The sequence below is a fragment of the Periplaneta americana genome, chromosome 10 (genome assembly GCF_040183065.1).
Source record: "Periplaneta americana isolate PAMFEO1 chromosome 10, P.americana_PAMFEO1_priV1, whole genome shotgun sequence".
NCBI lineage: Eukaryota > Metazoa > Arthropoda > Insecta > Blattodea > Blattidae > Periplaneta > Periplaneta americana.
This window is the reverse complement of record NC_091126.1, coordinates 147,067,116-147,193,473: the sequence shown is the minus strand read 5'-3', so window position 1 is coordinate 147,193,473 and position 126,358 is coordinate 147,067,116. Positions and strand designations below refer to the sequence as shown.

The following is a 126,358-nucleotide window of genomic DNA, read 5'->3' as shown; positions in this document are numbered from 1 at the left end:
TCACCGCACACGAGCAGTATGCAAGAGCAGATCCAAAGATATTGCAGGGATAGATAGGCTAGTGTATCATAAATGTTGAAGCAATTGTGTCCCCACTCCTTCCTCCACTAGAGTGCTACCACACTACACATACTCTATTCTATACTGGTGTACTGCGTGAGAATGCTATTTACGTTTTATACTTACCAACTTTTATTAGTTGTAGGCATAAAAGAATAGCATGAAACCTAAAATTAGGTATAATTGTGGAAGATATGTTTTAATGAACTGATAAACTCTGAAGGCATGTAAGTACTATTTTTTATTGCACATAGTAATGTATATGCTATGACATAATTTTAATTGCATCACATGATATACACAACCTCGTCATCTGGAATATACCAGTAATAAATAATTTAGCATTGAATGTTAAAAATGCTGTTTCATAAGTTTTCATAGAGCATCTATACAACCAATTAATGTTAAATACAGAAGAGTCCCGATTATCTGGACTATACGGGCTGAGGACAATTTGGATAAGAAAAAATCCAGATAATACGGAGGGTGAGAGCGCTATTAGTTTTTGATCCTGTAATACAGTATTAAAGGAACAAAGGTCAAACCAGTAATGTAGAAAGATGTTACATGTACAGTCTTAGGCAAAAAAATGATCAGCTGCCATATGCTAAGTCCCTTTTGGAAGACTTAGGTTGATTCCACGAGAGCTTAAGTTTACATGTGAATGAATTTCTTATGCACGACTCCGCTCTGTTTTTCCTTTGTTTTGTTTGTTGCTTTTTCTATCTGTTTAAGGTCAGGTATTATGAATATTCTATAACGAATATTCTATATTACTTACGTTGTGTGAATATGAAGCCTTCAGTGGAATGAGGGATGGACTTTAGAGTCTGTTCCAAACTATAACATTCATACTTCGCTGTTATTGACTTATTCAGTAGATAATTACTACTGACCTATTTGATTAGAAAATGATTTAATAGACCTATCAGTAAAGAAGAAAGTAAAATGCATTCCAAATGATCTAAAAGTTCAAGGGTAAATTAGGTGCAAAATAAACATCCTTTCCATAGTTGTGTGAACCATGCTGCCTGAAGCAGACTTGGACAAATTCACAGTGCAGGAGAGCAGTCACTTTTTTGTGTCTAATGCTGTACATAATAAACTAATTTTTATTGATAACTAGGGGGCGGATGTTGATGACCTAAAAATTTACTTAAAATGATCATTAAAATGCCCTTACACTAATAGAAAAATGACAAAAAATTGAAAGAAAATGACATTTAAATATTATTCACTGTACTCAGACCACAATTTCTTAAAAATTAGTCACCTTGTTTCAATGACTGCCCTGCAAATCTCACAGAGAGGAGGTACCTTCCTGGAATTTGCCTAAGATAAAGGAAAAGAACATGCAACAAAATGAAGGTTTTGAGGGAAAATTATAGATTTTAATGAGGGTTTACAATGTGTTTCAATCAGGGGTGGTCCATGTCATTGCCTTCATTCTCTACCTCCTCCTCCTTCCTCGCTTCACTTTTGTTACCAAATCATCCAGATGAGGGAGTGTGAATGACGAAACAAATTGTGGGTGCAGCGTGCATTCATGCAATATTTGTGTTAAAAATACTGTCTTCTACAGTAGACATCCCTTCAGAATCATGTTGAGGACACAACGTCCTGTCCAGGAAATGGTGAAAGTTTTCCCCCTTCCAAACATAAATTCTAAAGACATCCTCGTACTGACAAAAGAACAGTAACGGTCAAAGTCTTCACTTAAACTAAGCTGCTGTCAAGCATTTTATGTTACTTACGTTGTGTGAATATGAAGCCTTCAGTGGAATGAGGTATGGACTTTATAGTCTGTTCCAAACTATAAAATTCATACTTCACTGTTATTGACTTATTCAGTAGATAATTACTACTGACCTATTTGGTTATAAAATGATTTAACAGACCTATCGGTAAAGAAGAAAGTAAAATGCATTCCAAATGATCTAGGAGTTCTTCAAAGTATTAAAAATGACCAAAAATGCCGAAAAAATATAAAAATGAGCTATTAGTTCAAAAACGTAAAAAAATGAATTTAAGAAATTACTTTTTTACGTTGATATCAACATAGAAAGGAGTTCTATATTAATAGGCATCGTCCTAATGTGAAAAATAAGAAGTAAACATAAAGCATTCTCTTTAAGTTTAGAATCAGCTTAGTTCAACTTTTCTGTTGTGAGGAGTGGTGGTTTGTTTTTGCAGGGAGGCTTACTGCAGCCTACGCTACTATCCTGGGGTGAGTACAAATACCAACTTAAGAAAGAGGAAAACTATTCAGTATATTGGACATCAAGTTGTTTAATAGCCTCACTTATCTTCATCTGTCTGCACCATTTGATTACTTTCTCTACCTTCCAGTAAGGTTACAAAATATGACTTCAGCAGTTAAGGACCTCTTTTTCATCATTTACCAGATCTCCGTTTATATTTAACTCATATTAATGGAGGAGTAGTGCAACCAATAGTATCGTTCACTCGTTCATGCACCCAAATCCATAGATATGCAGCTGGAAGTCTAGGAACAGGATTGTACATAGGCTACTATTCTTTCAAGAACCAAAAAGGGAATATGAACCTAAAGTAAAACAACGCCATTTAATGTGGTCGACGCACGTAGTTCTGGTAAACTGACAAAACATCATGTGAGAAGATGGTTAAGAGATGTATTTCTCCCAGATATTAAGAAAGACACACTGCTACTACTGGATTCCTGGAGTAGTCAGATATTATATTTACTTTTGAAGGAATAATCAATACTTTACATGGTAAGACAATTAAAACAAATTATCCCTCCAAAAACTACAAGATTTTTGCAACCCTTGGATATGTATTTTTTTAGGCAACATAAAATTGTAATTCGAAAGCTAGAAGAGTATTTCAGACATAAAATCATCTGTAAAAATATTCCAGACACATTGCACGATAGGTGCTTCATAATAACATTGCATTCTTTTGTGTATCAACAGTTTCATTCACCTGTCCTCAAAGACATACTAATATAAGTGTGGCAGAGGTGTGGATATGTGACAGAGAAACATGTGAGAGTTTGATAACGTTCTTGCAACAATGTTGCATGTTGGAAACAGTGTGTGTGTTACAGAAGAGTGTGAGAAACCAGCCTATAATAAATGTTTGTACTGTTGAATGGCTCTTTGTTCCGACCACTTCATTTCGAATCCCACTATCATATTTAAGGGAAATCACAAAGTTAATACATATTTTAAGTAATTGATTAACTAGCAGACTTACTCGTGTTAATTATGTAAGTTTGTGCAGCTTACAGCTGTTTCGGCGCTTCATCACACCATCCTCAGAGCCTACTAGATCCCGGCGTTATCTCGAACTTCTCTGCCTGTTATGTGGGTGCGTTTGATTGTTGAAAGGTATTGAAAAGTGGAGTCAAATAGTGTGTGTGTACTGAAATTGATCTGTGTGTTGAGAATTTGATCGGGGTGTGTTTTAGTGTGTTTGTATATTTCGTATTGTTGTAGTGTTTTGACGGCCAAACCATCTACCATCTACACCGATCACATAACCAATGCTAAACATACATACAATAACATAAATGTGGACATGGAAATCCTACACATACAACCCAAGAACCAAAAACTCAACACACTAAAACAATACAAAATATACAAACACACCCCGATCAAATTCTCAACACACAGATCAATTTCAGTATACACACACTATTCGACTCCACTTTTCAACACCTTTCAACAATCAAACGCACCCACATAACAGGCAGAAAAGTTTGAGATGACGCTGGGATCTAGTAGGCTCTGAGGATGGTGTGATGAAGCACCGAAACAGCTGTAAGCCGCACAAACTTACATAATTAACACAAGTAAGTCTGCTAGTTAATTACTTATATTCAAGTGTTAAAAGTAGTGATGCAAGATTCAAAATGGACATATTTTAAATTTAAATTGAATTTGTATTTCAGCAAGAACACTCCATTAATGTGGGAGCTGTGGTATGGTATCTTGGAAATATGAGGATCCGAATGCATGCAAGAAGTAGTATAAATAGCATTGATTTTCAAGTCATTTTTCACTCATTTCCCACTCTTAGTCACTTGCTATCATTACAAAGTTGACATTGAAATTAAAGGAATATTATTATTTGTGTAATGATTGTATGAAAAATCTCTTCTTGGTGACAAATTTTAGTTTTGCCGTCAAAAACGAAGAGGGGACCAAATTGCCATCCTAGCACTTCCAGTTTCACCATTTGTCCAAGAGACATTGCAGGCCTTCCTCAAGCAGAATGGGAGGAAACAACCTACAGACAATGTGGGAAAACTGCAGTCTGAACATCGCATCCATGTAAAACTGAGTTGGCTGCAGCTAATGAGAAAGAAATATCTGCAAAGTGAAGCTGGTGACAAAACCATCATCTGCAAAATCTTTATTTAAAAAAATCCAAGAACTCCCTTAACAGATGGGAGGAAAGCTCAGACTCGAAAAGCGAGGATGACCCAGATGCAAGTTTGTATTGCAGTGATTTGTTTTCCAACTCTGCATCCAGTGAGGCATGGATACAGTGTGTTAAATTACATTTTCGACACATGAGGAAGAAGATAACTTGGACAGTTTTGTTCGTAATTTTTGTCAAATTGTGTAATTTTTGTATTTCAATTAATCGTTTTGTCTCTTTTTCACTACTGATGACGTGCTTGAAGTTGTAGGTAGTAAGTTTATTCTAAAATGCACTGTTACTATTTATTCTTTTACAAAAATTAATGTCTAAAATTTCTTTGTGGTGTAGAAAACATGGACACTTTGTTTGTATTTTTATGGTCAAATGTTGTAATTTTTGTACTTCGATTAATAATTTTGTTTCTTTTCCACTACTGAAGACGGGCATGAATTTGTAGGTGATAAGTTCATTGCAAAACTCACTGTTACTACTGTCATTGCAAGTTATCTTGAACTTCCTGAGCGGGGGCAGAGGGAAGGAAGTGCGTAATGTGGGTGGAGCCAACTGAGTTGTTTGCGCATACTCCGCATCATAATCTCTTGTCAAAAAAACATAGAACTATTTCCTTCACTGCATACCAGTAGTGTTAACATAGAGCAGCAACCACATGGTAGTAATTATGGTGAAATCACACCACCGCGCAAAAAAGTAACACTGTTATCCACAGCGGAGAAAGAGAAATGATCGCAAATATAAGTGTTGCGAGGAGGAAAAATTAAATAAATGTTTGCTGGAACCTCTTGATAAGGAATATGAGAGAGCGGCTAACTACTCTGGCAAAAGTATTAGTTCCGTGAAGAGAATTAAGAATAATATTGAATTACAACCGATTGAACCTCACACTATTCCGGGAAAGAATAGGTATGTAATGTTTAGAAATTATTGCTATAATAGTTATGTACAATAGTGTGTACTGTGAGCGACATAATGAATTACTGTTGTAAGTTATTTTGTTATAGTTCTGCAAAACATACTATTTCATTCCAGAATTAGGACTTGTGTAAAGTTCAAGTGGACGACTTCAATCAACATGTCATTCGGGATACAATCGAAGAATTCTATCTTGTTCAGAAAGTAGTACCTACGTTTAAGAAGATAATTCCAAATGGATGATGCCATTGACGAAATAATAATCAATTTTGGATCAAGCGATGAAGATGACGATGACGATGACGATGATGGCACAATGATAGGGATATGGATTGTATATAATTGTATATTAATGTAAATTCAAATAATAAGCCTGTAAAATATTGTTATAGGAATATGTACATATCAGCCATAGGTGTAAGTCATGTAGGCCTAGATAATGTATAGAAATAGCTGTAGTAACTCCGTCATTGCCGTCCTGAGCTCGGATGAGAGAGGAGGAATGTACACACGATTATATTTAAATACTTACTCATTATAGGTTAATTAAAACCTGCTACGAGGCTATGTTCTCTCAAAACCAGAGTGTCGTGAGATGATGTCTGTATTGAACCAAGTTCTTTTACAGTAGAGAGCCGTGAAGTGAAAGAACCAACGTTTTCTGAAAAGAGTCACGTTAGCTGAGGGAGGGGCATCCTTGCCATGCCGTTACATTGATGAGTACATGCCGTACCGAGCAGTTCGAAAGACAGACTTAGGGGATGTAAGGTTCAAGATAACTTGCAATAACAGTATTTGCTCTTTTACAAAAATCAACATTTCATGTCATTTGCAAATCTGAAATAACAGTAAATTATATCTAACTACTGTTTAGTACAAAGCAATTATGAATTATTTTTAACTCTTAAGATTGTACCTTGTGTTATCCTACTGGTCCTCCAAAACAGGATATTTTGTTGTTTTAAAAATCCTGCATTTTACAAGAAAGTACTATAGGTAATACAATTTCAAACATGTCTGTAGAATGGCTAAGCATTCTCATATGCTACTACAAAATATTATTTTTCTCAACTCACTTAAGTCTTCAGTATAATAATTAAAACTTAGGTACCCTATTTTATCAAACTTTCTCCTATACACTTGTTTCGTTCAACCAAATTTAACGAGACCAAGGGTGGTTCGTTTAAACGAAAATTAGGTTAAACTGGAAACATAGGTGCTTTACATGGTTTAGTATACTACATATTGTACATGTTAAAAGAACAAATTTATTTTAAAATAAACTAAACATTTTTCAAACATAGGCCTTCGTACATGTACTGTACTACTGTATGTATACTATGCATAGAAATAAGAAAATTTGGAAATTAAAAAATTCAAATTCAAAAGCTTATTAATACTCTACTCTTACTGTACATATATCAGTTCAGTGGTTTCCAATCTTTTGAGTGCTACGGACTCCTTAAAGCTCACATTTCATTTTGGCAGACCCCCCCCCCCCAAATATTTTGTATAATTTAAGCTGGTAGATCTGATCATGTTCTGCTCATTAAAAATTTGCAATATGTACTGAATTAAACATACTTAATAAGTTGACAGTGATATTAAATTCTAGTTCTACCTTTGAATATAATCGGAAAATACATAAATACATCCATGTATTGTGGGTCCCAATCACCACGACATTGTGCATCCTCAGGTTGCTGATAGCAGGGGCATATTTTGCGGACTACCGGGGCTACCGGCGGTAGCCCAAGGAAATTACAAAAGAAAAAGTTTATAATATAACATAATGTAATAATTTTGTATTACCGTATTAGTTTTACCACAGTAATTAAAATTAAAGTAATTGTTAGATTTATATGCGCTCTCTGCTCTCGAAAAGAAACAAGTTGTCAAGGCGGCATCACTGGAGAAACCGCTGCCGCGAAGGGTAGCCTGTGACCTTTCCGCTCACATCGCACAACTGCCCATCCCCCCACTCCCTTCAGTTTCTATCGTGCAATGTAGGCGGTGAGTTGCCGCTCTCGTGATCGGTTCCTTGGAAGGCGCGAAGCAACAAAATCTTAGTACGCTACCTCATTAATGTGATTGTGTTCTTGCAGTGCAGTATTTTAAATTTGTGATTTGTTCGAGTGTCTAAGAGTTATATTAATTGTGAATTATTAAGTTTTTAATTTCCCAATTAAGTGATATTGTGAAAAATATGGCAGAACAAGTTTCTGGAGAGGTTTATGTTGAAAATGACTGTGTAATAGAAGGTTTATTAAAAGTGCCTTTTAACCATCGTACATACAACGAGAAAGTTGAAATTGTGAAAATGGAAAGACCAACTCCTGAGTTAAATTTGTCCATGGACGTAAAAGAAAAACAGCGTGAGTACACACGCCATTTCACTTCAACATCATATGGTAAGTGCAATTGGTTGTGTGGTAGTTCTAAACTGTCTAAACTATTTTGCTGGCCATGTTTGTTATTTAGCCGCGAAACTAATGTGTGGTCAAAAGAGGGGTTTTCTAATATGAACTCCCTTCGAACGGCAGTCCTAAAACACGACAAATCAAAAGCTCATATTTATAGTAGCATGAACTTTGCAAACTTTGGGAAGACAAGAATTGATTTACAGCTAGATAAGCAAAAAGCTCTACACATCAACCAACACAATGCTCTTGTGAAAAAAAAAATCGGGAGCTTTTACTGCGTCTTATTAACGCAGTCTGCTTTCTAGGAAAACAAGAATTGGCTTTTCGGGGTCATAACGAGAGTGTGGAATCAGACAATAGAGGAAATTATATTGAATATTTAAGTTCCTTAAGTGAATTTGACCATTTACTGGCCAATCATCTTGAGAGTTCAACAGTATTTCGTGGTACTTCTCCCGCAATTCAGAATGACTTAATATTTGCTATAAGTGAGGTTATGATAAAGAACATAAAATCTGAATTAGAAGAAGCACCTTTTGTGGCCATTGTTGTTGATGAAACAAGTGACTGCTCTAATCAGAGTCAATTGTCCACTGTTTTAAGATACGTCGACAGTACTGCCAATGTTCAAGAACGGTTTATAGGATTCAAAAATGTCAGTTCGGGCAAAACTGCTGCTGCTTTGTTTCAGCATGTGGAAGGTGTTATAGCAGAATACAGTGTCGGCAATAAGTTAATTGCACAGACATACGATGGTGCTTCAGTTATGGCGGCAAATATTAATGGCTTAAAAACAAAAGTTCAAGAAAAGTATCCTCAAGCACTATTTGTCCATTGTTACAGCCATGTTCTCAATTTAGTTTTGCAACAAACTACTTTATCCATTCCAAAATGCCGCATTTTTTTCAAAACACTGTCGGGTTTAGCTGCATTTTTCTCATCATCTCCTAAAAGATCAGAAAAACTCAAGGAATTTATGAAAAAGAAACTCCCAAAAGTAGCACCAACTAGATGGAATTTTACATCTCGGCTTGTAAATACAGTAAAGGAATACAGAGAACAACTGACTGCTTTCTTTGAAAATATCATTTGTAATGACTCTGAAGAAAACTGGGATGATGATGTAATTGTGCAGGCTCAAGGATATTTGTATTTTTTCACATAGTTTCAGAATATATTTCTTCTTGAAGTCTATGCTAGTGTGTTCGCACATACAGATGTGCTCTACAATATTCTTCAGACAAGAAGTCTAGACATAGCATACTGCTTGCAAGAGGTATCAAAGTTAAAAAATACTATATCCGAGTTCAGACATAGTGGGTTTCCGTCCATATGAGTAATATGGAAAATGAAAATTCTTCAGACAATACAATGGAACACCATTAAAGTGAAGAAAAGAGATGATGAATTGAAATACAGGCAGCTGTACTACAGCATACTAGATCTTATGCAAATGGAAATTACTGACAGATTTTCTGATTATGGAAAGCTTCAGTTCACACATGTTCTGGATTCTCAAAAATTTTCTGCTTATAGAGAAAACTTCCCGAATGAGGCACTAAACAAATTATTTCAGTCTTATAACAGTCACTTTAATTAAGTACGTTTGAAAAATGAATTAAGTGTAATATATTCAGCAGAGGTCTTTGATTTTTCGAACAAACCTATCCATGAAATATTATCTGCCATATATGAAAACCAGCTGAACCAAGTTATTCCTGAAGTCCTTAAATTGGCAACATTAATTGTGACAATACCAGCTACGTCCGCATCGGTAGAAAGAACATTTTCTTTGTTGAAGAGAATAAAATCCTACTGTAGATCAACTCATACACAAGAACGTTTATCCGGCTTGGCACTGATGTCCTTTGAAAAGTCATTTCTACAGAAACTTCGCAAGCGGCCCAACTGTAATTTCAATGATGAAGTCATCAAAGTATTTTCGTTCCAATCAAGACTTCTGGAATTCACATATAAATAGGTAAGGAATTTTATTATAGGGTTTTTAAAATATATTTTGTGTAATAATAGGGTCAGTGGTAGCCCAGACCCTTAAACCAGTATACGCCACTGGCTGATAGAGGAGACAGCCTCCAGATATGGAGGGTAGCTGTGAATATATTGAATAAGCAGTTGTGGACAGCCGATAAGGGGTGGTCCTCCAGCTTGGGGATTGGGCGAAGGGCTAACAACCTCAAAATAAGCCTTGGAATGGGACTGATTCTCTGGCACGACCACAGCAAAGGAATAAGCTTATGAGATTTGGAACTTGGAATGTTACAAGTCTGTATAGAACAGGAGGGGTAACATTAGTAGCAAAAGAACTAGCTAGATATAGAATAGACTTTGTGGGAGTACAGGAGATTAGGTTAGATGGGAATGGCATATCACAAATAGGAGATTACTTGTATTATGGGAAAGGAAACAATAATCACCAATTAGGAACGGGATTCTTTGTTCATGAAGGATTAAAATCAGCAGTAAAAAAGTCGAATTTATCTGTGATAGATTATCATAGGGCCTATTTAGTACTTAAGGGTAGATGGTGCGATATCGTAGTTATAAATGCTCACACCTCCCTACAGAAGAGAAAGACGACCATATAAAGCAGGACTGGGCAGCAAGAGCAGATTGTACTCTCACGGGGAGCCATATGATTTCTCTTCATCCCCTTTCTTCCCTGCTGAACACCGCGCAGCGTCGATTTAGTGACGGATGAATATTAAGTGTCCCCGTTTAGAGTCTGGATCTCAGGGGCGTATTTTGCGGGCTACCGGCGGTAGCCCAAGGAAATTACAAAAGAAAAAGTTTATAATATAACATAATGTAATAATTTTGTATTATTAGTTTTACCATAGTAATTAAAATTAAAGTAATTGTTAGATATATTTTGTGTAATAATAAGGTCAGCGGTAGCCCAAACCCTTTAACCAGTATACGCCACTGCTGGATCTGCTCCCGATGCCCAACCCTGATATAAAGTATATTATTACGACGTACCAAAGTACATATGATATTTCCGTGCAGAAATTCTGCGTCATCATATGATGAAGAATGAGTGGAACAGAGAAAAATTCTGGCACCGGGATTTGAACCCGGGTTTTCAGCTCTACGTGCTGACGCTCTATCCACTAAGCCACACCGGATTCCCATCCCTATGTCGGATCGAATTCTCTCAGTTTAAGTTCCACCTCTTGGGTTCCCTCTAGTGACCTACCCGCATGCACTGCGTCATAGATATATGACAGTGGCGCAATGCAGTGACGTGCAGTCCATCCAAGCAACCCAAGCACTGATTGATTATAAGAATCACGATGTCTACGTAAATCCATGATTAAACTTTCTGTTTATTTAATCATAAAGTCCTGAAACGTTTCTAAATACGTTTTGTTAATTGTAAGTCGCGTGATGGGGCATATACAATGCACATACTGCATTCCCCAGCTGGCACCAGCGTACCAGCAGTGCTGATGCTGAATGTAGGTTAGCGTGGAAGTTGCCATGACAACCCACGTCATTATAACTTCTAACCAATGAGGGACGCCTCACGAGACTGTGGTAGCCTGCCTGGGCTGGCTGTGTGCGCGAAGTCGAATGAGTCTAACATACTGTTTCTCTCGCGTTTGTTTGTACCGGTACTTTGTAGTTACATTGTGTACGTGTATAGGCCTATAAGTGCAATAAAAAGTTTTGATTATGTCTGGTGATAATAATAATAATTTAATTCAGCAACAAAGTCTAAATACAATAATTTAACTAAAGCAATACGGGATCATGATGTTGCTATTGTACACATTCGTGCTTTTAACGCACTCGTGACTTTTGGAACTGTGCATATTGAAACTGAGCAAAGTGACCAAACACAACAAAGTATTATTCTACATAATGAAAAGATAACACGCAATAGAGACATTCTGAAAAGGCTTATAAACGCCGTTTGTTTACTTGCAAAACTGGAACTTTCATTTATAGGAAACGGTAAGTCGAAAATATCCAACAACCACGGTAATTATTTAGAACTTTTGGACTACACTGCCCAGTGCGACTCTCTTCTAAAAAATCACTTGGAGACATCTACAGTATTCAAAGGTGTATCAAATCGTATTCAAAATGATTTAATTGAATATGTTGCCAGTGCACTTAATAAGAAAATTAAACAGCAATTACAGAAATGTTTGCCATATTAGCTGATGAGACAACTGACGTCTCGAATAAATCACAATTTTCTCACGTTTATCGATATACAATTGAAGGAAGGGTGGTAGAGCGGTTTGTGTGCCTCCGTGATGTAAGTGAGGACAAAACAGCGGTAGCACATTCTGATCTTATTTTTAGGAGATATTCAAGACTTTTCAAACTGCAGTAAGAAACTTGTCGCACAGAGGGAAGTGCAGTGATGGCCTCTTCATTACATGGTGTCAAGCTAATATTAAGGCGTCTTTACCACAAGCTCTCTTTGTTCACTGTTTAAATTTAACACTGTCCCAAAGTGCTTCAAGTATTCCTGAATGCCGTATATATTTTGCTACTCTTTCTGGGCTTGTAGCGTTTTTCTCCAAGTCATCAAAGCGCACAAAATTTGATGAATTTCTGGGTCGACGATTATTACCACATGTTTCCCCAACAAGATGGAATAGCTCGCCACGACTGACCAATACTTAGAGTAGTCTTTTATAATAGTATTTTTAATTTTAGGCAGTAGTTGCAGTAGGTCTAATCTTATAGATTTTGTAAAAAGAAGTGGGTACCAAATACCAACGTATTTTTATAATTAGTAATGTTATAAGTATTTGAATCAAATATAAATAGTAAGAAGGAAAAGAAAACTTGACTACGCGGCTGCTTGGGTGATCTGTTGGGCCACCGGACGTCACTGGTCCACACATGTGCAGAGGTGCACTCGTTATGAGTGACTAATTGGCCGTCGGATCTCGGTTAACATTGTTACCGGAATCAGAAACAACAGCAGCCACAGCTTGCTACACTTCTTTTTGCATGATGGATACATTGTGTAGTCTAATATAATTAGAAACGAAATATATTGATCTCACACTCTCTCGCAACTAGGCTGAGGCTTTTGGAGATTAAACTTTTCTTACATTTGACCCAATAATGACAAATTGTGTGTGATTTGTGCCGAATTTCCTCTTTGTTAATAAAGAGAAAATTCAAGTAGGCCCTATAAACGCAATAAATACTAAACTCTTCATTGTACGAACTTATTAAATATATATTTATCTTATGCTCAGTCCATCTTATAACTCTCTGGGGCAATGCAACCTGTATTGAGAGGATTTAATCATCCATAAACGAATATTACCATTTACGGTACTTTTAATTTAAATCCAAGGGAATGAGACATTTTTAGAATTTCTAAAGTCTTAATCATTACTTCTTTATTTATTTATAAATCAGCTTTTTACAATAGCAGTAGCAATTAGTCTTGTCAAAGACTACCGTATCATCACAGTCTACTGTATACAGTCACGAAGCTTGAGTTTTGAGGGTGCTAGAAACAATAGACTGTGACGGTACTATTTTGCATTGCCTGTAACGAGGCGATATTAGCGATCCTAGTGGTGAGCAACTATCTAATGTTTGCATATTTACTACGTATTGAGCTTCGCGACTGTATATACTAGACTGTGGTATCATACAAATTGTCGACCTGGTTGGCGAGTTGGTATAGCGCTGCCCAAGGTTGTGGGTTCGATCCCGGGCCAGGTCGATGGCAGTTAAGTGTGCTTAAATGCGACAGGCTCATGTCAGTAGATTTACTGGCATGTAAAAGAACTCCTGCGGGACAAAATTCCGGCACATCCGGCGACGCTGATATAACCTCTGCAGTTGCGAGCGTCGTTAAATAAAACATACCTTTATTATCATACTAATTTATGAGTTTGCGATTTCGTGTCACCTGCTTAGTTCCGACACGGCAGATAGGTGGTGCAAAAAGCCGCACTGCACTACTAATGTTCAGATGATGTTTTCTTATGTATATTCATTTGTTCGCACGTCATATTAGCGGTAAAGCTACGGTTTTCCTACGGGGAGCTTCGCCAACGAGCTAGAAAATGGGTCACAGTTCTGCCATCTATTCGCAATATGCGGAACTCAAATCACGTGAAATGAAGTGGGTAGGCATTGGATACATACATACATACATACATACATACATACATACATACATACATACATACATACATACATACAAACTCGCCGACGATCTTCGTTGGGATTCCTTCCCGTTGATTTGAATGTACATGGTTTCTTTATAGTGATGGTCGTCAACGAACATAGCTGGGCTCGATGAACATCGTCGGAGTTTGCTTTCGAGGCATTAAACCTGGCGATCATCGCCAGAATCCAATTATTGTAAAATTACAGTAGGTAATGAACTAAACCATTTAATAACATGTGATCTACACATTATACATATCATAATGGCGGTAAAAATTTTTTCACGAAGACGAGATATTAATTATGTCTCCAAAAATATATTCCTGTTCGACATGAGTCAAAACGAAGAACCAACTAAACAACATAGACTTACTAAATAACCGCTAGACCGCTCACTGGCGCTAGTGTTATGTTCCCAAATTGAACAGTCGACGAGCGGCCATTTGTTTGGTAGAGCTGAATAAGTGTGGTTCTTTCGTGTGCTGTTTTTTATTGCAGCAATGCACATGGATGTAACGATAAAGAAGGAAGGAATGTTATATTTCACTGGTTAGTTAGTCCTTAATTTCTAAGACGATTTTTTCTCCATATTATGTTACAGAAGACTAACTATTGTACTTGTCATGTGACTCTTTATGCTTCAAGTTTCCTCTGAGTAAAGATTCCCTTAACCGGAAGTGGATATATATATATATTTGAATATAACCGATTGAAAGTAATTCCTGTCTTAGTTACGGATTAATGAAACAGTTTCTTATGCTATTGCTGCTACTGCTATTATTACTACTACTATTCCTGCTACTGCTGCTACTACTTTTTATACAGCAATTTAACCTACAGATTGAATTAAAAAGTTGACATATTAATTCTTTTATTAACCGTGGTTATGAATGTTCACATTCAGAGTTCCTATGAAAATGATGCAAGTCTGAACACAGTACCTATGTCTGACAGCCAGGGTTGTCGGGTATCCCAATTTAGGCGGGATTCTTCAAATTTCCTGGCTGAGTCCCGATTAAAGGGAGTCGGGATTGACAAAAATCCCGATTTTACAGATATTAGCCTTGAACATATTTATACAAATTAGTCTGTATTTCCTACTGTCCGATATTTTTATTTATATAATGACTCAAATGGTAACATTATAAACACAGAGATAACCTGCGGATATTTAGTAAGTCTATGAGGTAGCCCAGCTGATTGCCGTAAGGCAACTAAACTCGCAAAATAATACTTCTTCAAGTTCTACCGCATTGTTGATTATTCCGTTCCGGCCCCTAGTCGCTGTTCTCGCAATTGGTAAACATTGTGTATTTCAAGTGCGTTGACTGGCAAGAAAGATGGCATTTTGATATCGTACTTTACATTAATAACAGAGACATACAATTGCTGCGTTTTATAGTTTAGTGAACTATGTTTAAACATGGATTCATCGTCAGATAGTGAAATTGTTGCAGTACCGGTTCCAAAATTAATTTATTAGCAAATTGTTGAAACATAGGCTATTCGCGGTTAGTAAAAGAAAAAATTATTGTAGTGTTCACTGTATTGTGTGTCCTTCGCATTTTAGTGTTTCTCACGGAGGCGAACAGGCCTATTACAGTATTACATTAAAAAGCACGTGAACACTGTGCAGAAAACTGCTATAAATCTTATGATAGGCTAAATTGTTGACAAGTCTAATGTCTTAGGTTAGCTTCTGATATCCCGACTTCCCTCGCAGAAAACCTAGCAACTCTGCTGACAAAGAGACACGGTATTAAAGGTATCGCAAAGGAAGTATTGTTCCTTTAAACAAAAACATTTAGCTTTAGGATACGCAATACAACACGTATTCGATTAGCGGTTTCGAAATCCCACGCGTTTTCTACCTAACAAATGGCAGCTTTGTGCTGCTTCAATTTGGGAACATATTTCTCACTTCTCCGCTACGGCGTGGTAGGGGCTCGCTAAACAATAATAAATCTGTATTTTGCATCAATCAGAGCTAATAATACAATTGAGTAAAATTATTTATAATTGAAATATACATACGATGCGGCAGATGTAGCTACTGAAGCAAAAGATGGAGTGTGAAATAGTAAGTGAACTGGAATGCCGAGCAAAGGAGAGAAGTGCAACAACCTCCTTCTCATATTTTTTTTATTTGTAACATTATTTTCTAAATAAATGCTCCTAAATGAAGAAAATTAACGTTGTAAAAAGTAAAAAAAATATATATATTATATATTTTTTAATTTCAACACTTTTAATGTGTCGTAAAGCAATTTTAAGTTTTTTTAAACAAAGTGTTAACGTGAACCAGAATCAATAAAAAATAAAGTGTTTTTATATAATTGGTATTTACGTTAAGGTTACTGCTAATCTTTCAGCTGGGCTTATTGGTATCTGAACAAATTTTGTGGGTAATTTTACATTCAGTTAAACTTAAAACAAAACGAAATTTTTCGGGATAAAGTCTGAAATATTCCTTGAATTTGGTGGGATCAGTTTCAAGATGTCTTAATATCAATTAATTAAAACATTCCTCTGTATATCCATTTCTAAACATGACATTACTTTAAAGATCCATCTTGTTTTTCAAAGTAAAACTTTTATTGTAAACACAGTCTAGTATATACAGTCACGAAGCTCAATACGTAGTAAATATGCATCCATAGATAGTTGCTAACCACTAGGATCGGTACTATCGCCTCACCATAGACAATGCGAAATGGTACCTGCACAGTCTATTGTTCCTAGCATTTCATCACAGTCTAATAGATACAGTCACGCAAGTCATACGTATAAAATATGCCAACATTTGACAGCTGGCGCGACAGTAGCCCTCTAGCGGCAGGCAAGTTAAAAGTGTGCACACGACATATGATAACACATCAGAAAACGGGTTTTGCGTAATTTATTTTATATTTTTATGCTATACAATAAGTGTATATGGTTCTTATTAATTCTACTTTAGAATCCTGGAAGAATTTCACACGCAGTTAATCTACAAGTTTCAGAAGCTGGGAATAAACGTAATTCTTTCTGCTCCTTACAACTGAATCATGGCCCTAATCACGTATCATGGTTTGAAATAATATAATTGTTCGTTGCGTGGTCGATTAATTCAACTCATTCCTAAATATATTTATGAATCATTGGAACTTTGTATTTCCTGTGAGAAGAGTAAGAATTAGTAGCTTCAAAATTGTAGGGAATATCTCGTAGGGTACATCGCGTGGTGAACTCCTCTCCCTATTTCCTGAGAAATTAACGATTTTGCATACCGCAAATTGGGGTAAACTCGGCCGCTGAGGTAAACTTGAAAATAAAGAAAAGGGGAGGATTTAAACATTAATATGAAGTTCATTATTTTTCCATTTTTTAAGAACCGGTATTTCCTTTATTATTTTGTGTCACAAATAGTGCTGATGTTATGGTTTAAATTTTTATGGCAAGTTTACCGCGTTTTACATTACATTTCCAGTTTTCACACATAATGCCTAATTTTAACATATCCTACCTATATAATACGTAATTTACATGCACTTACTGTTAATATGACGTAGGTGAGAACAAATAAATGAACACACAATTTTGTTGGAAAAATTGTAACTTCAATTAACTCAGAAAATGTAGGCCTAATTTTATTTTCAGAGCAGAAGTGGTGTAAGTCAAAAATGGGTAATGAGGGGTTAAGGTAAACATTCTGTAAAATACAGCGCAAAGCGGCAGTTAATATTGAATGTATTTAAACTATTAATAGTCAGTGAATAGCACGAAGGATATATTAATTGCTACTTTGCGCTGTATTTTACAGAATTTTTACTTTAAACCTCATTACCTGATTTTGACTTACACCACTTCTGCACTGAACGGCTCAAATAATCACTGGGAATGTAAAATCAACACCAATAACAGTCATCCAAATTATTACAGAAAGAATTGCTTTTTATATTAAATTTAAAATGGCTCTTGAGAACTTAATACGTCTGCCACATGAATGTACACCAACACATCAGAAATTTATCGACACAGTCTGGATTTATTCAAGAAGTGAATATTTTGCAAAAGGATTACTATACTCCATGAATTCTTGCAAAATTAACATCATGATACCTACTTGAATGCAGGGGCGTATACTGGTTAAAGGGTTTGGGCTACCGCTGACCCTATTATTACACAAAATATATCTAACAATTACTTTAATTTTAATTACTGTGGTAAAACTAATAATACAAAATTATTACATTATGTTATATTATAAACTTTTTCTTTTGTAATTTCCTTGGGCTACCGCCGGTAGCCCCGGTAGCCCGCAAAATACGCCCCTGCTTGAATGCTATATAACATTCAACTTTTGAAAAATATAAAGGAAAAAACACGAATGCAAAAATTATGGAATTATTTGCATTAAAAACTGTAGATAGATTATCCAAAATCGGAATGGTTACACATTTACACATGATCTCTGCAAAAAATAATATACTGTAACAGGTATTTACTTTGTTTTTAATTAAACTGTCCTTCCTGACATACAAATAGGTAACTGATAAGTAGTAAAATAGTGTTTTATAGAACACAATACGTAGGCTACCTACAACGTGGATTATTGGTTATGACTGAGTTATGGTTTTCTCTTGGTCTTGAGGGAATCTCAAGAACGACAAATTCGGATATTTAAACTTGTTGTTACTGCGATTTTCGTCATTGCACACATTGCCTTTATTCCGACGCATGATTAAAACGTCATTATAACATCTCGCATCCCCTTAAAGCATGTGCTGGCTGTATCAACCCTATGACCAGTGCCTTGCCTGCCGCTTGGGCGCTAGTGTCGCGAATGTTGGCAAAAAAAGTGTTGAAGTTGCGCGACTGTATATATTAGACTGTGATTTCATTTCAGCAATACGATTGAACTATCAGTCCCGAGTTGTATCCTCCATTAAGGGAAATTAAGCGGAGCTATTGAAATGCTTCGAAAGAATTGAAGAGGGAGATGACTCAAATGAATGGAATGATATAACAGTGAGAGAAGCTTTTGGTCTAAAAAAAACTTGTTAAATAATAATGAATTTTTGTTTTTCTAAATTTCTTTTATGACTTAATAAAACATGTTGATATATTATACAATATAATACAGATGCAAACTGCAAATAGATTGAGAATATCTGACGCATTACAACATTTTGAGTTAGTTGTAATGGAAATAAGAGAGAACACTAACAGAAATGAAATAAATGTCAATGATGAAGAAGAATGTTCGTTTGCTCCAAGAAAAAGGTTGAAACTCAGTAGACAAGTAAACCTGTTGGAAGATGCCAAAGAAATATGCGATATCTTTATCAACCAATTCAATTACTTTTCCTGCAATCACATACATTTGGCAATTTTAATATACTTGAGCCAAAGAAATTTGCTTCATATAGAGATAAGTTCCCCACCGACCTGGCTAATATTTTCGTAAAAAAATTACTGTCCTTTAATTTCGAAAGAAAAATTTATTAGTGAACTGTCAGTGATCTATCGAAATTATACATTTAAAGACATTTCCTCTGTGTGAGATTTGTTCAGTTTTTCTTATGGATTACTCCTTTGAAGATTCATTCTCTGAAGTAGTAAAAGCCCTTCGAATCGCACTAAGAACACCTGTTTCAACAGCTGTGTTAGAACGAAGTTTCAGCACATTAAACAGGATAAAAGCATTTCTCAGAAACACCATGGGTCACGATAGGCTGAATTCGTTGGCTTTCTGTTCTATTCTTAAGGAGCATCTCCATCAAATTCCGAACTTAAGAACAGGGTCATCGAAAAGTTTGCCAGGAAGGAGGACAGACGAGCACATCTTCATTATAAATAATTCTGCAAATTTATGAGTTTAATGTTGAATTTGCGTTATTATGTAGGTGGTAGTGTTAGTTATATTATTTTAAGTAGAAACAATTAACTAGAATGAAATAAAAAATCTTGGTGCATTATTTAACGCATATCGCAAAATTTGTGAAATATCTGGCCCCACCAATAAAAATAATCACGAGCCGCCAAAGGTAAGAATCATTACTGTATGAGAGCCATGGCGAAAACGTGACTCGCAATGATAGCTGTGCATTTTTCTTGCTTCCTACCTCCACCAACCCCCACCCTCTCACTCACTGGAGTCAAACTCCGTTCCATTTGTATTTGTCTCTGACCTGAGAGTGGCCTATCGTCGCAATGTCTCTCTCGAAACCTTGTACCTCTAAAAAAACTAAAGTTTCAAGTAGGATGGGAGGACGCATTTTTTTTGCTGCCAATATGATGAGAAGATTAAATGTATGATTTTTTCAAAGTATTACGAGGAAAACAGTTGTATAGCATAAAACGGAATTATACTATATGTTACTCATGAAACATTAAAAGGTTAAGTGTTATTATTATTATTATTATTAATTATTATTATTATTATTATTATTATTATTATTATTATTATTATTATTATAATCTCTGTACTGTTCGCGCAACTTATCTGGGCAGCTAAAAGAGCGGGGAAGCGGGGTGTAGCGAGGTTGCTTGTAGCGGTAGCGTGGTAGGAGAGGGAAGGAGAGGGTCAGCGAGAGAGCACTAGGGAACCCAAGTGCCTAGATAAGTTGCGCGAACAATACGTCGATCCTTTTTTTCAGCAGATGTACGAATAATGCGGTTAGCGCACAGATTTACAATGTGATGTTAAATGAAAGCTAGATGTAAGGACTTGACAAATGTTGAACTTTTCAAATCTTTACCAAAAAATAAATATCCGTAGCTTCGTTCATTCGCTTGCTCCGTTGAAGCCATGTTCGCTACAACTTACGTTTGTGAAAAATTATTTTCAACAATGAAAATGGTAAAAACCAAATTTAGATCACGACTGACAGACAAATACCTTCGTGATCAACTATAATTGCCATAATTCCTGATTTTGAAACTCTGTTGCTGAGACATTCTGAGGACAGTTAATTTTAGGTTGTGATAATGTGTTCAATGTTTTCTTATTCACTTTTAGCTTCGTGACACGTACTAAACATTAGTTTGTAGTCTTATACTGTTTAAAATTATATTTAAGTGCTTGACGTAAGGAAAATGAAAATCCGTTAATAAGTCAGACAGTTGCTTCACTTCCCCTTCGGGTGTCCGCCTCCCTCCATAGGTGCTATGCACTTTGCAGGTAACACAGTGGCTCGGCGCACGAACACATTTTCGCCACGGCTGCTGTGTGGCATAAAATATCGAACTTTTCACAATACAATTTCTCTGCTGTGTTATCGTATGTCAGCTACATATATTTAACTTGCCTGCCGCTGGAGCGCTACTATCGCACCAGTTGTCATATGTTTAGCTTTTTTATACCAATATGAGTTGCGGGATCTAGCTCGTTGGTTGCGGGACTGTTCTTCCATCTTCAGAGGGTTTCAACAATCCTCCACAAGAATCCTCCAATTTGGTTATGATTTGCAGTGACCATACTAACTATCATGGTTACCAAAGGTTATAGGCCAAGAGTTGAGTCAACATAAATACTTTATAGATTCATGATGTTTGTTTAATCCGTTAGAATGTTGAAGGATTGGTGTTAATCTTTATATAGAATATATTGCAAAGGAAATGCTGATTACATATGTAAAGAGCGTGAAATTATGAACTCGTAATAATGTCTGTTTCGAATAGCACTATAGATGTCATTTCCGTAGAAATTGCGCACGGTAGTTGCGCAGAAAACTAGTTTCGTCAACCATAATTTTCCTGGTAGAGATTCTGCTAGAAAGTAAACCGTAAGTAAATATTATGGTTATATATTTTGTAATTTTCTTCAAAGTATGGGTGTGGGTAGAATATTTTAAAATCATGTATGAGCATCCAAAACGAGGGACTAATATATTAATCGTATTATTGGTTTGTTGCTCGCGAAATTGTGGGAAGTAGACATTAATTTCGTTAGACAAAAGGTCTCAAGTGCAATATAGGAATTGTGACAGATTGTTTCCGAATAAATGTTCCAGCGTTGAATATAATTTAACATAAGGAATATTGTTGTCGTTATTGAAAACTTGGCAAGAGTTTTGGGCGGAGGTCCAAAGCGGAAGTGTATGAAAGAACGTACGAAATAATCAACATGGCAGTTGACAGACAAGTGCAATGATTGTAAAAGTCAGTAAGTTTGCTTTCACGTGAGTTTTTGGCAAGATCTTTGATCGCAAATTATGTTGCAAGGATTTACAGAGATGTGTTGTGTTCTACTGATGATGTGAAATCGATATGTGTAAGTCACCTACACCGAGTGTTACAAAGGGTAATGTTGAAGAGGAATACAGTATTTCACTTACATTATATTTTAAGCACAATTGTTAAACATCTGTTAGTAGTCAAGAGACTGTTACATTTGATAAAACTGTTCGAGAAGAATTGTACATTGAACGCAAAGATTAGAGCGCAAGTTGCTGTTTGATAAATATTTTCAGTTATTTCTTGAAGAAGTAGGTCTGCCCTATTGTGCCTGATCAGAAGAACATACTGTTGTGATATTCTGTTTCTGTATATTTTCTTCATGTATTTCATCTAGAGATTTCGACAGATTTCTTCCGACTGCTGTCGAATGTAGTGTACTTGTGAATTTGAGGCAAAGAAGTGTACAGTAGGCCTACATTTTATTTGATTGATGGACACAGTAGAATCTATCAAAAAGGCAGAAACTAATTTTCTTTATTGTCACTATATTTTCGCTACTAAAGAGGAAGTGTTACATTAGAGGAAGAATGCATTTGTAAACCAGTTAAGAAATTGCAATTCAGATGTTTTATACTGCACAAATAGGTATGAATTTAGTCAGTTCACGTCTTCCGTTGTGAATCTTCTTCATGACACATTCGTTCAAGCACAAGAGTTGTTTCTGATAAAAAGAGATGATAATTTATTATTGTGTGTGTTTAGGTGTACTGGTAGGCTAAATGTCAAACTATGCACAGCTTAAGACATTGTTAAATTTTCCAATTTGTTCTAAATGGACAATTTGTTACCCTATGATTGTATTTCCGTCACACCTAAATAGGTGAAAAACAATTCCGGAGTGTTTTGTAATTTGTTGTTTTGTTTACTTTTTAAGCACAATTTAATTCTTCTTTTAACGTGTAGTGTAGGTATTTGGTGCAGTTTAACTTTTGATGTACTACATGAGAATATTTAGTGTGTCACCCTCTTGATATTTTATTTTCGAAATTAGCCACGTTGAACTAGAATCAGAAGCATGTGTTTTTAAGCTCGTGGGCCGAAACCTCGAGTTGATCGCCTCTGGATCATGCTGAACATATTGTCAAGAATTTGAAAACTTTGGTTTGAACAGTTTCGATTGACACATGTAGTTGGGTTCTATAAAAGTGAGGCAAGTAGGGCTGTCGTGTTTCCTATAGAATGGAACAGTGTCATAAAATATACAATTAGATTTTCACACGGTTAAAATTTAGTAATACATGTTCCTTTCCATGTCTTTTTTTATTTAATTTTTTTCCTTAATTTATTGAGTATTTAAGGAAGGAAGAATGAGGTGGACGGTTTGTAGTAGGCCCACATAGCCCTTATTACGTGTCAAATGAAAGACTGATCATTGCTATAACAAAGATGAGTCTTTAGTTGGAAGGAGAGTTACAGATTTGTTGTGAGGAAAATATCCGAGTTGAGCCCCAGGTGTATCTTCGTTCTAATTAGGCTAAAATTATTTGTCAGTCTGAATTATCTTTAGAATTGATGTGTGATTGGATTTCAAACATTGTCGCTATATATACATAAACAATTTCGTAGTATTTCTGAAGATAAATATGAGGTGTTATGGTGTTATGTTTAATAGTGTTAGCAGACGTAAGTAATTTAGGTAGCATACATTTCCTTATTTCACTTATGTATAGCATTATGAGGGGGAAAGGAACTGGCCACCCTACCCCATTATCTCCAAGGCTTAAATTAGTTCTCTCATAAGTGGTACCTTGTTGGTATCATGTGTAAGGTTCAGACATGTCTTCGGACAGTTGACTAAACAACAATAGCACAAGCAACAAGTTATACTAAATGTTTAGGATTAGTGTAAAACTGGCCTATGTCTCCTATAGTGGGCGGGACATAAGTAACATTCACCGTTATATTTTTTTTGGTCCTGTTATTTACCATACAGAATGGTTCGATTTACTAGTTTCAGTTATGCTCTTGAATAATAATAATAATAATAATAATAATAATAATAATAGCCTAATAATAAGTCCCCTGATTGAGGTTCTGGCTGATATGTACATCTATTATCAGGCATTACATCTCACCTGACGATGTGTGTTAGAGGAAAAACAATAAATTGTTTGTATGCATCTGAAATCTGATTATTGTAATGTGTAACTAGTTGGCGATGTATGCAATGGAGAGGGAAAGGAACTGGCCACCCTATCCCATTGTGTTCTGGCCTAGTTGCATCATAAGTGGTGCCGTGTTATCACTTGACAGGTTCAGACCTGTCTTCGGACAGTTGACTAAACAACAGTAATAACAATAGCATATTATTATTATCATCATCATTATTATTAGTTACGCTCTTTAATAATAATAATAATAATAATAATAATAATAATAATAATAATAATAATAATAATATACTAACTATTATTACTTTTATTATTATTATTATTATTATTATTATTATTATTATTATCATCATCATCATCCCATGTAACTACATTGTAATTAATTATGTAAACAGTGTTTATGCTCTTGAATTTGGAAGTATTTCACTTAACTACTGGTACTGATTTTACTTGCCAGAGCTCCAGTTGTTACATTAGCATTTTCAGTCTTTTATGTTAAATTTAGCAGTTATGAGTTCGTTTATTTGAGTATATTTAAAGTATGTTTATCCTGACAACTAAAATATTATAAACATCCTTACAACATAATGAATATTTAAGTACCGTAGGCCATTTCAGGAATAGACCTAATTTAGTAATGCATATTAACAGACAGATTTTGTATTTCCAAACAACCAACAGAATATCTTACGGTATTAGATTTCTAAAAAAATTAGCCCTTTTCACTTTCGCCCAAGCACACTCTTGAGCATGAATGTGAGGGTCCTGGGTTCAAGTGCTCGAGACCGTGCTTGTTCACTTTCATTTTTTGTAAAACTGATTCTCATTAGCGCATTAATAATTGTAATTACATCTATATATCCGTTTTTTTTTTTAAATTTGTTGACTTATGGCTTAGTTGTTACTACACTCCAGGAAATGAAGTATCATAGGTTTGAGCCCTGGTGAGTTGTAGCTTATGACTTCTGTATTAGTTAAAAGTGACAAGTTGTATTACAATAGATACATATTGTTTAAGATAACATTTTTGTTGGAAATTCAACCGAATATTTTAGCTCTGATTGGTGTTTCTGGTAATTCAATTTGTAATGCTCTACAAATTCGGAATTATGTGACATTTGTGTTCCAAATTGAAAATAAAACAAATGAAAGTCGTCAGTCTCTTAATTTCATACTCGTTACAGTATTAGGGTAGTTTTGTAATCAATGTACGACATTAAAATTGCGTAATTTTCGTTTTTGTATTCCACATGATTAATTCTACTCATTGTAATTCTTTGCCTTATTAAACATTATATTAAAATTAAACTTGCGTAATAGGCTAGGCCTAGCTTATTTTGTTTCTGTGAAAATTTTCTATAGTTATGACACATTTTAATTTCTGTTACTTCTTTAACATTGAAATGTCTGAAGTGTTTGCAGGTGATGTGGGGGTAGTATTTGCTGACATGGGTCTTTTTTTTTTAACTGCTCAGTCATTGGTACAATGTATATAAAATACCAAATGCAGTCTACTTCCGATAATTTGTATGCGGTTAATTCACTCCTCAGGTAATTTGCGATCCTTTCTTTGGGGAGGGGGGCGAAGTAACGTCATTTCCGATTTTACTCGATTTACTCACTCTCTTTTCCTCTTAAGAAATTTGCTATCTAAAATGAGAAAAAGTGAACAGTCCTCTGAGGTACACACAAAAAAAAAATGACATTATTTTTGTTAAACTAGCGTCTTATGGTATTTTGTAAAATTTGTGTTTCTTGTTGAGATTCTATCCCACTGAAGTACTGTATAATATTACAATATGTTTTGCACTGTTCAACATTTTGCATTTGTCGGGAGTCTACTGTACTTGAAAACTGAATTGTTTCGTATTTATGTTTTAATAATCTAATATCTGTGAGAGAATGAGATTAAACTATGCAAAGCATTCTAAATGATTAACTTAAATTAATATTTGACAGAATTGTAAACATGTGCTAGAGTATGAAAAATGTTGGGGAAGACCATTTCTGAATGAAATGTAGGCCCCTAACTCATATCAGGTTAGAAAGGTAATCCTTGAAATATAATTACATATAAAACATTCATAAGGAAACAAAGTATGTCATTATTGTGGTAAAATTGCATGGTGTGCAAGGCAAATCTTCTATATAGCTACACAACATTGTTGCTGTCACCTGAAGAGCTGGTAAAGGCAAATTATGTTACTCAAGACTACACATTGTACACAGAGTGAACAAATGTGTATTGCAATATTTTAGTCTGTGCATTTTTATTCAGTAAAGGTTTCGGTATTTTGTTGCACACAGAGTGTGTATTTGCATTAACTCACGTATTATTTGGAAAGATTCTTTGGTGGTAATGTTGTAAGTTACAAAATGACTGGAATAAATTCCATACAGAAATAATGAACGTAGGTGTAGGCAATAGTGTGTAGGCTAGTTCAGATTGAGGACATATTTGACCTAGATAATTTCTGTAAAAATAACTTAATTTTTTAGGATAAGTAGGTAGGCTATGTTCTATGATTCTGCTTGCAATGTTACAAAGTTACCGAAGTTTTTTTTTCTTTTTTTTTTTGTTCTGCAGAATTATCTGTTATGGTTACCATTAGTTTTAATGGAGAAAAATTCGCTCCGGTGTCGGAGATCCAACCTGGGTCCCCTGTTTTATGCACTGGGCGCTCTAACCACTGAGCTACACCGAGGCTCAATCCACAACACCTGATTGAATCCCTCTCCTTTGGTATTTTTCTCCATTAATAACCAATCGTAACCATAACATAATTCTGTAGGACCAAAAAAAAAAAAACAATTAATCTTCACATAGATCATCTACTTAACAGTGCATATAATACTGTGGAGTTCTGGCCACCAAGTCACTGAAATGAGTGCGCTCCTTGTGTGATGACAGTTTACTTAATATATGCGCCAATATGTATGTCAAACATGGAGTAAGGCCAATAAGGGAAAGTACCAAAGGAGAGCGATTCGGTCTGGTGCTGTGGATTGAGTCTTGGCATAGCTCAGTGGTTAGAGCACCCAGCGCGTGGAACTGGGGACCTGGGTTTGATCCCCGGTGCCAGAGCAAATTTTTCTCCATTAATAACCAATGTTACCGAAGTTGAAATTATAGTTTTGAAAGAAACACGGCCTGGTAATCCTCAATCTAGCAGTAGATTTCATGACTGAGTATTGAACAGAATGCATGATTGAGTAATTGGCTATAATCTCAGTATATTTTCGAATGAGAGTAGGTTGTACATAGTTATACAGTTCCAAAACAACTGTTAAACCTTGGTTTTTCTGAACCGACGCATGTGATGTGCGAGATGCGAGGCCCGCCTCCCACAAATTCGGACTACAAGAGAGAGAGAGAGAGAGGGTGGTTTCTATAACTGCGAGGTACACAGACCTCGCATCTCGCAGCTATAGAAACCACTCACTATCTCTCGTGTAGTTGGCAAGCGTCGGTTCAGAAAAACCAAGGCTTTAGATATCTAAGAAGCCTGGCCTTCATAAAGTCCTCTTTGATGAAGCAAGAGTAGTGATTTGGTGTGTCATTGCAGCAGAAGTTAATAGGTCTACCAGTAATTGTTTTCAAAGAAACTCTTTGTATTGATGGGTACATTACAATGATTCCGCACTTCTTTTGAGCGTTGACTGATAGGGAATATACTGGCCACATCCCAAATGCATGTCTGTACAAGTTATTGATAAAGATGTGTTATATATTAGAAACAATGATTTGTTTTACACTGCATTGCAACTACTGCTATAAGTGAAGTGTAACTTGTTTTAATAGGCTGATCACTTCATCTGTGTTTCCTTATCTCTGGTGACTAACCACATGACCCACATTTCTGTCAAGAGTTTCAGGGCTGGGATGTGGACAGTAATTGACATTTTTCTCACTAGTACATAATGTACAGAAGTAGTTAAAGTTCTTTGGCATTGCCACAATACCTTTATGTTGGTTTGTATAAATAATCCATCGTGTAGTTGTTCATTCAAATTTATAACATCTTGAATCAAAACATTGATGGAGAAGCGTTGCTTTTGAATTTAATTATTTGTACATGTTTGATATTTAAGATTAGATATTAACATCTGAAGACTTGAGATATACGAGGGCTATTCATAAAGTAACTTCCGTTTATTTTTCACAAACCTGTGAATGACTTTACAGGATTGGGTTACAATAGGTTTGAAAGTATACACTCTAATTTATTTTTCCACATAGTTTCCAGTCACATTGAGACACTTGTCATAGTGTTCGACGAGCTTTGAAATTCCGCAATCGTAGAATTCGGCCGCCTACGACTGAAGCCAACCTACGACTCTGGTTTTCAACTCTTCGTCATCGTCAAAGCGCTTCGAGCCAAGCCACGTCTTCATGTGCATGAAGAGATTGTAATCGCTAGGTGCAAAATCTGGGCTACAGGGAGGATGATCCAATACTTTCCAGTTGAACTCTTGCAGTTTGGTCGCAGTACGACGTGCTGTATGCGGCCGGGCGTTGTCATGCAGGATAATCACCCCAGGGTTCAACATGTCACGACGTTTGTTTTGAATGGCCCTTTTCAAGTTTGTTAATGTGTTACAGTAACGCTCAACGTTAATTGTGGAATTCCTCTCCAAGACCTCCACTAGCAAAATTCCTTTTCTGTCCCAGAAGACAGTTGCCATGAGTTTCGTCGTGGAAAGTGTTTGGCGACACTTTGTGAGTTTTTTCGGGGAGAGAGTATGGCCCCACTGCATTGATTGAAGCTTTGTTGCTGCATTCACATACCGCACCCAAGTCTCATCTCCTGTCACAATCTGATCGAGAAAAACATCACATTTTGCGCCTAGCGATTACCATCTCTTCATGCACATGAAGACGTGGGTTGGCTCGAAGCGCTTTGACGATGACAAAGAGTTGAAAACCAGCGTCGTAGGTTGGCTTCAGTCGTAGGCGGCCGAATTCTACGATTGAGGAATTTCAAAGCTCGTCGAACACTACGACAAGTGTCTCAATGTGACTGGAAACTATGTGGAAAAATAAATTAGAGTGTATACCTTCAAATGTATATTAGAGTGTATATTTTCAAACGTATTGTAACCCAATTCTGTAACGTCATTCACAAGTTTGTAAAAAAATAGACGGAATTTACTTTATGAATAGCCCTCGTAACATGTCTGACATTAGAAAATAACAGATTGGTTCACACAAAGTTTTGTAATAAGAAAGAAAATTATTGGAAAAAGTTAAATGTTACCAGTCTTTGTTGCATTCTACAAGAATATTCTATTTTCACAGCATAGAATATAATGTTCGCAATGTTTGTTAGAGTAGACATCCAAAGTCGTTAGTAGGATCGTGATACTTAGTTCATCATATGCTGCATGTACAATGCGTAATAGAAATCAAACATTTCCATTTCCTTCCCTCTCATTTATAGCTTCTGTATATGGGAGCAGAAGTACGCAATGTAAGTTTTGTCATTCATTGATTCTAGTTCACGTTAACACTTTGTTTAAAAACTTAAAATTGTATTAGTCGACACGTTAAAAGCGTTAAAATTTAAAATAGGTTATGTACCTTAGACAGATGGCCCGTTTCGACACCGGTACTGTGTCATCTGCAGTGTCCTGTGAACTACTGTTGTTCCTGCTGAATTTAAATTCTGCCATTTGCATTCGTCAGTTGTAGGGGTGGGGGTGTGTTGCTCTTATGGTGGGGGTGGTTGTTTGTGTGTTATGTATTATGATATCTAATAATGTGTGGGTATTGAACTTTAATTGTGTGTACCATAAGAGCAACACACCCCCACCCATACAACTGACGAATGCAAATGACAGAATTCAAGATCAGCAGAAACAACAGTAGTTTGTAGGACACTGAAGATGACGCAGCACCAGCATCGAAACAGGCTGTCTCTCTAAGGTACATAACCTATTTTAAATTTTAACACCTTTAACGTGTTGACTAATACAATTTTAAGCAAGACCGTTTATTTTGTTATGTAAACTAGACTGGGGGCGGCTGGGTAGCTCAGTTGGTAGAGCAGCTGGCTATGGACTGGAAGGTCTGGGGTTCGATCCCGAGTGGTGACAGGATTTTTTCTCGTTGCCAAACTTCCAGAACGGCCCCGAGGTTCACTCGGCCTCTATGAAGTTGAGTACCGGTCTTTTCTGGGGGTAAAAGGCGGTCAGAGAGTGGTGCCGACCACATCACTTCATTCTAGTGCCGAGGTCATGGAAAGTATGAAACTCTACCTCCATGCCCCCCAAGTGCCTTCATGGCATGTGACGGGGATACCTTTACCTTTTAAATTAGACTGGAAGCAATTTGCAATGAGTCCCAGTGAATATTTCCGTTGTTTCTGTTGGCCGACCAATGACAAGTTCCTCCCCCCCCCCCCTGCTACCGTCATTGCTTGCATCTGTGAAATCATGGCACTTCACATGATTAAAATTTACATACTTTATCATATTAATAACATAAATATATTTGACCAGAGAATTATTTGTAGGGAGTTAATGGCCTACACATTTCCTAGATGTAACACCATGTGGCTTTTATTTCTGATGCCAGCGGCATGGCTTAGTCGGTTAAGGCAATTGCCTGCTGGTCTGAAGTTGCGCTTGGGCGCGGGTTTGATCTCTGCTTGGGCTGATTACCTGATTGGGTTTTTTCCGAGGTTTTCCCCAACCGTAAGGTGAATGCCAGGTAATCTATGGTGAATCTTCAGCCTCATCTCGCTATCACCAATCTCATAGACGCTAATATCCTAGTAGTTGATACAACTTAATAATAATTTTATTTCTGAAAGATAATGTGTATGTAACTAATTCTCATATACTGGAGAAACTTAAAACATTCATACAGAAATTCGTTTTATTAGTGCAGAGGAACTGATGCATGTGAATGATAGTTCCTTATAATGTGAATTATGTATCACACAACATGGGTAACACTTCCAGCAGCTATTTTGAGGAGGAGGAGGATAAGTACCAAATGATATTAATATAACTTAAATTTTAATCCAGTAAGGCACATTGAGTTCAGGATGCAGGCAGTGGCAGTAGCTGGAAGTTCTGCCTCTGGTTGGCCAACAGAAATACCATTCACTGGGACTCACTATATGGTAACATACAACCTTCTCCAATTAATTTACGTTTCTTTATTAAGTCTGTGTCTTTGAATTGTTTCTGCAACATCAGTTTTATTTCACATCAATTTTAAACCCTTAGTTGTCTGGAATGGCGGCCGGGTAGCTCAGTTGGTAGAGCAGCTGGCTACGGACTGAAAGGTCCGGGGTTCGATCCCAGGTGGTGACAGGATTTTTTTCTCGTTGCCAAACTTTCAGAACGGCCCCAAGGTTCACTCAGCCTTCTATAAAATTGAGTACCGGGTCTTTCCCGGGGGTAAAAGGCGGTCAGAGCGTGGTGCCGACCACACCACCTCATTCTAGTGCCGAGGTCATGGAAAGCATGGGGCTCTACCTCCATGCCCCCCAAGTGCCTTCATGGCATGTTACGGGGATACCTTTACCTTTACCTTTAGTTGTCTGGAATATTCTGATTTCAAAAGGTGTACTGTGATGGCTTTTGCAGTCATCTGTAAGGTCGTTGCAAGATTTGCAGAAGTTAATGTTACGTACATTTTTATCACATTATTAACTGTCGCATTATATATCAATTTCACAAATGCTGGGTAACTTTCGGTGCTGGACCCCAGACTCATTTCACTGGCACCTTCACCTTCATCTCATTCAGTTGCTAAATAACCTAAGATGTTGATAAAGCGTCGTAAAACAACCTACTGAAATAAAAAAAAATATATCAATTTCATTTGTGAATTCTCAAATATCCGCTCTCAGGATTCTGTTAGTACTTGAAACTGCTATGACAAACATATAAGAGAAAATAAATTCAATTGTCATATTTTTATGTGACATACTTCGAATAGATTTGAAATGCAGTACCACCAATACAGTTTACTTAGAGAACCCATACTTGATACATGGATAATTGACATTGTTAAATAACTGTAGTTCACACCTAGGGAGTAATGGTTAGCGCGTCTGGCTACGAAGTCAGGTGGCCCGAGTTCGAATCCCGGTTGGGGCAAGTTACCTGGTTGAGATTTTTTTTGGAGTTTTTCCTCAACCCATTATGAGCAAATACTGGGTGCTGGACCCTGGACTCATTTCATCGGCATTATCACCTTCATCTCATTCAGACACTAAATAATCTGAGATGTTGATACAGCATCGTAAAATAACCTATAAAAAATAACTGTAGTATAACATTTGAAAATGTGTAACACGATTTCTCATACTGAACCTATGTATTTTTGCACTTTTGCTCAAAAATGTACAAAGCTTTCACTTATTTTCAGTCACTATATGGATAGTAATCACTATGTGGAGTATATTGTTTCCTTTTTTCTTTTTTTTCTTTTTTTTTTTTTTTATTGGTTGTTTAATGATGCTATAGTAGAGGAGGCAAAACCTGTCCTGTGAACTTATCTTGTGCCATGATTATATCACCAATGTCAGTAGATTCGTATAATATTAACCATGATGAAACGAACTCTCTTTCTGGCCTACTTAACCAATAGCATCGTTTTGTAACAGGTTTTTCATATGTGCAGTTCTTGCGTTTGTTGTTTATTATACAGGGTTTTATGAAGTTTTATGCAATTTCGAAAACATTTTAGCATGTCGACAATGGTCATGGATCCAGGAAGAGGAAAGCGGCAATTTTGCACAGATATTCAAAGGAAATAACATTTAAAATTTATTTATATCTTGTAAGTGTGCACCAGCAGATGCCAAGACAAGCAGAAGATGAGAGATGCATTGTTGCCATAACTCAGAAAAAGACTGCAGCTGCATGCTGTGTCAGTCGAGCATGTATCAAGGATATGTGTCAACAGTGTATCAGATCACACATTCTCTCTCTCTGCTCACTGCTAACAGATGACCCAGCATCTGAGCTGATCCTGAGTCTAGTAAATTTTTGCTTGTAACTAGTATCCTGGTGATTAAATATTTCATGTTCTGGAAGTTGATTCCTCATTTTCAGGTGAAAAAGAAAGAGGAGTGAGAAGAGTGTCATAATCATTTTGTTCATTACAAATGGATAAATTCACTTTGTGACGGTCAAGAGAAAACAGTACTCTAATTTTCTATTAGCAGTTAGAGGAGTTATAAAGGTTGCTTGGTATTTTTCTTTGAATTAAATAGTATTGCATAGATTCAAGTGTTAGCAAAGAACTTGCCTGAGTACAAGATTATTATTTGTCCTTATTTATTTGTGAGGATAGCAGTTAATTTAGTTCATTTAAATATGTTAAATTTGCAAAACTTAACATTGTTGTTAATGTTGGCAAACAGGAGTGTACAAGAGGCAGACATCGCTGGCAGTAAAATCTGTGAACATGTCGGTTTTAAATCAGAGTGGTGAAGAGCAAGTGGAATGTCCCTTATGTATGGAGCCACTTGAGGTTGATGACCTCAATTTTTTCCCCTGCACGTGCGGCTATCAGGTAAGTAGAATATTGTTACACCATATATCATTTGCTGCTCTTTGTGTGAATGTCTGTCTGATTTTGAATGAGTTGAAATGTTTTTGATAGAATGTGCTTGTTTCAGTCTGATGGTGAGAGAAAGCAGTTCAAACCTTACAGTAAAATATGGTAAAATATGAATAGCCCTACTCCTCTGTGAGTTGAATAAGACATTTTACAAGAAATTATCTTGAGTACAGTAAAGGGATGTCAAATTTGCAGCAGTCAGAATGAAATATATCTACAGTAAAACCTCGATAAGATGCACCCGCTTATTACACTATCCTGTGTAATAGACTTTTTTTTTGTCTAGTCCCTGCACATTTCCGGTCTTACTAATAAAAACTCTATATACAGACGTTTAACTGTCTTATACTTATACAATGAGTAGCTCTTTTATAAGTCGTGTGTAAATTCCTTACTAATAATCACTACATACGTCATGTATAACAGTATAACTGTTACACAGCTACGTCATAGTTTCGTCATTACTTCGTTACGAAAGGCAATAGAATATCTGAGGTTCTCTACTGCATCCGGTAGAGCGCTCTAGTGTGGCGTGTTAAATATCGATAGTACAACTGGCTCTAATCGATTACCACACTACATTTTGGTCAAAGAGTACAAGCTACAGCAATATTATTCTAATAATCTTTGGTTTGTTCTTCTGTGGTTACAAGGTAAACATCATCATAAAATGACAGTCGATACGAACAGCTGTTAGAGGGGCGGCCATTTTTTCCCTATATACAACGCTTAAACAAGGGGTTTCGTGCATATAACTACTGTAAAGCAATTCCCATTGTATAGTTACAGCCTGTTTATACGTCTATAGCTTATTCACGGTTTATTAGTAACGTTTTCTGTCTCAACTCTGCATAAGTCTCGTATAAAAACTATACACGGTTTATTAGTAAGACTGTTCATATATATGGTCTTTATAAAATACCCCGTTTTGTTGCGCTCAAGTTCTGCATAATATGCTATTTTTGTGAAATATTTTCGATGTAATTTTCAGCAATGTATTGTAACAGCAATGAAACATTTTGGCCATTGAACTCTCTGATGCCATTAACCTGAAAAGTATCAGTATTCGACCCTTTAGCTGCGTACTTCATACTGTACAATACCTCACCCTCTTGATACGCTCTCTTAGTCGACTCTTTATCTGCACGCTTAAAGCCTACATATAGTTACAATACCTCAGCCTCTTGCTAACCCTCTCTCTCAAGCAACATTCCTCACTCAGTCGTAATAAAATTCCGGAAATTTTTGCTGGTCAGTTTGTTGTCCTTTAGTGTATTGAAGTGTCTGTGAGTGCGATTACAATGAGTGTTACACAAAAAGTGCTTTCTGTGTTGGAAAAATTGAAAATCTTACGAAGGTATGATGAAAACAGTACTCTTAATCAGAAACAACTCTCTGATTCATTAGGACTCCCATAATCGAATTAAGGACGATAATAAATAAACGCGACTCAATCACTGCAGCTGCTATGTCGGGAGGATGTAAGCGCAGGAAAGTGAAGTGTGGTAAACATGAGGACTTGGAGAAAACACACACAGCAAACTATAAATGACTTTTTTTTTCAAAAGAATTAAGTACAGTAACTTACATATTGTATTACCTTTCATGAATCATGTATTTCAAGAAAGAAAGATGCTAATACAGTGTAGATACTGTATATAAGTAAAAATTAGTATACCCGCTTAATACACGGTCCCAGTTAATATGCAGTTTATACGCGTTCCCTTGAACAGTGTCTTATCGGGGTTTTACTGTACTACTTTGACAGGCAACATTTTACTGAATAAGTTACAGGACTCATGTCAATACTTACTCATATTTTTAATTGGCATGCTTTACATTAAATCTTGAAATGTTGGATTTGAGGCCATATTTTTAATTCCACATACAATGCTGAATTGAATTGAATTTTGGGAGGGGGCACTATGACCCAGCACTGCGACCTTCCAAAATCTATTCTGCTAACTTTTAATCTAGGTACTTTCCTAAACCCACACCAGCTGACTGGATTAAAGTTTGCTGCATATCCAGGTTTCAAGCAGGCACACCCACGCATCTCTAGAATTGATACAGATGCCTAATATGGGGAAACACGAGTACCCTGACATTGTCCACCACAGGTGTTAGTATGGACCAGGTCTGAAACATCTGTGGACAGGCTAAAGGTCTGACACTTAGCCTTACCACACTGAAGTAAATGTATTTTGAAAATATGCGATCAATATTGCTTCATAATCTTTTTTTTTTTTTTAAGAAAAAAAAAGAAAATCTTAAAATCTGATTTCAAGTAGATTGCCATTAATGTTCTGCAATCTTCAATTGAAATAAACCTGTATATCTTACTTGCTGTGTATATTGTATATAAACAGTATGTCAATTCAGTATAAGAGAAAATAATACAGTCAACTCTGGATATAGTGAACTCGGTTATAGTGAACTTTCGGCTGTAGTGAACCTAAATTGTTGGTCCCGACCCGCATACATTATAAAGTACATTAATTTTTTCGTTTATAGTGAACCTAAAACTAGAACTTTTCCAAGAAAATGTAATTTTAAAATTGCCAAAATGGTAATTTAGGAAGCCCTTTCTTCTATAAACTTTCAAGAATATGTTTAGAACAAAATCTCAAACCTTCTACTCATTATGTGCATTGAAAGACAAAGGATTTGTTCAGCTTCCTGGACAACTTGAAACATGTTAAAGAGAATAGTGTATGCAGTGAGGGAGAATGGAAGGATTAGTTCTGACTTCTTAAAATAAGTTATTCGAAGAATAGGAAAAGAAAGTATTTTCTTCTGTAATATGAAGTAGAGTGATGGCCAAAGGGTAAATACAAGAAGGATTAGAGTATAATGGTCCTCTACCCTCCCTCCTGCATCCTTGTAAAAGTGAACCCGGGGAAATTCCAAGGCCAAATACACAGTAGCATACCTCTAGTGGGAAGAGTTGCGAAATCGGTCAGTGCCCACTACCTACATGGTCAGATTAGATTTAAGTTTCGAACTGTGAACATCAGAATGTCGAAGCATAAAGTGTTTAAGTTGAAAGATAAAGCGAACATTATTACTGATATTGGACGTGGTCTGTCCCAAGTGGACATTAATATTGTATGTATAGCAACGTCAGTTTTAGTGAACCTGTGATATAGTGGACGAAATATGCTGGTCCACAGAGGTTCACTATAACCTAAGTTGACTGTATATGGTACTGCAGTAGAGATAAATGATGGTGTTAGAGATGCTGGAAATTTATTTTTGTCCATATGCGGACTATATTATTATGATATTACAATACTTTGTTTACTTGGAAATTAAAATTATGAGGATGCAAAACCTTGAAGCTGATATTTACAATAAAGCCTATAATGTAAATCTGATTACAGCATGACATATTGTATCATAACATGCTGAATAATTGAATTCAGTTCTTCACACAGTATACAGTACAAGTCATGTTTGCTTTGACTGAGAGTTTCTGTTATAAATGTGTTCACCCTTGCAGTTTCATAAATTGTTAGGTGCCCTAAAATGTAAAATATCAAGTGGATTCAAGCGAGGATCACATTGTGAAAACACATTGTGGATAGCTGTAATTTGAAAATACTGTCAAATTGTTGAGAATATAATATGCAGGGATCTCTGATGAAATGGTTGCAGGATGTGGAACATCTAAAGTTTGACACTCTCAGCATCAGTTACATTGTGTGAATATTAAAATTACCATGATCCTATGCATTGTTATGCTTACTTGCAAATACATTTGTTAGGCATATGATTCAACATCAGAAGGAGTTTGTAGCCCTTCATACATCATATTCAACAAATATATTTGTCTGTTTCAGGATCATTTTGTATGTATGCACATGTGTGTGTACGAGCACATGCATAAGAATTTTGGTTTTATTCAAATAATTATATTCTGTCTGAAAAGTGGCAATAATAGAATTCTACTTTGTCCTCAGTGTATGGGGATCACACTGAACGTTTCTGGAAACTGATATGTTAGAAACTTTTATGTATGGAAGTAAACTAGATTATCTTTTTCTTCGCTAAAAAAAATGCAATTCAGTTTCTGAGACAACAGCAGTTTTTAAATCCCCCCCCCCCCCCCAAAAAAAAATCCTAGTTTAATTGATAGGTAATTTTTAAGTTAACGGTCTATGAAATCGATAAATTTAAGTCAACACGACTTTTGAGCTCTGATTTTTAATAATTTAAATCATCACTGTTGCCAAAAGAAATGCATCCAACGACTTCAGTGTGCTTTTGGAAATAAAACACCATCAGCAAAGATTGTGTATGATTGGGTTGTGGAATTCAAACATGGACCTACTTATATCAGCGATGATTCTTCGAGAGTCAACCTGCTACAGATACCATTGACAGAAATAGCAACATTGTGTGTCGAAAGATGAAAGAAGATGATCACCTACACCAAGTTTTGGACGTCTTTGGGTTTAGGTCTGAGTGCAGTACATATGATCCTCCATAATCATCTTGCTGTGAGGAAACTGTGTGCTTGGTGGATTCCACATAATTTGACAGAAGCTGAGAAACACATATTGTTTAGTGCATGGAAATGCTTGAAAAATTCAATCTAGGCCAGTCAAATTCTGTTTTTGACATCATAACTGGTGACGAAACTTGAATTTACTGTTACGAGCCGAAAATAAACTACAATCGGCACAGTGTATCTTTCCTGACAAAGATAAGCCAATGAAAGTCAAACAAGACCGAAGTACTGGGAAGAAGATGGTTACCTGATTCTTTAGTTGCTCTGGTTCTGTCATTTCTGTTCCACTTTTTGGTCATTGTATGGTTAATGCCGAATGGCATACCACAGTTTGTTTACTGACAAGTCCACACCTGTGGAGTAACGGTCAGCGCGTCTGGCTGCGAAACCAGGTGGCCCGGGTTCGAATCCCAGTCGGGGCAAATTACCTGGTTGAGGTTTTTTCCGGGGTTTTCCCTCAACCCAATACGAGCAAATGCTGGGTAACTTTCGGTGCTGGACCCCGGACTCATTTCACCGGCATTATCACCTTCATTTCATTCAGACGCTAAATAACCTAGATGTTGATACAGCGTCGTAAAATAACCCTATAAAAAAAATTTACTGACAATCTTGGAAAAAGTGTGTACAGAATGACCTCGAAGCTGTATTATCATCCACTATTTATTTATTTATTTATGCCTATAACAGGGCAAAGCCCCAATTACAATAGACAGTACAGATACTCGTTAAAAAAACATAGAATTGCATATAACATGAAAAAAGAGATGAAACAGATACAAATGCAGGATACAAGTGTAAATACAAATTAAAATGGAAAATGAGAAAAGGAAAAAAAAAGAACAGCCAAATAGATACTACCTAAATAAAAGACACAGAATGCATGATAATGCATCATCCCACACGTGGAACAGATATGGAATTTTTGTTATGTCAGATACGAAATTGACTCATCCACCCTACTGTCCTGATTTGGAACCATGCGACTTCTTGTTCCCAACCATCAAGAAGAAAATGCTGGATTATCCTCTAACATCACTGAAGCTGTTGTTGTGGCCCTTAAGTATCTCGTGTCTGAAGTGCTTCTATAAAAAGTGCTGTGATGACTGATTCCAGCAAATGAACAAAGTTCATAAGATTTGACGAGAAATATTTTGAGAAGCAATAAGGCCGAAAGCAGAAAAAAATCGTTGCTCTTCATATCAGTTTGCAGAAACTCTCAGTGTGACCATGCTATCTAGAATTGGCTTCTTTGTGAATTTTGTTCTTTGAGTAAGTGTATATTATTTCCATATTAACAATTTTTTTGAATATCAAAGAAATTCTTTTATTTATCCCACTTCCTAAGAATATACAAAAGTGGGATTTTTGTGCTAATATACTCTTTTTCCATATTAACTTGCATGTTTGTATTTTTACTTGCAGATTTGTCGTTTCTGTTGGCATCGTATTAGGACGGATGAAAATGGGTTATGTCCTGCTTGTCGGAAAGCATATCCAGAGAACCCAGCAGATTTTAAACCTTTATCCCAGGAGGAAGTAGCACGTCTTAAGGCCGAGAAGCGACATAAGGACCAACAAAGGAAGCAGAAAATTACTGAGAACCGAAAACATCTTGCCAATGTTCGTGTTGTCCAACGGAATCTTGTATTTGTTGTTGGACTGCCAATGAGGCTGGCAGATGCAGAGGTTAGCTGTTTATATTTTACCTTGCTTTAGAAATGACGTCCACATTGTACATCTTGCTTTAAAAATAACGTCCACATTGTTGAATAAAAATCACTCATACTTGAATGTTAATGAAAGTGAGAGAGAGTCAGTCACAAATGAAAGGAGAACAACCTTATAGAAATAACAGGCTTACAGTATGCGTCACTATAAAGTATACCTCAGTCTAGGATTACTTGTGACACTGGTTGGTTGTGTATATATTATGTTTAAGATATATATAAAGAAAAGTCTATTTGCTGTGGTTCATTTATGTGAGAAATAGTTTCCTGTCAAGGGTATTCAAAAAGAAATTGTTACTGTTGAAAAACATTTGTAATTTTCAAGGGTTTGAAATTGGATTTATAAACTTCTAATAGGCCAATCTGCACCAACAGCCACTTTGTTTAAAGTGACAGAAATGATTGTGTAACAGTGTATTGGTTCTTGGGACAAAATGAACCATATGGGTTGGGTCTTGTAACTGAAAGAGACGATGATTTGAACATCACTGTTGGCTCACATTGAGGAATGCCATTGGTTGATAGGTTTGTGTTGTGCACTATTTGGCAACTGAATGCAACAACATACCACGCAAATTGTAGAACATTTGGGAGTGGAGTTTGTGGAATATATGTGTTAAATTTCATGTATTTCTTGAAATCTGAGAGAGAACTCTAGAAATATACTGGGAATGTCTTAATCATTCCACTCCTAGTTCTTGATTGCGTGTCTTTCACTAGTATGGCAAATACAACTTGTTAGCAATACTTCTCTTAAGTTGAAATGGTTGAAATTATGTCTAGCACTAAACAAAACAGAAGACAAAAGTGTACAGATTTTATGTTAATGTTGCATTTTAGTATTTTTTTTTTTGTCAAATATGAGTTCTTTCTCAGTCATTAGTCTGTCCCCTAATCATTTGTGACAGATTTTTTCTCATAATGACAGTGAAACCTCGATCCATAATTTTTTAGGGCAACAGGGAATAAAAATGATAAATACGGGAAAACGATAATACCAGGAAACCATGAAAATTACCGTATTTAGGGATATAACAGATGCAACAAAGTTATGAACGCATCCCACTGTTCTTTAGACAATTTAAGGGAGAAATATCCACACAATTGATGCATTTCATTTTTAACAGTTATCTTAAGTAATGTAAAATCATAATGGACGTGTCTCATAATATTTTATTCTTGTTTGTAAACTTGCGATTAAAAAGTGTATTGTTTGCTTAAATAGAATATAAAATGAACAACTGAATGGTTAGTGATTACACTGATTGCACATTTATTACAACACTATGTACACTATTTCTTGCAGAAAAAGACTGATAGCTTTCGTTACGTGCACATTTTATGCCTGAAATCTGTAGTGAATTTCAGATAAGAACGATACTGAGATAAACAGAAAAGTGGAGTTTTACCACTCCTACACCATCATGTCAAGTCATGCATGTGATGAGGAGGACGTACACATTAGAAATTAGTTTATTCCTTACGAGATACTGGTCGTTACTGATATTTTAGACAGAAATTAAGTATGTTAAAATCGTAAACCTAGATTCGTGATATGTTCAGAATGCAAGTACGTGTTACCACAAATCAATTTCCATAAAATTAATACCACTGTTTAAAGTAGGCGGGCTTTTGTTAGCCCATACTGTTGCATTACATGCAACTAGAACCTGTGTCACAAATTAGACCAGTACCATATCACATGAAAATAATGCCGAGACTTGTCTAGCTCTGTAATAACCCTACAAAGGTACCAGATTTACCCATAATAGACACACTTTATTTTTCGATTTTTATAACAAAAACTATGGTGCATTATGCGAGGAAATGAATTTAGTGAAAAAAAAAAGAAGAGAAAATACATGTATTAAAGGTGCATCAGCTCGAATGCTGAAATAATCGATAGAATATGCAACAATATATGGGCCAAACTAATTTATATATCAATTGCGTCACACTTAAGACGGTCTATAGTTAGCAGCAGTTGTATAAACTGATGATAACTTGTAACAATGAATAAGGCGACAATAAGACAAGACACTTTGTCATTATTAACATTAGCCTTACCTCAATCACTGTCAGGTGCATCCAATCTTGCGACTTTCGATATTATTAAAACGATATTTTGTTTAAAATGAGATGCGTCTATTACACGGTTTTTTTTTTTTTTTTTTAATTTTAACGCGAAAAATTGGGGTCCGTTCATTATGCTGGCAAATACGGTACTTGTCACTGTTGAGATTGGCATTTGTGTTGTAGCACAGCTTACTCTAAAAAGTCGCAGCATTAAGACTGCATTTCTCATTAGGAAAAACAGCTGCGTAATATATTCCATAACTAGCCGTATCCGTGAGCTCTGCTGCACCTGTTAGAAATAAATATAAAGTAATTACATAATTAAAATAGGACATTTGATCCAAGGAACATTCGTGTTTGATAGAAGGATAAATCGTTTATTATGTTACTTAATTTAAATTGTATTAAAAAAATTAAAATGCGATCATTTTGATCCAGAGACCATTCATTTGGTCATAAAAATTATTTTAGGAAATACAGGAAACGAATGTACAGAATAGCCTATCAAGTTTTCTGTGCATAAGAAGCTATTTTAATCTTACCTGTCCTCGATTCACTCAGAAGTTACTGTAATAACATTATAGCATTATGTCCATCTAGAGAAAGTACATTTTCCAATGGTGAATTAATAATTAATTATATAAATCGGTTAATTTAGCTTCCGATATTACTTCATACAAACACAGAAACATTCTCTGTAGGCTATGTTTCATAGCTTTCGATTGTTGTTGTCCAAGGCCCCTTATAGACGAAGTCATTTGTTTTTTATTTCATTACACCACCTTAGATGGCGTTGTTATTGTAATTTTGAAACTCATTTATCTCATTAAATATCAGTCCTATCAAAATTTTGCATAGAATAAAACTTAGCGGAAATTATTTTTAAAGAAACTTTTGTTATGTAACATTTTTCATGAAAATTAATAATAAGGGAGATATTTTGATTTATTTAATTCAAGCCCCCTTATAACCCCCCCCTTTTAAATAAAATATTTTGAATGCCATATAGCCTAAATTCTAAGTTACAACGAACTTAATTTATATTCCAATTTTCATATAAATCGGTTCAGCCATTATCGCGTGAAAAGATAACAAACATCCAGACAGACAGACATACAAACAAACAAAGATTTCAAAAAAATGATTTTCGGTTTCAGGGCGATTAATTATATATGTTAGGACCAATTATTTTTGGAAAATCGAAAATTACTAGAAAAATTTCGGCTACAGAGTTATTATTAGTATAGATAATACCATCGAATGTTTATACACCTCCACATTGTTCTTGTGTGGAAAAATCGGAATAATCATTAAGTTACTATAAAATTGCATTTCTTTTCAGAATGTAATGTCTGTCTTCATAGCACAGATCATATATGTAGTAACTAATTTCTGCATTAACAGACTATACCAAACGCATACATGTATGGGTATCCTACAAGCAAAACTCAGCTCGGACTCCTTGCGGCACACATGCTGTATCCCTCTTATTCCCCTGCATTAGGCATGAGAGCATGCTGGGAATGGGAGCATACGTCATTTGTGCGAGACAGTCACGCCTGCTGGTTTCTGCACACTGAGTTTTCCTTGTTGGATGCCTATAGTAACTAATTTCTGCATTAACAGACTATACCAAACGCACGTGGAAAGAGTTTGTGTGCTGCACTATGATGACGAATCACATTACATATCATGGTGGTGTAATACATTTTTTCGTTTCTCTATGAAGTTTGACACAGTTTCCAGATCGCAACCTTCTGCATCTGCTTGCTTCAAAGATAATGGAGAGCAAAATAAAAGAAAACTTTACGTGTGGGAAAATATTGCATTGGGTCTGTGATTTCTCAATGATCTATGTGATAAAACGGTAGTTCAAGTAACAATTGAACTGGGTGAAAAATAAGAACTATTTATACGAGACATTTCAGGGACCAAAAAAAAAAAAAGGACGAAAAAGGTAGGAAAACGACGATAATGAGAACAATGCATCGAGGTTTCACTGTATTTTATGTTTACTCAAGTTTTCTATGACAATTCTAAGTAATCATTTTTGTGTTCAAGTGACATCTATACATTAATTTCAACAAAAAAATTAATGTAACACCATTTTTATGCTAATATTTTTATTTAACTCTGATTAAGATATTTGTAATTTCTTTCATTAGGTTCTTAAGAAACACGAGTATTTCGGAAAGTTTGGAAAAATTCACAAAGTTGTCATCAACCAGAGCACTTCTTATGCTGGCTCTCAGGTATGTAAAGAGATTTAGGGTTGATTTGCAGTGATGACGAATGTTACAAGGTTGGTTTTCAGAAGTACCATGTGCTGGCTCCATCAGGTTTCTTTAAGCCAGGCTGTCTTAATGTTTGCATGATATTCAGAAAAGTTTTGCTCACTGTGCACGTGATGGAGACAGCATAATTGCTCATACCTATACAACTGTATATCCACTGCATTGGAGAAGTTTGAGTTAACGTTCGCATACTGTCATGTAAGGAATCAGTACAAAATTATTCAGTCAGTTATAGCTTACACTGCTTTCTCGATTAACATGTTTTTCCACCAACCATCTGAACATTCGGCATCCCACAATAGTCTGCTTAGGAACCACGTGTTTTCACGAAATTTACAAGCTATTGCAAGCACTTCTGTTGCAAAAAAAACTGTTGGCGTTTTTTTATTAATTTATGATTCTATTAATTTCTTTATGATCATGGAAGCCTTGATTTAGGGGGAAGTTGCTTGTGAAGGTTTACCAAAAACACGCGGCTGCAGGCTATGTTGCTTCAGTCATTGAATGCGTCTTTAAGAAAATCTAATGTTTTCGTTAATCGAGTAAGTTGTGTACTTGACTAAGCTACACAGATTATTTTATAAATTTGATAGATGAGAAACGTAACTGGAACAGGGGCCCCACAGAGACACTGACAGAAGAATACAACAGTTACATCGTCTGCATTGAAGATGCTAAAATATACAGATGATTCACAAACAGAAGTGTGGAGTAAGTATTAAGGAATTTTTTTCCAGTCTTTACTCAGAAATATAAGAATTCCGGGAAGTTACGTATAGACATGATATCTGATGTTACATAGGGGCAACGTGATCTTTTTTGTGTTGTAGTGTGTTAAAGATTTTAACTTGCTTTTCTAGCAGCAATAGTGTTAGGTTTCCTTCACTATTTTGTATCTCAAGATTACAGTCGATCCTTGATATCTGTCTCTCAGTTAACCGATAGCCAAATTGTCCGACAGTCTTTCCACTTCCCCCTACCAATTATTCATGAAAACAGAGCTAAAATTCCTTCTGCATGCTTAAAAATAGAGTGTCTAGCAAGAGGCCCTTTCAGAGGCTACTACATAATGGTAAATACGGAATGTGCACTGGACTTCAAAATTGACGTCCTAATGCTCGAGTTTTGGAAGAAAATAAACGTAAAAGAGGCCATATTCTTAATAAGCATTGCATGGAACATGATTAAATGCGAGAATATTATACAATCATGGAGGAAGTTATATTTCTTAAACTGAGGAACTTGCAGACGAATTTCAAGGGTTTGAAGAGAATGACGATAGACATTAAAATGTTGGTGGAGAAAAATGGTCAGTTCTCTGATGTGGATGAAGAAAACATTAATCAGTGGCTGGATACACACTTGGGACTTCCTGGATATGAAATAAAAGTGATGAAGATCCTGTGTAAGAGGCTATAATTGTGACAATGACAATGGTGGAAGGGAAACTGTGTTTGAATTAAGCTGTTTTTCGAGCAAGATGACACTTCATTCCCGGACATTGTTCTACTTCAGAGAATTAGAATGGATATCAGAAAAAAATTGCTGGTAGTAAAGTTTAAAGAAAAATTACAGACGTCTTTAAAAGAGTATAAAAATAACGGAAGAAGAAGAAGAACGAATTATCCGTCTTTTTGGATTAACCATTCCTCCCCTCCCCTTCATTACGATGGATGATCGAGGTTCTACTGTATGTTGAGCATGAATTAAGTTTTCGAATGTTTCTACATGACAGTTCAGAACTGTGGCTGGAATCACGTACAAGGGAACCATTCCAAGTCATGTAGATTGAATTTAATGAAAATGCATATTTAAGGTGATTTACGTTCGTTAAGAAACGTGGTGATAGTTGTTCTTTTCGTTTTTTCCTCGTTTACGAAATATAATGACTTGAAAATCGATGCTACTTAAGCCACTTCTTTCATGCACTTGGATCCTCATAGATCTGCGACACCATTTCACAGCTTCCACATCAATGCTCTAGTCTATTTTCTATTTTTCGTAATTCATATTAATAGAGTGCTCTTGCTGAAATACAAATTCAGTTTTAATTTAAAATATGTATTAACTTTGTGACTCACCTTAAATATGATTTTTCACATTCTTCTGTAACACACACACATTGTTTCCAACATGCAACATTGTTGCAACAACGTTATCAAACTTTCTCACATGTTTCTCCACCATATATCCAAACCTCTGCCACGCGTATATTAGCATGTATTTGAGGACAGGTGAATCAAAAAGGTTGATACACAACAGAATGTAATGTCCCTATGAAGCCCCTATCGTGTCTGGAATGTTTTCACAGATAATTTTATAGCTGAAATACTCTTCTAGCCTTTGAACTACAACTTTATATCGCCTAAAAAATAAACATCCAAGGGTTGCAAAAATCTTGTAGTTGTTGGAGTGATGATTTGTGTTTTAATTGTCTTACCATGTAAAGTAATGTTCACTACTTCAAAAGTAAATATAGTGCCATCTGTCTGACCACTCCAGGAATCCAGAAGTAGTAGCGTGCCTTTAACATCTGGAAGAACTGCATCTCTTAACCATCTTCTCACCTGATTTTTTTTTTTGTCAGTTTACCAGGACTACTTGCATCGACCACGACATTAAATGGGTTATCATTGTCTACACGTTGTTTCACTTTAAGTCCAAATTCCCCTTTTTGTTCTTGAAAGCATAGTGTGTACAGTCGTGTTCCTAGACATCCAGCTGCATGCCTATGAATTTTGATGGTGTACAATGAGTGAAAATTGCCATGGATTGCACTACTACTTTATTAATGCGAGTTAAAAGAAAACAAATTGACTAGAGTATTAGTGAGAGCTGTGGTGCGGTGTCGCGGAGCTATGAGGATCCGAGTGTGTGCAAGAAGCAGTATATGTAGCAACAGTTTTCAAGTCGGTATAGTTCGTAAACGAGGAAAAAGTGAAACGAACGGCTATCACCACGTTTCTCAACGAATGAAAATTAGCTTAAATATTTATTTTTATTAAATTCAAGCTACACGACCTGAAACAGTTCCCTTTTTAGAGCACGTTTTCAAAACGAGTTTCTGCGTTCGCACGTGGTAGGGTGTCCACATGACGGACATAGTGTGATCTGTGGTTGTTCTGGTGACTTCACTAATATTGTCTTGTCTAAGTGCTGGCCTAAGTTTCTGGGAGTTGTGGTGTAATATCTGCACATGAGTGTGTGAATGAATTATGTAAAGTCGTACGGTATAATGGAATATTTTGAACTTGCAAATCACAAGGGAGACCATTTACTTTTATGAGTGAAGAAACTTGTCAGAAAATAGTTAACTTCCCAAGTTCAGAAGATTGAGTGACAAGAGCACTGTAATCTTCATTTCATACAAGAAGACTCCGCATGTAAACAAATTCACTTGTCTGAAGCCCTTCCTATTGGATTCAGGACAGAGAACATCTTTATGGTGCCTAGAATGTGACATTAATTAGTTCTCTATTGGGAAGTATGCCTGTTATATATTTTCGAAGTATTAATGACAAACTTGCTGTTTTTCTAAACTCGAGAAAGAAATGTTATATTTGAAGTAGTTGAAAAAATATTTAAGACTGTCACAAAAGAGAGTGATTTGCAGGTGGGATTTATAGCTGACTTGCAGTGTGGCATGTTAACATAACAAGCAGGTTTTGTAATGGTGGGTTACCACCCAAAATATTAACCCAAACAAAGATTTAGAAATGGTGATCGCTCAATCAGTTTCTGTTACTGTTTGCTCCTTGTGCTATATTATAATACTGTGTTGGTGCTGTGTTAAATTGCTTGTTAATGTCCTTGCACATATGTTCAATAATAGTGCAAGCTATAATGGCTAGTCAGTTACTATTAATTCAGGCCTAAAACATTATGAAGTCGTAAAGGGAAAACTGTTCAGGGATGCTTCATAATGTTAGTACGTACTTGTAAAAATTCCGCATGCATTTGATGCTTTATATTCGGTTGTTAGCGTAAAATAATTGTATGTTATGTCATGCCGTCTGTCATGGCTCCACATGTATCGATGCATGCCTCATTTTCCAGCACGAACATAGAAGTCAGCAGTTGGGGTGCGAAAGAATTTTGCGGTGTGTTTATTTATATGCGGAGTGTTCTTATATGGAATCAGGTTTAGAATTACTGAAAGGTGATGCATCTCTATGATATATGGGAAATGACTGTGCTGCATAAGTTGCTCATACTGCATTTGAAATTTTAAATTCCTAGTTTCTATTGCTTTTCCTCTCACAATTTTTTTTAATAATCAGTTTTGAAATGAATGAAAACTACCAAATAATATTTTCCTTTCCATTCATTTGTAACTCATGGTACCTGTGAACTTAACAAGCAGTTCAATTTTTATTATATTGCATGAAGGCCAACATAAACATTGCCGAAAAATGTGTTCAATTAGTGCTGCTCTTTTAATGTGTTGAACAGGATTATCACGTAAATATCTCTCTCCTTAATCACAACAGATTATTTTGTAGGTTATGCATTGCAATTTGCGTACTTCACATAATTTTGACAAGGGGGAATTTTCATGTCTTTGAGCAATATGGACCCTGATGAGATTTGCTAGTAGTAGTGAAATGCTGGAGACTGTAAACTCAAGATTGTGATAATCTCGCAATCTAATCACTGTGAAAGTTTCAACTATATCATCCTTCAAAAGAACATTGTGAGAAAACTCTTAATGACCTGAAAATAAATTGTAGGCATTGTAACATAACAGGCACTTTAAAGTAGCATTGTGTTCAACATTCGGTTATATATTTGACTGCCTAAAATTTAAATTGTTTTTCCACCAATTTCTAAATACAGTAATAATTTTTTTGTAAGCATGAGATTTTAATTTATACCATGAACAAATCTACAAGCTACGTGATGTCAGTCACGTCTGTGTTTTCATTAAGAAATAATGAGAAGCAAATAGATTCTTTATATAAGTCTTATAAGTCTTTACTTTTTCCCTTCAGTATTCCCTGCTAATTCTTGTATCCTCTTGGTGACATTGTTTCTGGATAAATAATATATTTCTTCGTACTTTCTTATGTCATTGGAAAATATCTTGGTTACAGCATCTAGAATACAACTCTTAATGAAGGGTCCATTAGAGAAAGGATGACAACGTCCTTGCAGTTTTAGGGACATATCATAGCTAAATGATAATGCCATACATTTTTCATCGGATATTGGAGTCTGCAAAATATGAAAAGTGCATAATAAACTGTTAAGAAATGATGATTGATATTTAAAAAATTAGAAATGGAAAATTAATACAATTCGTAATTAATTTCATATATGTACATCTGAAGTCAATTGTTTGTTAAATTCCAGCACTTTGTGGTCACCTTCAATATTTTTATACAATTCTTCGTGATATATTTCGTAATGTCTTTCCACGTTACATTTTTTTTTTGTGATTATTTTTTTCTGCACTGGCTCTCCACCATTTTTTTTTTTACTCAAAAATAAGTCTCCATTCTGGGTAAATATGTTCCCTTGCATGTAACCTATGTACACATTGCATACCACTGACCTATAGCTTTCACTAACCCCTATTAATAGACTAGCCCATTCGTTTAGTATGTTCTTGTCTAATCTCCTGACGAGAGCTCTGGGCACACTGTGTTCTAAAGCTCACGCTTGTGCCTATGGGCGTCAATTGACATGACTGCTCTAGTGCATAGAGATGGTAGGATTGCCAGTCCCTTAGGCTTGACTCTCTCTATGTATTGTTATTTTGAGTAAATAAACGAATTTAAACATTTAGGATCGTATTCATAGACATTCTTAGTGTGGGCTTCCGGTGGATCATCAGCGAACTAACATGTTTCGTATTCATAAACCAGTGTTAGCGATATGATATGATATGAATCCCGTACAAGTAACCAGTCAATAGCCAGGGCTAGTTTAGCACGCTCGTAGTGTGGGCTAGCGAAATGTCTATGAATAGCACCCTTCATGTACTAAAGGATTCATGTGAAGTTAATATCGGTAATTAGGACAGTGAAGAATATTCATTTTTTGAATAGTTAGGTTTGCGAGGAATAGTATTATTTGTCATAAGTAATGATTTCCTGTCATGATAGTATATGAACTTCCATTCCACGACGTCTGTCAAAGAATACATAGATAATGTAAGAATGTAGTTTTTGGTATGCTGTCTTCTACAGTGACTTCATTTGGATGTGTGCCCGGTTGGTGGGGATTTTCTTGGTCTTGCGCTGCGCAGTTTGTAACCGGTTATGTCTCCCTTCACTCTTCAGGCTCTCAGTGTGGCCACTAAATCAGTTGAAGCAAAGTCTTTATGCTGTACGGAAGTTGATACATGTTTCAGTGTGTTAGTACTGTTATAATGCCAAAAAGTTGGTATACTTTAGAACACGCAATCTTTATGTCTGATTCCTATGTGAAAACGAACTCTTGTAGAGAAGTGAGATGGCGATTTATAGACAGATTCCCTGCTGTTAGTGTGCCTCATAGAGAAACTGTTTGTAATCTTGCCGCAATTTCAGAAGAAGAATTAATGCGTGTTAATGAAAATTATCTTAGAAGTGAGAGATGTGTGGTGGCACAAGAACATATAGTCCTGTCGCTCTAATTTCCGGCAGTGAATCGCGTTGCAGGTCGGCTATGTTTAAATGTGTGCGTTTTGTGATTCGCTTATGAAGACGTTATTCATTTCTTAAGGCTCGATAAATACTTAATATAATCGCCCGCCATTTTGGCTCTTTTATTGGCGTTCACAGAAAGCACACGAAGACTTTATTTGCCGCTCAATTATTTGCTAAATTACAGTGCGTTTGATTTATTATCATAGGAGCTATGACATGATAATGTTTAACGGTGTGGCAAATAGATTCCTCGTATGGTAGCTCGGCAACGAAAGAACAAAAATGGCGAACGATACTACCTACCTATACTTTATAGAGCCTTCACTTCCTAAGACGTAAGCAAAGAGGAGTCATGCCGGGAATAACAGCATTGCGACTATAATTTTCAACATCTTCTATGACAAGGTATGTGGTTATTGTAGAGTTATAATTTGCATCCATGTGCTTTAATTTTAGGGGCTGTGAATATCTGACTCTACTGGCAAACAGCGTGCTTCCTGGTGCCAAGCAAATCCATGTTGGGCCGGCACACTGAAACACGTGGTCTCACAGAAACTGATTTAGCCAGCACACTGACAGACAGTAGAGTGAAGGAGACATAACTGGTTACAAGCAGCACAGTGCAAGGCCAAGTAAATTCCCGCCAAGCCAGCCATGCACCCAAATGAAGTCACTGTACCTCTAGCATTATTTTTCGTGAACTGTGAAAGAATCTCCTGTGCCGAGACGTCATTTAAGACATCATGCCTAGGACTGACGTTGTGGAATGCGTGCTTGGGAAAGAATTTTCTCATGAAATTTCGGCCAGTGCATGTGACTTGTGCCCACCCAGCATCATGATGAATTTTGGGAGCTATGATAGGTAGTGAAATCCAGTTACGGAAACCAGCCATAACAGTTGGGGGATCATCGTGCTAATGGCTTGATACCTCTGTTCTAGTTGGATGATTGTTCATCTCTGCTGAGACATGTGGAGGTGAGGCCAGCAGTCAGCTAGTTGGCCTTGGCCCTTTGTGGGTTGTCACGTCACGGATTTAATTATTTTTTAATCATATTTCATTTGAAGAGTAATATATTAACTTTCAGAAATTATAGTATTTCTTTTGCATCAAGCCTTCGTCTTGTTGCATCCATTTATAAATGTGTTTAACGTATCTTTCCGTCTCAGTTTTGGGTGTCCAATCTCTAATTGGTTTCCAATCTCTAATTCTCTTTAATATTCTGGTGTCCTCCATACGATCAATGTATTTATTCCATTTGATTTTCCTTTCCATTATTCGGTTATTCACAGGTTGAATTTTGCATTTATCCCTAATTATGTTGCTTCTGATTTTATCCCTTAGTGATTTTTGTGTAATCTTAAATCTTCATTTCTGTTGTTTCATTTACGTGCTTTTTTTTTGTGTTCTTGCTTTAGATTCTCACCCACAAGTACGAGTCTTACAACCGATTTGTTTTCTTTCTGATTTTTTTTTTTCCCATATCGTATTATTGAGGCAGGTCCCGCGCTGTGGCGTCGCTGTCTAAGGTATCCTGCCTAGGACTCGCGTTACGGAATGCGTGCTGGTTCGAGTCCTCATGGGGGAAGAAATTTTCTCATAAAATTTCGGCGAGTGTATGGGACCAATGCCCACCCAGCATCGTGATGCACTTGGGGAGCTACGATAGGTCGCGAAATCCAGTTGCGAATACCAGCTGGTAGGGGATCATTGTGCTAACCACACGATACCTCCATTCTGGTTGGATGATCGTCCAACTCTGCTTCGGCATGTTGGGCGTGAGGCCAGCAGCCGGCTGGTCGGTCTATGCCCTTCATGAGCTGTAGCGCCACGGATTATTATTATTATTATTATTATTATTATTGAGGCAACCTCCAATTTCGTTAACAGTATTGACTTAGTGTCATTGTGCTGAGAGTAACTGATGTCATCCTTATTTGGGAATAGGTATGGGGGTTACGAAATTGGCTATGTCACACCAAAGTAACTATTTTAAATAATTATTTAACAAATATTTGTAAATTGAAGGAAATGTAAACTGCTTTTGTATGAGAAGGCACAAATTCGGCAAGTGCACAATATTTTGAATTTTGTATGTGGAAGAACTATTGTGTGTGTATATCTGAAGTGTGATTAGTGTAATATAATACTAGTCAGTGATGTATACAATGGAGGGGGAAAGGAACTGACCACCCTACCCCATTATCTCCTGGCTTAGTTGCCTCATGAGTGATGACTTATTAGTGTCACTTATATCTGTTCAAACCTGTCTTCAGACAGTTGACTAAACAACATATTGTGCTCTTATTTCTGACTGGTCAGAGACTGTTGCAAATGAAATCTGGTCTTTTTGTTCAAGTCATTGACTAGTGGTTCGTATTACTTACTTACTGGCTGTTAAGGAACCTGGAGGTTCATTGCCACCCTCACATAAGCCACCATTGGTCCCTATCTTGAGCAAGATTAATCCATTCTCTATCATCATATCCCACCTCCCTCAAATCCATTTTAATATCTTCCCATCTATGTCTCAGCCTCCCTAAAGGTCTTTTTCCCTCCGGCCTCCCAACTAACACACTATATGCATTTCTGGATTCACCCATACGTGCTACATGCCCTGCCCATCTCAAACGTCTGGATTTAATGTTCCTAATGTCAGGTGAAGAATACAATGCGTGCAGTTCTGTGTTGTGTAACTTTCTCGCAGTTCTGTGTTGTGTAACTTTCTCCATTCTCCTGTAACTTCATCCCTCTTAGCCCCAAATATTTTCCTAAGCACTTTATTCTCAAACACCCTTAACCTGTGTTCCTCTCTCAAAGTGAGAGTCCAAGTTTCACAACCATAAAGAACAACCGGTAATAGAACTGTTTTATAAATTCTAACTTTCAGATTTTTTGACAGCAGACTGGATGATAAAAGCTTCTCAACCGAATAATAACAGGCATTTCCCATATTTATTCTGTGTTTAATTTCCTCCCAAGTATCATTTATATTTGTTACTGTTGCTCCAAGATATTTGAACTTCTCCACCTCTTCAAAAGATAAATTTCCAATTTTTATATTTCCATTTCGTACAATATTCTCGTCACGAGACGTAATCATATACTTTGTCTTTCTGGGATTTACTTCCAAACCTATCTCTTTACTAGCTTCAAGTAAAATTCCCCTAGTGGTTCGTATGTATTCTTAAAATATGCAGCATACATTGCATCGAATGCAACATAAATGTCCTATGTTAGATTGTGTGACTTCATAAACATCCTCCATTCTTCCATAACTTCCTCTGTGGTCCTTGCATCTCCATGCTTTGTGCTGCAGGTTATCTTACTTTCTGACAGCAGAGTCTAGTGATTGAATACAGATTGTTCAAGGCTATATAGTCCCTCCTATGTCCAAACTAAATATGAACATTGCAGTCTTTATATAGTAAGTTTTGCGAAATTGCTACACATGTGCTACAGGGATAATATCCAGGGATTGAAATGTACAGGAATTACTTTGAGGAAACAACTTCCACATTGCAACTCTGGCATTTCAGTTACTGAGAATTATGGTTTAATTGGGCGCTATGAAAGAAGTATATTATTGTTGGCACTGTTTGAAGAAAATGATGTACCTTTCTTAGTTCCATTTCAGATGTTGTAGTAGTGTTAAAAGAGTGTTTTCTTTTGTGACTTCACCATACTCTTATTACAGGGTCCCAGTGCGAGTGCTTATGTTACATATCATAAGGCTGATGATGCTTTACGGGCAATACAGGCAGTGAATAATATCTCAGTTGATGGAAGGACAATCAAGACTTCTCTAGGGACAACGAAATACTGCTCTCATTTCATGAAGAATCAGGCATGTCCTAAACCAGACTGCATGTACCTACATGACTTGGGTAAGTTGTCCAAATTTTTTGAGAGATGTATGTATTATGTAATTTATTAACACTACAATTGGGTATACATCCGGTGGCAGTGATATATAATATACAATAATTACAATTACATGAAATAAAATAAATAAACGTAAATGAAATGAAATAAAGTAAAATAAACGTAAATCTTTAAATAGTAAATGCAATAAACCTAGGACTATAAATAAAAACTATTCTATAATAACGCCTACGATAAGCAAAAGTAAATCTAACTTATAAATACTTCTATTTCACCCAACTATTACCAATTTAAATAATTACATATCACCTTAATTAATTACATACCACCTTAATTAATTACATACCAACTTAATTACATATCACCTTAATTTATTTACATATCAACTAACTTACATATCATCTTAATTACATATCAACTTAATTATATATCAACTCAATTAATTACATGACACAACTTAAATAATTACGCTGCACCTCCAATTAAATTTTCAGTCTTATCTTCTCAACCTTTCCTTAAATGTATTGATTTTGAGAGGACCACCCTGAAAGATTACTGCAGGTAAGCTGTTCCAGTCTACTATTGAGCAGTTAACAAAGGAAAATTTTGCCATGTCCATTCTTTGCTTTCTACATTTAAACTTCCTAATATGATCTGCCCTGCCTAAGTATGAAGGTGTTACTAATTTAGCATTGATGTCGGTCCATGCTTTGTGTCCCATTTGTGCCTTGAACAATGCGGTGAGTCTGGTTTTTCGTCGCCTTGACTTGAGAAGTTCCCACCCTAAGTCTTTTACTATCTCTTCACTATGTCCCTTCCCCATTTTGACATATTTTGCTGCCTTGCGTTGGACCTTTTCTATTGAGTCGATTTGGTTTTGTCTTTATGGATCCCAACCTACTGCTCCATATTCCATAATTGGACGAACAAGGGTTTTGTACGCTAATTCTTTTGACTTTCAGTTAGATTTCTTCAGAATACGCATAGAGAAATGTAGTGCTTTCCAGGCTTTCCTTGTGGTATTAGTGACTTGTTCCTTGTACGTGAATTAATTTTCACAGATTCTGACTTGTTTTATGATATGCAATAACTTAATATTCGTCATTCTACACTCAAGTACAGATAGTTTGTACAGTAGAATCCCGATTATCCGTCATCCTATTAACTGATTGGTGGATTAACCATCTGTCTTTCTCTCGCTTTTGTTTTTTTGCTGCAGAAATAAATGAATTACTGGGTGTATTAGATATTCCATAAGTGGAAATATAAGGTATAAACCATATAGAACCTATAAATCTGGAATATAAATAAAACTTGATAACAACTTGTTACCAATATTAATCCTAGAAATCTCATACGCAAATCAACACATTATATTAGCACGTTATTTTTTTTTCTATAGTGTGTTATTACAAGCCTTTCCCATTATACAGTATGGTCTAATGTTCGAATTGTACCGTATAACTTCTATATGAATGGTTTTCTACTGGTGTCGAAATCTCGTTGTGCTAAGAATCGAAGAAAAGTTGTAAATAATTGAGTGGTTTGTGGAAAGAGAAACCGTGGCTGAAATCGCATCAAAATATGGGATTAGAGTGTATAATAATACATTATGCAACGAGCCTATAATGGTAGTAATTAAGACGCGAGTATGTTTGTTTATGAAACTAGCGCGAGTTTCATAATTTTCATATGAGTGTCTTAATTACCATTATAGGCAATTTTCATACGACTTTTTATGCTCGACCATACTTCTAACTTGAAATTATTCATAAGTATTCATGTTATGGTTATGTAAGTGAGGAGTGGAACTGACCTGAATTGTGAGATGTGCGCAGACGCGAAAGTATTGATTTTTTTCTGAGGCACGAATGTCATTGACCTTGATATAATCTAGAGAATAACATGAACATTAGTCTTGATATAACCTGGAAATTGATTTAGATTTGAAAAACGAGATGACAAATTGAATATATTTGAATATTATTTACAATTAACGCTAATTATTATAGTAACAGAACATAACCATCTGCGACAGTATTGGATTTCCAGCCTCCGTTTCACTAATTGTCTTTCGATTGCATATCCGAGAATAATCGATACTTGCGGTTTTATAATGGTACAATGGTGATTTCTCATTGGCTGAACAACTGAATTATAATGAATAGGTGTACTTTAATGAGGTGCATTAAAGGGCTACTACCAGGTGTATAATTACTACATTTCGGCATGGTCGAGCATAAAGTACGTAAATCTACAACACTAGACCTCCACTGCTCATATCTTTCCACAGACAGCCACTACAAGGAATTTCCTTGCCCCTTAACAACCTGTCGTTGATAACCAGACTTAAATTTGTGAACTTCTGATCCACTATCTAGCATGTTAAGCACAACAACGCGAAGGGAATTACGAAAGTGTAAATAGGCTATTATTTACTAAACTTACGAAAATCTTTTATGGTACGGATTATCCGACTTTTCCAATTAACCATTTAGCCCACCCCCTTAATTACCGCGGATAATAGAGGTTCTGCTGTATTGTAATTTTATCCTTGTTGTGTTTACAAGAGAACAGCTAGGAGTGTTAACTAATAAAGAATTCGACTGAATACAACGAACGGGGATTTTATGACTTTTGCGTGACCCTAGGTCCCAGCTGAAATCACAAGCCTGATCCATTTGTGCATCCATCTGTTTCTTTCATTAAATATCGAAGAAATATAATCTACATAAAGATCCAGTGCTGTGGATTGAGCCTTGGCGTAGCTAAGTGGTTAGAGCGCCCAGTGTGTAGAACTGAAAGTCCTGGGTTCGATTCCTGATGCCGAAATGAATTTTTCTTCATTAATAACCAATGGTAACTATAACAGATAATTCTGTAGGACCAAAAAATTAATCTTTATGTATATCTAAATTTGTGTTTGTATCATCACAGCCAACAGTAACCAGGTCTGTAAAAATTACATGATTTTCTTTTAATGTGTCTGTGATAGAACAGGCAATATTGTTCGCATTTTCTGCTACTTCTATAGTAATATGACCGAGATACTTGTCAAGTATTTTCTTTGTTGTCTCAGCGTCTGTACTAATAACCATTCTCCTGACCATACTTTGATTGATATAAAGAAGCTTCTTTCAAATTTAGGAACTTTATTTGATTTCATTTTGCATTTGTATGGTGAGAGGTTTCAAGCACTTAAAAGCAGCTACATCGAAATATTTACTAGCATTTATTTTAATTTTATGCATTTTACAAAGCTTTTCTGCTTTTATTTTTTCTCCAGTTTGTAGTATATTTCATGCTGCAGTGTGGTACTTTTGCATCATGATTGTCATACGAAACGTAGACACTTTTGAAACTGATACTTGCCTCCAAGTTTAAACTATTTTCTTTGCCACTTCTGTGTAGAGAAAAATTAGTTGAAGGCTCTGACAGGCTATATTTTCAAGATTGTATTAGTTATGTATTCATTTCAGACTAAAGGATACTGAAACATTTCCGTGGAGCTTTATTTTGTTAATAGTAATATTTATATTATTTTGTATGTAGGAAATGCAGAGAAACAGATTATTTAATTTCAAATATAAATTTGTGTTAGTTTATAAATTAATAAGATATAAATGACGTACGTCTGAAAAAGATCAATAAATGAAATGATATTGTGTAAGAAACAAAAGTTAATAGATCAAAATATATTAAATTCATTGTGTTGGTTGAAAACATATTAAGTAACAATTGAAAAGTCAAATTGTTCTGCATTGTGATAGGAAACATGTCCGATTTTATCCATGTTAGTTCTAAATGTGTATAATAGCACTTTGGAATTTCTTTCTTCTAAACATTCAAAACACTGTGAAATGATCGTTTTTATTACTTCCTGTAAAATAGAATTGGGGAATACTGTCTTCTGGCAAGGTAATTGACAGATTGACTAATGAATAATATTCTGACAGCAAAATTTTATTATTGACTTGTTTTATGGACAAGTGTGCATGAAATTGCAGCACACATCAAGATGGTTTAACATAATCGAGGTTTGTTATATATTACAGGAGATGCAGAGGCTAGCTTTACAAAGGAAGAAATGCAGCAAGGCAAGCATCAGGAGTATGAGAAGAAACTGCATGAACAGTTGCTGAACACATTCAACCATAGGGATAGGTCAGTATTCCAGCTAATGTTAAGTGACATTCTGAAATCAAGCTGTGTAAGACCACCAGTGTACATAGGTCAAGGGCATTACCGCGTTGCTATCATCAGTGACAAGCGGCGAGCTTTGAGTTTAGTGCAAAGAATGTTGACCGGAATGCAGAGAAGGCTTTAATTTCTCCCACACCAATCACATTATTTTTCAAGGGTCAGAGTTTAATTACTCTGTTGCTGGCAGTTTCTTTTCACCTCAACTATCATCCATGATAGCGATCTAGTAATAAGGAACTGAGGCTGCTTTCTGGCTTGAGTTCAGATCACATTTGGACTGATTACCTTGTTCGGATTTTTCCGACTTTTTTCGCACTTGTATGGCGAATTTCAGTTACTCAATCCACAGTCTCATCTGAACAAAATACCATTTTGTTGTCACCATTAACTCTCTTAATAATAATCCTTGGTGCTACAGCCCGTAAAGGGCCCAGACCGACCAGCCGGCTGCTTGCCTCACTCCCACATGCCGAAGCAGAGGTGGACGATCATCCAACCAGAATGGAGGTATCATGTGGTTAGCACGATGATCCCCCAGCCGTTATAGCTGGCTTTTGCTACCTATCGTAGCTCCCCAAGTGCATCACGATGCTGGGTGGACACCGGTCCCATACATTGGCCGAAATTTCATGAGAAAATTTCTTTCCCCATGAGGACTCAAACCAGCGCACATTCTGTAACGCAAGTCCTAGACAGGATGCCTTAGACCACGATGCCACGGGGCGGGACATTAACTCTCTTACTTTCCAATATACGAGAGTGATGTAGCAAAATGTGTAACTGTTTCAATGTAGGTGCTGTATTTTTGTTTTATGGTGGTTATATAACATACACAGAACCCCCAAACTGTTTGGAGGACCACATCTGTTGGTTAGCAAGTCCACATGATCTAGCTGGGAGGATTGTCAAACAACTTTACAGACCATATTCCCTCTTCACCACTTAGGGGATACTTACACATGTCTTGGCAGGTGAGCATGCTGAAATGACATTTTCTCCATCTTTGATGGAACAGTTGTGATTCAGCCCCCAGAACCTCATTTGTTAAAAACAGGTTGCACTATGTAAAGGTAAGGATGATATTTAAGTAAGAGGGGTTTTGGAATGCACTTCACTACTTTTTGCAACCCAATTTCTGAATATTGATCTTCTTAATTTTAGCCTTTACCTTGATCTTAATTTTTTAAGGCATCGAATGGTTGGATCGATTGTTTCAGAAAATACTTTGAGCTGAGATGAAATGATAAGCAGGGAAGCACAAAGTGCTTATTTTCACTGATGATTCTGTTATTGCGTGGTTATCAGTTCAGGTATTAACCAAATTATCAATACACACTTCATTGAGTTTAAGTAGCGATTGTGTTATAATTTCATTACTGTTTTAGTTAACCTTTTCATGTTTTCCCTCATAAGAAATTTACATGTGCTGGTCCCTTGCAAAGCTTTTCTTTTCTTTTTCCTTGGAGGAAGGCCCACACGCTAGCACCACAACCTTAGGCTTATTGTTGACCTCCTTATGTTGGAATGACTGAAGTCCATTTAGAATTGCTCTTCAAGTGCATGATTCAGTGCATTGTATTGATTCAGCCACAGCATCCAGTCCTGACTGGAGGCCTGATCCTCACCTTCCTGTGTTATTGGTCTGCTGCATCCTTAACCAGAAGAACATGTCGCAGTAGATTCCATGACTCACCAAAGTACCATCTATCCAAAAGAGCTATATTACCCCAGTTGCCTGCAGTCCGCTTGAAAGCCCCTGCAGCTTCGCTAGATATGTGCAGCTCCCGCAGACAGATGCCACCTATAGACAGATCCTGGAACCACATTCGCCATGTCCTCCTCTTCGACCTGTAAACTGTTAAGATGATTAATGGAATAATACTAATGAAGGTGAAATGAAATTTACCCAGCAATTCTGCTTTGAATGGTCGAGGAAAAACCTCAGAAAAAACCCCAACCAAGATTTGAACCCAGGTCCGCTCGTTTCACAGCAGGAAGGCTAACCAGTACTCCACAGCAGTGGACTGGAAAACATCTTAAGTGGGAATCTTTGTAGTGTGATGAAGAGAGCAAAATTGACATGCACACAAAGTGTAGCAAACCTTGAATGAGTAGTCACTAAAAAGAATTCTCTTCAATATATAACTGTTGTTTTCCAATATTTCTTATTATTTCAAATCTGTCTTTTGCTTATTCTATTCCTTGCGTGTCTTAACTGATACTCATTGCATTCTGATATCAAGGAGGTACTTGATGTGACACACTCTGCTGTCATGTTTAGACCCAGATGATATTTGTTACATATACATATCTTTTTTTCAATTTAGGTATTTATGAGGTAAATGTTTTTATTTTAGAATGTGATTAAATTCTTACCTTTATCTTTTACACAGTAATTTTTACATTTTGCATTCCGGCAGAAATCAAAAGAGGTTATTATCCGAATGTATTGAGTTGACTAATTATATTTCGGTGTGAGAAAGCAAAAGGCAGTGCAGTAACCTACTTAAAATAATATACAGTATACATTTATTTCAGAAAACCGACACCTTCACCCCCTGCTGTTTCTACCAGTATTTCCAACTGTCAGAACGTGTATCAGGGAAGCAACTCTAGCTCAAGTTCAAGCTCCACGACCTGTATTCAGTCCTGTAATAAAGAAGCATGGCCTTCGCTTCAGCCAGGTCTTGTTAACTCGAACAATAACAATGGTGAGTGTTCTCAGTGATTCAAATTTTGTATCTCAGTAAAATAGAATATACAAGGGTCAGTCAAATGAAAACGAGAAATCATTTTTTTCTCCGCAAACGAATTTTATTTCTCAAAATTATCTCCACCAGTGTTTAGGCACTTATCCCACCTGCGCACCAGATTTTTGAAACCTTGTTCATAAAAGTCTTTTGTCTGCTGGTGGCACCACTGCTGCACTACCTCAATCACGTCACTGTCCGTTGCAAACCGACACCCTCCCAGGTTACTTTTGAGCTTGCCAAAAATCTGGAAGTCGCAAGGTAACAAGTCCGGGCTGTAAGTGGGATGTTCGAGCACCTCCCAGCACAGGTCCCGAATGGTGTCCATGGCGTGCCGAGCTGTGTGTGTGGCCGCACATTGTAGTGTAACAAAACGATATCTTCACACAAACATCCAACTCTTGTTTTTGACAGCATGATGCAATTCAGTACGGAGGATTTCGGAGTATTGAGTGGAGGTGACAGATTCTCCTCTCTCCATGAAGTGGCAGAGTAATGGACCCTCTGAGTCAAAGAACAGCATGAGCATCACCTTGTCTGCAGTTGTGAAATTACTGAACTTTTTTTGGGCGTGGTGATGTGTTGTGCTTCCACTGCATGCTGTGTCATTTGCAGTATGTAGTGCTTCCACCATGTTTCATCCACTGTCACAATATGTTCCAAGAAAGCCTCCCTGTCCTGTTCATGACGCATCAGATGTTGCAAACTCAGTCCCATTCAGTGTTGTTTCTGCTCACCTGTGAGACATTTTGGCAACCACTTCCACACACACACTGTACAGTACTTCAATCGGTCTTGGATTATTGAGTATGCAGATCCATGACTGATATTCAGGTTCTGAGCCACTTCGTCCACTGTACACCTCCGATCTGCCCGGATGGGATTGTCTGCTGCAACAACATTTTCTTCCGTGATGACTGTGTGGGACTGGCCCGGGCACGGGTCGTCCTCCAGTGATGTTCGCCTTGTTGGTATTGCTTTGTCCACTCATACACTTGGGCGTGCGACATGCAGTTGTCCACATAAATCATCTTCATACAGCGATGAATTTCAATTGGTGGAACACCTTTGGCAGCTAGAAACTGCACCATACTACACTGCAAGAACTTGGATGCTCCTGTTACTGTGGACGTCATCTTCATCTTGCTGCTGCGCATCACTCCCTGTGCATGAATGTTGGCCAACCTCAGACAATACAGCTCTCAAACAGTAGTGTCAACTTTCAAAACTTTCTCACATGGAGGCACATAACCTAATTGTTGGCAGCTGTTTTCTCGTTTTCATTTGACTGACCCTCGTAATTTAGAAACTCATATTTTATTTGTCGATTTTATAAAGGCTTTCAACAGAGTATCAAGAGCAATATTATGTGACATGATGAAGGAAAGAGGATACCCATTACACTTAGTTAAAACAATTGAAGAAATGTGTAAAGACACAAAAATATGTATTAAGAAACATGGCAAAGAAAAAGTGATTAATCATGGAGTAAGTCAAGGATGTCCCTTGTCCCCCACTTTATTTAATATATTTATTGATGCTGCTGTTCTTGAATAGAAAGAATAGTTTTATTTGTTGATGACCAGGCTATTCTTTCCACTTCTGAAGATGAGCTTCAGAGAGAAGCATGCAAGTTGCAACAGATATTTAGGAATTACAATCTCGAAATATCTATTAAAAAATCAAAAGTTGTGGCATTTGAAGGCAAATTTCCAATAAGATCTAAAATAGCTTTGGATAATGAAATAGTGGAAAAAGTGAGCCATAGAACATAAATTGAATCAATTTCGACATATGTGCAGTACTATACAAAGAACGTGAAGAAATAAAATTAGGAAAGACACTATAATTTGATTTTACAAAGTACTGGTGGTCCCTCTATTGTTATATGGGAGTGAAAATTGAGTCCTCAGTAGATTGATTAGGAAGAAGATTAAAACATCCAAAATGCAATTTCTCAGACATATTTCAGGGTATACATTACAACTTAGAAAGCATGTTGGAAATATTCAGATTGTCAATTAATATAGATAAACACAATATAATATTTGTTACTCAGTCAAATGACAAATCAATGTAAAATAATGACTTATATTATATGGTTATTAAGTTTTATATACATGAGCTACAAATTGCAAACGTTTTCGCCCATTCGGGCCTGAAGATGCCTGAATGGGCGAAAACATTTGCAATTTGTAGCTCATGTATATAAAACTTAATGACCATATAATATAAGTCATTATTTTACATTGATTTGTCATTTGACTGAGTAACAAATATTATATTGTGTTTATCTATATACATTACAAGACCATATTTATAACTTCAAATACGAGAAGAACTAAACATTTACAAATTAGAAGATAAAATTAACACTATGAAATGGCTGTGGTTTCAACACATGGATAGAATGGATAACAACAGAATAACAAAACAAGCATTCCTATATAAACAAGATGGCCAACGTTCGATTGGTCGATCTAGGATGAGATGGGAAGATGTCTTTGTGTCGGAACAGGCTTTATAGCCTAGCTTTGCAGAAGAAGAAGAAAATTATTGCCAATCTTACCACTGTAAGAACACCATGGAATGACCACTTTGGAAAAGAAGAAACCTCAATCACTTTTCATTGGTTGAGAGTCTATGCTTGAGATATTAAGAATGTTGATGCATTGTTAATAACTGAACCAACAAATTGGTTCCCATATCCTTTCCTTTCCTCATGAAGGCTCTAATATGAAGCTCGAAAACATCTAAAAACCCAAAAATGTTGCACCATGTTGAAGAGTGTTAGTCTTAACTACATAAGTAAATTAATTACTGGAAAAAATAGTCCTGGAATGCATACAGATGAGTGATGATTTGAAAGGATTGTGGCAAAAGGACAGTTAAGACGTGAAAGAATCAGATGATAGTGCAGTAACATTAGTTTTGAGGGAAGCTGCACATTTGTGTGATTGAGGTTATGGAGGCAAGTGATGCTATCGATAGAATTAGCTATTTTTTTAGAATATTACAGTTGGAAAAAAGTTTCTTTGAATCAGATCTACATCTCTTACCCGCGGATAAGAGACTGCACTGTGGTGTATCCGTGACTGCTGGTGGTTATGCTCCCTCCCTCTTCCTGATGCACGACAGGGCATATTAGGATGCACTGCTTACCCGTTACCAATTTCAGTGAGTGCTGATGACCACTGATCGAAAGTATTGCCAACTTCTGTTCCACTTCTGCTGACTGTGGAATAGATAACCTTGGAGTAAACGAACATCATACAACATGGTACTCCTTTTATTCTATAGTTAGGCTATTTCAAAATTTATTCCATGATCATACAACTGGGCCTTAGATAAATGATTATGTAGAGAATTATTTCTATGTTTGTTGTGAATTCAGTTTTTTTTTTTCAAAGCCTGTGGCTACAACACAATTGGCAGGTATAGCAGAGAATAGGGATATCCTGAACTAGCACCAACAGATAGTGCACGTGTACTTTGAGGGATGCGCTTTACGTGTGCATTTGTTTTCTGGTATATAAATATTGAGGATTTACGTAGTTTATTAGTGCATTAAATATTCTTAAAAAACAACTCAAAATACCAAATTTTTGTTGTATTTCTATTTGTGAAAATCAGGAAAGTCTTTTGTCTTCATTCAGGTCCCGAAATATTCTGAATACATGCTTTAAACCTTAAAAAAATTTAACCAATTAAATTGCGCCTCGAAAGTGCTAGCAATTAAACAAAAATAACTACTTCAAGTAAGGAACTGCTTCTTACAGTTTAATTTTGGAAGAGGGAAAAGAAAAATTAATACAATCATGTGCAACCTGGACAGCAAGCTATGTTAGCTTAGATTATATTCAGTATTTCTAGGAGTCTCCGAAGTTTACACCAGCATTTTCCTCCTGCAGTAAACTCTCGATTAACTGGGATGTTTATTATCCAGGACGATCCATAGTGAAATCCATTTCGTGAATAATGTTTTTAATGTGCTGTAGAGTAATTATTAAAACCGTGCTTTTACTTCAAATTTTCAAAACCATCCTACATAGTATTCAAAACTGCATGGCCCTTAACCTACAAAACACACGAATAATCGTGATACTACTGCAATCATATTATATCATCTTATCAAACATTGCATTTGATTTTTCTGCAACTAGAGAAAAAAATACGAGGAATTCATCTCGATAGTCCCTTCCCTATAGAAAAAAAAACGTTGGTGGCTGCATAGTCTGTTTTTAGCGCATGATACTTACATTACTATTGATTAAAAAGGTAATATTCACCTTCGACAAAGTTCCTATTTTTATTTATTTATATTTTATTCGTACATCTCGTTCTCAAAGTTCTTGTTAAGGTTCATGAACATACAATTTACTCATATCTATATTCTGCATACTGCAGATTTCCCCATCCATCTCTTAAGGAGAATCGCTCAGTATTATAAAAGTTTATGTTGTTATTTACGGTAAATTAAATTATGAGGTAAGAAAATACTGAATTATATTAAATTATACTAGGTTATGCAAAATAATTATAAATATAATTTTGACACGCACAGAAAACCAACAAGCCGGAGAAAGTAATCAACTGTAGCATATGACATAATATAGCCCTACAACAAATTGTGTCGCATGGAACGCTCCTGCTATCTAACGGTAAAACTTCGCATAAGATATCACTATAGGGTAGCCTGGCTCATTTGTCAATTATTTACTATCTTTTTTAAATAAATTATGTGTTGGTGAAGTACTGAAGGAATGTCTTAGATATTTAGAATTGGAAGGACAAATTTTCAGTATGTCACTAATATGTTTTAAACTTTGTGTTACTTTTAAATGACTGTTTTCGTAAATATTGAGTTGCTTGTTGGACACATTCAACATTTCACTCAAGTCTTTAAAGAAGTGAACTGAATTTGTGTGTCTTCAGTTGAGATATCTACGTGATCTTCTGGCAGTCATTTGAAATGAGTAATGGACTGATGGTTTCAGTTAAAAAATAAACGAGTATGCTAACCCAAAATTTCTGTTTCTACAAAGATCTTGAAATGAATACTAGAAAAGGGATACTCAGTGCTTGATGATACTGATATAGTAATGGAGGTAAATATCAGGGGCGAATGCTAGTCACAAAAGTTAGGCTTGCTCTTTTATTCATAGGGGAAGATGGGAGGATATAATAATTCATAATTAATAAAAATAATCAGACCCACATAGCCTAAATAATTTATTTTATAATTATGAAATCATTATGAGTCATGGATCATATTCGCTTATCAGATGTAGAAGTTCGATATGATATGACAAACATGGCCAACAAAACAGTTTATTTACTTTTTCGACCCTGCCAACCAATGCATGTTGTTGTATTGAGCTGCACTGAACGAGCGCACTTATTCACTATAGGCTAATGTCTGTCTTCTGTTGAATAGTCCTTCACGAAAATGGATTTAATAATAAGGTTTCAATAACACACAATTCCGAACTCATTACAATACTTCAAATTAATGTTTAAGAATTAATAATACATGCAGCAACTAACACATGCATTCCGCTCATACAATTACATTGCACTCGCAAATCACAGCACATTCCCACTGTCAATACTGCTCTGTGTAACGTTAAATAGTCGTTGGTGTAGCTCTCGGACCAGAGCTTCAAACAACACATAACAGAAGCATGTGCGCCTAGAGGAAGGCACTTGCGCGCGCATCATATTCTCGCTATTTCTACGTCTTTCCTGTAGCTCCGAGAAACGAGCAAGCGTTGCGATACTTGCGGTGTGCAACCTGCGGATGGTATTACACCTATACAATGTTCCAAAAATCAAAATAAATTTTAATGTACGTAATCCCATTTTGAGAAATACACATTCTACGAAAATATTGGGCTTGCGCAGCAAGCATAGCATGCCCTGAAAAATCGTCCCTGGTAAATATGCATTGTCTATCACAGCATAGCATGCATATAAATCAGATGGCGAAAATATGAAGAATGAGTTAAGTTTCATAGATGTTGAATGTAGAACAAGATACATTTAAACAGTTCTTAGATAACTCCATTCTAGATAATATCTGATTGCTATTTTAGAAATTTTCAGTTAGTCTAGTCCAGAAATGTGCAGAGGTTGATTCATTGGCAGGGTATGACTACAAGCAGCATGGCAGGCTTCTGAATTTGCAAAAAAAAATACGTAATCACTAAACACATACAACCAGTAAATATGACGGAATTTAATTTGATGCTGGTGGTACAAAACTGGGGACATCGATTTCAGCCTTATGGAAGTGGAAGGAATGGCTAAATGTTAATTTGTTACAAAATGAACCAATTGGAAAAGATTGTTAATAGGATTGAACTTTGTCAGAACAGATTATGATAAAAAAATAAATGGCATATTGCACAAGTACAGTGAAGAAAGGCAAAAGTGACAATCTAACAGCATAGTGTGATTTATTACAAAGTTAATAAGTAGGGCCTAGTGGACAAAAAATATGCTACTAGGTACATTAGTTTAATTACAGAAGTTTGAAATGAAATGAGCATTAATGATTCCAGCCTCTCATAAGCTTATACTCCAGTAATGAAGTCAGGAAACGTGGATGTTCAGTAAAATTAAAATATCTCACAGTCAGACTTGTCAATAGCATAATTTTCTCACATCTGGAGATGTCACTGCATGGTTAAAAATGTCATTGGTGGGGGAGAATAAACTTTTCAAGAAAGACTCTAAATCACTGAACATAGGGTCTTGGTCAGGATCTGCTGAACCATTATGCTGAGTTGTGTCTCAATATGATTTCATACATTGATGCTGTTATGTTTGTTATGCAGCAGAAATATGAAAAACTACACCAGTGTTGAACAACTCATTTCTCTTCAGAGTTATAATTTTGGTAAAGTTTGAAAGTGTTTCAACATGAATATGCTGAAAATTATTTCTACTGGGAAAATTTTTTTCAGTGATTTAAATACACAGATTTCTATGAGTCAACGTTTATATTTAATTAACTGAGATCACATTCGTCATAGTAGTAGTAGTTTGTATATTGTTACTGAAGTCTTTGAGAGTATCCACAATCTTATGCAGTGTTTTTTGTTGGCCTGATGATTCACTGTCCTGGTGGGTTAATGAATAAAAATGCCTAGACTTGTCAGTTGATGCCTTCATAGCAGGTGAAAATAGAAAACTGTATGGAGAATATTTCGATGCAGTAACTGCGTGGATATAGAGTAATGCAAGTTGTGGAAAGAAAACTTGAATAAGACATTGTTGACAAAGAATGACTCAACATTTTTATAAAATCTGCTATTCTAAGTGGATGTACCTATAGAAAAAAATTGATTGAAAATACTGAAAAGTGAAATCTTGAAGTTAATTAAGGAACATTCATGTAAATTTTTCTTTCCACATAATCTAATTCCATTTGAAAATGATACTACTTCAAGTATAATATGAACTATCTTATAGAGCACCTTGTTTATGATTACTGGGGTTTGTATTCCTATTCACCATTGGAGGTTTAACAGGTGTTGTATTAGCAAATTCATCAATTGATATTGTACTACACGATACTTATTATGTAGTGGCCCACTTCCATTATGTTTTCTCGACTTTCTTTGTGAGTGGTGAAATAAAACTCCACAGTAAGATGAAGAATTAGAAACCAAGTTCACGACTAAAAAAAACAAAGTTCAAAATAAAAAAATTTGTAAATTAGTGAGTATGAAATGCTCACTGTCATTGCCGTCTGTTTTTAGTGTGTAGATGAATTTTTATTGAAGGGAAATGAATGAAAAGTGTTTTACTTCCCTACAGAATGGCTAAAGGCACTGCAAATAATATTTTACCAAATTTGTGAAAATAATATACATTAATTTTTATGGTTCTGATAAGATTCCAATGATGGACCTTTAGAATCTCAATTAAAAATGAGTTCAGTATTTGCAAATTGATAGAAAATGTTAATTCTAGGCCAGTTTTGAGGTAATAGAGGTATATTTTATCGAAACTAGATGATGAAAGTTTTATCTTTGCTCTCCAAGTTTCACTGTCCGTAGTCTTGTGTAAACTGACTTCTTTTCAATATTTCTAGGTAATAATTTTGGCATATCTTCTGGTGGAAATGGAAACTCTAGCAACAATAACAATAACAACAATAGTAATAATAGTAGTAATAACAATAATAATAATTCCAAAAACGAAAGTAGTCAAAGAAGGCAGAGGTTTGACCAGCAGTCTACTAAAGTTGCTAGTAATCATAAAAAAAGGCACACATCTGGGGAAGAGAGCAGGGGGTAAGTGACAAGTTTCTTTCTTTTAACTACAGAGGGATTGAAAAGTCACGCACATGAAGTAAATTACTTGTATTTTCTATATGTATTTATAAAATGCACCACACAAAATACATGTTAAAAATAATTTTTACAATGAATTTTCACTATTAACCACTTCTTGTGCTAGGTTTGTTGTCCTACTGTTGTTTCCCTTAAAGGTTATCAATTATTCAAGGATTATTTGATAGATTGTACGTTTTAAATATCCCCAGAAATCCTTTAGAAATGAATTGATTACTAAAAATGTCCTGCAGGACTCGTAACATAATATTTTGTGTGTTTCATTTGTCACCATAGTGTTGTAACCAATATTCATGCTTATGGGCTATTCCATATGAAATCGATCAGTAAAAAACCTCGCATTTTTTTATACCCTAATTTTTTCCCTATTTATACAAGGTGCTAAGGAGAGTGCATTTGCAAAAATATACTATCGAAAGTCAAAACGGTTATCGTATTGTTGAGCGACAAATTTAGTGTATTTTAGAAAAACAAGCTTCTTTCAGCGCTCAGAACTCTGGAACCATTTACTGCAGAACATTGAACGAGAACTCATTTTGAACCTGACATTTGGTAGGTTATGATAAGAAGTAATCCTTATTTTTATTGTATACAGAGAGACAGATAATCTGATTTTACTTACTTTTAGGCTTTTTGCCCATTTGTAAAAATGTAAAAAAATATTGAGAAAAACCTTGCATTATTAAGAGGGATTCGGCATTGTTTGCTTAGTGTCACGGCAATAAGTTTCGAGGGTATTAAATAAATTATTTTCATACGCCTGGACTTGAATGGCACAGTACCGCTCGCACTGGCCGAGAGATGAAGATAAGCGAGCGCTGGGTGTCATTTTACTCCTGTGTTTATGAAAACCTGTGATAAAGCTAGCCCAGCTATGTGCTACTAGACAAAACATCACGTATTTGTCTCTTAGCCTTGCTTGCCTAGGCTAGATCCCGCCTCACAGTCAGCTGGTTAGCTCACGCGCATACTATTTATTTTCTTTATTTGATATTTTCAATACTTTCTTATCAACGGTGCACCAGTAAAAAATATGTGGAATCTAACCATATATTTTAAAAATATTTTTTCATGGGCAAAGGCGTCTTAATGAAGAAAAATCTAAATTTCTCCATTTCCATAAAAAGTAAGAAAAACTGTTTACATGTCAATATAAACTTTAATTTTTCAGCATCAAAATAAACCATGATTTTGATCATTGGGTGAAAGGGTTTCGGAGCCACAACAGTTTAAATTTGCTAATTTTATGAAAATACGATAAATTTAAATATTTTTAATTTAAGCACTATGAAGTTCTGATGCCTCAAACTTTGCACAAAGCATTGTATTACAGTTGTCTATGGACAGAAAAAGTTTCATTGTATTTAAAAATTGCAAGGTCAATTTTCTCTATATTTCGGTTGATTTGAGGCGGAATAGCCCTTATGAACCATTGGCAAAGAAGTTCATTGTGCATTGATGCACTGGTATATTTCACTAGTGACTGTCATAAGAAGAAGAGGGATCCAAATCAACAATGTGATATATTTCACACCTTATTCTGAATTTTTCAGAATGCATGGGTATGAGGTGAAAAATGCTTGGATTTTCAGTGGACCAAATCCTGTTATTTTGTCTTAATACAATATTCATTGACATGGAACCTGACTTTGTTGGGGGATGAGACCTTGTCAAGCTGGACAAGTCTATATCATCATTAAATAATGGAAACCACCAACAGACAACTAAGCATTTTTATTTATTATAGTTAATCTGTTCCTGGATGCAATAATTATGAGACTCTGAAGTAAAAATTTCCTCCAGCTCTTTGAAGGAGAACATTGTAGAGCCCCCTCCACTTCCAGTTGTAGCGTCAGTTAAAAGTGACATTTATCCACTCCTTGTCTGCAACAGGTCCACTTTCTTTAAAAGAATTTGTTAGTCTGATGACTGAAATTGTGAGAAACTCTGCATTCTGGATATTGCTTACAAAACTCCTCAGAGCAATAAGTGAAGTATTGCTCAACAATAAATATTCTTTTCTTTTAGGAACATGACATATTCATTTTCTTAGTTTCTGAATTGCTTTTTTCTTAGTCTTTCACATCCCATGAGAAAAGTTGGAACATACAGTTGAACTTAGTTACAGCGACCACAGTTAGTGTGACACCTCAACTACTTTGATATTCATTAAGAAGTACGGTTTTTATCTGTATTAAATAAATGTGATTTATTATTTTTATAATGACACATTTGAAGGGTTCAGAGCCAAGTGCCATATATTAAAAATGGAGAAAGCGAGGGTTAAACTTAAGTGAATATCATAATTCAATTAAACATATAGCAAGTAATATAAAGTATGCACATTAAAACTAAATGATATGTCAATCTTCATTAAATTATTATAATAATAATAATAATAATAATAATAATAATAATAATAATAATAATAATAATGGCTTTATTTAACCTGGCAGAGTTAAGGCTGTAAGGCCTTCTCTTACACTGAACCAGGATTAAAATTTGCTTACATAGTTGAACATAAAACTGGATCAGAATTAAGTAATTACATACTGATACAGTTTAGGTAGTTACATAAAAATTCACCTCATAAAATAAAAATAAACATAGTGGAATACATATTAATGTTCTTAGAATCAAATACGAATCACATAAAAAAAGAAGCCAATAATTCAATAAAAAAGTGTACACAGTAAAAATAAAAATAAACACATTAGTATACATATTAGTATTAGATTACAATTAAGTAGGATTTACATAATTAGCTAAACCAGAGACCGACAATTGAATAAAATGTACACGAGAAAAATAGATTAATAATAAAAAAAACCAACACTGTGGGATACATATTGGCGTTAAGTGATAAATGAACACGATTTACATTATTACACAATAAAAGTACGAAACAAAAAAAAATAAAATAAAAATAAATACAGTAGAACACATTGCATTAAATATTTGCAACGCGTTAGGTCTGGCAACTCATATTATGGCATTCACTTAACTTTAACTGTTGCTTTCTCCATTTTTAATAAATGGCGCTTGGCCCATTATGGCTCTGAACCCTTCATTTTTAATAAGGACTTCTTCATAGCGATATTTAGCAACTGTATTTTTTTTTTTTAATTCATGTTCTACATACATTAAACAGAGATTGTCGATAAGGGGAATTTGCAGGTAGTCAGTAATCAATTCTAGGTTTCAGTTATTGTGGCAAATAATTTTTAAGGGCCAAGAATTGGAACTCTATAGTGAAGTTGTGGTAGGTTAAAATTTCATCTGTCATGCAAACAACCCTTTACAAAGAATGGTAGGCCAAGTTGTGTACCTCACTGTAATCCAGACTATAACTTAAGGACATTCGTTTGCAAACAGATGTTACATACAGTACAATAGAACAAGATGCAATGTAAAGAAAAAATTAAGTGTGGAAGATAAAGTAAATTTTATAAAACAAATCGAGAGTAATATAAAGAAACGTGTTATGTATCATGAATTTAGTTTGTTTAATAGAGAATTGAGACTGATTTACAGGTGCATTATTTTACAAAATTAAAGCAGAAAAAGTTACATACAGATTTCTTGAATTACCATTTTTAAATGTGAGTAGTTTATGCATTTTAATTACTATGCATTAAACTATTTACTCCGTATTTCACTACTTTATGTAATCCAGTAGACTTTTTTTTTTTTTAATTTTTAAAAATAATAGAGAAGAATAAGAACGATGTAAAGCATTTAAAATGTTGTACTGTAGGCCTATAAAAAATTACAAATTAAATTATACAGTAGAATCTCTTGTATCCAGCAACTATGGGACAAAGCCAGTGCTGGATAACCTATTTTGCCAGTTAATTGCAAAACTATTTTATAGGTTATTTAAAGACATAATTCGTACACTCGGGTGGAGATGCCGCCATCTTGCAACTGCTGTTCCCAAACCTGTCTAGATTGCTAACTGGCTATCTCGGAAGGGCTGTTTCACCATTTGTCGAGCAGGCAGGAATGTACGTATTATTCACGTAATAGCTAATTGTGCACTCAAAAGTGGCACATAACATTGGCATTTTGTTACAATGTCACACTCAATCTGTACACTGCACATATATATAGCATGTAACAGAAGTATGTGGAACAAATATACATTCTTGTCCACATTAAAAATTGTGGCTTTCAGCCTCACCTCCAGTGAACTAGATGGCTGTTTTTGTTTTGCTTGTGCGAACATCAATGATAATGCAATCTAGCAGTGGTAGCTTCAGGAGCCTCATACAAGAATATAGGTCGCAAGGTACTTTAATTTGTAACTTGTTACTTAATTACTGACTTAACCTCGCATTTTAATTTTTATTTTCTCCTTTCAAAAATGCCCTTGGTTTTAGAATTGGGGAGTATCTGGTACCAGATAAGGGGATTCCACTGTAGAAATGTACAAAATTTGTAATATTATGAAAGTATTTCTTCTTTTAATATTATTTATTGTTTTATTTATTCATTCATTTTATAACAATACTTGATGATTGTGACAATTTCTGTAGTTCCTTCATTGACTCTAACCAAGTTCAACTGTATATCTATTGTTATGCTGACATCTAGGGGCAGGAAATTGGTTACAATTCATAGTGAATTGTTGAGTAAGAACTTACATTTATGTGTGTGACTTTTCGATGTGTGTATATATCTGTATGCTTGTATTTTAATTAAGCTGTGATATCACTGTGATTTGTTTTTATTGCTGTATTATTTATCAAAATGAGGCAAAGTAATTAAGTCCTGAGAGTTCAACAGAAAAAGCGCAAACTTTAAATTTGTGGAAAAAGTATTTCAGGGCAGAAATAAATTTAAAATTAGGCTAAAGGTAAAATTTAGTTCAACCTTTACCAGGGTCTATAGTGAAATTTGTGAGAAGACAATGCCTGCTCTTCTTCCATGATCATCCGACTTTCAGTTTGTTAAGTTTTCAGCATTGGAAAAATTCTAGTTCACATCTTTCATCACTCTTCAAATAGGACAGGGAGATGAATGTAAACTAATGGTGATAGGTACAAAGAATATTTAAAAAATTAGAAATTGGAATCCCAAGTTATGAAATTGGTTTTGGGGAGGAGTTCTGTTATTCTCAGCAATATTGGTCTCTTCAATTTTCAAATTATGCTGAGTTCACGATACAAATGCTAGGTTATTCTTTTGTAAGTAACAATAATGACTGTAATGTGTAGATATTTTTCCATTATTTTCATCTCTTAACTGTTTTAGTGAAACAAAAAAAAAAAAAAAAAAAAATGGGAAATGCGGCATAAAGTTGTAAAATGCTCTGAGATAACTGAATATGTGACTAGTTGCAGGAAATGGGACCTAAAGTCGGATTTTTAATTTTTTTTGTGGTTTTAAAAAGAGGATGAAATACTGAGCATTTAAAAAAAATTCATGGTTCTAGGTGCTATAGTTTTTAATATATTACTTATTGAATATTGATATTACATTATGCACTTTTCGAGATAAATGCAAATTAAAAGTTTCATTTGTTTCCTTAGCAACTATAAGAAAGATTTAGGTATTTAAGAAGCACTGTGTAAAACTACGTCCTAGTTTAGTATGTAAAAAAGCCTACAGGTAGGCAAGATGTCAAAACATAGAAATGCAGTTTTTATACCGCAAATTCGTTATTTTGTTCTCCTGTAAAATTTCCTTTCACGACTTTAGGTCCCTTTTTGCGCAACTGGTCACATATAATAAAATTCGGATTATTTTTTAGACAGTTTTTCGTATTTTCTTAAGTTTTACCTAATATTATTTCGGGAATCACTAATTCATAAGTGGTAAAGTCGAGACTATAAATTGGTTTTTCGTTGTATGTAGTAGCTTTATTGCAGTTTACAATAATTAGTTATTTTTTTTTACTACTTGTTCATTTGGTCTGTGCTTATATAGACAACAATGTGTTACACAAATGTTTCAACATTTTTGTAACTTGGGAAGAGAATTTCATCAATCAAATCAAATAACATATATTCTCTTTATTTGTTTTTTCTGTGATAAAGTTCACCAAGAAGGCCACAGCACAGCAGTGGAAACTTAATCAAAGGCTTCGAAACCCATTAAAATTAATTATAGTTTTCTAAAATAATTCCTACTTGGTCTACATATCCAGCAGTTCTTTTATGAGAGGTGAAAGAGTCACTGTACTGTGTACAGTTCTGGTAATAGACATAATAGCATTGAGATATTTCTCAAAACACAGATTTAGAAAGGAAAAATAATCAGAATTTGGTTTCGTGTGACAGCCTGCAACTAGTGAATAGTAGATGATGTTACAAGAGACATAATCTTGTGAAACAGGATGATGGTTGAAGTAAGAAACCATACTAGTACAATAGCCTAGTAACCGACAGATTAAATTTGTGTATTCTACTAATGCACATCCATGGAAATAGCATTAAACTAGATTAGGGGCTATGATCATTAGTGCAGGACAGATATATTAAGAAATTTTGCTTTTCATGTTCACTTTAATGCTTCTTATTAAATGTAAACCTTTCTTAAAAACTCAAAACTTTAAAAATGTTAAAATTATTAAAAAGGTACTTTACCTTTTGTGACAGCAGACAGTATTATTTCAACACTCTAAATAGAACATAACCAATCTATAAATTTTTTAGACATCACAATAACAAAAAACAAACAAGCACAAATTTAATATATACAGAAAAATTACTACAACCAAAGCACACATACAAACCATCCATACAACACAAACATGCACCCTTCCGTACAATGATATACAGATTCATTAACATATCAATAAACGATGACGACTACATGAAGAACTAAACATAATAAAATATGTTACAAGACAATGATTACAACCCTAATGTAATACACACGATAATAAAAAAAAAAAGCAAAACAAAAACAGAACAAACCAACATACCACTGTAAAGCAAGTGTAAGAATATTATGGAATGAATGAATTTGTCTACCTACCTACCTACCTACCTATCTACCTACCTACCATCGGTGACTCAGGAGAAGACGAGAGCGGACTGAGGAGGAAGGGATGTGAACAGATAACGTACGACAACACGTGCAATATTTGTCCTGGAGTAAGTGGAAACATTGGGTCTCCTTCTGTTCAATTAGCTTTAATTTCCATACGCATTGTTACTCATGTTTCCTGTACGAGTAATAACTTGGCTACTGGGATGCTTATCTGAGCGATGTTTATAACAATCAACAGCGATAGTCAAGAAGGTCACATCCTTTCCGCTCGTCTTCTCCTGAGTAATGAACAGTAACTACCCACCCACCCGAATAAATACATAACACTAACATATCACAATACCAACACACAAAATTGCAGCTTCGTTAAAAAAAAAAAAAAGTAAAATAGAGAAGGTAGCATAAAAAAGAAATAGTACAATGCAGAAATATCTAAACAATCATATCAAACAAACAAATACAATTCAGCTCAGGTTTACAAATTACAATGCAATACCTGCCCATATTTCTACATAGGACAGACTGGAAAATCATTCCAAATAAGGTACAATGAGCACATGAAAGTAATAACTAAACCACACTTACATCAAATTACCCAGAACACATCACTAATAATCACAATTAGAATAACATAGAAACAGATATGAAGTACTACATATCACACCAAAAGATTCGACAATTAAGCATATTAGAACATGACATCTGCAAGCACATAATAACATACCCACAACACATACTTAATACGCAATTAAAATTAAGTACACACATTATTTGATCTAATAGCACACAACATACAAACAACCCCCACACCACAGATGACAGCAAAGACCAAGAAGCAAGACGAGCTGAAGTCTCAGTAGTTCAAGAGAGACTGGCAAAGACACGACACCAGTGTTGAAATGGTACCGCCTATCACAAAAGGTGTATTACCTTTTTTAATAATTGTAACACTTTGAAGGTTGTAGGTTTTTGAGAAATAAATTTTAACACTGCTGTGCTTTCCTGTTACCAGTCTTAGAAATATTGACACTTCTATGCTTTCCTGTCATCAATATTAAAACTGTTGATCCTTTTAACTCTTGACACTGCTGCACTTTTCTCTTATCGGTAGCAAAAGTGTTGATATTGCAGTGCATTTTTATTTTATCAGTAGTAAAAATGTTAACACCACAGTGCTTTTCTGTTATCAGTACTGTTATCAATTGTTGACACTGCTGTGCTTTTTTTTTTCTGCTACTACTCGGTATAATTCTTAGTTCCATATTGACTTATGTCTGACGATTTGTTAGCCTATTAAGATTAACAGTTATAAAATAATATTTTTCTCGGTATGATACTTAATGCACACATACTTGTAGTATAATACAGTGATGTTTATTATTAGGAAAGCGAAAGAGAAATTGCAGACCAGCTTGCAAGATGAATCGGCACACATCAAGATGCAGCATTCAAGTTCAAGATCAATATCCTTATCTTCCCATGACCTACATCAGAGCTTGCAACATTCTTCTAGGTTACCTAACAATTGCAGTTCTTCCTCATCAAGCGAAATGACTGTGGAAGCAGAATCTGATATTCAGGAAAATGATGACTCCTGTTCTAACGGAAGACAGCAATTGGGTGGTCGGATCCTGCCAACGAACCATAGAGCTACGTTATTTGAACCTGATAACAATTCATTTTTCTCTACTAATAACTTCACAAAAGTAGCTGCAACTCCTTCAGGATCAGGTAAGAAATAAACTGCACTTTTTATGCTTGTGTGCAGATGATGATGTTGGATAATCATTCTTCCCAGTGCCATTGGCATGCCATTGCACAAAAAAAGTATTGTGATCCTGTAAGAAATTAGTTCGAGCAACTCTGTTACATGCCATGTGTAGTCAAGAGAGATAATCTTTTTAACACAATAAGGCCCAATTGTATAAAACTCCCTGACTAAAGATCAATTTTGATCGAAGATCGAAAAGTAAACCGAGTTCAGACACTTCTTCTATTGTATAAAACTTTTCTGCGATCAAATTACCTTGGTTCAAATGCAATCTGAGTTCACGTGAAAAGGATTTGGCAACATCGCATAAACAGGTGAAATACGTGATGCGCCGACCATGTTATACATGTTTGTTCAGTGTTGCCAATCTAGCGATTTTAACTCTTTTTCAACAACAATTTCTTTTAACTTTTATATTGCTTAAATAGGGCTTTAGTAACCTTTTTAGCACCCCATAGTGACAAAATTTAATCTCTCTTTGTTGATAATGAGAAATCTAGCGACTTTACAACTACTTTTTGGCGACTTTCCGTATTACACTCTGTTGGAGACACTGGGTTTTTTTTTTTTCGATGTAAATAATGGCGGACAATAAGAAGAAGGTTGACTGTTCTCCAAGTTGTTATCATATTATGGTGTTTGATACTGCTAAACATATTAATTGAACATTTATGAATGTACCTATCATATCCATTAATAATTAATGGTTGTTATAAACATAATATAATTATAGGTTATGTTATTTGATACTGCTGGACACAATAGAGCCTTATAAAATATAAGAATGTTTGTGTATTAAGGCAAGAAATTGAAAGAAATATATATAAATGTACGTAACATATATATTAATATTAATAATAATGGATATTTTATTTGCACAATCTGTCACTCATATATTTCAAACAGAAAAGAAATAACTGAACTTGGATCATCTAACTTAATCGGAGAAATTTCTTCAGTCAAAGTTGACTTTAGTTTGAGACAAATTAATCTCAGATTAGACTTTATACAACACAAAATTCCAAGTTCAGCTGAAACAAGGATCAATTTAACCTCTGATCTAAGATTAAATGGTTTATACAATCGGGCCTAAGTGTATTCTCTTGACACAGAGAAGTGACAAAATGTTATGTGAAGAGTCTTCATCATCATCGTCTTATTGTGTACTCCTTTTTGGAAGGTCAATTCCAAATATGCCTCCAATTGTCTCTTATCTTTCCATGTTTCTCTTTTATTTATTTCTTCCCATTCATAGTGCTGTTCCTGTAGCTTTCTCTTAATTTGGTGCAGCCATCTTTCCCGTAGCCTTTCACTTGGTTTCACTTTTACATTTAACATTCTTTTTGGTGATCATGTGTTTGGCAGTCTGTGTGTTGGAACCATTTGAGTCTCTTGTTTTCTAAGTTTATTGTACATTTTTCTATATTTATGGGTGCTCTTCTTGTCATTAATTATTCATTGTCATATTTTTATCCCCAAGGGCAAGTCTTTCACTGCAAACTCAGCATTCTGTAATCTTCCCTCTTTTCTTCCTACCTTTTGGTCTCCTCATATGATCCATATATCTTAACGTTGTCTATCCTCTGATATCTTTTTCTGCCGTGAACTTTTCTCCCATTCACCGCTCCTTTGGGTGCATTCTTCAATAAGCGGTTTCTTCTTAGTCACTTACCTAGCCAATTTCTTTTTCTCTTCTTGATCATTTTGAGCATTATTCTTTCTTCATCCATTAGCGCGACTTCAATTTTTATTCTATCTGTCCATTTCACATGTCCTGTTCTTCTCCATATCCACATTTCAAATGCTTCTATTCGTTTCTCTTCACTTTGTCGTAATGTTCATGTTTCTGGCCCATACAGTGCCACACTCCACAGGGAGCACTTCATTTGTCTCTTCCGTAGTTCTTTTTCTAGAGGTCTGCAGAAGATGCATTTTCTATTAAAAGCTTCCTTTGCCATTGCTATCCTCCTTGTAACTTCCTGGTAGCAGCTCATGTTATTACTTGTAGCACACCCCAAGTTCATTAATTATTCAGCCTCTAATTTTTCCCCCCTAATTGAGTGCAAAATTAACTGAAATTTTGACTTCACAAGAGGAGTGATGTTGCTTCTCGTTTCTTTGGTCATTCCAGTATTTCAGCTTAACTCAGCCATATCATTGGTGTAACAAGCAGTGAGGAGTACTGTTACCAAGGATTCCTACATTGATGTAAAGCCTATGGAATGAGTGCCAAATACTTGTCAATCAGAACGTTTTTCTTTTAAAGTTACTTTACTATTTTTAGTTAATATCATAGAAATGGGGAGATTCTCGTGCATTTTCAACTTATTTAAAATGTGTTTTATTTGACTTCACAAATAGATTCAATATATGGTGAGGTACTAAATCGTAACTTCATTTTTCCCCCATTACTTAGTCACCTGCTTAAATTTAGTGATTTTCTGGCTGCTAGGTTCTTTTTACTAATGACAACACTTCCTCAAATATATGTACATTACAGATATCATGATAGACATTTTGTAACAGTTGGATTGACGCAATTTCAGATGCTTTACAGGCAAACTACTTTGGCAAAGTGAATTCAAATAGTATATCGTTTGTATACTTTTCATCACGATTATAATATAACATAACATTACAGAAATGCAGTTATTATTCCTTCATATAGCTACTTGTATGTGAAGTTACTGTTTCAATCACATAATATAAATGTGTGAAATAATTATTTTCAGAACTATTGTGTATTTCTCCATTATTATTTAACGTAAGGCAAAATTAGCAAAAAAAATAATAATATAAATATAATAGCAGCGATTGTAATGTAACATAGTTTTACGGACAAAAATATTTTTTAAACCATGGACATTTATTTAGTAACATTTAGTATACAGTGGAACGTCGATTATCCGAACTAATTGCGACCAGGTATAGTTCGAATATGCAGTTCTTTGGATAGTGGAACATAAAAATGTCACAGTACATAAAATATGTATAAAGTTTCTTTACAATAATATACCGTTAAAATACTGTACTGCATATACAAAATATGTACTATACATAATAATAACAGTGATACGATACAGTACATACCTTATTGCTTGAAGAAATCGCTGATTTTTCGTTGCTGAAGTGAAGATGCAAACCACGTGTAAATGGCCTGTTAAAGAATGGAATCATTTGCATCCCTCATAGTTTTTCTATTCTTCGAACCATCCTGAGAGTCAAGCTTTGCCGCAAATTGTAAAATGCTGTCTTCATTTCCTTTTATATCAGAGATAGTGAATTTACCTATGCTATATTAACGTGCCAGGAAAGACGCACTTTCTCCCTTTTCTAGATGATTTAAGATTTTTAATTTTGTATCTATAGTTAACACATTACGTTTTTGTTGTGTATTAGAAGATGCCATGCCTCGTAGTGTGTACAGGACAATCGAAAAACACAATCCAATCACTTTAGCGTAGAACACAAGACAACCTACCACTTGAACAAACTTCTTCAAACTGAAAATGAAACTGTTTGTGTTTATTCAGTAACATAAGACTACTGCTTGTCAATGTACCATTAGATTTCGTGCACTAAAAGGCAGTGAAAAGAGTTGGGTTATTTCTGCAAACAATAAGCATTCCGAGTGAGAGAGTTCTTAAGCATTTATTGTTGATAATTTGTCAAAGCTCATTGAAGCAAGATGATTTACATAAACAATGTGCACAAGGAATTTCCGAGAAGAGCCTATAATACAGTACATCGTAGTCGTCGTCGTCGTCGTCATCATCATCATCATCATCATCATCATCATCATCATCATCATCCTTCAAGTGTTAGACCTCAGTGGATCTGTTAACGGTCTCTTGCCAGCGTTTCCCAGGTCTTCCTAAATTTCTTCGACCTCTTGGGACATACGACAAAATCTGCCTGGGTCATCTAGAGCGATCCATCCTCTTGACATATGTCTGCCACTGAAGCCTGTAATGCTGCAGATAATGGACAATAGAGTCAATTTTTAACCCCTTTCCGCATACTGGAACAGATATGGCACATACCGGTTTTATATTCATATAACATAATATAAGCATATAATATTTCAAACTGCATACTGGGCCAGATATGGCACACTGTTAAGAATAACTGGATTTGACCATATGTGACATCAGTTGAGAAAAAGAGAACTAAAGTTATTTGAATATTAAACCAGTGTGTGCAAAACTGTCCTATGCAGTAAGGGGTTAATTCCTTCAGAATATATATGTTGCGAGAGTATCCAGCACTTTTTCGCATGAATCTCATTTCAGCAGTTGTTAGCCGTCTTTCGTCGCATTTTCTTAGTGTCCATGCTTCACTGCGATAAGCCAAAACTGGTCATGTGAGAGTTTTGTAGATTTTCAGCCTTATATGTCTTTGTACTTTGGAAGGTTTGAATACACTGTTGATGGTTCCAGCAATTTTTAGAAATTTTGAGATTTTGTTGTCTATATCATCATCAGTGATGTATGATAGATTATAACCTAAATAGTTTAATGAATTCACATGTTCTATTAATGTGCCATTTATAATGATTTGTCAACCTGGTTGGCGAGTTGGTATACCACTGGCTTTCTATGCCCAAGGTTGCGGGTTCAATCCCGGGCCAAGTCGATGGCATTTAAGTGTTCTTAAATGTGACAGGCTCATGTCAGTAGATTTACTGGCATGTAAAAGAACTCCTGTGGGACAAAATTCCGGCACATCTGGCGATGCTGATATAACCTCTGCAGTTGCGAGCGTCGTTAAATAAAACATAACATTAAACATTAACATTATAATGGTTTTGGATGGAACTGGATCTTTTCCTAAAAAGGCTATGTACGATCTACAGAGATATCAGTCTTCTCAATTCAGGCTACAAATTTTATACAGCCATAATAAAAAATAAATTGGCTCAATTCTATGAACATAAAATTACAGAAGAACAAAATGGCTTTTGACGAGGTCGCTCTTGTTGCGATAGTTCCTTCACTATGAAAATTTTAATAGAAAAAAAAAAAACCTAGAATTCAATATTGAAACACATTTAACATTTGTTGATTTCGTTAAAGCATTTGGCAAAGTAAACAGAAACATTCTTATTGAAATTCTATGCCACGATAATGTACCAAATCAAATTATCTCCAGTATCGACAACTTATATAACCAGAATTAAATTACCATACAAACTGAACATGAAATATTTAACTGGATTCCAATAAATTTTGATGTTAGACAAGGATGTGGACTCTCACCACTTTTCTTTATCATTTATATGAACCACATCCTCAAAATTTGGAGGCTAGGCCATTATGCCAGAATACAAATTAACCGGAACATTTGTCTCGACAAACTGCTGTTTGCTGATGATCAAGTTATCATTGCAACATCAGAAGATGAACTGCAATGAGCCATCCACAACTTACAAATAACTGCTTCAAAATTTAATATGGAAATAATACAGTACAGTATCTTTTTAATATCTCATCACTGTTAATAATGTCAGCTGGGATCTTTCTCAATATGTTAGAGGAAAATAAATACGTACTGTAGCGTATGTACGGTACCTAATTAAAGAAAAATTAATCAGAGAAAATATGAGTTCAGATATTTGACGTATCAAATAATTGACGTTCGGATTATCAACATCCCACTGTATTTAGTGCTTTAGGTCCAAAGTAGATCGCATTGAAGTGTCAGCCATCTTTGATTCTTGATATCTCACTATATATTGTTTTGAGTATAACCTGAAATACCCTTTTGTTTCAACACATAGAACAGAAAAAATTTTCGAAATATATAGAATTATAATGCGGTAAACAAACAGTTTCTAGATTGTCATAAAAACGTGTAATTCCCTAATGTATTTATAGTTTAATTCAGTACTTCACGAGTTAAAATAACTACTGAGAATGTTTTGAATTATTCATGAGTTAGTTTGTGTGGTAAATTTATATGGGGAATACTCAAATTTTATTTTAAATAGTATTAATTTTTTAAAATAAAAAGTGATATTTTCAGGATGTATATAGGTCTACACTTTCAGAATCAAAATTTGGGCAATTGTGATGGATAAATATTTGTACTTGATATACAGGTGGCTACTGAAATTAGTGTTGACTGTCCTTACCATATTATTCCTTTCATGTATCTCTCCATGTTTAAAAGTTGACCACATTTAATTGTGCCATAATTTTATTTCTTCGAGATTCCTAAGTAAAGTTTCGTCTGGAATTCAGATGTTTAAAATGGAAAATAGTCTTCGAAATGACAAAGGTTTATTAGACAGGTTTCCGTTATTATAAAAATACTAGAAAGGCAGTAGCTTTTGTGTTTTTTTAACAGCTTAGTTAATGCTATAGTTACATGTTTGATCTCCACTGTTTCTTTCAGCATGTTTTGTTATTTTTACATATCTAATTTTGTTGTGATGGATGCTAGAGTTGTGTTTTTATACAGATGAATGACATAAACGTTGACTGTAGTGGGAAATGTGATCAACTACAATCACCAAATTTTGGTAAATATTTAAAAATATTTGAATATCTGCCTAGAATAATATTATATGTTAGATTATGTAATCACTGTTAACAGGAACATTTCTATGCAGTGATATATAATTACTTTTGATTAATTTTTATTTCGTTACGACACCATTCTTTGTTTGTTTTTTTTTTTTAATCAGTTACTTGAATAAGAAGTCCAATTATTGAATCTGGTGACCGTAATAAGATCACCTAAAATGTAGTTTCTGAAAAATATGAATCAAAGCACAACAGATTGTCATCATTAAGATCCATTTATTTAAATATAGTGTGTGTAGAATATTTACTATCGTTCATGAGTTACAAGAAAATATGATTTCAAAAGATATAGTACATACATAGAAAATTGATATCATTTCTCAAGCACCTCTCTCTCTCTCTTTAATGGAGGAGGGACCCAAAGGTTTACACTGCAGCCCAAGGCTGTTGAAACTGTGCGAGGATACTGCAATTGAGGGAGAAAGAGCTGAAAATATGTTCAAATAATTGTAAAATGTTTGCAATCCAATACAGATTATGTTAATGACTCACAATTTTGTAAATTCTGATGGTTACTTGAAGAAAAACTGTGAGAAGTACAGCAAGCAACTAGTAATCAGTGTATTGCAGATTTACTTTGATATGGTGCACTCAACTTGAGCTAATTGTGGAGGTACACATTCATGTGATGCCTTGCGTTATTTATTACCTTATATGGAAGATTGCCTCTGATTGAGGTTTTGACTGATATATACATCTATTATCAAGCAGTACATCTCACTTGACGGTATGTGTCAGAGGAAGAACAATTTTTTTGTATGCATCTGACGTCTGATTAGTGTAATATGTAGCTAATCGCCGATACATGCAATGGAGTGGGAAAGAAACTGGCCACCCTACCCCACTATCTCCTGACCTAGTTCCCTCATAAGTGGTGCCTTGTTGGTATCGCTTGTGGTGTTCAGACCTATCTTCGGACAGTTGACTAAACAAAAACATGAGAAGATGCAAAGAAAATGTGGAGGCAAAAGGAGTTTGTTGGGTGTCTTTTCCTCCAGTATTTGACGAAAATATATGGAACGTGAACAACAGAGAAATTATATTAGTACAAATTAAATCGTGCTTCGAGTCAGAATCCTCAAACAAAATTTGATTGTAAATTATATACACAAAATAGCTCAAATAAATGTCGAATGCTTACTGGCTTGTCCATGTACCGAAGTTATTCACAAAGACAGCAGTTTTCCAAAAGTGGCTAGTTCATAGTCGATAAACATTTTTTCGTAAATAAATATTGAATAATATTGTTGTACGCATAAATTTAGAATAAGAAGGCATAGATGATATACTAGTAGATACATGCTATTTACGCCACACTGTTTATATTTCATATGTAGAAAGTGTCTCTAAGTTGTCATCAAATGTGATATGCGACAAGTACAGTTGTCAGCAGTAACAACCAAGTATGTACAGGTCCAGGGTTGAAATTTAACTTACTGAATTTTTATCTTACTCTTGGTAGCTGCAGTGACTTTGGTTTTATGGATTGGATATACTCGTTTTATGAAGGATTAATACTAACCTCAATTATTACAAGTTTTTAAAATGTGACTTCTGTATTAAGATACTATTTGGAAAGATGAATGCAATAACCACATAGCTAGTGTACATTAATGGAAGTACAAAGCATCAGCTGGGCTCCCAGCCAGGAACAAGCACATACAACATGCTTGCATGGCCAGCATATGTGCATTGTCGATCTGTAACTTCCTCCATATTTTTACTCATATAACTTTGATTAATAATAGCCTGTACACAATTCCGTGAGTACTAACATTTCTACCTATTTCCATGAAGCTTGCAATTATATCTCTTCATATAACAATCATTACAACAATAAAAATTTTATTTGAGGGTTTGACAGCAAGAGTAAAAATTGGTAAATAATTATCAAAGAGCTTTAATATAACCAAAAGACTACGTCAAGGTTGCTTCCTAACTCCATTATTCAAAATATATCTTCAGAAAGCACTGAAAGTTTGGAAACAGAAATGTTCAGAAATGGAGATCCATATAGCAAACTATAGAATTATTTATACATTACACTTCACTGATGACCAGATTGTTATAGCTCAAGACAAAGAAGACTTGGAATATATGATTAGAAATGTGCTAGAAGAATACATATAAAGAATGGCGACTGATTATAAACAGAAGTAAATCAAAATGTAATATTTGGGGATACAGCACATGATTTGGTTATTAGTGAAGAGGAAATTATAAGATGTCACAATAAAAGTGAACATTTAGAAATATAGATAAATCATGTCGGAGATTATGAAGAAGAAATAATAAAGGTAAATTTGCAATAACACTATTAAATGGGGTTTTATGGGACAAAATATTCACAAGAAAACAAAAAAAAAAAAAACAAAAAAAAATCGAGATTTACAGTAGCATTATAAAGGATATAATTACTTATGGAGTTGAAATTTGACCACTAAAGAATGGAACAGAATTAAAATAACTTGCTACAGAAATGAATTTTTGGCACAGAGCAGCTCGTATATCCAGAAGTGATGAAATTATAAATAAAATGATGGAGGGGGGGGGGAATGAATATAAATAGTACAATTCTGGACTACATTAGAATGAAACCATTACAATGGTATGGCCATGTAAAATGGATGGAAGAGGAACAATTACAGAGAAGCATACTGGAATGGATACCTCAAGGAAAGCATAAGAGAGGGATGGTATAAGGTGCACTATACTAGAACTACAACTGAAGGGAGAGTCAGCGAAACAACAGAGAAGAATTGAGATATACTGTCGGAAGATGTTATTAACATTGAAACAACCGATAGATAGATATTAATTATCTGTACATTCGTCTATAGCAGCGGTCATCTAAAACACTGCATGCTCGGGCTAGCATCTCTTACCTGCGTACAAGACACTGCCCTAGTGTGCAGTCGTTGCTGCTGGCGGGTATGCTGTCTCTATCCCTTGTGCACGACGGAGCAGAGTTCCTTACCCTCTATGCACTCTACCCAATTCAGCAAGTGCTGACGACCACTGGTCTATAGTGTCGGAGTTATTCCTGCATATTTTTAGTGTACTTTTAGAGTATGAATTACAACTAAATAAAAAATTGTCGGAAATGTGTGAATGCAGATAGATGCTGCTTGAACAACTTTTAAAACGAAGTTTAGTACACTTTATTTAATAAGAACTTAATTGTCTGCATGCTGTTTATCAAAGTTATATGATTAAAGAAATGCGGAAGGTTACTGATTGATAGTGACTTAGCATATGCTTGCCATGTAAGTAGAGCTGAGACGAGATGTTATGGCACCAACCTGCGCGAAGTTTTAAATTGCCGGCAGCAGAGTAGAGGAGTGGGGGTTGTTTGGGTTATGGTTCTCAAGCTCAGAGCGGCAGGCATATCCGTTTCATCTCTTTCTAAAAACATTCGTCTTACCTTAGTATCACCACTTTCCTACTCAAGAGTCCGAAGGTACCTAATGAAATTACGCCCGCTATTCCATCTTTATATTCTTATTCTCCGTCGGAATCAGACGACTAATCTGTGCTGGAATCAGATGCCCCTAAGTTTATGGAAATGTTCTCGAAAATACTGTCCATCACGTGGTCACTTTCAATGTAATTGTTCTCTACTTTCTTCACATAATCATACACTGATATCCAATTTGGAAGAAGCGATTACAGAGTCGGCCTCTGCTTATGCGTAGCGTAGAAATTATAGATGAGTCTTCTTAGGACTTCCTCATCAAAACTGTCTATAGCTGCAACACTCTTCTTCTTCAGCTGTGATTTTTCCAGACTGGAGAAAGAATCTGCTGTTCCTGCCTCAATATTTTCCCCTTCTTTCCTGATTCTTGCCAAGGTTCACTTTGAAATACCAGTGGTAGCCAGTACTCTTGCACACACGCTTTTCAAAGTAAATTGGTATTCCATTGAAAACCTCTTCTGACATGAATTTCCATACATTGTATGCTATTTCATGTCCTTGATTATGAACTACTCTATGATTTCACACCTTAGACAATGCCATAATTTGGGTGCTCAGAAGGACAATGTTTTCAGTATTAGCAATAGCGGTAGTAGCAGAACGATCTGAACACTCGGAATGCTAGTAACCAACTAACCCAACACCCCTCCAGTTGAGTGTGAGGGCGAGTCCAAGCAAACGAACTAAAATGCGTCTCTCGCGCTGGTGCCATAACTTCTCGTCCCGGGTATATATCTGATGCTTGTTATCCTACCTGGTAGCCAAGCTGGAAACTCTACATTTGCTTCTTGCAGTAATGAATACTATTGATGACATTCATATTTCTAAATATTTGTTAGCTATAAATATACGTCATATGATCTTCTAATACCGTATGAATATGAACTAAAATTGCCATTTTATGTTTTGTTTACTATAATAATTTTGTGATATAAATTTGGTTATCTTGAAATTGATTTGCTTTTCCTTGGTTACACCCATGATATTATGCTAATTGTGTAACATTTTGAAGGTCAGCATCATGACATTGTGAATAATTATATTTTAACTATTACCTCTGGCTTTATGCACAACAATTTGGATTTCCCTAATGTGGTAATACATGCAGTTTCGTTTTATTTCAGCAGCAACAGAGTGGCCAATAAATGGACTTACATTAACACACATGCCTGATGTTCTGCCTCCTGTACATTCTTCAGAAGATTGGCAAGCAGCTTTCGGCTTTTCAAATTCTACTATTTCGCAAAATTCACAACACCAAGACAACAGTTGTATTGTCATACCGTCTGACAGTCAACAAGTACAGCCGAGTTCTGAGGTAGAGGGTGGCAATGCGAAACATGGTTTTGACTCAAACGACCAACAGCAATCCCAAAATTTCAAAGATGGTGTTGAAAATAAATCTGCTACATTAGTAGAAAACATATGTACGTCCTTTCCACCTCCTGCATCAGACCTCAGTGAAGATTTTAGAGTGAATACAAGTGGTAGTGGACATTTGTCGCAAAAAATTGGCACAAGCAGTAGTTTTGGTGCTGAGGAAATGGTGAGTACAGGAAACCTTGCGAGCAACTCCATGCAGCAAGTATTTCCACACATGCACCAGGAGGCAACTGTACTGATGATGCATCAACATCAATTTCCAGTGGGACTCATGAATCACTTGGCGAGGTCAAATGGCCTGGCCCCGTCACAGGCAACCAGTAAATTTCTCGCAGACTTCCACTTGAGGCAGCAGCAAAGTCAGAACTTGATGAAGCAGTTAAACTCTCAGTCACAGGCACATTCGCAGCACCTACGGAATCGGTCTGCTGTTCTTGAGAGTGGGAATTTAATTGGCAGAAACACGAGTAACTTAACGACTGTGCCATCTGTTGGGGGCAAGTTCAGTGTACTAGGCAGTTCGGATTTCGGTAATCCAATGGGAAAGGGAGGGAGAGAGTGTAAAGTGAATAGTGAAAATAAGCTTCAGAATGGTGGTGATATTGTGGACGGTGATTTAGTTGTTCTGGAAGAAGAAAATTACCATCCAGGTTTTCTTGAATGCCAACAAAAAAATATAGATTCAAGTATAGAGTTAGAATGCAAGAGCAGAGATGGAAGTTCAGAAAATCTCATTCCTGCAACAATAGACAACAATGATGAAACGGTCACAAAAGACAATGGCAGGTTAACAGATGACGAATTGGGCTTTGATCCATTCCACGAGACTCAGAAGGCCTTGGCAGAGATGATGGAAAAGGAGAGCTTGCAGAACAAGCAGCAACACCTGTATCAGCAGTACCAGCTGAACCAGATGAACCAGTTCAACCATCAAGTTTTGAGTGGTAGCAAACTCCTGAGTTCATTTACTAACTGCAGTCAGCAACACATATTGCCACAACAGAATCATAGGTTTGTTGACAACACGACACTATAGTCTACTTGTAGCAGTTTTAGTTCTATAGTTCTGTCTTAAATTATAATGTATAAAATGTCACATTTTGTGAAGTTAAAAACCCGCCCTCTTGGTGAAGACAAACTGTGGTGTGATCATAACTACAGATCAGGGATCATCAGCTCAGAGCATTCAGGATTCGGAGCAAGCTTGCTCAGCAGTTTGGAAGGGTGGGAGAAGCATTCAGAGCAGTGGAGGGGAAAATGGCAATGTACACAGTGAACTTCAGTGGGGGTAAATTTTCATATGCAGCCTACTCAGATGTTCGCAATTGGGGGTTGACATAAATAAGAATAGACATCAACGCCAATAGATTTCAACCATTCATCAGGAGAAGCTTATTTAGTTATTGAATATAATGCTGCAAATGTAGAATCTCGTGAAAAAATGTAATTAACATGCTGCGATATTAATAGACTTTTCATATTAACTTGTATGCTAAATATTTGTTGAAGAAACGTTAGTGATAATTGAACAGCTAAAAAATAATGTGTTTGAGGACATAAGTACACAGTATGTTACTAGTTCACGTTAAATCTTAATTAGTTTGATTAAATTATTAAGCCCAAAGTACTTAAGATGCTGCTTTTATTCGTACTGGTACTTTACTTACATTATAATCTTATTAGTTATTAATTTATTTCTTTAGGAAATTATGCATCTAAGTAAATCTGCTTTTTGACCCAGTTACAAGATTGGTTTAATGAAAAGACACTGAAGGAGAGTTTGTGAAGGGATGTTTACATGTGGCAATTCTTTAAATAAATGCTATTTTCAGAAAAGGGACAAAGAACCTTCATACGTGCCCCAGCACTTGATTTGTAATGGTGATTATGATGATGATAAAAATCTACAGGAAATTTGTGCAAAATAGTTAATGGCAGGGTATAAAATGTATGTACTCTAGAGATGATTGTGTAATTACACTAAAAGTATGAAATAAACCTGTTACCAGCACTATTACTACTGTAATAATAATAACCATAACAATAAGTCAATGATAATTATGATAATTGTAATAGTAATAATCGTAAAAATAATACCCAAATATCAGTTTGTCCTGCCAGCATCAATTTTTGTGTGTGTTTTGTTGCGATACTGCACTGCTGAAACCACTTGTCCGCTCTCTAAATCATGTGACATCAGAGCAGTGGAATAGGAAATCCATGCTCCATAGTGCTTCGAGCTGATGACCCTGATATAAATGCCACACATTTACACAGCTCTTCTTTGTGTTAATCATGGCAAAAAAAAAAAATCCTTAGTTGATCTATTTTGTGAAGAGAAGAATATTTTGTTTGTGCATACATGAAGTGGCACACAAAACTTTCCACACTGCAACTATAAGAATTTGTATGATTTCTCAAGTTAATAGAACAGCACCAATGCATCTTATCATTGCTGTAAACACCCATAGAATATATTTCACTTTCTTATTTGGTTAATTCTGAGTCATGTCTTAATATTAAATCTCCATTTCATTATCGTAATTTTCATTTTGAGAAACCAGAATTAACAGGGACTAAATTGTGGGAGCAAAGAGCATGGTGAAACAAGAGGCAAGTTAATTTTGGCAAAATCTGTATTTACTCGCGTAATTCCCCCTCTCCCCCCTCAAATTTTAGGTCATGTTATTCAGAATTTTATTTTTCTCGCGAAATTTCCGCCTCTTACATTCAACAAAACTGCACATACCTTTTCCCTTCAAGAGTGTTTTTTGTGAAGATTTCAAATATCAAAAATATACAGGGTGATTCATAAGTCACTGTACAAACTTCATGGGTGTAATGTAGAGGTAAAAACAAGAGTAAAATGTTATATAGCACTTTTTCTGAACTTACTTTATTTCAGAATTATGACGAATAATGTATTAAAAATATGAGCCAGTATACATCACATATTCATTTTGTATGAGGTCTCGCTCACCTCACTGAATACTACAGAGCTACTATGAAGTAGCCAATATGTATTATTACTATTTAATACGAGAAAAATTCGTACCGGCACCGGGAATCGAACCCAGGACCTCTCAGCTCTGTGCGCTGAGCGCTCTTTCCAACTGAGCTATGCCGGGATACGATCCACGGCGCTGGCCGAACCTCTCTCATAATGCTTTTATGGCCTTACTACGTGCATTTGAGACGATACAAGTCATATATGCAGGAGTGCATATTTAAATGACCACCAGTATGGTGGACAATTCGTTAATCGGACCACATGTTCTAGCACCGCGCCTGACTGGCCAAGTATACCGACAGTTTTTTGGAACATGAATTGTGTGATCTTCTTCATGAAGATGTCCCACTCGCTACACAAACCACCTTATGGTTTATGCACGATGTTCGATGTTGCCCCTGATTAGTTCAGTCGTGAAGCAAGGGCATATCTCAATGTTGCATATCCCAATAAGTGGATAGGTCGTGCATGACCAGTTGCTTTGGCCAGCCAGATCACCAGACATCCCCTGGACTTCTACCTTTGGAGCCATCTCTAGGCGCTCATTTATGGTACTGAAATTCCGAACGTAGTATAACTACAGCAGCAAATTCAAAATGGCTTTGAAACTGTGCAGAATGAGTTGAACGGGGTCTGCAACATTCCAAGAACAGTATGACGACAATCACATCACTGTCTTCACTTTCATGGATGTTACTTTGAACATGTTTTGGGGTAAATGTCCTTACATTGTTCGTGTTGAATTTGTGATCCCTTTGTTTAGTTGAACTCTGAGAGGAATTAATTTTGTTTTGTTTGTGTTGCATTTGTGATCCCAACTCTGCTGCATAACTCTGAAATAAACTAATTTCAGAAAAAGTGCTATATTACTCTTATTTTTACCTCTACATTACACCCACGAAGTTTGTATAGTGACTTATGAATCACCCTGTATATCCCCACTAAAATAAAACATGTTGTTTATTCCTGTGATGACAACGAAGATGATCTGGACTTGGTGTTTGATGAAAGTAGTGGAGTGTAAAATGCATGTTTATTTTCTTTACATAATTAAATTAATTTCGATACAAATATTTTACATGTGAAGTTTGGCATTATGAGAGATTAGTCAGTGTCATGTCACCAGGCCACCAGGATAGCTTAGTTGGCTAAGGTGCTTGCCTGGCGATCTGGAGTTGTGCTTGGGTGTGGGTTCGATTCCCACTTGGACTTATTACTTGGTTGGGTTTTTTCCGAGGTTTTCCCCAACTGTAAGGCGAATGTCAGGTAATCTATGGCCAATTCTCGGCCTCATCTCTCCAAATACCATCTCACTATAATAAATCCCATCGATGCTAAATAACCCAGCAGTTAATACGATGTTGTTAAATAACCAACTAAAATAGATTACCGGCATTACAACTGATATAAAGCAGTACAAAGGAAGGGAACAAAGTTGTCCATAATTACTGAAATTATATGCATATACTTTGTAGGTATATAGTATTAAACATTGATTTGATTAGTACATCATTTGTTTAATGTTACTTCAGTTGTGTTTGGGTAAAGGGAAATAAGTCATAACAATGAGTTTTCAGTTAAATGAAAATTAAACGTCGAACCCTTTTTCCAAACAATTTTCTACATAAAACACATCAGTACTAGTATTCTACATCTTGATTACACAACTTTTAACACTGTATCACTTCGGAATATGTATGATAAGAACTTTCTTGTGTTAAATTTTAACGTACCTTATTAACATGTTTCGACCTATTTTCGGTCATCTTCGGAACTGGTCGTTGTTGGTAGGAAACAAGAGGCGCCAAGACCAACAACGACCAGTTCCGAAGATGACCGAAAATAGGTCGAAACATGTTAACAAGATACGTTAAAATTTAACACAAGAAAGTTCTTATCATATTCCGAAATAGTATTCTTTTATTTTTTGCACACCCACTTGTATAATTTAACTTGTGTAATGCCCTGGGGAACAAAACTCTATTTGCACAAAATAATGACATCCCTCTTTATCTGAATTCCTCAGATTTACAACCAGATTATTCTCGATATTTTCTAGCCCTGTAACTACTCCCACTTCGATTTTTCGCTTGCGAATTTTGAGAAAAGGGGGGAAATTACGCGAGTAAATAGAGTAATAGTTACACTATATGATACATACAAATTCTTCAGGCATTTCTGTTTCAGTGTCTGATTTTACATAAAAACCTTCTTGTGGACAATTTCTTCTGCTAAAGATGATCGGAGTGAGCTTGACCTATATTTTTGTTTGCATCACAGTGAGATGTGCAACTTTTGAGGGATGTAGTCGCTAATTCTGTTCGGAAGAAAACTCAAACTTTTTTTATTGCGTACCTTACCTTACATTAAGCCTGGGTTTTATCTGGCTTGATCCAGATATTATGGATGCCATGTTACAATTCTTCCAGATTTTATATTCCATTATGCCCGTAAAATATTGGCTTCAATAAGTTTGAAACACAAGAATCGTCCATATCCGCATCACCAAATACTTCCTTACCCAGTCAATGTTATCCATAGAATGTTCTCCACACACTCTAATGGTGCAGACATAGAGCTCCACGTGACCATTCTGGGAACTGCTGGGTAGCATGTCATACATACACTTAAGAAAAGGTACTAGTCCGTTAATTTTTGTACCTAATTTTGTCACATCAAGAGAAATATCAGTTATTTGATGGAATTTTAATTGAGCATGTTTCATTTCTTATATTAAATATTTGTGGCAGAGGATACACGACTTTTTTTTCCATCTTCTGCAATGTAGTTTACCTGTTTGTCGTTGCAGGTTAGCACCAAACGTGTCTGGATGCACAAAACTCTTGGATGGTTTGGGTCTCGGTACGATGGGACCTCCAACTCCTACAAGAACCAGGTTACCGCCTCCAGGATTTACTACTGCGCCTAATCACATGAATGCATTTGGTCTCGGTATACCAAGAGCACCATCGAGCAACAGTGAGATTAATTTACATACATCAGATTATTCAGTATAGAACTAGCTCTTGTTTCCTATCACTTCAGCTTCATTTCATTTTTTGTTTGGCACTGTACTGCACAAATATTTTTTCCACGTTGAAATTTAGTATTTTTCATATAGATATTTAAAAATGAAGTTTTGAAATATGTACAATGTTTATTTGTAGTACTGAATACGGTAATGTACATCCATCAATTCATAACACTGTTCTGCATTTCAAAACTTATTTTCTGTTGTTTTCAATCTGATAGGCAATTCTAAACGGATTTTTTGTGTTGAATTCGAAAATAATCTCCATTTTCCCCCATCGTGTCAGGTTTTTAGACAATTCATGAATAACCAGAAATGAAATTATAGCTTTGTGAAACATCATAAAAATTATTTTCAACAAGAATTTTGTGAGAAAAGCTAGGCCACAATTTGTTGTTTGCCACTAATTAATCATTAATTAATAATTATAAGCACTTTCATAATCTTACCTCAATATTGCACTTCAAATTTTCTCCTCTTTGACCTCCTCGCATGTTGTTCAGATCAGTCCCTTTTTAACATCCAGCAATAGTCCGCAATGTTTCCGTTATGAAGCAAAACACCTTTATTTTAAAAGGGGATAGGTTTATTATCTCAGTAAGGAAATCTGTAGCCTCATAAGCTGGATTGCACTTCCATAAATAAATATATATACAGGGACCCTCTGTCATTTCTCTAATTCATTGTTAGTTTTAATAGCAATCTCTAAGAGTAAATATTTCCTTCATAATTTTTTATGACCTGAGACACTAAACATGTCAACTTCCTGTTTATAGATAACGTTGGTTGCAGACAGATAAAAATCTCCAAGATGTCTTAACCTCTGTTCATTTTAAGGGGAAGGATACAATTTTGTACATCCCTCATGGGCGGATCTAGTTAGTAGATTTTAATAAATATCAAATACAAACATAATCAAATATATTATGTCACATTTTAAGTAATAAAGTTTAAATTATAAGCTGTCGTGCCTTTTTAACAAATGAAAAGCACACTGTAATATTACTATATTACGAAAAATATTGAAAACATAAACTTTTGAATTGTAAAAAATTCTGACTTGGTACGCGAAAACGGATTTCAGTTTTGCAATCAGTGTGAAATTGTGGTTCAGAAACGCTAATTTATTTCAAAACAAAATCCATGCAGAATGGTGTAATTATTGTAATACATAATAGCGTAAAAAATACTAAACATTTTCGTAATCTTATGACAGTTTTAAATAGCGGCCATGTGGCATGAAGAGCAGTGTAGCCAACATCGCAACTATGAAGATGAAGTAGAGTTTGATGATTTGAACCTCTTTAACATATCCCTAATATCTTCTTGTTTATATATATGTATATATATATATATATATATATATATATATATATATATATATATATATATATACACTATCTGTCACTTGACTGGAACTTTTATGCACTGTAGGAACAGAGAATTTTAAAGTTTCCTATTTAGACTCGTCCAACACCCCTTTGAAACAGGCGAGTTCAAGTGGTAAATTTAAAGATATCGTCTCTGCGCATTGTTTGCAAGGCCCAAGTGACAGCTTACCGATGCTATTATCGTCGGTCTCCAAAAGTAAACATTTGGCATCCCTGTAATTGATAACCACGCAGAGGAAGATTGCTTTGTGGAGCTGCACCAATCAGCATGTCAATGTGGCCAATCAGATTCGGTTATTCTTTAGTAGCTGCTTTTGATCCACGTGGAGTCATTTCCATGTTGCCAGATTGTGTCTTAATTACATAAAGACCTATATAATTGATCAGATATTTTCACGAGTTCGTAAGTGCTAGTAGCGCTCCATTAATTAGAGGCACATACCTATTCTATTGTTTAGCAATAAGTAGAGGCACATACAATTCTTAATGTTTAATAATGATGGAAAAAAACGTGACAACAGCGCACAACTATAAACACCCATGTCCGCGGCTAGTGTTAATTACTGAAAAAAATACCACTTCCCTTTTAACTGACAATGTTAACCTTTAGAAAACTTTAATAATACCCGATCTACTCCAGGGACATAACGGGGTTTTCTGGCTTTGGTTTCATGCGTGAACAATGTAAAATGTAAACAAGATGCAGCATGTGCGATCCACGAAAACCACTCACGTCTTCGACTCTTTCCTTTCACATGAAAGACTTTTTTTCTGGCCTAGCCAGAAGTGCCATTGTTTTGGTATTGCCAGTTATTTGGATGCTGGATATGAGGGATTTTACTGTACTAGTATCTTGCTTAGATATATCACCACACTGTATCATCTTTAAATCATGTGAAATGTGTTCAAATAATGTTCAGAAGTGTATATTTCTCTCTTTGCAGGTAGCAAAATTCTGCCCTTCATGGGTCTTGGAAACAATCCAAACACGTCTAATAATGGTTCTGCGTCACCAATTCCTCAACCAATGTCCAGCATATCCAACAACTCGCAGCAAGGAACAAACCCGCAGTCTATATTATTTTCGTCAAACGGAAGTCATAGTAATAGCAACAGTCACCCGTATGCTCTTCAGAACGGTGGTGTTGCAAAGTCACCTGGTGAGTCTTTCACTGTGAAGGAGTGGCCTGAGAACCTACGATCCCTACTGCCAACTCTGAGCAGCGGTCAGAGTGTGCCATTCGCGGGCACCAACACACCACCTCCACCTCCTGGAAGTATAAATGCAGTTTTTGGCGCTCCTCATACATCGCTGCATGGAAACACTCAAAAGGGTATGTGAATTTGCATTTATTTGCTTCTGTATTAATTTGTTGTGTGAAAACATTTTGATGTGGGGAGGTCTAATTTATATACTGTATTAGATGTATACTATGTATCTAAATAGCATGTATTGTTGGACCATCGGATCTGTGCCCCCGTAAGATATGCGAACTGAACCCTAATTCCTACTCAGCCTCGGTAATTCATTTCTCTCCCTGCATTCCTATCTCTCTCTTTTCTGTCTCTCTCCCTTTCTCTCCCCCACTACTCACAATTTTGAGCCTTCTTGCAGGACAGTTTATTTGCACTTACAGTCCAGTGTTGTCAATTCAACATGAACACTGAAACAAGGAGTGACGAAAGAAATATTATTAAGAAAGTACGTAATAGCATTTTGCGATGAAGAGAAACAAACAAGTCAGTATATCTTTCCTATAAATAAGGCAATGAAAAGAGCAGCTGCGGTCACTGGTGAGGCTTTTATTTTATTTCAATTGACTACGTATTGAAATTACTTACTTAACTAATACTAATACAACATGTTATGTAATTTATATAGGCAGGTCAGAGCACCTAATAAAGAAAATCAGGAGAGAGGGAGTCTGTGCAGGAGATGAAAAGCTAGAATCACCAGGAAAGAACAGACCAAGGGAACCTTTAATTCTTGTAGATGATATGAACCGATGTATATTTTAAGAAGAAAGATACAAGAATTTTATACCATGCAGAAAGAAGTTCCGACATTGAAGAAATTACTGAAGGTTGCGAGAGAAGCAATAATTTCCAAGGTTGGCAAGAAACACTACGGAAAGTGATTCGAGACATGGGATTTGGGTTTAAAAATTGTAGAAATACAAGATTTATTTCGATTTAAAAAAATGCTATTGTAGCATAGAGGACCAGTTATTTATGACACCGTTTGACGGAAGTTTGGCAACATCCCTATTCGGCAAGGTTCGTGGCCTGCTGTTTGACGTGGTGGGAGGAAAGCGGGTGGAATGGAGTGAGTATAGGCGTTAACTTTTTCAAGAACGACGACAGCACTGAAGGGGCACAGATCCAATGGTCCGACAGTAACAGAAATCTGTGGAGCCAACACAGGTTCTTGTTCACTTTAAAAACGGAGGTTTCTGACTGCACTTCCTGATGTGCAGTTAGTGGTCACAGTAGGTTTGATATCTGTGGTTTCTCCACATATTCTATGTCCCAGCCAACCTTGTTCCTGATGTAAACAAAGAAATGGAGGATTACACCACAGGATTGGCAAAAAGAAATTGCAAGTGCTTGATTTCAAACACTGTACATAAGTTTATGCAACACTTAAGAGTATTACGTAATCTGTGAGCAGTAAGCTGTAGTGACCTCACAAGCTCTTTTATTTTAATACATCATCATCATCATCATCATCATCATCATCATCATCATCATCCATACAGGTTATAGTCCCAGAAGGACTGTTACAGTCCACAGATTTTTTCAGCCCATCTCTTCATTGGATGTTCAGTTGATCTGCCTCTAGGTTGGTAATTCAGGATTGCATGAGGGATTCTAGTCCTAGACATACACCTCACATGCTGACGCCAGTTATCTTGATAGTGACATGTCTGCTAGTATAGAGTTCATTTCAAGTTCCTTTAAGATGTCTTCGTTTCTTTCATGGTCCCACTTAGTATAGCCAGCTGTTCGACACATGAATCTCATTTCACTAGCAGTCATTTTACTTGCGTCACATTTCCTTAGAGTCCTTGCTTCACTTCCATAGCGCAGGACTGGTTGTGCTAAGGTTTTATACAGACTAGTGTGGGTATGTCGCTGAACTAGAGATGGTTTCATGATTCTGTTTATGATGCCCATTGATTTATTATACTGTAAAATTTTGTTATGAATCTCTAAATCTGCTAAGAAAGATAATTTGTAGCGAAGATATTTAAATTCTTCCATTAATTAAATCTTGCTAGAAATGGGCTCTTTGCCACAAAAAGTCATAATTTTGGTTTTGTCGGTAGAAATTTCCATGGAGTATTTGTCTGCTATTAGTTTCAAATTGATTATGGACCTTTGTAAATCGTCCTCTGAATAGGGTAGCAAAGCTAAATCATCTGCAAATAACTACGTCCAAATTTAAATTGTGGTTTATTGGTATGTGACCATGTCTTGTTTTCCTGAATTCACGTATCATGGTATTCATATATATATATATATATATATATATATATATATATATATATATATATATATATATATAGACACACATACCAGAAGAAACCGTCTTCCAGGCTGATTTCTTCTGGTGTCCGACAAGGATGCCCACGTATTTGCATATTTTGCATATTTTAATACATATTGAGATAATCATATAATTATTAATTACTTTTAGCATTAATATAGATAAGCCTACCTCATTCATACTCTTGCACTTGTTCAATATCCGATAAGGAACCTTTTCCTTCCCCCTCTCCTCATCAATAGACCTGCTGTTAGTCAGCAGATTTTCGGTCCTGATACTGAACGTCAGATGTACATCAGTTACACGGAGGTCATTGAACTCGTTGATTTGGCCCCTCTGTACGCCAAGAAATGTGACATCTGTGTCGCTGTGTAGGGACCGAAAATCTGCTGTCTGGTAATAACAGCCCTCTATACTATGGTATCGGTCAGACCATCCAAGTTCCAAAATATATCTTCCTTAATTAAGTGTTGAACACTATTTAACCAATCCTCCGTGATTACTTTTTAAATTATGTTTTGAAATAAAGACCTAATTTGTGTGAGTTCGAAAGTGGCACTGTTCCTACACTTCAAGGAAGAGTCATGCTGAGAAACAGAAATATAAAACTATTTATTTAAGTGTGCTTAAATGCGACAGGCTCATGTCAGTAGATTTACTGGCATGTAAAAGAACTCCTGCAGAACAAAATTCCGGCACACCGGCAACTCTTACATAACCTCTGCAGTTGCGAGTGTCATTAAATGAACCATAACTTAACTTAAAACTCTTTATCTTGCAACTGCTGTCAAAACATTCATAGCTCCTAAGATGGATAACAATAACAACTACATCATGGTCCCTAATGGTAATCTAACGTGTGCTGAATATGGTATTCTCTGATATTAATGTGCATGATTGCAGTCTTCAGCAGTAACATTCATTTAGTCAAATTACTTCAAATTAAATTATAATTATGGTTCATATCTTATAAAAAAACAAATTAAAAGCATTAACGAACTTCACATGTCACTTAGCTGTAGTATTATCATCACTATTTCACAAAAATATTATGATTAAAGAGGAATTACTTTTGGTGGAAGCATATTAATTAGGTGTGCACAAAACGTCCTATTTCCAATCGTGAAAATTGTACAAGGTGACTGCCATTCCTCTTTGTTTACTTCAGGAACAAGTTTGTTTTGGACATACAATAGCATGTAACAGAAATCGGTGGAGGGAACATAGGTTCTTGCCCATTTTGGAAATAGTGTTTTCCTTATGCAAAGCTAGCGATCTAGATGGCTGTGCTTGTGCTCACGTCGATAATATTGTCGTCTAGCTGTAATAGCTTCAGGAGCCTCATTCAGAAATGTAGGTCACTACTTGAATTATTTGCAACTTATTTACTACTCTACCTCATGTTTTCATTTCTCTTTTCCGTATTCAAAAGTGCAATTGTTTTGGAATTTTTGGTTATTTGGTTACTGGATATAAGGTATTTCTCTGTACTGCAATAGATTTCATAATTTCAACTCTGACACTGCATTAGTTGTTAGTTTTCACAACAACTGTTTCAAATATACTGCATTAGTTTCAAACATTGATTTCATATATCAACATATAGTACACCATTAGTTTCCATAACAGACATTCCACATATTATGATACTGCATTTGTTTCCACAACAGTGATTTCACATATAATGCTGCCTATAACATTAATTTCACATAAAATTTTGCATTGCTTTCTACAACATTGACTTCTCTGATCGATTTTCCTTTGTCACTCTATTTGTAAACTAGGTTGGAGTGGTGTTGGACCTTGCACAGATTGGACAGCTCTGGATCCTGCGATTGTGTCCAGTTCCCGTCCACACAACTTCCTTGCAGCGACACCTGGTGTGCATCTGCTTCATCATAGTTCAAACTCACTCCTTCAGCCGGCAGAGCAGAGCTCAGCCAACCCTCAGGCCATGCCGCATCTCCATCAGCTGCAACAAAGCAGCTCAGGCCACTGGCTGCGCCCATTGTCGTCTGAAGAGAACAGCTGCATGTTCTATGCTGGGTCAACGGATTGGGCTGCAGGTAGCAATGGACAGCAGAATCATATAGTTGGGTCGCCAAACTCAGGTTCAATAATGATGGCCCCACCTCCGCCTGGTTTCTCTTCCATGAGACTTGCGGCCATGCAGCAAGGGACAGCCACTGCCAATTGTATCCAGAAAAAGCAGAATACAGAAATGGGGAAAATTGAAAGTAAGTAACGTAAAGAGTCACTGAGAGTTTACAGATAAGAGTTCATCACTGAGTATATGCTAGAGGTAATACAGTGAAACCTGCCTTTGCGGTCACTTCATTTAAACGGCCACCTGGCCAAAAGGCCAATTTTCTCTGGAACCAATTGGATTTGCCATAAGATCAATACAAATTGTCTCTTTATTTAGCGGCCACCTCATGCTTCGGCCAGTGGCCAGTGTCTGTTTGGATTGGAATCTGACTGTAACAGTCACTGTCCAACAAAAAATTTTTTCACGGATACTGTCTGACCTATTTTTTCGATGGTTAGAGGACAGAGAGCAATATCACGAGTACAATAGCTAAGTGTACAACAGTACACCCTCCATATCTTGGGGTTAGTTGGTTACTGCTTTATGACTCTTTTGTCACTTTCCACTCCGACCCTGCACAGCTATAAATTCTTACTCGTTTTTAAAGGATTGAAACACCGGACGTTTTCTATCGAAAATGTCACAGTATGTTTTAGGTCAGTAGTTAACCATTCGAATTTTTTTTTCTCCTCTTTCCATCTTTTTCTATTTGGACCAGCTTTTACGAATTTTTCTTCTTTTCATTCAGTTGATTCAGAGGAACTGTGACGTTAGTTTGAGAGAGAAATCATGTCTAACAATAAATCTAGAGTGGTATTAAGTTTAGAGGTGAGACGAAAAATGATTGAAGAAAGTGAGAAGGGAACATCTGCGAAAAAAATTGCAGAAATATTCAAATGTGGAAGGACACAAATACACTGTATAATTAAGATGAAATGTTAAAAGAATGGGAGGAAAATATGCATGGTGCCCAAAAAAGAAGAGAGAATCTGTGTTTAGTAATGTGAATGATTTCGTTTACGAATGATTCAAGTGTGCGAGGGCGAAGAAATTGAGTTTTGAAAAGGCTAGTTGCAAGAATGGAAGAGGCTGACATCAATATGCACGATTGTTGTATGCACACAGTACTAAAAAGTCAATGAAATTCAGTACTTTCATGCTGTTTCATAAAAAACCGCAACCTTAATCAAGCGACCACCTGATAAAACGGCCATTTTACGAGGTAACTTCAGATGGCTGCTTTAGACAGGTTTCACTACCACAGTCTAGTATATACAGTCACGAAGCTTGGGATGATTTCCTGCATTTCTCGCGTTAGTTGCTAGCCGCTGGGAGTGCTGTGAGTACTAGGAACAATAGACTGTGCCACTGCTATCGTGATCTAATGCAGGCCTTAAGGCAGACCATGTGACTCCCTTAACTCAATCACAAAGAGCAGCATTTTAACCATATAAATTAATTGGAATGCATAAAGAGCAACATATATTTCTCTAAAATGTAATGTAATTGCATTAATACAATGATTATGAGACACTTCAGACATAATTCACTTGTGAGTTAAGGTGTAATATTATTTTTGGTGGGAAAATTACGTTGTTCGTATGTGTAATACCTGCCTTTATTTCGATTAAATATTGTAAAATTCTTGTACATTCATTTATGCACGATTCAATAATTTTCAGTTGCACCGCGCACATATTTAGATATGTTGAAATTATAGGTTATGTTTACTGTACCAGTTGCCCCTTTCTGTCTAATTTTAGTGGTCTCCAATGCCCTGCCATTACATATGTATGTTATGTCATATGGAAATTATAGGTTATGTTTACTACTGGTATATTTAACTTATATTCCTATATTCGCAATTATACATTATAATTAAGCATAATGTCATGTATGATACCCCACACATTCAATTTGTCGTATTTTAATACTACAATTGAGTACTGATTATCTACTATCTAAGAGACGAAGTAACAATTATATATACACTAATTTCTGTCTACAGTTACGGAAGATAGATGTGCTAAATTAAAATCACAATATAAATTCTTTTTTATTAAAGCTCAAAATAGCTTCCATTCTAAACTTAAAATGTTGATGCGAACAGTTTATGTTAATATGTAAAATTCTCCACAATAAAATAACAGTTTTGTAATTATTTGTGCAACATATTATGCAACAAGAAGTAAACGAACTTATGGACACATTGTTTATAGTTTCATTTCCTTTCATTAATTTAGTTATATTTCTGGTGTTGTGGAAGAGAAGGCCTGATGGCCTTAACTACACCATAATAAATAATAATAATAGTCAACATGTTTTGAATGTTAAACATTAGCTGACATATTCCCTGATCTCATTCATATCGGCAGTCTGATGGAAGTAATAAGAATAGTTTTATACTTGTAAAAATTCGGATGAAATATATATTTAATTATTAAAGAATGTCATACATATCTTAAAGTTTCAAGTGTATGAATTGTTGTTACAGTTTCGGAAGTCACTCAAACAGAAGGCGTTATTCTTCAAAATAAGGAGGAAGAAAGAATGGAAGACTTGAGGTGATGGAGTAACAAGGCAAAAGTAAGTTTCCAAACTTTCGATGAATTCAGAAAGCTGTAGATATTTCATTTTAGTTCAATTACATTAAATATTACTTCAAAAACCATAACGGAGCATAAGTAATATACAATATCTAGCAAAACGTACTGTTTTAACTACAAAGATACTGAAATTTCATGTATTTTACCCTCTGCTTTCTTAGTTCCCAATTAGCAAATTTCAAAATGTAACGTGTTCTCATCTTTATGAATTAATTTTGCGATAAGAAACGTTGATGATACTATAGAGACAGCCAGTGAGTTCATAGTAGCATTTGAGATGTAAGTGCACATCATCGACAAATATATGTCAGTGAACTGCAAACGAACTTTGTTACAATTTTAATAATACGTAGGCTATATTAATTTTATGACGAGAAATGTTACTAGAATATGCCTGAATATTGGATGTGTTGGTTTCATGCGATTGCACAGGCATAATGAATAAATGAATTGGAATGGGTCAGGCCCTTTTGGTCCCATGCACATAGACCACTTAAGTGGGTCCATTGTGCCCCAGATAACTCGAATTTTTTTTCCAAGTCTCGAGGCCTCCTTGAAGGCCAGGATTGCTCTTGGGTCTGCTTTCCTTATATCCTTTGGTTCTAGCCTATTTGAGCCCAAGAGAACATATCTGATTGTGGACAAAAAGCTCACAATCGCATAATATATGCAGAGAAGATTTCATTTCTCTTCCGCAATTCCTGTATGTGGAGCCTGTAGTCAGTGTTGTGTCCTCTTAATGGGCCCACTATACCCCTAAGCTGTGCATGGTTAAAGGATAAGAGTATCCTATCGATCTTTCTGCTATAGACATCCAACAAGGAAAACTCAGTGCGCAGAAACCAGTGGGCATGACTCTCTCGCACAGATGACGTATGCACCCGTTCCCAGCATGCTCTCACGCCTACTGCAGGGATGTGAGAGGGGTATAGCATGTGTGCTGCAAGGAGTTCGAGCTGACTTTTGCTTGCATGATACCTATAGGACTCTCTAGCAGTGTTTGAGTTGCCTAGCATTAGTGAGATTTCTCCATAGTGTGCCATGCTGGTGAATCAGCCATTGCGTGATTTCCCATCTGGTCCTCTATGGAGTGATACCAAGGACAGGTTCTGGCCACATAGAGGTATTTGCCGAGTCCTCCCTCGCCAACCTATCAGGAATTTCATTACCTCTGATTCCCGTGTGTTCTGGTACCCAATGTAGTGTTACAGAGCATCAGGAACTGAAACGATCCAGTGTCCTCTGGCATTGCCATACCAATTTGGACACTGTTTTGACTGCACTTAATGCCTTAAAGTACTCTGGCTATCAGAGTAGATACAAATCCGGAACTTCAGCCGAGGGATTTCTAATGAATTATATACACAGGCCAAAATAGACATAATGATTTGATTATCATTTCAATAACTATTGCTGTTTTGTGGAATGAATGAATGATGACAGTCAAAGCTCTGTTGCAGTTCTGACTTAATATTTGAACTTGCTTTGGTGAACTGTACTATTTGTGTCATAGAGAACACAATTATTTTTACTCTTTTGAAGTAAAAATCATATTTCTGTATATTACTAAAAATCTAGCCATATACATACCAACCTTTTTTTTTTGCGTAAATGACCCTAAGGATTAATCTTTGTAAATGCTTTTATTGCTTTGTAAATGACACCTCATAAAAAGGAAGTTTCCTTGCCTTGTGCAAATCACTGCTTCAAGAAATTGTTAAAGCATTAAGGTTGTATCTCTTGTGTCATCAGCTTACCTTTTCATGTACAGTCCCAGAAACAGAATAGATGGCCCAAATTTTGTTTCTGAGTCTGTATGTTGAAAATACCAAACTATCAAATTAGTCTGTGAATTGGATTTGAATCCAATGTAGGAATAATGACCAGTGCCAGAATACATTACACAAACAAAATCGTGATTAAAACATATTCTTCTTAGAAGAAGAATAATCACACAGTATTGTGCAAAAATGAAATATTATCAATAGGGGGCAGATGTTGATGAAAAGTCATCTTCTTATTTTTCACATTAGGACAATGCCTATTAATATAGAAATCCTTTCTATGTTAATATAACGTAAAAAAATAATTTCTAATATTGCATTTCTTGACGTTTTTGAATTAATAGGTCATTTTTATATTTTTCTCAGCATTTTTTGGTTATTTTTAATACTTTGAAGAACTTTTAGATCATTTGGAATGCATTTTACTTTCTTCTTTACCAATGGGTCTGTTAAATCATTTTCTAAGCAAATAGGTCAGTAGTAATTACCTACTGAATAAGTGAATAACAGTGAAGTTTGAGTTTTGTAGTTTGGGCAGACTCTAAAGTCCATCCCTCATTCTACTGAAGGCTTCACTTCACACAACGGAAGTAATATAAAATGCTTGACAGCAGCTTAGTTTAAGTGAGGGCTTTGACTGCTACTGTTCTTTTTGGTACGAGGGTGTCTTTAGAATTTATGTTTGGAAGGGGGGGGGAACTTTCACCGTGTCCTGGACAGGACGTGGTTCGGAAGGGATGTCTACTGTAGTAGACAGTATTTTTAACATAAAGATTGCAAGAATGCACGCTGGGCACACTTTTTGTTTCGTCATTCACACTCCCTGATCTGGTAGATCTGGTAGCAAAAGTGAAGCGCGGAAGGAGGAGGGGACAGAATGAAGGCACTGACATGGACCACCCCTGATTGAAACACATTGTAAACCCTCATTAAAATCTATAGTTTTCCCTTAAAACTTTCATTTTGTTGCCTCCTCACTCCGAGATTTGCAGGGTGGTCATTGAAACAAGGTGACTAATTTTTAAGAAGTTGTGCGAGTATGGTGAATAATATTTAAATTTAATTTTCTTTTAAATTTTTGTATATTCCCATTAGTTTTAGGGCATTTTAATGATCATTTTAAGTAGATTTTTAGGTCATCAATATCCGCCTCCTAGTTATCAATAATTTGTTCCTTCATATCAATATGACACATTCTACTAATTTCTAGAAGTTGTACATTTTATGTTAAATCATGGTAATAGCAGTATTCATATCTTATTATATTTTGTTAATCTTTTGATGGTTGTTTTATTTCAGATCCATAATATGACTCCTACTGCGGAAATAAATCTCAACATCTCCACCTAGGGGTAAAATTTGAAACTGCTGTAAAAATAAACGAAAATGTTAGTTTTCCAATAATTCTTCTTCCCAGAAATCATAACAGCCTGAGTATTATATTGGAGTAATGGACTGGAGACTGAAGGACGTTGCAGTATTGTACTGAGATTCATTGAACAGACACTGAAGTAAATGTGAAGGATACAAGAAATAAAGATTTGAAATAAATTCGGAGGGAATAGGAACGTAAAAACATTGTGATTTTTTTAATTTATTTTTTTGCATTGGGGTATTGTTCTCAACAAGCCTACAGTTAACTTATTTTTCATATGTATTTTGGTATGGCTTTGGATAATACTCAGTTTTGAAATGAAATGCATAACAAATATGAGAAGGAATTGGATGTTATTGAGATCTGGAAAATATGTAGCAAATAAAATGTGGGTTTCACTTAAATAAGAAATGATGTCTCCTGTTAACAAGCTCGATAAAAATAAAATGGTAAATAAAAAAATTACATTCGAGGGGAAGAGTTAGAGGAAGAAAATGAATTTGAATTTTTTTTTTTGAGGTGAAGTTCTTTATTACTTTTATTTATTAAAACATAAAGATTCATTGTATTAAAGTACTTCATTATTTTACTCCTGTGATGTAATATTTCTGTTACTGAATGGTGCTGGTTTTTAAACTACTTGGAATATGTTCTGATATCCTTTATGTTGCAAGTGGACCGTGATGTTATTTTAAGTTGTTTAAGTCGTTGAAGACCTGCATAAAATAGTATAATGGATTTCTGTGATTGTTTGTATGCAACATTATGTAAGCAAGTTTTGTCATATTTTCTTTTTCCTTCATGGAATAACTGTCCTACCACGATCTGTGCTTGTGGGATCATAATGTACACTTAATAGAATTTGACGAAGAGGTCCATTTGAGAGTTGCTCTGCTTCCTAAAAAGTAATGGTTATCAATTTGCCCCATTTTTTTCTGTAAAGTGCAGAAACTGCTAAGCATAAAAAAGATAAAAAGAAAAGAGAAAGTCAAATGGTTTTCCCTATGATGTAAAGACGAAAATAAATAAGTTGAGAGTCAGAATTGCACACATTTAATCATTTTGTGTCCATTTTTTCCTCTCTTAGAACGGATTTAGGCTATGTTGATGAATGAATGAATTTTTTATTAACCAAAAATGGGTTTCTGTCCTGTGATACAAGAAAAATGAATATACAGTAGAGCATTGATTATCTGAAACAATTGGGGATGGGGGATGTTTGGATAACTGATTTTTTGGATAACCGATCATTTACGAAAACAAATTGTACCCTGTCATAGGAGCAGTATGAAACAAAGAAACACTGATATTAAACACAAAACTGTACATATCGTCATTCCAGACATAACTCCTATGTACAAAATATAACATTTTTCAGTAGGGAGAAAAAAAACAATATTTATTCATTCTATGGCAGTGGTACATAGGAGATTGTAAATTCTTACATTTTCGAAAGAAAGAAATATAATTACATATAGGAGATTTTATTATTTGCTGTATCACTATTTAAGTTATTTAATAGAGCAAACATCTGAAAATCTATAAATGGGTGAATATTCTGAAATGGGTAAATGTATGTCCCGGCTGATTTAAGGAGTTTCTTGAAAATGTTAACTGATTACTTTTGCGTTTAATTAACTAACTCTCACATGTTTTAGTTGGAAACAGAGTATAAAAGGATTAATTTTAAAATTTATAATTAAAAAATAACGTCCAAACGTCAAAATGTGACTACGGTCCCTATGTCCCCAACTACATTTTACTCTGTTTTACTAAGTTTTTCTTGGAATGTTTCGATTTGATTTTATTTCCTCGGCCAAGATTATAAAAATAAATAGTTAAAATACTTATGAAAGACAGGAATTGTTGTTTGTTTAATTCTGAAAGGACACAACTTTAAGGTAAAGTTTGTCCCCAAAAATTTCGTAGCACCGGTTCCTCGAAATAAAAGAGCTACACAAAAGACAATTTTGCTTCATGTGGTAAATTTTAACGGTTGATAGTGATGAGAGGTCAACATGGCGCCAGTTGAAAAACTTTTCGTCCATTATCGTCATTTATTTTATTGAAAAGTACAAAAATCATCACTGATGACTGAATGTTATGTTTTCTATTGGTAACTGGTCCCAGGTGGCATTAAATATAGTTTGTATATACTGAACTTTCGTAGTATATGCTAAACATTACAATGTTTGTCGACTAAAAAATCTAACCTCCATGATATTTTTAACGATTTATTTTGTCAGAACGATTGCGGAAATTATATTAATTTGTAACAATGGTCCCTGTAACTTCGGTCCCTTTATTGTGGGACGAGGTTTCATTTAACTCACAATTATTAAATACCGGTGTATACGTAACTTCGAATATTATTTCATGTGATTGTTTATAGGAAAGAAAAAAAAGTCTGATGATGAAAGTAGGAAATATGAAAGGGAGAAGATACGTAGGCAGAGGGCAAATATGACTGAAAAGGAGTTGCAGAAAAAAAGGGACTATGGCAAAGAATATAAAAAAAGAAAGAAAATAGCAGATATGACTGATCGTGAAAAAAGAAATGTTCGAAGACAAGTGAAATCTGAAGTACAGTAGTTTAGAAGATACCTTAAACAATGGGCTGTAAGGGAAAGATAACAACAATCCCTTGGCTTTTTTTTTTTAATTAGAAAATCTCGCATAAAATTTTTTTTAAGCTCAACTGATACAAGAATCTTCAATAATAGGAGCAAATGTAACCAATGTGAGGAAAAAAGCACACAATTTAATATAATATATTTTTTCCAGTTTTGTTATTCATATTTGCCCATTTCAGAATATTCACCCAAATACTGTATGTCACATAGGAGTTATTGCAGGAACGACAATGATATATATTTTGTATCACACGTCTTACAAATAACACAGAGAACTGACTAGCCTAGTTTGACAAATTCAAAATGGCCTACAGTTTAGGAAAAGAAGTCCAAACTTTTTTTTTGCTTCAGAACTGAGACTCGTTTGTTGTCACTTAATCTCGCAAACAGCACTAGTGGAACTTCATGACACATGCACAAATTTGAATTTTCCGACTGGAACGCTTTTGGTTAACCGATGTTTCAGTTCATCGGTATTCAGATAATCGATGCTCTACTGTACATAAAGATAACTAGATAAGATATATTGACAGAAAAAATTAAGAGACATAGATTAGGAATACATAGACACAAAACAAGTCAATGACAGCAAATAATGTAATGAACAAGACAATATACAATCAAAAGCCTATGTTGTACTATTATGTACAGTTTTAGACACAAAAAATTGCTGATCTCCTGTAATGTGAATTTGCCTATGTCCACCTTCGGGCAGCAGCTGGTTCACATGACCAGGGAAAGGATGTTTATTTTGCATCTAAATTCACTCATTGAATATATCTTTGTTATAGATTATTTATAACACTTAGGCCCGGTTGCAGAAACACCGATCAAAATATGATTGGCAATCAAGGAGGGTTTGATTGGCCATCAGTTCTATTTCTGTTGCAGAAAGAACAATCAGTGTTTGATCGGAGATCAGTCTTCCATCAGATTTGATCAACAGATTTTTGCTGGTTAAGTCACTGATCATCGATCAAGTAGGCTAGTTATGTTCTGTTTATAATGCAGTTACTGTAATTATATAGTAAATAGTTATAGCGTAGCAATATTGTTTCCGACATAATGGATTTTCTAATGAAGAAATTTTAGAATGAAAAAAAAATATTAAGAAGAAAGCATTTCTGTGATAGACATGAATTGTTTTTATGTATAATGACAGAAAATTTGAGCAAAGATTTAGGTTAAGTAAGGATTCGTGTGTTTTGTTACTTTCAAAAATTGAAACAAATATATGCAGACAGACAAATCGAAACCTTCAACTTTCTCCTATGAACCAAGTTCTAATAATGCTGAGATTTTATGCTGTTGGAATTTTTCAGGCGGTCTTGGGTTTTCTTGTTAGGGTCCACAAATCAACTATTTGCCGAGTAGTTAGGAATGTTACGTATGAAATTGCTTTGTTATGGCAGGGTCTCATAAATCCCCAAACTTCAAACAGGGAACGATTTGAAATCCAGAGAGAATTTTCAGCCATGTCAGGATTTCCTAGAGTAGCCTAATATTGGTTGTATAGACTGCTCACATCCCCATCCAATCACCTGGTTGAAATGATGCCGAACTTTATCGAAATAGAAAAGGTTTCTTTTCTGTGAATATACAGGTAGTATGTAGTCTACACCATCATCGAAATTCTGGAATGTTGTAGCCCGTTGGCAGGGTTCTACACATGACAACACAGTATTTTTAATGAGTAGGTTACGAGCTCCATTTGTAAACAGAGAGATGGGAAATGAAATTATTTTGGGTTATGGAGGCTATGCATATTCCAATTTCATGTCGACTCCCCTAGCAAATCCCAAACAGAAGCTCCTTCACGTTTTTTTTTTTTTTTTTTTGCTTCATTTTTGTTTCACTATATTGTAGTTTATATACAAATAGAATCCGCCTGTTTCCTTTCTACAAAAAAGCAAGAAAACAGAAAAGCATTCACTTGAACATTCACTTGTTTTCCTAGTCTCCGCCCACTTGATGCATTCGTTTCGAGACTTTTAAAGAGCATCAAATTGGCTATGGTTGCTAAATAGCGCTGTTGTCAAATGTATTTCTTTCTCAAATCAGCAGTTAGTAAATTGAGATAAGTTGATTGGAGATTCACGTTTGTGCAACGCAATGAACAATGAAATAAATCAGACATCAACTGATTGGCGATCAGGGACTGATTTGATTTGTGTTTCTGCAACCGGGCCTTAGGCCTTAGGCCCGGTTGCAGAAACGCAAATCAAATCAGTCCCTGATCGCCAATCAGTTGATGTCTGATTTATTTCATTGTTCATTGCGTTGCACAAACGTGAATCTTCAATCAACTTGTCTCAATTTACTAATTGCTGATTTGAGAAAGAAATACATTTGACAACAGCGCTATTTAGCAACCATAGCCAATTTGATGCTCTTTAAAAGTCTCGAAACGAATGCATCAAGTGGGCGGAGACTAGGAAGACAAGTGAATGTTCAAGTGAATGCTTTTCTGTTTTCTTGCTTTTTTGTAGAAAGGAAACAGGCGGATTCTATTTGTATATAAACTACAATATAGTGAAACAAAAATGAAGCAAAAAAAAAAAAAAACGTGAAGGAGCTTCTGTTTGGGATTTGCTAGGGGAGTCGACATGAAATTGGAATATGCATAGCCTCCATAACCCAAAATAATTTCATTTCCCATCTCTCTGTTTACAAATGGAGCTCGTAACCTACTCATTAAAAATACTGTGTTGTCATGTGTAGAACCCTGCCAACGGGCTACAACATTCCAGAATTTCGATGATGGTGTAGACTACATACTACCTGTATATTCACAGAAAAGAAACCTTTTCTATTTCGATAAAGTTCGGCATCATTTCAACCAGGTGATTGGATGGGGATGTGAGCAATCTATACAACCAATATTAGGCTACTCTTGGAAATCCTGACATGGCTGAAAATTCTCTCTGGATTTCAAATCGTTCCCTGTTTGAAGTTTGGGGATTTATGAGAGCCTGCCATAACAAAGCAATTTCATACATAACATTCCTAACTACTCGGCAAATAGTTGATTTGTGGACCCTAACAAGATAACCCAAGACCACCTGAAAAATTCCAACAGCATAAAATTTCAGCATTATTAGAACTTGGTTCATAGGAGAAAGTGGAAGGTTTCGATTTGTCTGTCTGCATATATTTGTTTCAATTTTTGAAAGTAACAAAACACACGAATCCTTACTTAACCTAAATCTTTGCTCAAATTTTCTGTCATTATACATAAAAACAATTCATGTCTATGACGGAAACGCCTTCTTCTTAATAATATTTTTTTCATTCTAAAATTTCTTCATCACAAGAATCCATTATGTCGAAAACAATATTGTTACGTTATAATTATTTACTATATACATTACAGTAACTGCATTACAAACAGAACAACATAAATAGCCTACTTGATCGATGATCAGTGACTTAACCAGCAAAAATCTGTTGATCAAATCTGATGGAAGACTGATCTCCGATCAAACACTGATTGTTCTTTCTGCAACAGAAATACAACTGATGGCCAATCAAACTCTCCTTGATTGCTAATCATATTTTGATCGGTGTTTCTGCAACCGGGCCTTAATCTATAAACAGACAGAAAATGCAAGACACAAAACAAACAAAAATCAGAACAAAGTCTTGCAGAAGAAATTTCTTCACTTGTAAACCTAAGCTCTCACAAAATCAACTGAAGTCTTTCAAAGGGGACTTAGTGTGTGACAGCTGGTCTTTTATTTTTGTCTGAAATGATACAGTATTCATTACTAACACTTTCAACATCCCTTGTACCCCTCTAATCACTACACATTAACTGCACTCATTATTAATTACTAAAACTCACTGAATGGACTCTGTAGCTCACTGCACTTTTACTACAAAAACATTGCGCACATACTATAACTCACTGCACCTACACCACTACTCTCTGGACATTCATTATAACTAGGGGGTGGATGTTGATGAAAAGTCATATTCTTATTTTTCATATTAGGACGATGCTTATTAATATAGAAATCCCTTCTATGTTAACATCAGCGAAAAAAAATTATTTCTTACTAGCCGTAAAGTAATTACATAATTAAAATAGGACATTTGATCCAGGGAACATTCGTGTTTGATAGAAGGATAAATTGTTTATTATGTTACTAAATTGTATTAAAAAATTAAAATGCGATCATTTTGATCCAGAGACCACTCATTTGGTCATAAAAATTATTTTAGGAAATACAGGAAACGAATGTACAGAATAGCCTATCAAATTTTCTGTGCATAAGAAGCTATTTTAATCTTACCTGTCCTCGATTCACTCAGAAGCTGTAATAACATAATAGCATTATGTCCATCTAGAGAAAGTACACTTTCCAATGGTGAATTAATAATTAATTACACAAATCGGTTAATTTAGCTTCCGATATTACTTCATACAAACACAGAAACACTCTCTGTAGACTATGTTTCATAGCTTTCGATTGTTGTTGTCCAAGGCCCCTTATAGACGAAGCCGTTTGTTTTTTTATTTCATTACACCACCTTAGATGGCATTGTTATTGTAATTTTGAAACTCATTTATCTCATTAAATATCAGTTCTATCAAAATTTTGCATAGAATAAAACTTACCGGAAATTATTTTTAAAGAAACTTTTGTCATGTAACATTTTTCACGAAAATTAATAATAAGGGAAATATTTCGATTTATTTAATCCAAGCCCCCTTATAATCCCCATTTTAAATAAAATATTTTGAATGCCATATAGCCTAAATTCTAAGTTACAACGAACTTAATTTATATTCCAATTTTCATATAAATCGGTTCAGCCATTACCACGTGAAAAGGTAACAAACATCCAGACAGACACACATACAAACAAACATTAAAAAAAGAGCGATTTTCGGTTTCAGAGCGGTTAATTATATATGTTAGAACCAATTATTTTTGGAAAATCGAAAATTACCAGAAAAATTTCGGCTACAGATTTATTATTAGTATAGATATTGCATTTTTTTTTGCATTTTTCGACGTTTTTGAATTAATAGGTCATTTTTATGTTTTTTTCCGGCATTTTTTGGTCATTTTTAATACCTAGAAGAACTTTTAGATAATTTGGAATGCATTTTATTTTCTTCTTTACCGATAGGTCTGTTAAATCTTTTTCTAACCAAATAGGTCAGTAGTAATTACCTACTGAATAAGTAAATAACAGTGAAATTTTAGTTTTATAGTTTGAAACAACTGTACAGTAAAGACCATCCCTCATTCCACTGAAGGCTTCAACTCACACAACTAAAATAATATAAAATACTACTGATTTTTTTGTCGGTACGAGGGTGTCTTTAGAATTTGTTTGGAAAGGGAGAAACTTTCACCGTGTCCTGGACAGTACATTGTGTGCCCATGGAAAGCAAGGGATAGTATTTTTAACACAAAGATTGCAAGAATGCAAGTTTCACCCACAATTTGTTTTGTCATTCAACTCCCCCATATGGAAAATCTGGTAACAAAAGTGAAGAACGGAAGGAGGGGGAGACCGAGAATGAAGGCACTGCCTTTTTTTTTTACATGCCTTTTTCCTTTATCTTAGCCAAATTCCAGGAAGTTGCCTCCTCTCTCCGAGATTTGCTGGGCAGTCATTGAAACAAGGTGACTAATTTTTAAGACGTTGTGATGCGAGTACTTTGAATAATATTTAAATGGTTTTTTCTATTATTGTAAGTGCATTTTAATGATCACTTTAAGTAGATTTTTAGGTCATCAACATCCGCCCCCTAATTATAACCCACTCATTTTCACTACAAATCTCATGACTTGGACACTATGACTCACTGAATTGGTGTTATAGTTAAAAAAAAACGCGCGCACACACACACACACACACACAAACATATGCATGACTCATCACTCGGTGCATTTTCACTATTACACTCTGCTCACTCACTTTCACTATAAATCTGATAGCAAACATACTGTACTACGGTCCCTAAGCCTATTTTTAAAAACATTTGTGGTTGTTGATAAAGTCTTTAGTAAGTTTGCAGATAGACCATTCCAGTCCCTGATAGTACAGTTGTGAAAAGAAAAGTTTCTAGTGTCAGTTCTCTGTGTTCCTTCCCTCAATTTTTTGTGAATGGCCATTCCTTGAAGAGTAATTTGGTCCACACTTGTGGAGTAATGGTTAGCGCGTCTGGCCGAGAAACCAGGTGGCCCAGGTTCGATTTCAGGTTGGGGCAAGTTTCCTGGTTGAGGTTTTCATCCAGGGTTTTCCCTCAACCAAATATGAGCAAATGCTGGGTAACTTTCGGTGCTGGACCCTGGACTCATTTCACTGGCATTATCACCATCTCGTTCAGATGCTAAATAACTTAAAATGTTGATAAAGCGTCGTAAAATAACGTACTAAAAAAAAGTAATTTTGGCAACTTATTTTTATTTCTCTCCAGACAGGCTCATCTCTGTATGAACAATGCTCATCAAACTCTTGTTCTGTCCACGAGTGTCCCATTTTAATGTTAATAAATACAGTCCATTCGCTCTTGCTGCCTTCATGAAAGAGAGTAGTAGCTTCCATTTACATCTGATCTCGTAGCTCAGGACTTTTTCAACTCTCATTCCCATTCCTCGCACTCTGTGTAAGTTCCTTAATATTTTTTCTTTAGTTGCTACATTTGAGAATCTTTATCACAATAGGCCTGTTACATCCTAATCCAATTCTATAAGTCTCCTCGATGTCTTCTGCTCCTACCTCCAGTTTGAAGATCTCATAGCATACTCTGCATACTGCCTCCCTAGTTTCTATTGCGAATTCACGTCCCTTTTTCTCTTCTCCAGAGAATAACAATGTCCTTTTCGTTTACTTATTTCATACTGCTTAATTTTCCTCTTCATTTGTTCTATTTCTTGTCTCAACAATTCAATCTCCTCACTGCGTCCCTCTATGTTTATCTTAACCCTTTCAATCTCCTGTCGTCACTTGATTCGTTGTTATATGTCCTTTGTTCATTATTTACAGTTCCTATATTCCGATCTACTAATTCTTTCGACCCTGTTAATATTTCCTGTTGTACATTCCTGTACATTTTCACTTTCTTGGATTGAATCTCCTTCCATAACATTTCCTAAGGCCAATTCCTCTCTACTTGCAATGTCAGAGCTGCATTCAACTTGCGTCTGTTCACTACCAGTGCTTATTGACAACTCCCATTGAGTATGTGTGGGTAAGTATTGTTCACTACTGTGGAGTAATGGTTAGCATGTCTGACTGTGAAACGAGTGGGCCCGGGTTCAAATTTCAGTTGGAACAAGTTACCTGATTATGTTTTTTCCGAGGTTTCCCCTAAACTAATTGAAGCAGAATATTACTGAATAACTCTTGGTGTTGGACATCGGACTCATTTCGCCATAATTTATTCAAATGCCATATGATCATTACCATAGCTCAGGTTAAGTACACAGTGCAGCATGCTGTATTCGTAAAGGAGTGTGACTGTTCAGCGACAAATATGTTTCACAGAACAGGATTAGTAAGCCTCAGACTGAGGTACAGGCCTTCAGGCCTCTCCTTTCTACAAAAAGCTAATATATTTAACTTTTTAATGCATGTGGCCACATTTGTATGCTCATGATAAGAATATGTATTTATGAATTAGCATATTTTATATCCCAAAGAAATCGTTCCACCTCTGTCTATGGTGGCGACCCTGTTTGAGATTAATTTACGTCTCTAAGCAATATGGGATATGCAAGCAATCCTTGTTGCCTAGAGCAGTTTGTTTTATTTCATCCTCTATTGCATCAGTCTTAAGGTCAACACCCATAAACTGTCATAGAGAGCACACTTTTAGATACTGTAGTCAGCTGGGGAGTTAAGATGGATTCCCAAAGATATACTAGTATTGATTCACATTTTAAGCTTAAGCGAGTAAATTTTAACTGCTGCAGAGCTATATTTTTTAACTGTACATAAAATGCATGGTAAATAGAAGATTTTAAACACTCAGCTGTTTTCGCAAGGAATTTCTTAAGTAGGTTGCAAGAGATCAATAATAATAATAATAATAATAAAAATTGTTTTCAAATGAATGTCATTGATTAAAACGAAGAAACATGTAGCATGAAGAACCATACATGTTACGTATCAGTAATTATTTAAGCACAACTCTTCATTACTGAGTAAATGACTTAGGTATATATCTGTTTGTTTATATACTGCATTTAATAAAATTCAAGTAAACAATTATTAACCTCTTGTTGGGTGCAATATATCTGAGAGATCCGCTTTCTGGGTTTTTAAACATAACATCATTATTGCGACAGCAAAACAACTGTACGTCATAATTGCATCACTTGGCTTATTATTGACCAACTGTAGTTAAATTCTAAATCATTTTTAATCAAGTACCATATCGGAGAAGTACAATGTGTGCACTCATGTAAAGTTTGTTCGAATTCCACATTAACATCTAAAATCAAAGGCAAGATCGCCTTGAAGTCAAATCTTAATTAAAGGCGATAAGATGGAAAGGATAGCTCTGATTTCATTGAACCCAACAATGCAATGGGAGCATGTATTGCTTTAGATATTCTAATAGAACATGCGAAGTAGATGTTGCAAGAATGTATATATTGTATGTAATAATATCTAAGAATGCGATGTCCACTGCTGTGGAGTAACGGTTATCGTGTCTGACTGTGAACCGAGCAGGCCGGATTCAAATCCTAGTGGGGACAGGTTACCTAGTTTGGGTTTTTCCGGGTTATTCCCTCAAACAAAGCAGAATTGATGGGTAACTTCCGGCTTTGGACCTCAGACTCATTTCGCCATCATTAATTCACATATCATCATCCATGCAATAGCCCAGGTTAGGTCCACAGTGTGGCGTTCTGTACTTGTACAAGAGTGTGGCTGTTCGTCTACCCAATCATTCACAGAATAGGAGTGGCAAGCACAATAAGCCTCAGGCTGCAGTGTAAGCCTTTGGGTCCCTCCTCCGCACAAGGGGGGTATAAAAAATGCCATGAGAAGAGGGTAGACGTGACAACTATGTCGATGTCATATTCATGCCGTGGTAGCTTGCTCAGAACACAAAAAAAAAAAAAAAAAAAAAGGTTAAGGATGTTTGAGCAGCTTAGGAAAATATTTGGGGCTAAGAGGGATGAAGTTACAGGAGAATGGAGAAAGTTACACAACACAGAACTGCATGCATTGTATTCGTCACCTGACTTAATTAGGAACATTAAATCCAGAGATTTGAGATGGGCAGGGCATGAAGCACGTATGGGTGAATCCAGAAATACATATAGAGTGTTAGTTATGAGATGAGGGAAAAAAACCATTGGGGAGGCCGAGACGTAGATTGGAATATAATATGGATTTGAAGGAGGTAGGATGTGATGATAGAGAATGTATTAATTTGCTCAGGATACGGACTGATGGTGGGCTTATGTGAAGGGGGCAATGAACCTCCGGGTCCTCTAAAAGTCATTTGTAAGTCTGTAAGATTAAGCATAAATTATTCTCATCATTGACTAAACTAAAGCCAGTGTTGGTCTACATTCAGCAGATGGGGGGGGGGGGTACTTTTATATAATAATTCAAAATTTCATAAAGTTTGTGAAAAATACACTACATTTAGCGAGAAGCCGCTGATACTGTCAATTATGGAATATGGAATAATCTATTTCAAAATTTTCTTAAATACATTTTTAGCCGTCCGAATAATAGGGACATCTATTGAGAACTATCGGAACTATTTTAAAGATTGTCAATTTGTATATCTCTGGTTTGACTCTTCCGTGAGTAGAAAGTTCGCTTACACGATCAGAAAATTGAAGGTCAGATATATTTGAACGCCTGTGTACATTGACGTACAGTCGCGCAACTCATACGTATAAAATATGCCAACTTTTGATAACTGGCGCGACAGTAGCGCTCAAGCGGCAGGCAAGTTAAATGTTTGCAGAGTACATATGATAACACAGCAGGAAAATGATACTGTGTAGTTTATTTGATATTTTTATGCCATACAGTAGCTGTATATGTCTCTTATTAATTTTATTTTAGGAACCTACAAGACTTTTACATCCAGTAATTGGGATGCCAAGTAAAGTAGGTGTAACATTCCACAAAAGTTTCTTGCTTTCAGCTTCCATTAAAATAAGCCTACTCTCTTCAAATTTAAGTGAACAAAATCTGATATTTTTGTAGGCCTACAAATAAAAAAAATCAGTCCGTCCTTAGGAGCCACCGGGGCCGTGCCTCACCAATATTTCGTTCCCCAGCAATTTTCTTTTCGCATTTAAAATGCGTAAATTTTGTTCAGGACAGTGTACTGGATTCATAATTGTTTCAGTAAATTTCATAGCATGGCGGAATGTGTGTCAGTAAAACGTCAAAGATTGTATGACACTAAATATTGTGAGCTTGGGCCCGCGTCAAAAGGCCCCACAACTTGAATCACATTAGCGCTCAACTGCCATGGTGTGAGGTATGCAATGGGCCATATGAATAAAACTGAAGGATTTCCTTCGAAGCAAGAGGTTGAAGTATAAGGATGTGCTTCGAAGCAAAAGGTTGAAGTATAAGCATATGCTTCGAATTGTAAGAATAACCTCTACCTTATCCTTCGACCTTATGCTTCTAAGACAGGAGCATGTGCTCACGAATGTTGTTGTGTCGTTTCATGTTGCAGTACTGTGTATTTGTCGGCGCTCTTTGTCAGCTGAGTGCGGGTGTTCGGTTTCATAAAGAAATGCGATAAGCAGCAATGGTAGGCATCCCAATGACATAGCAAGTTTCCTTCTGATTCTAATAAACCACACTCATTTCAATCACAGTCCCGCGCCGTGGTCTAAGGCATCCTGCCTAGGACTCGCGTTACGGAATGCGCGCTGGTTTGAGTCCTCGTGAGGGAAGAAATTTTCTCATGGAATTTCGGCAAGTGTATGGGACCGGTGCCCACCCAGCACCGTGATGCACTTGGGGAGTTACGATAGGTAGCGAAAATCCGGTATCGCAAACCAGCTATAACTGCTGGGGGGATCATCGTGCTAACCACACGATACTTCCATTCTGGTTGGATGATCGTCCACCTTTCGGCATGTGAACGTGAGGCCAGCGGGCGGCTGGTCGGTCTTGGCCCTTCAGGGCTGTATAGCCGTGGATTTCCTTTTACTTTACATTTCAATCATAACTAAATAAGGATTCCACGTGGTTAAAACTGCATCTTCCGGTTCAGACAGCGGTAGCTTTGTGCCCGTTGAAAGTACAATTATATTTTTAGCTACACATCCTGGAATATTATAAAAAAGTGACAAATTCCAGAAGTGAAGAGGAAAAAAAAAAAAGAGATAGCATTTCAGAAAATGATAGAAATTATTGTAAGAAAATTCGGCATACTAATAAATTCCTCTTAACATGCGTCTTTGAAGTGCCCATAATAGCATTATTAAATATTATAATTAAGCCTACTATAAGAAATAATGATAGTTAATTAAAGTTTCTACGTTAATCTGTGTGCATCAATAAAATACGAGTAGTAAAATTATACGAATGCAGTGACGTGAATATATATGAAGTCCTTCCAGTGGCAGGTTCCTCTTGCTCTTCAGTATTTTCATCTTCATTTAAATCCTATATATTATCTGTAAAGTCATAATTATGATCATATAGGCACTTCGCTAGCTTACATTGTGAAAAACAAAGCAACAAACAATATGATTGTTGGGACGTTTGAGGCAGCAATTATACAGGCGTATTGTAGAATGAGAAACCCGTTTCTTAGTTGGCCAAAGGAACATTCTATTATAAATGTCTCTTTATTTAAAAATCCGATTTCGATGTGATACCATGAGCCATGTTTCGAAGCCATCACCCAATAGGACAATATTTTTAAATCCACTGAACACATCACGAACTGATGAATTTTTCCATATTCTACAGTCAAGAACGGACCCTGGCCAACTGCAGTTTTACTCATAGTGGTCCGATGTATTACCCATCTCTTCTGCAATACCTGATTGGAATCTCCGATCGACCATGAACCGCAAAAAAAAAAAAAAAAAAAAAATCTTCATCTCCATTTCCAAGGATGGCTGGCTGACTGGCTTTACGAGGGCAGGACCCGAGACAGATTCGTACACTTGAATGCGCTTTGGGCCATTGTGCACCCTGTATACGATGATTGTCCAAATCCGACAGGTGGCTTGAGTGGCATTCGTGAATCTGACACTGACAGGTTGGCCATTCTATCTCAGCCCCAGATACAGCCAGGTCCCGTTTCGCGACGATAAACTTCAGCGGCCAGGAGCTCCAAGCCCTTCCTATATCAGCATCGGAAACCCGTACTACTCCCAAGAATTCACTCTAACCTATTTTTACTATTGCAGATAATAGATGAAATGGAATGTTACAGGGAAACGGGAGTATCCCGAGAAAACTCTTTGCAACGTCTGATTTGTCTACCACAAACTCCAACACGACCTGGCCGAGGATCGAATCCAGGCCTCCGGGATTGTAGACACCACTTGGGCCCCTCCTCTCCTCTCCTGTGTTTCTTCCAGAAAATGAGATGTAATCCATTGGATATTTTCTTCATTAAGTGTATAAAAACTGTTATACTGCTCCCTAACACTACAGCAACGTAATTTGTAGTATTTTTCACGACGTAATGCGACTGGTAATTCAACGAGATCAGTAAACCACAGAGATGAGTCTGCTCCTGGCCAGACTTCACTTTTTAGAAGGATATGCTTCTGAATCGAAGGATATGCTTCACTTTATTCATACATTTTTTCTAATTCTGAAGCAAAAGGTTGCGCTCCAAGCAAATGCTTCTTCCTGTGAAGCAAGTGCTCTTTTCCTATTGCGTCATCAAGAGCAGAAGGTTTTGCTCTGCATTTTATTATTAAAATCTGAAGCACATCCTTCAAAATAGTAGAGTAAAAGGATTTGCTCAACTTTATTCTTACGGCCCAATGTTCGCTATCGACGGAGAGTCACGAAGTGTTACGAAGTTACCGTCATGAGTATAATGCTTCTCGTTGGGGCCCGACGAACCTGGCCCGCCTGCCGGACGGAAGCGACAATCGCAGTTATTTGTTGTACTGTGAGTCGCAGTGCCACTGAGCAGTGGGTTAATTCTAGAAGTTCCGTGTGAACTTTGAATAGTGCATGCGAGCGAAGTGTGAAAACATGAATAAAGTGGATTATCTATTAAAACATAGTTTTTTTCGTTAAAATTATAAGATAAACTTGACGTTAAACGACTAGGCACACATCAACCTAATGACTTCAGTTTTACACAAGCGGATGATATTAAAAGAAGAACTTTCTACAACTTTTGGTTTACAAAGAAGTCCTGGCTAACTGTAAGTAATGAAAAACAAAGTTTATTTTGTTTCTACTGTCTATTGTCTATTGTTTGGTGGCGAAGTACTGTGGACGTCGACAGGTTACAAAGATCTAAAACATTTAAGGGAGCACATCAAAAAACAAGAAGAAAGTGCAATACATTTAGAAAGTGCTTGTAGGTTTAAACTATTTGGGACAGTAAATATCGCAGCACAAATTGATTCCTCTGTCAGATTTTCAATCCAGAAACACAACGAACAGGTCACAAAAAAAAAAAAAACAGACATAATTTATTATACTAGCAAGAGTAATTGCGGAACTCACGAATTATAACTGAGTGTTCAGAACGAAAATCAGGGATCTACAAATCGGGGAATTTTTTTAGGCTTGTTATCTTTACTTGTCAGTCTTGGTAATGTATTGGATGAAGACTTAAACAGTACTTCTGTTTTTAAATATACTTTACACATTATACAAAATGAATTATTAGACAATATGTTTACATCGAAGATCTGAAACAGAACATTAATTCTACAGATGTTGTTGTTGTGCAGGCTGACGAAACAACAGATATAACGTGCAAAAACCAATTTGTTATTATTTTGAGATACAGGTTGTAAACCTGTGGAAAGGTTTCTTTCTTTCAAAGAGGTAAACAACCCCACGGCTAACGTCTGAGCGAGGTTCTAAAATAAAGTCTACAACCTTTCAATTTAGAAAATAAACTCATAGCTCAAGCATATGATAGTGCTGCAGTAATGAGTGATAGTTTTAGTTGTATTGTGCTGAACTGATTTTTAAGCAGAAACAATTAACTACAATGAAATAAAAAATCTTTATGCATTATTTAATGTATACCGCAAAATTTGTGAAATATCTGGCCCCACCAACAAAAATGATCACGAGCCGTCACTGAAAATAACAGAAACTTTTGTTCATTAACTCTAACCTTC

At 35.7% G+C, this 126,358-nt stretch overlaps 1 protein-coding gene and 1 non-coding gene across 6 annotated transcripts; one reads left to right on the top strand and one right to left on the bottom strand.

The window, feature by feature from the left end:
* The first annotated feature begins 21,670 nt into the window (after positions 1-21,670).
* On the top strand, positions 21,671-110,473 carry LOC138708081 (probable serine/threonine-protein kinase DDB_G0267686). 5 transcript variants are annotated; one of them, XM_069838236.1, is made up of 15 exons: positions 21,671-21,778; positions 33,730-33,881; positions 39,868-40,131; positions 44,414-44,500; positions 54,871-55,060; positions 59,114-59,222; positions 61,800-61,972; positions 70,113-70,314; positions 78,758-79,104; positions 90,331-91,600; positions 96,409-96,578; positions 98,966-99,355; positions 103,356-103,808; positions 106,155-106,246; positions 109,350-110,473. In XM_069838236.1, exons 2-14 carry the CDS (start codon positions 33,774-33,776, stop codon positions 106,226-106,228), a joined length of 3,837 nt encoding a protein of 1,278 aa, XP_069694337.1. In that variant the 5' UTR covers positions 21,671-21,778; positions 33,730-33,773; the 3' UTR covers positions 106,229-106,246; positions 109,350-110,473. The 5 variants fall into 5 exon arrangements, with proteins under 5 accessions (XP_069694337.1, XP_069694336.1, XP_069694335.1 ...); XM_069838235.1 differs by lacking the exon at positions 21,671-21,778 and adding an exon at positions 22,184-22,296 and having other exon boundaries at positions 90,334-91,600; XM_069838234.1 differs by lacking the exon at positions 21,671-21,778 and adding an exon at positions 22,184-22,296.
* On the bottom strand, positions 93,642-93,717 carry TRNAC-ACA (transfer RNA cysteine (anticodon ACA)). The gene has a single exon. It is a non-coding gene; the product is annotated as a tRNA-Cys (tRNA).
* Positions 110,474-126,358: the final 15,885 nt, after the last annotated feature.

Bases quoted from the DNA above. Each gene is read 5' to 3' on its own strand.
- LOC138708081 (XM_069838234.1), top strand. From the start codon at position 22,263: ATGTGTAAGTCACCTACACCGAGTGTTACAAAGG. The intron at 44,501-54,870 runs GTATGTAAAGAG...CTCTTATTACAG, and splicing joins CTTCTTATGCTGGCTCTCAG to GGTCCCAGTGCGAGTGCTTA. The intron at 96,579-98,965 runs GTGAGATTAATT...CTCTCTTTGCAG, and splicing joins AAGAGCACCATCGAGCAACA to GTAGCAAAATTCTGCCCTTC.